General features: G+C 37.3%; 1 protein-coding gene across 6 annotated transcripts; it reads left to right on the forward strand.

Moving 5' to 3' along the window:
- Positions 1 to 22,810: 22,810 nt before the first annotated feature.
- On the forward strand, positions 22,811 to 81,494 carry SNX13 (sorting nexin 13). 6 transcript variants are annotated; one of them, XM_065751787.1, is made up of 26 exons: positions 22,811 to 22,907; positions 40,646 to 40,758; positions 44,145 to 44,247; positions 45,978 to 46,067; positions 46,425 to 46,546; positions 49,840 to 49,961; positions 50,115 to 50,216; positions 50,849 to 50,937; positions 51,323 to 51,406; positions 54,793 to 54,931; positions 55,422 to 55,510; positions 56,556 to 56,655; positions 57,401 to 57,594; positions 59,657 to 59,761; positions 60,756 to 60,888; positions 63,118 to 63,155; positions 66,154 to 66,223; positions 68,729 to 68,901; positions 70,569 to 70,676; positions 71,511 to 71,621; positions 72,781 to 72,942; positions 74,029 to 74,100; positions 75,888 to 76,033; positions 77,119 to 77,187; positions 78,293 to 78,405; positions 79,339 to 81,494. In XM_065751787.1, exons 1-26 carry the CDS (start codon positions 22,896 to 22,898, stop codon positions 79,584 to 79,586), a joined length of 2,907 nt encoding a protein of 968 aa, XP_065607859.1. In that variant the 5' UTR covers positions 22,811 to 22,895; the 3' UTR covers positions 79,587 to 81,494. The 6 variants fall into 6 exon arrangements, with proteins under 6 accessions (XP_065607859.1, XP_065607860.1, XP_065607862.1 ...); XM_065751788.1 differs by having other exon boundaries at positions 68,762 to 68,901; XM_065751792.1 differs by lacking the exon at positions 22,811 to 22,907 and adding an exon at positions 23,848 to 23,907.
- Positions 81,495 to 144,179: the final 62,685 nt, after the last annotated feature.

The raw sequence follows: 144,179 nt of genomic DNA on the forward strand, positions 1-144,179 counted from the left end.
TACCGAGTTTAATTTTGACACATATGAACTACACTATTTTATTAAATAACTTAAGCACTGAAAAAATACATTATCCTGTAGAAAACTGATCTCTACATAGAGCAGTTGTGACAGTTGAGGACAGCAGTAAGTTTTGTACGTGGTCACTGTCCAAACAACACTGACTGCTGAGTCCCACGGGTCCCTAGATTCTCCAAACTCTGATGGCTTCCTGTGAAATGACTTTCTATAGCACATTTCACATAATTCATATGAACAAATTCACTCCTTGTTGCAGATGAAAGTACATTACAGAGGTGTACAACAAGCCTGAGACAGAAAGCAAAACGGAGCTAAGAAAAACTCCCTTTACACTACCATCTGTCCCCTTTAATGTAAGACAGGCTTATTACATATCTTTTTTAGATTGGTTTGCAGTCGAGAGAGGCGTAAGATAAAAATCTGTAACAAACAAGAAATCATTATTTCTACCCTGAACAGAAATTAGTTTGCTAGCTAGAAGTAGTGCTCCAAAAGTAATACCTCCTATTTTATTATGTTGCCCCACAACGTCAGAAGTGGATGTTGGTGGTATGATGGTAGAGGTTGAACCATCCCACCAATATCCCATTGGCTTTTCTTACATGTCATTGTCATCACTACTGAAATGCACCACCCACTAACTCCCTGTGCTCACATCCACTTTATGGTCTACATAAACATTCAGCAAACACTGATGAATGTCAGTGGTGCCTTTTTTTTTCTTCATGAAGAAATGAAATGACATACATCTGCTTCATCTGCACTTCCATATCAGATGCCATTTTGTCAGTCCGCTCTTTGGCTGCCATCTGTTGCATGGCAAAAAAATGTAATGGGATACTGGTGGGATGGTTCCACTAATATAGGCCATGTTCTGGATGGCCATTCACAGCTGTCACAACACAAAAAGAAGAGCTTCTTGATTCGTTCATCCATGCAAATTGGTGGACTCCAACTAGGGAACCATTTACAGAGCTGAATATCAGCTTCAGTGTGTGGAAATGATGGTAGCAACATCGGAATATCACAAATTTTGTGCCAGGTGGATCCCATAAGAACAGAAAAAGCACTATATGCAGGTGTCAGGATCTATGGAACCAACATGAGGCTGAAGACTGTTACAGGCAATTTCCTGTATCAAATCATGACTGATGATGAGATTTGGTATCACCACTATGAGCTGGAGTCAAAACAGCAGTTCATGAAGTGGTGACACATGAGTTCTCCATCAAAGAAAACATTTGACAAAGCCTCAGTGGGTAAAGTGATGGACACTGTCTTTTGGGGATAGGAAAAGAGTAATGCTTCTGAATTTCCTGGAACCTGGACAAACCATCAACCCTTGACAACATCACAACACTGACTAAGCTGATAGCTCGAACTTCCAAAGTTCCAGGGAAGACAACCTTTCTCTTCCAACACGATAATGCCAGGCCCCATGCCAATTTGAAGACTGAAGCACATTGCCAGTCTTGGTTGGACTGTTCTACCACACCCATTGTATAGTCCAGATTTGTCACTTTCTGACTTCCACCTGTTTGGGTGATGAAAAATTGACTCCATGGGGAACACTTCCCTAGTAATGACACTGTGGTAGCAGCTGTGAAATAGTGGGTCACCTCTGCTGTTGCAGAGCATAGCATGCAGACTGTTGTTCATTGCTGCTGAAAATGCATAGCTAATGTTGCTGACTGGCAAACAAATAGTGTTTTTATAGCTGAGAATTTGCTCTATCAAGTGGCATTACTGTGCTCTTTGTATCTGCTGTAGTTTCCAAGGAAATAAATAGAAGGCATTACTTTCAGAGCAACATAATAGCACTTCTCTGTATCAAGTTTTACTTTTATGAATCTCCTCCATGACTGTCTTTGGATCTCAAAAATATCAACTTGAGCAAGTACTCTTTTGAATGTATTCTGGCATGCAATTTTATCCTATCTGGCCAGAACAGAAATTATAAATGCTTTATTAGTTTCAGTAAGAATTTTTTTTCCTTTTTTTTTTTTTTCAGAATTAATCTCTTTGGGATTAATTTTATACTCAGCCTTACTGAATTTGGCCTTCTAGTCCACCGTGCAAGTTGATATACAAGAATCCTTTATGTCAATGAAAATATTTTCCTCATATATGTCTGTCTACTGCATTGCTATATAAGACATCAATTCTTTTCAAAGAAAAAAAAACAATCCTTTAGAAGCTTTCATGTTAGTACTGCAGAACCAACTAACAGCCTTGCTCTAAATTGCCAGTTGGTATAAGCAACACCAACAGGAAAATATTATCCCTTTCTCAAATACGTCAGATTTTTCTTTTTCTCAAGCTTCTTCTCAAGAGTGCTAAGCTCTTTTGGCTGTTTGTACCACGCTCCTTAACACCTATAATCCTGACCAGAACTATATATTCTCCCTTCTAGCATCGAGACTTAAAGCACACGGAGTTTGTTTTTATAGCTGGATAGATATGAACTACTTTAAAGTAGGTTCATTTGTGCACATCCACTGTACAGCCACTATATGTTGGAAGCAGTGTCTCTCTCCTCTGTAATAGCTTACAGTAGAAGCTAATGCCACCTATAAACTCGAATTCATACAGTGCATAACTTGTTATAATCGTGTTAGTTCCCATTAGAAAGCTGTTTTGCAGCACTATGTCACCAGCATTTTGTGAGCGCTTGCATAAAACATGTTCTTTCTGTTGCTACATCCATGATCATGGCCTGTGAAGAATTGACATCAGCAATAATAAAGCAGTAAAAAAAGTATACAAAGTTTGCTACAAAGCCTTTAGATGTTCAAAAAGTTTTATCTACTTTCACAGGTGAAATATTGAGTTCTCATGGTACAGGGAAACTGTGCAGTTCAACTTACATCAAGTAATTCTTGTTTATCAAGCTGTAGTTACACAGTAAAAGTAAAATGTTTCCCTACCTTAAGTCTTCTGTGCTTTTAAACTCTTCCTTCCTCACATACATTAGTTTCCTTTTAGTCCTTTTAGTTTTGTATTAATCTGGTAACACTGAATATGTGGACATGCCAGCAGATAATCTTTTTCGCTCACTGGAAATGTTTGCTGGGTTTCATTATCAATTTTCAGTATCATTAGTATACTTTTATTATCATTAGCATTTTTAGGAATTATTAGAAGGAATATTTCTTGTCTCCGGTGATTAAAAGATGATGTTCTTCTGAGTATATCCTATATGTATTCAGAATTTTATCATCAAACAGTATTATATCAAAGGAACATTGTATGTGATATTTTCTGAAAGCTTATGAGTAGATAATTTGAATTAGAAGTAGAATTATCTTTGTAGAAAGTCTACATGGGTTTCAAGTTCATACCTTACTCAGTTACCTCACAGCAGTCAGTCCTGAAAGCCCCAGTTTCCTAGGACAACTGGGCCGAATACCTGCACTATCCATAAATGCATGATTCTTCCCTCGAAGCTGGTCAGAATCAAGTTCTCAACTGCAGAATTAATTTCATCTGCAGTATGTGCAGCCAGGTTTCTTCAAGTACATGTGCACTTCTATACTTAACTCCAGTGACAGACAGCTATCAAAGTACTGAAAAGCATAGTGAAAAAGTGTATATTTTTTTCTTCAGACAACTGAATCCCTACAAAATATCATTTCCTCTCTGCTAATCTTCATTTAAGGCAAAACAATAAAAATTATCAGATACTGGGTTCCAACTCTACTAGTAGCCCAAGCAGACTTTGGTCAATAAGCAGTCTGAGCACTTTCAAGACCTAAAATATCTTGAAAATTGTAATAACTCAATTCTGAATGTGGGGAAACAAAACCAATGACCTCCTCAGTCTGTGGAAATTTGAACCTGAGTTCCATTTGGAAAAGGAAATGCTGAAATATCCCTGCCTTTTATTGCCAAATACAATCTATGCTTTGCTGCTCGTGTGCTTTTTTAGCTATTAGAAACAAACAAAATACCATTAAACATTTCTTGTGAGTCATATCTAAGGAATAAAAGGGAAATAAAGTAAAAAATATGAAAAAAACCCCTACCATTATGTTAACTTTGATAGCATTTAAGCTGTCAAATTTGTAAACTGTGAGTTGATTCACAGGGTATACACTTTGCCAGCTTCATCTAGGAAAAGTGATATCATGCAAGTGACACTGGAGACAGCACTGCACTGAACAGAAATGCTTGTTCACTGACTACGTCTCTGCTGAAGAAACCCTCAGCATTGCAACCTGGAAGTCTGATTGTGGAGCTGAACTAAAAGCAGCAGTTAATAACCTATTCTTATTTCAAGTGTCACTGAATGGCTAAGAGATAAATACCACAATGATGGAAACAATACCTGAATGTATTTAGCCACGCATTCCTTTGAAAGCTTCAGAAATTCTAACTGTTTCAGTGCATGTTTCAAAGACAGATAGAAACGCAGGATTAGTTTGGACAGAATCCTTGCCAGGGCAAGGACAGAAGTTCTTATGTGTAACTCAATAAGCAAATTTAAGCTCTATTCCTCCAGTAAAGTGTTCCTAACTTTACCAGGCCAATAAAGCACTCCTGAGCTGTCCTGACCTGGAGGAGGAGGGGTTTGGAGTGCAGAGGTCCAGGAGGAAGAGGGAAGGGCTGGACAATCTGCTCCAGGGCTGATGCACAGCACCCAGTGGTGCTAGCAAAGGCCATGGCCTTATCTGGGCTGGAGAACTGGAACCAAGCCATCGAGGAGAGTGTTTAGCAATAATTAAGCTAGATTTGTTAGAAAGGGAGCAATCATGTTTCCCAGCCCTTCCCTGGCATTTCACAGGTTCAGAATTGCTGTACACAAAGCAAACAATTAAAAGACCATTATAAGGACTTATACTATTCCCTTGAGAAGGAATGTATGAAACACCTTTTAAATGATAATTCTTGGACGTTCAGCAGCACTTCCCAGCTGCTCCCCATGAAAGCATTCCCTTCAGGTCTTAAAAGTTCTTTCCCAAGAATTTAAACATTTAAGTTTTACACTAGAGTGATCTGTCTGTGGCAGAGATTATCTTTAGCATCTAGAGAGCCCTTCCATAGGAAGCAGAGCTCCACCCTCTGGCATGTCAATGATTCATAGAATCACATAATGTCTTAGGTTGGAGGGGACCTAAAAGACCATTGAGCTCCAACTCCTCTGCCATGGGCAGGGATACCACTCTAGATCAGACTGCCCAGGGCCCCACCCAGCCTGGCCTTGAACACCTCCAAGATGAGGTGTCACAGCTTATCTGAGCAGCCTGTGCCAGCCCCTCACCATCCTCTGAGTAAATTAGGTTCAATAATTTCATTTGCTTTCCCAAAGTGGTAAATGTATCTTATATTCTAGCATATTCTACAATAAAAGCTTGCACCGTGTTTTCCAGCACTTCTTGCATAACATAAATAGATCAGTACTACAAATCAGAGTGCCAGTATTAAACCAACATCATCTGTCAATGAGTGACGAAATACCCAAGACAGTTCAAAATGCAAGAAATCATCCAGTACCCTTGATTCTTCTAGCAAGCCATGGTCTTGTTTGCTTTACTCACATTGTTTCCTTCTTACCACAGCTGCTGTGGAAATATAGATCTTGCAATAAATTTGGCACACAATTCTAGGGAGATAAATCATTTCATTAGCTCTAATCTGAAGTGTCAAGCAAGAGCACTTCAAGAGAAATGGGTTAGTAGCATGCAGAGAGAAGTGATGATTTTGGCATAGCTCTGCATCCAGTACAGTTAATGGTAAAGGAGTTAAGTTTCAAGTAAGAGACAGGACAACATTATGCCAAGTTTTTCTTTCAATGTTATATACACTTAACGAAGTCAGCAGGCCAAAATGAACACTTGTTGTTTCTGGCATATAGGAGTTGTACATCATGCAATCGCTCCACTGCAAAATACTTTCCAGTTCGTTCAATATACATTAATAGGCTTGAAAAAAGAAATAGTATATTAAACTGATACTGAAATAAATAGTAAGGAAAGAAAAGTTACTGGCTAAGTCTACTAAGATTTCTATATGTATCAGCAACTTCTTATGTAAGCAGAAAACTCACAATGCTCTTCCCAAATTAGTGGCCCTTTTTCCTATTTTTAAGTGGTATAATGAAACCTAAGGGGAAGGTTTACCACTTTTTCCTTTTATAGATGGACTTTGTATTATAAGAAAGAAAAAAATGCAAGCCAGGAAGTTACAGTCAGCAGACTGAGCCATGATAAGAAGTTAGGAAGCAGTGATAAAAGGGCTATGCCATGAGCTGGGGAGCTGAAGAGGCACAGCACAGGCAGTACCTCACCCACAAGGCATAGTCCAACCAATTAAATACAAGGCAGGCAGAGCAAAAACGGGGGAAAAATAAAACATCTCAACAAGTAGAACTGAAAACAAGTGTGCTTGTGGCATAGCTAAGGCAAAGAGATTTAATGGCCTGAGCTAGAGCTTGAATGAAGGGCCTTGACCAGCAGCAGCTATGTAGGTAAAGGTCCCAGGTGAGACATCTGCTGGCAATTGTAACCTCTTAATGCACTCGAGGCCTCAATATGGACTATGTCTGCCTTCCTGTCTTCACCAGGAGAACTGCCCTGCTTAAAGAATTACAGTTATCTTGCTGAAAAAAAGGTCACTCAGAAATATTGCCTTGAAAGGCTTAACTGATAGAATTAAAGAACCAGAATTCCTGTGTTATCCTCTTAGGAAGAAAATTATTCTAAAAAGACAACTGAATATTGGTATTCATTTGTAAATATTAGTGAGTCTAGCTGGGCAAATACTGTGCCAAATATTGTGTCACTTCTTCCCCGATAAGTATTGTCTGCCCTGCAGCAGTGAATGCAGTGTTTAGCCTTTAAGAGAGCTTGTACCAAACAATTCCCTTGAAAACATTTTGTCCAAAAGTTTATAATGATTGTGCTATTTTGTCATTGTTATCTGTTTGACAGCAACTGTAATAGATATATTTTCTGAATTTTAAATGGCACTGTGAATTTATGTGTCTATTAGTAGCTTCCTCCAAATTTTATTTTTATTTTTAGTCAAAGCATGAAGGTAGAGCCATCACATGGAAGATATAAAATATCAGTTAGGTCTGCTGGGCTTATATGGAGGAAATGAAAGGAGATAATGTGATTAAGAAAGGAAATTCAGATGGACTGTCATAAAGTTGGCAAAATGAATCTTAAGGTATTTCTGCACTAATGTTAGGAGGTTGGGAGAGCTGCAGAAACCACTACAGATTTTCATGAATAAACATAATTATAATTGGATTGACAGAGACAATGTAGATTAAACTTCACAATTGAAATGCTCACTGCTGACGCCCTGCACTCAAAATTCAAGGACTGCATTACTGTGGAAATGGAGAGCCTATTGTATTACAGCCTTGCAGCTATACATAAATGGGTCATCTCTGAATACTTAGCTGAGGAATATGATCAGAATTCTCATTAGAAATATTGATTCAAAAGCTTATTCTTCTTCTGCATTTGTTGGTCTTCTACTTTGGTTCTAATTCAGAATCATGTAAGTAATCAAGCATCAGTTTGGGAGCCAACACGCTATGCTGAAATGCAAGGGCTTTAAGTAAAAAATGCTCAGAATTACTTGTACATAATTGCTTGTGTTTCCTGTGCAAAGCCATATGAGAAAATGCAGAAGAGTGCCAAAAGGTAATTAGAATTTTTTTAACTTGATTTTGGCTCTTTTTTGTGTGTGTTCTTTGCTCAGAAAGTGAGGGTTATGAAATTGTTTGGTTCCCCTTCCAGTAGCTTGCAATCTAGTGACAGCAACTACAGAAAAAGCACTGAGGTTTCACAGTTGCTGTATGTCCTCAAGTTTAGAGGAAAAATGATATCCAGAGAATAGCAGCACTACTAATGATACTTCCAAAGATGAAAACAAAACAAAACAAACAAAAAAAGACATGAAGAATGTTAAGTTTCATAATTCTATGATTTTTGGACAGCCCTACTGTATTTATTTTGAAATCTCATACATTAAGTGAATTAGCAAGAAGTTGTATCTTCAATAAGGCCACTTTTTGACAGGGTGAATTTTGGCCTTTGGACTGAAGTAGACACATACTCAGTTACAACAGAGAAATTTTTATGTTCACAGTACACAATGTATTCAAGGAACACTGAAGTTCTGAACTGAACCCTGATTTATATATCATCCATGGTCTTCCATGTAAGTGCCTGCAGTTTAGAAATACCAGTATCCAAAAAGTACACGTAAAAGTTTTTGAATTCTTATATAGGTAGATGACAATAAACAACCAACATAATCTAATACTTTTGACTGCTGTTTACCTTTAAGTGACATGTTGAGACAGGGATGGTGTTATTTACCAAAACATCCTCCATAATTAATTTAAAAGGCATGAATATGTAAATACCTTATGTTTTCTTAGCCCCATAGAACCTAGAATATCTACTGCAATTCAAACGCCCGTCGATTAGAATAAGAGCAGTAAGCCAATCTCTTCTCCCAGTTCATATTCTAAATAGTTTAACTGAGAATATGTTAGTTCTTTGTCACACATTCTGAATATATTTGCATATAGAATAATTAAAAAAGACCACATTATAACTTATTATACATTTTTATCACGGAGGTATACAGCCTATGCCCACAGGAGAGTACCTTTCATAGGTGACAGGAAGCAAACAAAAAAGAAAAGTAGACTGTAACTATAGTGCTGTCATTCCTGTGGGTATTCTGAGTGGCCCCTTTTGACCTTTTTGTCAAGTTAAGGTACACTATTACTACACAAGGACAGTACACGGACTTCAGACATCATGAGTTGAAGTCATAAGAGTGGTCTACAGTTTGAGACTACTGTTGTGTTTTCCTTTATTATTTCATTTTGTTTCTTGGTGATTGGATCAGGTTTTCAAAGATCTACTGCCAATCATGAAATTAAAGAGCTTATGTCTTTTTTTTTAATCAAGATCCTGTAAGAATAAGTAGATTTAAGAGCTTTGACAAAAGTACCTGAGACTTACACGACTCATGAGACAGGACAAACTTTTATAATGCCACATATTATTTTGCTTGGGAATATCAGAGTAATGAAAAAAAAAATAAAGTTGCAAAATATCAAGTGAAGCAAATCCTGAAGAGTTTCATGCATGTCCAGATCATGTAAGCCATCCACTCCAGTGAAGCACTAGCTTGCCCAGATAGATTGGTCTGTGACTTCACTATTAAAAATGGGGAGCAAAGCTTTTGTACATTTTTCTTGAGATACTTTGATTAGCTTCCTGATTACAGAGCACTTCCACAGTCCTGGAGGAACTGCAAAGGGTGGAAGATGGGGCAGCAGGGCAAGATAAAATTTTCTATAGCATGTTCTTCCTTCTGGCACCACTGTTTGCGGGTGATAAACAGCTACACAGGCTGGCTGTAGGCACCAAGTATCCTTTAGCTCTCTTCAACGAGTAGTTTCATGAAGCTGAGTATTCCAGGGACATCTGTCTTTAACATGAAGAGCTGCATTTGAATGGAGGATTTGGAAATACTCCTGGGAATGGCAAAGGAAGAAGAAGTAAAACCAGACAGCTGTGAATGGCGAATGTATCACAACATGCACCATACATTTAAGGTGTAGACCAAGAAACTGCCTATTTTCCCACATTCGAGGCATTTATGCAGGTTGCCCTGTAGGCAGATTCTGCAGTGTCAAACAATGTATGCATTTACAATACAACTTGAATTGGGACACTGACAAGATTTCCTTCTTTGACTTGGCTATTTTCCAAGCTTTGTAGGAACGTATTTATTTTTAGAACTCTACTCCTAAGTTAATTTGGACGGAATTAGCCTAAGGGCTCAAAGTTATTAATGGAAAACAGAAAGATAAACATGGATTTGTGCATGCACGCATGCATGCATACTCACAGACATATACAACTACCCATACACACAACTTTGATATCATATAAAAATCAAGTTAAAATACAATACAAACCCTTCACTAGTAGTCTGTTTGTCTATCAGCAGGCATAAAAAGATGAGTTGACTGTTTATTTCATTTGGAAAATTCCCCTACAGATTATGAAAAAGAAAGTTTAACTATAGCATTAAGCTTCTACAGGAAAAAAAGATTATTTTTGCAGTCCTAGTAATTGACTTAGATTATATGCAAGTCCTAGCATAATTAAATAATATTTATTCACCAAATAACATCACAGTGGTCTGTAATAAGCACTAATATGATACATGTCAAAGTCCATAGCCACAGTCCTAAAATATAGAGAATAACTCATGGAATCATAAGCTTATCTAAAGCTCTTTAAAGACATTCAAGTACGTAAATTAAATTGCTTTCTGAAAACAAAATAGGAAATCTTCTCTGCCCTTCACCCTTTACTTTGTGGTGCACCTATTTTTGATACTCTTATCAGAAGGACATACACAACATACTAACTCCCCCATCACAGTTTACCTTCACTGACATGTCACTGTCAGCTGTATCATATTTAAGTGGATTTTCTTTTTCATATGCTTCCTGATTTGTACTTAGTAGCTCCCAACGTGATTAAAATGTGCAGTCTTTCATGATGCAAAACTTGAACTGACAGTTTTGTGGAATCAGGTCAAGATTATATGGCCAGCTGTGTGTGACAAAATGCTTATTGCTGCCAGAAGGTGGCCTGCGATCCCAAACTCGCCTGACTGCACCCTCTTGGAAGCCTCAGTGCTCTTTACCAGCACGAGGAAGATGATGGGAGTGAGCAATTGGGCACGCGGGAAGACAGTGTCAATTTGGACCAGGTTAACTTAAGTGTATATCCATTGCTGCAGGCCTCTCCTTTGCAAGGCGTTAGTAATAGAGATGTAGTTTCACTTATTTCTGTGAGATATTTCACACAGCTGGAGTAGGTTAAAAAATCTGGCCTACTCCAAATACTAGGGAATTCAGTGAAAAACTAAAACCGACAGCTTCCTCATTAACCTGTGCATACATAAAAACTGGAACCGTGGCTAATTTTGGGGTTGTGTCACTCATCACAGTAAGTAGAGGCTTATACATTAAAGCTGGGAGCAATAGTCAACTCCATGCTGAAAATCCTGATAATTATAGTTGATAGTCACAGTAGTAGTCAAAAATACCAGCAAAATGTTATCTTAGAAACAGTTCAACTCTGAAAATTAAATGTCATTCCTAACTGGAAAACAAATCACAAATTGCCACTCAAACTATTCCATTCTGTGCATTTAGAAAGATGTTTTCCATGTCTCTTTTACAATCTTTTAATCAACACCTGTGTGCTTTACATACATGATGAGAATACTAAGTACAAAAGGAAAAAATAAAAGAAAATGTTCAGTGGAAACATATGTAAATTCGTTTTCTCCAGCTCCAGTGCAGCAATTCAGCTCATTCCAAACTCATTTCAATTACTTGCAATTAATTCATTGAACATTATCTCTGTAACTAATGTAAAGATTTAAGGAGATTACAAATTATGACATGTTCTGTGTAACTAACCCAGTACTAGCAATGTGCATCCCTATGACTTCACACAATCCTGTTCATAACTCTTACCTAAAGTAAGAAAAGAAAAATATATTTCTTTATTATCGCAGAAATAAGTGTTTTGTGGGAACAGAACTCCATCTCTTTATAGTTGGTTTTGGTACAGAATGTGAGAACGAAGACTTCTGCATTCTGGAGATCTCCAAACTTCTGAGAAGACGACTGTTGACTTGTCCTTATGAATCACAGTCTGCCTGGAGAGCACTGTTGGAACTTGAGCTATCCAACCCCACTTGATAGGGAAGTGTCAGAAGATAGGTGGCCATGTTTTTGTCACAACTCTACAGTCACTTGAACACATTTGCTTTTGTTCTGTGTGTAAAGCAATTATACAAGTCATTCCAGCAACAAGTTTAACTGATACAAAACTACTGAGGAATTGCAAAGAGAGGATTGAATTATGGGGTTTCTGTATCACAAAACAGAAATGTGTCTTCTGTCCTTCCTTGGTTTTCTAAGGCCTCAGGATTCATATGCGTAAGCAATTCTGTGTCAAGAGGAAGGAAGAAAACTTGCTTGCCTACAGCAGAATCTTTTATCATCACACGGCTTAAATACATGACTCCACAGTTGGTGACTTTAGGTACAAAAAGAAAACTAACCACAGGAGCTGCTATAACAATGAAGTATAACATTTATTCAGTATGTCTAATTAAAGCTATTTCATAACTATCAAAAAAGCTGTACAGGTTAAAGATGCAGAGATGACATTTCCTCCCCCAACTAGCAAAATATATTATTAGATCCAGAGTGCTCTGGGTTGTTACAGTCAGCCTTATCCCAGAGAGCTTTTCCCCTAGTAGAAAGAAGCTCTCTGGGTTGATGGAGAACCTTAAGATGGACAACTTGCTCACCTCTTGAGATGGTTCCCTCCCTGGGAGACAAGTAGGAAACAAGAGCTCATGTTTCATGCTCAGTGATAGGAATGAAAGGCTATTGTGGAAACAATACAGAATATTGATGTACTAGGTATATCATTGGAAGCACATTACCAGCAAGAAAGGGAATAGACACAGACAAGCTTGAAGCTTAAGTGAAGGTGAAGAAATCATTGAGGGGTGAGAAGTATATATCTATATCTATCTATATATATACAGATATATATATTTATATCTGTATCTGTATGTATATATATATATTTACACTATGTGAAAACAATACTGGGAGAGCAGAATGCATATGGGTGGATGCAGGTGAATTTCAGGAGACTTTGCAGGATAGATGTTTATTTACAGCAGGTGGATGTAGATGGTCTGTGATTTTAAAAGTCTTAAAATCATTAAATTATTATATTATTCCAGTGTAGTCTCATTTCTTTCCCATGACATTTTTTTTTTTCATAAATGTGTTTATAGAAGTGCTCCAAAAGGTCCCAAATAAATAAGTAAACCTAGTGCAGTTGATTTCTATTTTGTAACTGGAAATTGTCTGTGCCAGACTCACTCTTTGTCATTGTTGTCAGATAATTGGGAACTTAAATTAGAAAACTGGTTGCTGTTTGGGTTTTAACTTGGAAATACTTATAGATATTAAATTAGTTCTGAGTTGCTGACAAGTTTCTAATTTAATCAATTAAAAAAATGGAAAAAAAAAAATAACAGTGTTAAAGCCAGCAGTCACATATCAAGAGTAGGGCAGAATATATTTTTCCCTTCTGCGTTTTTCTTCTTCTTTTTCACCTCCAAAGCACTGGTGAGTTTGGGGTAAAACAGGCTTTTTCTAGCAGCTATTTAATCTCCCAGAAAACAAATTTGTGATCCTCGAGGGAATCTAGTGAAAAGTGGTTTGTAGAATGCTGTTAATCAATCTGCATCAATCCAAAATCTCTTATCAGTATGATGACTAGGCAGCTCTGAAACTCAACTCAAAACTGCATTGCAGACTTCTGTGAATTTACCTCTGTAACTTTGCAATCTCAGCTTTTACTCCAGAGTAGTCTGGATCAAGTGATGTTTATATTCAGTGTTTCCAAATAAAACCTATGTGATCCTATGGTAGGTTTAACATAACAATACAATCTGACAGCAGCATCTGTAGTGCTTGTAATATGAAGCATAAATAGGCCTGAAGTACTGTACGCCTAGCCTGAAAAAAATGTGATAGCCTTTGCAAAACCAACTGAAGTCAAGGAGGAAGAGAAAGAGGAAACATGCATTTTAGACTTATAAATTTATTTCAAGTGAGAATGCAAATTATTGGGAAATTACAAGATTTAATATGGAGAATTTCACTGTCCTACTTCAGGATAGGCCTTTGCTGCAAGGATTAATACTCACGTGCGTAAGCCACTGCAAAATCTCAGATTATGCCCTTAACTCCATGACCTTAGGTGTATTGCTGAAGTGCTCACGTCACTGGCAGTGGAATAAGCTGTTCCAATTCTTTCACAATAGATAGTAGGGAACTCGTCTCTCTGGAAACTGGATCTGAATTACAGTGATAGACAAGCAACAATTACTCCTCACTGTAAAATGAAAGAAGAACCCACACAAAGAGATCTGGGCTCCACCTCACCACTTCCCTATCTAGGTGGCTCACTGTGATAGATGAGATGCTCTTGTGTTAAAATTAAAACTTGCTTGCACCAAGCTGGGAGGATGTGTTGATCTGCCGGAAGGTAGGGAGGCCCTTCAGAGGGATCTGGATAGGCTGAACAGCTGGGCTGAGCTCAATGGGATGAGGTTCAATAAGGTCAAGTGCCGGGTCCTGCACTTTGGCCACAATAACCCCATGCAATGCTATAGGCTTGGGGCAGAATGGCTTGAAGAATGTAGAGAGGAAAAGGACCTGGGGGTGTTGGTTGATGCTCGGCTCAACATGAGCCGGCAGTGTGCCCAGGTGGCCAAGAAGGCCAACAGCATCCTGGCCTGTATTAGAAATAGTGTAGCCAGCAGGAGCAGGGAGGTGATCATCCCCCTGTACTCAGCTCTGGTACGGCCGCACCTCGAGTACTGTGTTCAGTTTTGGGCCCCTCACTACAAGAAGGACATTGAGGCCCTGGAGCGTGTTCAGAGAAGGGCAACAAAACTGGCGAGGGGTCTGGAGCACAAGTCTTATGAGGAGCGGCTGAGGGAGCTGGGATTGTTCAGTCTGGAGAAGAGGAGGCTCAGAGGAGACCTTATTGCACTCTACCACTTCCTGAAGGGGGGTTGTGGTGAGGAGGGTGTGGGCCGCTTCTCCCTGATAAATAATGACAGGACGAGAGGGAATGGCCACAAGTTGCGCCGGGGAAGATTTAGATTAGATTTGAAACATTTTTTCTCTGAAAGAGTGGTCAGGCACTGGAATGGCCTGCCTAGGGAGGTGGTTGAGGCACCATCCCTAGCGCTGTTCAAGAAGCGTTTAGATGAGGTGCTAAGGGATTTGATTTAGTAGTTGGGTAGGGATAGTGATAGGAGGATGGTTGGACTAGATGATCTTGTAGGTCCTTTCCAACCTTATGAACCTATGAATCTATGAATCTATGAAATGTAGTACTTGCAACATTTGAGTAAGAGTTAAAGGTAAGAGTATAATGAGCCTTGATTTATTCCTAAATGGATTGCCAATGATCTTGCAGCAGGTCTCCTAACTTGTAGAGGGAGTACAATCAGAAGAATTTTTTTTTTCTAAAAGTAATGATTCAGGAAAAAAAATTATTACAAAAATATTGAGGAGAAAAACATAATCTCATTGCTAAACCAAACAAATCTCAGAATTAGTACAAGGCATCTAATCTTTCATCAGGTACACATTCTGTATAAAAACTATGGCTAGCAAAAGACTGTTTATAATGGCCTCCCTGACTCTGCATGTAACTATGAGGAACAGGAGTGCCCACAGAACTGGTTCTTCTGGTGAAGGTAGGACCTGGTAGTTATTGTCCTACATGAAAAGTAATTTAGAGTTGACACAGAACCCTCCTTCACAGGAACAGCAACCAAACTGTGGTGTGAATTATATAGAAGAGAATATTCTGGGTATGGATTTAACAAAACACAGAGAAAGGCAGTCATTCAAATAAGTAATGCATGTTGTATTCCTTAGTATTTTCCTCTTCCTAATGTGCTACCAGCAGCATTTCATTTCAGGAGCTTGGATTTCCTGATTAAATTGTCTACATTTTGTATTATTTTTTGCATCAGTCTTCGTTATAACTGTTGTGAGTAGGCAGAAAACAAATGACCTGAAGAATGAAGCCAGTGTGCAAAATGGCCTCCAGCATGTGAGCAGTGAGAGCTTCAGCTGTGGCAGCATGCACAGCACTAATAAACTTCTCCATGTGTAGAGAAGACACAAACAGCAGTGACACGCAATGGAAGGAAAGTATGATAAGCTCATGAGAATCCTCTTAGTTTTTTCTAAGTCCTACAAATTATCTAAACTTACAATATTTAGCTTTTTTCTACGAACTTGTGGATCTATGTTATTAAACATATGTAGAAACAGCTTTTAAAAAGAGTTTGTAGTCTTTCTGATTGCAAAGAAAAGCCAAAAAGTAAAATTTTGACTGCTTCTTAATAGCTTAGGAAACACAAAAAATGTAAACAACTTTCATTTCCAGTGTCAACGTCATACAGCCTGGCTAATGGCTCTGAACACCTAGGACTGTAATACTATAGTCAGAGTATTTATTTTACTCATAGCTAGCCCATTCTTCTTCTCATTTGCTACCTACAACCCCATAAGCAGATTATCTGTTAGAAAAGTTGTTGATTGTGGATCAGGCATTTAGGAATCAGTGTAAAACATCACATACTAAAAAAAGGAAAATGTTTTAAGGTCATTTCTAATTCCCTTCACCATCCCTATGATACTGCCTTGAACTACAAGGATATATATCCTCTATTCAGCTCTTGATTTTTAAATACATTTCCTGATTATTCTTTAATTCCCCTCACATCATCTGTTAACTCCACAGTCACACTTCTCAGACTTATCAGGATGACACTCATCTGGTTTTATGCAAAGAAGACACTCTCAATCCCAATTTTTTGCACAAAAATGCAGTTAAATGAGCTATTTTTGTACTGCATATTGAATTGTTTTGCTTCTTATTTGGTTTTCCTTCACCAGCTGTCAATCTTATTAAATGGGCAGTTTCCACCTATATGCCTTAGACATAACTCATTTTGTGTCCTCCGTTCTGTTGGATGTTTTCATTGTGGTCTTGAACAACTGGCAAAGTTCAGTATTGCTGTACCATTTTATCACAGAATTACTATTACTTCAATCAAAATTAAAGCAGTACATAACCTGAAAATTCAGGCCTAAACTCCAATTGATTCTGACATGAACATAAATACCTGGAAAAAATAAACATAATATAACGATGCAAACAAATTCTTCTGAACAGAAATGTAAACTGAGTCCACGAGGTCTTCAGCACTGGAAAAAAAGCTAAAACTCACGTATACAAATTCTGCTTGCAATATGTTCTGAAAATGTCCATACTGTACGCTCAAGAATATAACAAGAGAAGCTACTTTTCAGACCCGTGGGCCCCTCATCCAGACTGATTTACCTGTCAGACACGTTCAGGAGCTCAAATATCAAAAAAGAAACCATTTAAAACCTTTTGCAATAAGTACTTGCTGACATCAGGTCAAACAGGGATAATTGCAAATGCTTTGAAGAGCAACACAAATATCTTCAACATGTGGAGATACGTTCTCATGGCTTCTGACCCACTTGAAAGGAAGTAATAAGTCTGTTTACCATACTCCAGAATAAGTATTCAGTTTATCAGTTTTATACTTGAATTAGTGCATCATTCAGACAAAGATATAGATTGATTACTTCCAAAAGAATGTTATGAATGAAGGTGGCTTTTCTAAAAAGTGTTGCTTCTTGCTTCCTTCTGTAGCAGCAGTGTGCAAACAGCATTGGAAGCCATCTATTTGTGTGCTTTATTTCCACAAAACATCAATGGCCAGAAGCTAAGAAGCTGATGACTAACTTCTACATTACAATTCTGAGATGACGCCAGTCATGTCATTATAGACTTCTGAAAGACACACCAGCATAATTTTGAGACTGTTTCTTTTGTATTGAGAGCTATACTTTATTCAAACAATTGCTTAAAACCATGACAGACAATTAGGATTAAACTGCTAAGGCAAACAGTATCTGATCCAGCTGGAGACAACTGTTTGAATAGCAGAAAGTTCACTACAGTGAAGAAATGTAGGCTTTAAAAGAAATTTCAGGCTCCCATAAACAATTCTGAGAACCTGAACAATAGGTGGCTATTGCATCCTTATTACTGCAGAGGATGAAGCAGGAATCATATGTGATGCTTTTTCAATAATTATCCATTTAATGCCCAATATTCAAATAATATTGTTTAGGTCAGCCCTTCTGCACATACTCTTGCATTTTCTGTCTGTGCTACACCTAAGCAAATGCTCAGAAATTGGGAAGTGAATGAGATCTTTAACAGAATGTTGTTGAACTGTGATCCTGATCAGAACCAAACCTTCTGGCAGCTCACAGAAGGGAGTATAGAATAGTCAATGTCCTAAAATAACAGAATATTCAAATGTTATGCATAAAAGACACTGAGTTCCCCTTTCAATTATGTTGTCATGTAGACTTTTGGGGTCATTTGACCCTACTTGAAATGCAAAGGAATTGAAGTACAAAGATACAGAATTGCTTTTAAACGATGCAGCTGAACATTTGAAATGTTTAATGAATACAAGTTCCTCAGCCCTCTTCCATTCCTTACCCCATCTTATTCCAATTATTCCATCTTACCCCTCAAGAAAACAAACCCAAACTGAAAAACCCTAAGCAAATTCCAACCATACTGCCAGGCTAAGCTTTGAGCAAGTTAAATAACAAGAGAGCAGAAGCTAGAATTTGGTTTACATCAGTTAACTGTGGACAATGAAAGCTAACTTACAGTATACAGAAACTATGTTATAAAGATCTGTTATAGACTTTAGCAAAAGATGTGAAACATTAGACTTGCTGATGAACTTGGAAACAGTCTTGTAACCGTTCTAAAGAACCTGCTTAGAAAGCAAAACTGGTCTGTTCATTCAGTCTGTTCCTCCCCCATTGCTGGCTGTTGTTTCTTTCTTCGTCTTCACTTGTCTTCTGGTATAAGCCAAGAGGACACATTCCTTTGCCCTCCAAATTCAGGTTGCTCCTGTTTCAGAAGGTATCTTAATACCAATTAGGTAACTGATTTCCTTTTTCATTAGCCGGTGAGCTAATAGTTATTTAGGTTTGGGACTGCCCTCCTTTCAGTACTAGAAAATAATCTGTGTTCTTTTGTGCTTCTCTTCAAGTCAGCAGAGTTGCTCTTTTTCAGCTAAATCTTGCCCGTGCCCCTTTTTCTGTGTGTGTTGCATCCACCCCCACACAATTATATTTTTGTCTCCCAGCCTGCCTCTCAGTGTAGTGTACTCACGGTTGTACTTTACAAAAAATTTTATAAACTTCTAGCTTGTGAGCCTGCCAGTGTTATCCCCATCTCCTCCTGATCTATTTCTGTCTGTAATACTGCATTCACTCATGATTTCAGTAGATATGTATGCAGTTTCCAGTCTCTGCAGTAAGATTTCAAAATGTAGATCCAGACTGGCAAGACGGCTGATCTCGTTTATAGTCAGTGACAACTGTAATCATTGTAAAGAACACCAAGAAATTTGGTAACAGGTAGGAGCTGTCTTACTTGTAGTCATTGGCCTTAAGGTGCTACTGTCTCTGACTCCTTCCTTGAATTAAGCATGTATGAGGAAAAAAAAAAATCTGAGTACTTTAAGGAATGACTGGTAGCAAAAGCTTTCTGCCAGGTTTGTATTTGATTAGAGATATATATATATATTTGCTGTAGTAATTATTTGCAGAGTACATGCAAGTTTGTGGAAGTGACAATAAAAATAATGAGCATGCTGTTCTGCCTGAATAAACACAGTGCTAATGGGGCTACAGAGCTTCCGGTAGCTATGCAAGTTCATCACAATGTCAATCCCATGATGTATCTGTAAAGAATGCAGAAGAATAAAACATAGGAAATATGGCTCCCTTATGGATGACTCATCAGGTTTAATAGCATTATCGTCACCTGAAGATAAAACCAGTAAATGTTCAAGTGTTCCTGGCCTACCAAGTATTATTGGTAATCCTGTCAGTCACCACTGAAGTATTGTTTCCACCTGCTCACGCTAATTTGGAAATATCCTCCTCCCCAGAAGGAAAGAATTTGTACCTACATTTTTCAAACATTGCCAAGAATGGTAATAGACAATGTAACTGTTTAATTCTTCAGCAGTGAAGGATTTCTTTTCCCTTGGTCCTTCGTGCTACTCCCAGCAGACTATCGCATCAAGAAGTCCATCTTAACCTCTTTCCAAGCTGCCATCACATGTCGGTTCTCCTCTATGATGCTGCCTTCTTCTTCTGCCTCAGGTCTACTTTGAATGGTTCTGTCCTTTTATCACAGCATTTACAACCTGCTTACTTCTTTCATATTATAAGCAGGGTAATTTATGTTATCACTATTTCTTGCCCAGAGAATGCATTTCATGGAATCATGGAATCATAGAATTGTAGAATCATAGAAATTCCTGGGCTGAAAAAGACCTCAAAGATCATTGTTTCAGACCCCATGCCATGGGCAGGGCTGCCAGCCACTAGACCAGGCTGCCCAGAGCCACGTCCAGCCTTGCCTTGAATGCCTCCAGGGGTGAGATATCCACAGCCTCTCTGAGCAGCTTGTTCCAGTGTGTCACCACTCTCTGAGTGAAAAACTTCCTCCTAACATCTAACCTGAATCTCCCTTGTCCTAGTCTAAAACCATTCCCCCTTGTGCTATCACTATCAACTCATGTAAACAGTCATTCCTGCTCCTGTTTATACAGTCCCTTCAAGTACTGGAGGGAAAAACTGGTCTTTCCCTCTTCTTCAAGCTAAACAATCCCAGTTCCCTCTACCTTTCCTCATAGGAGAGGTGCTCCAACCCTCTGATCATTTTAGTGGCCCTCCTCTGGACCCATTCCAAGAACTCTGATCTTTCTTGTGCTGGGCACCCAGGCCTGGGTGAAGTAGTCCAGATGGGGACAGGAGCTGAGTGGAGGGGGCCAATCCCCTCCCTCTCCCTGCTAGCCACCCCCTTTTTAATGCAGCCCAGGATACAGTTGGCCCTCTGGGCTGAAAGCTGACTGCTGATTCAAGTCCAGCTTCTCGTCCTCTAGGGCACACAAGTTCTCTGCAGGGCTGCTCACCACCTCTCAACACCTTGCACTTGGCCTTGTTGCACCTCATGAGGTTCACACGGGCCCATTCTCCAGCCTATCCTATCCAGATCCCTCTGGATGGCTTCCCTTCCCTCCAATGTACCGACTGCAGCGCTCAGCTTGGTGTCATCTGCAAGCTTGCTGAGGATGCACTCAGTTCCACTGACATAGTGACTAAATGACATGGCAAATGGTAGATGTTTTAAATATTTTTATTCTACTCATGCCTAGGTATGTGTTTTTGCATAATTACACAACTGATGATATACTGAGCTATATTATGAGTTCCTTCAGGGTTTCTTCTACCACAGACCTAAGCACACGGTGCCTTTTGGCTGAATTACAGTGTGATGAAAGCCATGCACAGAGAATCATAGTTGTGAATGTGTGTGCTTTCCAAATATGCATCCACAGCATGCTTTATTTCTTCATGTAAATAAATGTGATCAAAGTGATAAAGTAGGTATTTCTCTGCTGTTTCAGAGTTTAGTCTCTTTCTCAGTTCTCACTGATCAATGTTTCTGAACAACTTTTCATTTATCAAGATGGTGAAATACTGAATGGAAGGCCACTGTATGGTTCTGTTGTTGTTAAACATATTGTTGAAAATAGACATGTATGCTGTGAAATTTGGATTTTCTCTCGGCAACACATTGAAGAAAGCAGTAATGCTAACAGCAAACATTTGAAAGTACAGAAGAATTTCACGAATACATAGCTGACAAGATACTTAAAAACCCTGATGTTTTCATTATGTTTATTTCTTTAGAAAAGGCACATAAACCACTATGAACATCAATAGTCTACTTTTTTTGGAAAGTGCAATTCACATGACTAGCAGCTGGGTCTCCGATGGGGAAAAAACAGTCGCATGAGTAAAACTGAAACTCGGTAATTCTCATGAATAAAAGTAAGAAGTGGGCAACCTTGAACTGCCAAGTATTTAAAAATCTCCAGGGAAATTAGAGAACTTCAACAAAGCCCTGCAGCCGCAAGAGCAGCCTACCTCCCTTTCTGCAAGCTGCAAGAAGCAAAAGAGCAGCTTGCAGAGAGTAAAAGGTTGTGGGTTTTTTCCACATAGTATTGTTGCATTTATTTCATCTTCACTGATAATCATTATTATTTTTTTTTCGTTTTTGTGCGTCTTCTTGTATTGGCAATGCAGGAAAAAATCCTATCTTAATTCTACTCCTATTGAAGGTTGTAAGGACCTAAGGTTAAGCAAACGAGATGACCAACAGAACAGTGTTTAATGGAGAAGAAACAAACTTCACACAGGAACCTTCAGATACATCTGAACACCGAGCTTCTGAAGAGTGCTGGCACAAGAGATGGATGGGCCAGTGCCCAGGCTCAGCTTCTGAGGAGTGTTCCACAGTCTGCATCTCTACTTAACATGAACACAGGTGGCCAACATACAGATGTCTCTTTCTGAACAGCTTGAGCAGGAAGAGATGTGCAATGCTGCACACCTTACTGGTGCATCAGACACCAGAATGTAAGAAAACATTTAAATGAGCACTCGCAAAACTGCTGTATAGAGCTCAGAGGGAAGAAAAAGAAAAGAGAAAGAACAGCGTTGCGTCTCAGCAGAGACGAGGCAAAAAGCTGCCATTGAAAACAACGCCTCAAGGTCTGCGTCCCTCTGCTTCTCGCTTCGGGATGCACAGCAGGACAGGCTGTAGCCAAGGCCTGGCTCTGGCGCCCGATTTCTCCCGACCCGGATTCACCAGTGCCGGGGCTCGGCAGAGGTCCGAGGGCGGTCATGACCGCCCCAGCCCAGGTAGGCAGCGCAGCACCAGGGGTAGCGGCAGGCCGGGCCGCCAGGGCGGGGAGAGGAGGGATCCGGCCCCGGTAGGGGCGGCCCCAATGGGCGGGCAGGGAGCGGCGGCGGCGCACGTAGCTCTCCCAAGATGGCGGCCGCTCCGGACCGAGGTGCCCGGGCGGCTGCAGGGCTGGGGGCGGCGGGCGGCCGCTGAGGGAGGCGGCCGGGGGCCGGCGGAGCTCCCCTCGCCTCGCCTCCCCATCCCTGCCGAGTAGGGGGAGCTTTCCGCTCGGCCGCCGGGCTTCACCATGCTGCGGGGCTAGAGCCGCGGAGACGCCGCAGCGGGGTAATAATGTTAGCAGAGGTAAGAGCCCTGCTCGAGGCCGGCGGGCTGGGAGCGGCGCTCCGAGCGAATTCGCGCCGGGGCCCCGTAGGGAGGAGGGTCTGTCCTGAGCCGGGGCCTCCGAGCCCTCTTGGTAGCAGGCGGCCCGCCCCGCAGCCGAGCACAGGGGCAGCGCCGGGCCCCTCTTATCACCCTGCTCCTCCCCAGCCTGCGCCCTTCCTCGGCCCAGAGCCTCCAAGGGCAGGGCACTGCAGGGCGGGAAGGGAACGCTCCCGAGGCGCACCCGGCACTCCGTGCCCGCTCTGCAGGGCTGGGGCTGGGGCTGGGGCTGGGGCTGGGGCTGGGGCGGGCCCTCCCGGTACGAGGCCGTGGAGCCGCTCCTCCGATTCTGCGAGGTACCTGGGCAGGAGGCAGGCCTAGGCCTCGCAGCGGAGGGTGTGCCCTGCTGCCGGCTCCTGCTGCAGCCCCCGGCCGACGGAGTGTGGGGCAAAGTGCCTTGAAGCCCTTCTGACCTCCCCTTTGTTGGTGGCTTTGCTTAGTGTTTTCTTTCCTCTTAAAAGGCTTAAGCCTAGCAGTTTTTCCTCTGCTGAGTGTAGGCACTTATAGAAGTGAGTTACCTCCCCCTGTGGGGTGTCGGGCCTAAAGCAGTGGGACAGAGCCGAGGGGATGAATGAGTCAGATGTGTGTCTGAGGGGCTGTGTGCACTGAGTGTCAGAAGGTGGGCTGTGTGGTGTGTCAGCTGCTGTAGATGGGACTTTCCCCTGTACTTAGTTTTGTCTACACAGACTGATTGATTTTCTATTTTTAATCTGTCAACATGGTGCCTGGTGTACAGACATTTCTCAGACGTGGTGATTACGTTACCTGTATTACGTGTTTTGCAGTTTATCATTTTATCCAACGGTGAAGGTTATTTGTCCAAAGTTGAATTCTCTTAAGCCCTAAGAGTCTTAAAGGATGAAGATTTGCATTCTGCCACCTGAGAAATTCAGCTTTGCTTTCCTCAGTGATAACTAAAAAGGTATACTGATGCCTTTAATTTGCATTAAAGTTTCAGAGCACTAGACAGGTTATTCTGCAGAGTGCTGAGCTCTGAGATTCCCCCGAGAGGATAAAATTTGCCAAGTGAGTTAAACATGTAAAAATACTGGACTTATTTTTGCATGCAGGATGTTTGTTAAGTGGTCAGCATTAATGGTCTGCTTGAAGTGTTGATAGGAGTCATGCGTTAGCAGTGCTAATGTAGATTATTTTAAGGGTAGCATAGAACTTTCTGGGTCATTGCCTCATTTAACTGTGCTTTCTGTTTGGTGGTGGCTGTGTGTGCCTTGTTAAATGGTACTGGTATAACAGCATGGATAATATTTCATCCATTGGTTTTTGGAGATAAAACCTTGAACTTATGCGTGTAATAACTGGTAATACCACCAGTAATAACTGGTGGTAAATAGCCTTGGTGTCTGTCTGGAGGACAGGATTCTGGTGTCCTTCTAGCTTCCCTATATAAACTCATTGTAAACATGATGCTTTGGGGTGAAGCATTCCAGGCTTGGTATTTGCCAAGAAGACACATTTTTATAATTTTGGGGTGCCCAGCAAAGTTGCAGACAGACTTCAGTCAGCCAGAGCAGCAGTTGTGGGGAGGAGTTCTTTAAACAACCAGAGAGCTGTGCAGTGGCAACACTGATGTTGGCAATTTAAAAATGAACAAGAAAAACCTTCTGACATATGAACTGGAAGGAGTCCTTCTCAGCGTGCTTTTTTTGGCTGTTCCAATTGTAACTTGGAAGCAAAGTCATCCTGTGAAAACTGTGTACATGCCTGCAAACTGTTTCACACTTTGCAGGAAGGTGCGGATTGCTTCAAGCCTACTGACTGAAGTTTTATTTATTGATACAGTTTTCTATGAACTCTTAAATCTCTCTTTGTTTTTAATCACTTTGTCAGTGGAAAGTTAGGTGGAGTGTATGGTGGGCTGACAGGTAGGATGACTGTGAACCGTGTGTGACCTGAGGCCGGGTAAATTTGTCTGAATATCTGAATGCAGTGTCTCCTAAAATACGGAGGTGATGCAACTAACTTTGGGGAGGAAGAATACTGGACGGGCAGTAAGCCTTTTTTATTTTTATTTTTTCCTCTCTCAAAGTACTAGTTATTTAAAAGCAGCATGTGAAGAAATGGTATTGTCTGTATTGCTGAGCCTGATGAAGAGGCAGAGTCTGGTTCTACTGTACTGTTCTAATGTACTGTTATCACAAAGTAGGAATGTAACGTAGTTTCTCAGAATCAGTTTCCTACATCCTTGGACTGCTCCCATTTATGCAGACTCCAGCAGATTCAGTCCAGTTCTGATACAGTTACTCTGTAATCAGGAATTTCAGGGGAAGATCGCAGTTCCGGTCCTGAAAAAGTAATGGGTTTTATTTATTTGTTTTTGTTTTCATTTTTTCCCCCTTGTAGCATGTCCTGTTTCAGTTGTATCGGAAATCACACTGTTGGGTGCTAAACGAATATGTTTATTTACCTACCTGAAGACCACTCCCCAGCTTTTTGGAACTCAATTCTGCAGTCATATTCAGTATGTTCTTTCTGTGGCATTCGGAGTGTTTCCGCAGTGGCTGCTTCTCCAGTTGGATACAGTGTTGACCCTTGCGACTTTTCACTTGTTTCCTTTTGCTTGTTCATCAGATGCCTTCTTTGCTTTCCTAGACCTGGTGTGTCTTGTTCCCATGTGACTTACAGCTTCAGCACTCACTACTAGTTTTCTTCACCAATGAATCCACGATGGACACAAGTTGCCCTTGTCCAGCTCTTGTGTCTTCACAGCTGTCTTCACCAATCTTGACTTCTGTGCAGTGATAACTGCACTGCCCTCACTACAATGTGGCAGCTGGTGTTCAACAGCTCTGACTCATGTGCTGGTTAATACTGCCTTAAAATCAACTGGGAGAAAACATTAAATTGGATTTCAATGATACTTAGTTGACAAGAACCATCAGAAGTGGCAACTTGCAACCAAGTTGCAGTCAGTAATGACTCTGGAAGTATAAGCTTTAAAAATAAATAAATAAAAAGGAGTATGCTCCCTCACCAACTTCTTAATAAACTGGCAGTTACATCCTTCTGAGTTTGTCAGCATTTAGTTTAATTCTTAATGAAAGAGTACTGTATTGTAGTCACTGCCTAGTGACAGTTGAGGAGCTTTTGAAATTTGACTGAGTAGGAAAACTTTTTTTGTCTAGAACTGAAAATGAGCCTTCAAAACTGAGATGAGGATAATTCTTGTTACTGCAGACATTCAGGATAACTCAATAGCAACAAGTAGTACATTTCCAGTTAAACTGTATTTTGTAAGTTGTATAGCGAACTTACTTTTGTTAAACGTTGATAGCTGCTAACTGATCAGAGGTGTTTTTGAGGAAAACCAAGCAAATTAGCCTGACCTATAACAGTAAAGATTGACCCAGCAGCTTGCTTTAACTTGCTTTTGAATAATAATGAATTAGCCTTATTGAAACAGTAGCACATTGTAATGTGTATGTTGCTCCAGCCCTGAAAGAGGTAGGACAGTTAACTATACTATAGTTGTTGTTTTGTTGTTGTTCTGCGATAAATAGCCATGGAAGGCTGCTGTGCTGTGATGCTTAGTGTAACTGAACTATGATTTGCTAGTAGAAACTACTGGAAGTGTGTGGGCAGATAACCAGGATGCCAAATTAGTTTTCTGTCCTTCTGTGAAACTTTAGTGTTGGGGTGCCTGTGGTTTGTGACACAAGATCTGTCCAGAGGGTCAGTTGCAAGTCTTTGGGAGGTGAAAATCCTGTCTTCCTTCTTTTTATTCTGTAAATGAAATTTTCCCTGTCGCTACTCTGCTTTGGGTCCCTAATTGTTGTTGTGACAGCTATTTTGATAACTGTGAGTTCTGTAGAGCCTCAGTTAAAATTAGTTCAGGAGCGGTAAAGCTAGGAAAGCTAACATTACAAAAAGAATTGATGTTCTGTGCTTCTAGTAGTTGTTTTTAAACGTTTTGTTAACTATTAGTGGAAGATAATGTTTAAATTCTCTTGACTGTTCTTATTTAGCTGGCCATAAACTGCTTAGGTTGAATGCAGACTTGTGCAACAGTTCTAAAATACCAGTCTGTGCAGTTCCCCAAAACTGTGTGGTAAAGTAAAAGTGTAAATTTTCTTAGTTGAGTAAAAATAGTTACAGCTTGTCTGGTTAGATAGCTGGAAGAGCATTAAAGTTGGTAGCATTCTGGGGGAATTAACTCTGGTTTAAATATGTTTGTTCCTTTATCTCCATCCTTACAAAGATGACAAAGCATGTTTTCATTTGAACGAACATTAGGAGAATGGCTATTATTAGAAGTGAGAAACCGATGGTGTTGAATGCAAGTTGTTGGTAACACTTGAGAATTAATATTTTGAAGTCCCATTAACACTTTTCACTGTCACTTGGCTGAAAACATCAAGGCTGAAATAATAGAAAAATCAATTTTAATTGGCACTTCCAGTTACACGAGAGAGAAACTTCAGGAAGCACAAGACATCATGATCTTGGACTTAATTGCTTGTTCTCTTAAAAAAATTATTATTCCATAATTAAACTTTGATTTCTGAATTGGAGAAATGAGACATTATTTCATTATGTAAACATATTGGGATATTTTGACAGGAACACTCTAACCTTGTTTATGTAAGTTCTGTAGTTTCACCTTAAAATCATGGCTGTGTAATTACGATTATATTTATGAGAATTTATATGCATTTACTTCAAACCTGAGTAAGCGTAGGTGGTGGGTATATTCTGCTGTGGGCCTTCATTGCTGTCGTTTATTTTGGATATATGTCGATTTCTATCCTCTTGGAGATTGGAAATATCTGCCAAGCATTTTTTTCTTTTTCAAAAGCAGAAAGCTGTAAAATGCTCAGAGAAAGGAGGTAGATTCCTGAAGACTTTGGTGTTGATTGGTCACTTGAAAGGAATATGTTGCAGGGGCACTATGAACCAACTTTATCTGTGAATTTAATCAGTTGGCATACGAAAAAATGTCTCATGATTTATTTATTTATTTTTGACTAATTCTGTTTGAGGGGAATTTTATGAAAATACGGGAACTTCCTACAACAGAATATGGAATTTGACCTTGATGGTTACTTTGGTAATACTTCAGTTTGAAGCCATTTTATCAGTGCCCTTTGAACACTCAGAGTCTTGCAGCCCTGTGCATTTTCTCACACGGTGAGAGTGAGACTTATTAAGACTGATTTGAATGTCACCAGGTAGTCAGGAGACCAGGTGCCCGCAGAAGAAGAGAAACCCTCCTCTGCTCACTCACTTTTCATTGAAGTCCCACCTTACATCAGATAGCGTGGATGGTACACACGCTGCAGATTGACGTGGCTGGAAGGATTTGTGGTATTTGGAGCTATTAAGTGTCAAAAACTGATGGGAGAAATACTTTGTTTATTCAAGTGAAAGGTAATGCAGCCTAGTAAAAGTTGTCAGGTATCCATTTTTAGTATCGTTGATGTCAGAAGTATTTAGTTCACTGTTGCTGACAGAGCTTTGTGTCAGTAGATGAACTAAATACATTTTCTTTCTAAGAATGTTCATGAATTTGGGATCTCAGACTTTGTGGAGAATGAGCTACTTAAATGCAGTTGTGCTGTTATTACAGTGTGATTTACCTTGATGCCTGTTCCTCTGCCTCTCATGCTTTAATCCCATGCTTCTGGAAGGAACAAGGTGATCTGAATTCTGTTCTGTCTGAATCTGTTTGTGTCACAGAGCTGTTTTTTTTTTTTATAAATATTGCCCCTTTAGGATCACTTATTTGTATTCTTCCATAAATTTTTGCAATTGTAAGAATTAACTCTACTCAGCACTTGTGATGATGCCTTATAAGGCAGTATGTTTTAGGCTGTCTCCAGCAATACAAGCAACTGGACTTGAACAGGAAGTTTGCATTGCTACATATCTTGTAGGATGTTCTACACTTCCACACTTCCTGTTGACACTATCAGACAGGGGTAAAGTAGAAAATAATCCAGTAGTTGACTGCCTATTTCTTTTTACAGCTAACTGATGATGAAACAGTGTTTTGGGTCTGGGATACTGTCTGTCATAGCTCTTAATCAGTGCTGAAAGCTCGGAAAGAATGTGTCTGATGTTTCTGGTCATCCTATAGTTAGCATCTGACATTCTAGACCGTGAGGATGAGTTAAAAATCTGGTGGCATACGGGACTGAGGAAATAAGAATCTGTCTTGTATAACTGTAGGAAGAATGATTGTTCTAAAGTTTTGCTGATCATAAAAATGATCTTGGAACTGTTTGACTCCAGGGTGTGATGAAACCTCGCTCATTGCTATTCTAAGAACTGCAGCTGCAGGCTGAGGAGCAATGTCTGTGGTTAGTGCCCGACCCTTTCTTCTTGGAGAGGCTGATGTTTCGCTGAAACCTTTCTTTCCATTCTATAAAACAACTCCTAACCTTGTTTATTCACAGGGTTTTGATACACGTTGTAATATAATATTAAAAATGCTTCAGAAAAAAGATGTCATACAATGATTTTTGCAGTATCTTGAAAATATTATGATCAGTAATACTGAAATAGTTCAAGCAGATAAGTATTCCTTATCCATCAGAAATTGCACCTGTATTTTTGTGTGCAGTTTCTTCCCAGATACTATGCTGAATAGTTTTTCCAGTGTATGTTGGTATGTTTGTCACTGGTACATAGCTTAGTTTTTAATACTGAAGTCATTGAGATAGCTAACCCCTTAATATAATTTGAAGAAATATGCTCTTTGTAGTGTTTTGTATATTCCAATTTGTGTTTCTGATCAGTTAAAATGAAATTTCCTCATCTTCTGATAACAGTATTAATAATTAATACATTTAATGTGTTAAAATTCTATCCTGTGATTCAATGCCTCAGTTACAAATCTAACCCAGTGGTAAATGTGGAACAACCAAAATGGAGTTACTTATCTATTAGGGTTAACTCATTGCTCATCTATGATTTTAAGATTATTGGGGAAAATAAACATTTTTGGATATGTGTGTGAATGTGCCTTTCATTGTTTTGACAAGAAGGTATTTCTTTACAGTGCTAGGCTGCTGGCAGAAGAAGGCTTTATTTTAAACGTTCACTCCTGTCATACATTTCCCTTTCACAATCAAGATTCATTTTTCTGAACTGAGTTCAGTAGTTGTGTTGAATGTAGTTTCACTGTGAGTGTACAGGCATTGAGTAGTAGTGCCCTGCTTTGTGGCAGTATACACTACATTACCTCCTCTGTTTCATGCTTGCATTAATTTCCCTTGCATGAATAAAATTTATTTCAAAAGTTTTATGTATTCCTTTACACTATTTTTAAAGTTTGAACTTTGGATAGCATTGCTCTTGTGTCTTCTGTTGGCAATTTGTCCTACTATAGCTTCTTAAAGAATTCTTGAGACAATTGTGAGTTAGAAATAGAGACCAAAGGCAAACTTAGTTTAAATAAATGTCCCTAAGTGCATTTTTTACTTTACTGGTTATTTTCCTTTATTGAATTCTCCAATTAATGTCGGTTTTCTCTGTCCAGTCACTGTTTCTTTTATTTTTTCTTTATTTTACTGATACTCTTCCAAATAGAAAACAAAGAAAAAAAGTTTTGCTTTAATGATCTCAATATGTTAACAATTTTTCTCTTGTCTTTTAGAGATTTAACTGTGTTTTCCAAGGATCAAAGTAGCCATGCTGCTGTTGTATAGAACAATATGAATTGGTCTTTTTTTCATATGAAGGCTTCCACCTTGCTGTGTGGCACTTCATTTGTTTATTACTTGTCACTGGCATGCGTTTCTTCCTCTTCATTTTTCTTCCTTATCTATTTGTTTTTGTTTTCCTGCAGGTATCACTGAGTAGGCCATATATTTTTCTCTAGATGTGCTGCATGCCTAAAGAGATGTAAGATATTGAGTATCATTTTCCATTAGAACTGACTAGATCTGTTTTAGGCTCCTGGTCAAAGGACTGTTCAGTCCAGCTGGCATGTTGCTGCACCTTGTATGGGATCTGGCAGCTGAGCAGCAGCCCCATGGGGAGTGAGGCCTTCTAGAGAGGGATGAGTTGGGAACACAGGCTGTCCCATGTCAACGGCTGCATGATCCAGTGGGAGGGAAGTGCCCAGGGCCTGCCTGCGTTTACTTCTACTTAGATTTAAAATAGAACTAAATCCCTAAATAATTCCTGTCTTCATGTAAATGGGGATCATCTCTGTTCCTTCTGAGCTTCCATACATCTAAAACAGTTACTAGCCAGATCTACTTTGCTTAACAGTTTCTTGTTGTTCTCGGTGTTGAGCAAGTGACAGTGGCTGAGGTTTGTAGGTGTGTTCTGTGAACTTCCACTGAGAGCTGTACACTCCAGTGGCTCCTTTTAATCTACTGGAAATATGCCATGCCCTGATGCTTATTTGAGAATGAAATGTTCCAGCAAGTTCACAGAATCATCCTTCTGTATGTGTTATTTGCAGATATTGTTATTTGCTCTATTCTTCAGTACCACCGTATGTGCACCATGGAGCCATCAGGATGTAGCTGGCACACTGGCTCTGGACCCACATTGTGTGTGAGAAAGGAGGATGAGATTGAGGCTAAAATACTTAGCAGGGTGCTCAACAGGGCCGTTTGCATTTACAGAGGCCAAGTAGACAGAAAGTATGGTGCAAAAGAAATTGGAAGAAATTGTAGGAGGCTTCTCTTTACTTGCACATAGATTTGTTCCTGAGCTACGCACTGCAGCCTCCTAGCATAGGAAATCATATCACGTGTACTTGGATAAACCCTATGAAGCTTGAACATTTTGAATGCAGCAGGCAAAATGGTTTTGCCAATAACGACATTCAGGAAAAAGTGAAAAGCTCATGAAATATTGGGAAAAAGATGATCAGAATTACCATGGTTTACCAAAAGTGTTGGTGAATCAAGTGCTACTTGTAAATAAGAAGGTAAACAGTCAAGCTATAAGGACTGAAGGAGGGATTAGAGAAGAGGATGTTAAGTACATCAGGAAGAAAGACTGGGAATATCTCAAATCGGCATTTTCAATGCAGTAATCCAACTGAAGAAGTCAGTAATATTCAAACACGCTTTTTTTCCTCCCCTCCCAAGTAGGGACTTTTTTCACCTTACCCTAGAAATGCTGCTTTTGTTTTCTTTATTTATTTCTCCTTTTTGGTCAGGCACTGTCCATTCTGCAAAGAGTATGGCATCAATTGTTGCTTAAAGAAACTGCAATCTTCTTTTGATTGTTGAAGAATGCTGAGTGATCTGGACACACAGGTCTAATTTTTTCTCTTTGTACAGCTGAATTATATTCTGTCCAGGAAAAGCTGTTGTAAGAAACTGTAATTTTAGACGATTGCTCTGGCGTTGTAATATGTTCTGTAAAGTATCGTTTTTCACAGCTATTCTGTCTTCATGCAGTAAGCATCCATGTGAAATTTGGCCTTGTAAGAGATCAGATATAATCTCAGAGGCTGTTGGTAAATTGTGGTGTTTGTATCCATTTCTTTTTTTTGTAACTGGGCAAGAGAATTCAGAGCATTTGAAGAACTTCAATAAGTTTAAGCTTAAGAAGGGAAAAGTGGTGTAACAGAATAAATCTTTAGAGGAAGGTTCTGTTGCTTTGTCAGTGGGTTTAAGCAGGTGCTTAAAAATGCAGTGTGTTTGCTGCTGTTTATTTTGCTTCTGGACACTGTTTGAAGTTCCTCTTTCTACACCCATTTAATATTGCAGTTGCAGCTAATTATCATCCTAGTGAAAAAGCATAAAAAAAGTTGGGGAACTTAGTATATCTTTGAGAAATAGTTTATGTTGAATGTTCAGAAGTTTTGTCAGCTGGTTTCTCTGTCCTGTCCCTCTGAACAGCAGCTCTGCCTTCCAGCATGTTGTGCTCTCACCTCAGGTTGGTATTGCATGAGACATTAAACAGTCTGGTCCCCGTATTGAGCTCTGACCTAGCTGCCGATAACCTGCCTAGTTACCAGTACTGGACTTTGCACCACTGATAATATCTTTGTGTCCCAAAATCTAGTGAGTTTTTTCACCAACTCTGTCAACCACTTACCAGCCTACAGCTCATCAGCATGATGATGAGAAGAGTGTGGGGTTATTCTGTTAAAGGCCTCACCAAAAGGGAAGGTATGAAGCATGTGAAGTGCTCTCTTGTCCCCAGCATCACTAACCTCATCATAGAAAGCAGTGGGGTTGGTCACGCACAATCTGTCCTTACTATTTGCATCCTAGCCAGAGTTTGAGATGAAGCTGGTTCCTGGCCCTCACTGTTCTTGAAGGTACCTGTTTGCTGCCAATATAATTTGAGAAATAATCTGTGTTGGCCTTTGGTTCTTTGGCATGCCTGACTCCAACACTTCCTGTAGTCAAGGTGCAATTTGGCATTACAGCTCCAACTCAAAGATTTTCTTCTCTGAGCCGTACATTACTTTGTGCGGTTCACATCTTTCTTCATTTTTTTATTTTTTTTTAATGGTGGTGGTTACATTTAAGCAAATAAAATCCACAAAGATGTGACATGAGTGGTGGTAGAAGTTAGAGATAGCAGCCGTACCCACCAGGGATAATATAGAAATTAATTCTTGGTCTCATTGTGTGTATCTATTTCTGGAGGAATCCTTCTGGCAATTGTGGTAGGTAGTGTGAATGATCTTCTTTTGCTTATGTTCCTTCACATCCTTACCCTGACCTAATAAGGCCATTAGGGTATCTCATTATATTTAGCCTAGTCTCAGATAAAGTACTGTAAAGTTATGTTACTAACTTAATATTTTAAAGTAACTTTCTTATCTAGATAAGGAATATTGCTTAGTTAGGAACATTAGATTGTATTATGTTATTATAAAATAATTTATAAAAAATGAAATGCAATGCTACAGTGTCCAAAACAGCTTCATCTCAAAATAAGTGTTGTAAATAAATATATTTCAGTGGACTCTAACAACTGTGCTGCGAATAGCACGGATGTAGAATAATATTACCAGATGACCAGAAAATGATGATTAAAAAAAGGTGATTAATTCTCTACCCAGGGTACTAATAACTGTATTGTCCTACAGTTAACAGAAAGGACTGGATGGTATATGTACATATACAAATTCAATATCTACATATATGAGTAATATAAATACAGTTGTGTTAAATCACACACATTTGCAGGTAGAGCACGAAAATGTGGAAGCTACTTGTAAGAAGTTTGCTTGAAAATAATTTTATTGCTTATAGATCCTTCTAAGCAAGTCAGCAGATGGTAGAAGCATCTTACTGCTTTTGGGATAAAAGTTCAAGGTATTGTCTGCTGTGTTTCACACCTGACTTTTTTACAGTGAGATTTTTAGGAAGAAGCAAAGTAGAAAATGCACAATAGCTGCTGCAGCAGTGTGTAGTTTGAAAATGTAATTTTATGGCATTGAGCTTATTTTATACTTTAATGTCGCTGACAAATTCTGTCACTTCCTTTTTTTGTGGGGCTACTGGGATTTGAGAGCAAGGAATAAGCAGCTGTGTATTGCTTAACAGAAGTTATCACTAACACGCATTGTGAGCTTTAGTTTTAAACTGCATGGGTACTGAGTTTTGAAGAAAACTAAAAAATGTATCTTGTGTAACAGAGTCCATGGTAGCACTGAGCTCTGTGCAATGGCTTTCAACTAGCCAGAGCATCAAGAGACAGCCACCTTACTCTGACTCTATTGGAGTGAGAGTGATCTAACAAATTTCTGTCAAAATGTACGTTGGGAATCGTAAGTGGTAGAAATTTGTACTTGAAGCAAAGTTGATGATTCTTTAAATTCATTGAGTGGGATTAGATTTCTTCAGCAAAGAAAATGAAACTTTCAAATAACTCCTTGCTTCAGTTTAGACAAAAAAGCAAAAAGTGAAAGTAAATGCTTCTTGACCAGTAATCAGAACTGAAATATACAGTAAGATGGTTTCTTGACATGTCACTCCATAGTTTTTAGCCACTTGGGACTATGGGTTTCTTTGCTTGATAGTGTTCGGGGCCTTCTCCTACTCTTCCTTCTCCAGAGTTTTGCACTAGCAACATGTGAAATAGATGTAATCTGTTTATCCAGGAGCTGAACATAGAATAGTCTAGATTATCTCATTATCTTGAATTCAAACTTGAGTTAGGTGGATTACTTTATTTTCTTACTTTGGATAACTTAAGATGATCCTGTCAAGCAATAAGACTTCTGTTTGTCTGGTCTTCTTCAACTTTTCTTGTTTTCTGTCTACTTGCTAAACTAAGTTAGATACCAGTCAGAATAAAATCACATGTGACTTTTTTTTTATTATTATTAAAAGGAAGTTAATGAGTTTGAGAATGTCAGTACTTGTTAGATTTAAGGAGGTAGCTGGAAATGGGCTAGTATCTTGTTTCCCATTGACATCTAACATGCTGAAGTGCTTCCTTTCAACATGAGCATGATTACCTCTTCTTTTAATAAGAATACAGTTTAGGATTTGGGTTTCAGTGCAAGCATGTGATAAGAAAATGTTTGTGTCTGTGAAGCTGGCCTCTTGTTTTTACTAGTTAGATAAGTATCTATTCCACTTTCAAAATATGGCTGTGTCTTTCTGTCCCTTGCATTTAATTCTGATGTTAATAAAATATCTGTTAGTGTTGAGAATAATTGTTCAAAGAATGAAGGTTGGTTCATTTCAAATAAATAGTCATCCTGATTTCACTTTGTCATCAGGAATACTGAAGGAACAGGTGTGAGAAAACCAAACAGAAGAACCTGACTTTTTAATCCAGGGTGCTTGGCTGTTTTTTCACTTGAAAGCAAAGGTTGCCATTGAAAATTCTTTTGCTTTTGATAGAAGGAACAAGGGTTGATCGAAGTACTTATTTTTCTTCTTCGGCTTCAGTGCATAAAACATTCGTATCGAAATATAGTACATAATTTTGCCATTTTGAGAGTAATATTGTAGAGTAAGGCAGCGGATTTTGTTGCTGATAAACTGAAATTGCAATGTTGTACAGAATACTGTTTAAACTTTTTAATTACAAACTGTAATTAAATTTGACTGTACTGTGTTCTTTAAGAAAGTGCCAGCATATATTTACATTTAAAGGTTTGTACTTTTTACTTGATTTATGAAGTCAATTTTTAAGAGGCAGTGCAGTATTTGTGATTTTGGATGTATACCAAAGGTTATCACCCATTCTGAAGCAGTTGGTTAGACCAGCTTGTGTAATGGAGAGGAGCAGGGGAGAATTTTTCCCAAAATTATTCTGTCTCGAGCACTGAGAAGCAGCAGGAAAATCTCAGTTAAACAGAGTTAAGCATGATTGCTCTTGAATTCATCCAACTGTTAACCAATTAAACCATTTGACATACAAAGCATGTCTTGAGCTGAGGTGGAGAGGGGACAGATGGGATCATGGTTAGTAGAGAAGAGGAATTTCCAGCTGCGTGACCAGGAAGGATCAGCAGGAATTCTGCTCTTACCCGGAAGAAACTTAATGGCTTTAGGAAACTCAGCATTTTGTAATGTTCTGTGTCTACAAGGTGATTTGTTTATATTTATATCCTCTAATATTTTAGGGTTACTTTCGGGGAAGAAAAACAAATGCATTAAACTTAGAACAATAGAAGCAAAACAGACTGTATGAAAATCCTTCTCTTTAAACCTTTCTCAAGAGTTTTCTTCTAAGTACTACAGCAGAAAAAAGATTTCTCTTTTTTTTTTTTTTTTTACATAGTCTGAGAGAGAAATGGATTGTAGAGTATTGCTTTATCTATCCAGTTGTCTGAGGTGGGCAAAAGGATAGTGTGGAAGGAGTTAAAAAAAACTATACAGTGATATGCAGAACTCTTTTCAAAACTCCCTCTGCTTTATCTTTCACTGATTGCTGTAGATTTAGTACACAGTAAGACTGTATCTATCGTGATAGTAATGGTTTATTTTGCACTTGTTAAATCTGAGATTGGTACTCCAGTTGATAGTACTTTCCAGTCCTACTTGTCATGCTTGTAAGGGTGCAGTAATTTGAATCCTAAAATAATGTTTTTAATCACTTGACAAAAATGACACTTGCCTTAATTATAGAAAGGTTTGTACGTGAACACATTCCATTTACACTTAAAATTGAAGTCAAGGGAAAGCGCAGATGTGTAGAATTAACAGAAAATTAAACTTGACATCTACTCTTGACAGTTTCTTAATGTGAGCCCACAGATGACATTGAACACGTTTAGCAAAACATCATATTAAAAAAAAAAAGGAAGAAAAAAAGAAAAATAAGTGCTATAAGTGCCCAAAGAGCAAAGGCTAGTTTGCTTATCAACATCTAGCTAAGGCCATAACAGCTGCTGCCATTTAAAAACTTTACCAGACAAATGCGGTTGGATATACACAGTGAAAGAACCATGGGTGAGGAAGTGTGATTTTCTTCAGAGTCCACAATATTATGTTGCAGAACTTCAGTGTGAAAGCAGTCACAAAGGGTGGTCAGCAGCAGTGGCACAGCGTGCAAAGCGGCCCTTTGGATGCTGCAGCTGTAAGGCTTCAGAGTTCTCTGCTGAAGCTTAAGATGCATGAGCAGATGATTTCTGAGCCCAGCTTTTCTGTCTTGCTGTTCTGTCCTTTCTCCCTGCCCTGTCCCCAGACTTGGCAGCACAATTATAGTTATTCTAGGTCTGCGGGGCCAAGTGTGATGAGTCAGGTGCTCAGGTTCCAGCAGGAGTGGGAGAGCAGGGCTGCCTGGACCTCAGGGGTATGAGTGTGGCTGCCTGGGGGCAAGGGGTGAGCTGGGAGAGGAGGAGCGGCTGTTGGGGGTCGGTTGTGGGTGGGAACACCTGGAGCTGCTTTTGTATGAAAGGAGAAATGCTTCTGTATATGTTGGTTGCTTTTGGAAATGAGAGTTGGCAGCACGAGTTTGAATCCAAGCAGAGCACAGCTGTACTTTCCTCAGTGAATGTTTGCAGTGAAAGCAGTATCAGGGCTGAGGATTTTGCTTAAAGATGGGTTAGAGGCAAAGCTCTGACAGCTTGTCTGCTGGATTATGAGAGAGAAGCCTACTGAAGCTACTTCAGTAAGGCACAGTTAGTTATTGGAGTACCTCGTTGCTGTTATGGCTGCTACATTAAATCCTTGCCACGCTCCTGCTGTCTTGCCTGCAAAATAATCTTGCTAATTCATGAGTAGTAAGCTATAATACCACAGGTCTCTGTGGCCTATAAACTGCACACAGTTTCAAGGTAGTGAATCCTGTGGATTTACACAGAATCCTGAGTGAATGGTGATGAATCAGTCGCAGCTCAGCTGTGTCAAACAACAGCAATGTGCAGTGGGAACCGTCAGAATGTGGTGTAAGCTAGATAGCTGAAATCAAAGGAAGGATGAGTAGGGAAATGTAAGAAAGCAAAGTTTTACTGTGTTTCTTTCAGTTTAGAGGTGATACTTCCTTAATTCTGTCATCAGCATCAAGCCTGTGAATATTCACCTCTCTAGTAACTGATGAGGCTTTTCAGTGTGCTCTTTCAATTTACAGATAGCCTATACTGCATTTAATACTTTGCTAAAGCAATTCCATACCATGGGAAGAAGGCTACTGAATCTTTTGTGGTGCTGCCTTAGCCCTTGATGTGTCTGACCTTACAGAGAAAGACTTCTGCAGTGTATTTGTAGGATTTGAGGCATGAAAAATGGGATGTAGTAGTAGCAAGATAAACATATGGCATCTGAAGTGATGTTAAGCAAAAGTGGATAAAACTAATGAGGCGGAACCACTGCTTGTCTGGAATGCAGAGCATTCATCTGTGAGCGTGTGTATGCATTATATACATGTGTGCATCCTAAAAGATTGAGGCTTGTATTAGTTCTTTGATCCTAAGCAGCTGACCGTAGTTGCTTGAAATTCAGTAACTAATACTTTGACAGTTCAATTGGGAAGTTTGTCTTTTAAAAGGTTTGAGTACCTGCTACTTAAATGCCGTTATACCATCTCTTCAGCAGACTGGCTTGTGCTTTCTGCTAGGGGTGAGAAATATTCACCCTACAATTAATTTCAGTAAGACAAGACAAAACTTCAGTAAATTTGTTAGTCTTTAAAATACAGCTAACTTGTAAAGAAGTGTGAAGTAGTGGGGTTTGATGTTTTTATTTTTTTTTAATACTCCAACTAGTTCCACATTACTTCCTAGTAAGTACTAGTTAGTACTAGCTGCACAGTTATATTTAAGTAGTAGTTGGACATTCTTTCCTTTTTATGATATGGGAGAGGAGACTTGGTTTTCAATTTTGTCCAGGATTCATATGGCTGGAAACTATAAGAAGTGTGAAGCCCTTCGTGAAGCATGAAGTTACAGGAAGCCTTATTTACAGTCAGCCTGGATTGAACTGTTCTGATCATTCCATCCTTTTGAGTGTCTCTCTCAAAATCCCAAGATTATAAACCAAAAACATATAAGAATTGGGCCAGTGTCTGTTGTACGTACTGCAGTGTGCTGAGTTGTGTGAGTTTTAAGAAATCCTATTAAAATACCAAATGAGATTTGAATCTCTGTAGCCATATGCTAAATTGCAAAACTGGAGTGTAGGACAAAAGGTCACTGCTCTATCTATTATGGAACTTTCTTTGTTAATTATGCATTCACCCGTCTCTGAATATGCGTCTCGCTATCTTGTTTAATTAAGTTTTGTTAAGTCATTTGGAGTCCTTATTCCATATTTAGAACTTCAACTTTTTTGAATTGTGCTATTAAATGTAGTGATATTTTGATATAAGAAGGTCGTGATTAAATGTTATGTTCTGTATGCACATCTTGTTGTATGTAGCACTCTGCAGAGATTTTAAAATGTCTGTATTTCTGAGGGCATGAATTTGAGGAATCATCTTTGTGTACCAGAATGTAGATGTACAGTGAGAGCTCCTGCTGCTTCCTTATTGTATACAGCTGAATTATATTACTTATCACTGTTCATCGGATCCTTAAAACTTTCTTTTTATTGTGCTGTTTTTTGAGCTCTGTGCCTAAGAGGAAGAGCTGAAATTTAAATAGTCCCTTCAGAAAGATGAGAAATGTAGGCAGGTGCCCCCCCCATCCCTCACATTAAAAACTGAAAGAGCTCTCTGCAAGTATGCTCTCTGCTAGATCTTTGCTTGTTTTCTAAATGTCAAACTGCAAGACAAGTTTATTTAAATACTTTCTTAGTGTTACTTGATGACATTGCAGTTGTCTGTGTTTCCATCATTTGATCACTGGTAGGAAAGGCGTAAATTAGGCAAAAAAAGAAAAATTGAGAACCTTAGAGCTGGAACAGTTTTTGTGGCCTATAAATTCTTGTCAGCTTCAGTTTCACACTTTTGGGATTTGGCTGAAACACAGTTTCCTTACTGAACTATAGAATAGAATGAATTAACATTATATAATCTTTGCTGGCTGCATTGCAGAAAGCAATAGCACTTTTAAGGGTGATAGTTGCATCTGAAATGAGAGATGGAACCAAAAGAATAATGCTATAATGTTGCCTAAGGTGAACTACTAGCTCACAGTGTAAATTGATAGCAAAATGTTTTTTTTTTTATTAAAAAGTTTCAATTTCATCAGTAAAACAGTTATTTCCTGACTAGTTAAAAGGTATCGAGCTTTTAAGTAACTACAACTACTGCTTTGCAGGTTTCCAAGCTGTACATGTATTAATGACTCTTTTCCTGTGTGTTCTTGTTTGCAGACCAGTCTTTCCATATGGGGATGGGGAAGTCTTGGTGTTGTGCTCTTTCTAATAACTTTTGGACCCTTCGCTATATTTTACTTTGCATTTTATATCCTCTGCTTTGTGGGTGGGTAAGTATGCTACTTACGTTTTTATATAGTTGTGGTAAAATTTTAACTTCTGTTAGCAGTTTGCTCTGAAAATCTGAAATGATTTCTGTGTAATTATGTGTGTGTTTAAGCGGCTTCTTATGGCTTAAGTATTACTTACTTTCTTGAGATCTGAAATGTATTGAAATTCAGATATATTTTTTTTTCTGGTCAAATGGTGCTCATACTATCTTTGTCAAGAGGAAAAAGGTGGCAGATTTTTTTAATAGATCTATTTTTAACTGCTAGTAGAGGACAAATATTCACGTAACACCAATGTTATCTTCAGTTCATTATTTCTTATTACTGTGTTGGTTCTTATCCCAGGTACTTATTAAGAAATTATGTCCTCTTTCCTTCTCACTGCACTGTGAAGAAGTTCCTGTGCATCAGTTTATGGCCATTTCCCCTCGTCCTGTTGCCACTCACATGTACATTTCTTCCTATGAGCACAGTTAGATTGTAGTGAGTGTTTTATTGTTATTTGCATGCATAAAATTATACTGAAACTGTTTTTGTGTATGAATAAAAGCTTTAAATCAAGTCATCTTTTTAAATTTTTTTTTTATCAGCACTGATTTCTAGAATGTTAGTTTTTGTTGTTTGCATGTTTTTTAATACCCTTTTCTTCAATTTGGGATTTGAAAATTGGTCACTTAGGGAGTTCACTTAGCTCTCTCCATGAAAGAAGAAGAGATTTTGTTTCCTTAACCTTTACAGCCAGACTATTACAAGGCATTAAGTTTCACCAAATATTTTTTTTTGCTTCTGCTTCAATTATTGGTGCAATTTCATTAACATTAGTTCTGCGCCTGTATTTTTCCTGTCCTCTCTTTGTATCAGGTGTGTTTCTTACCTTACCTTACTCTTTCTTCTGTCTTTGAATCTCAAAGTAGTAAAATAACTATGTTATTTGCAGTTAAGCCAAAAGCTTTAAGCTTATGATGATGTCAGAACTAAAACTTCTTAGATCTGCAGTCACTGACATTTGAAGGAATTTGCTTTTTATAAAAAGCATTATTATCAATACTTAGTTATATGCACGTGTATGTGTCTGCTGCCTATGCTTATTATTTTAATTCCTGACCATATTGGGAATGCTTGTGAAGCTCCATTTTGGCTTCCACAAAGCATTCACCCGAGCTTGTTACTTTTCACACTTGGTGGAGAAATGATAAATCTGTTTTCATTTTTCTGTCTTTCACCATTGTTCCAATGTTAATATATCCTCGTGAAAAGCTGATATTCCAATATCTTTGGAAGAACTTCAAACTGGGAACTACAGCCTTGTTCCAGTAATTTTTACATAATTTTTTAGAAAAGGCTAAAATGATTTTGCATTTACCTAATTTAATATCCTGTTGATTAATTGGATTAACATCTACACTGGAAGCTTCTGATTACCTAACAGCTATAGTAGGTAGTCAGGCTATGTATAACTTATCTAACGTACTCAAGATCTTTAAGTTGAAGAAGAAGATGTATTAATTTGTGTTCTAGAAGCAGATAGCATTTCTAGCTTAAAAATGAAAATACTTATATATAGGATGGTGAATGTACGTTTCGACTGTATTGGTAGCATGTTAATATTTTTGAATGAGTATAAAATATTTTTGAGACTCAAAATGTGTCAAAATGTTTGAGAGAAAAAAGGTTCATAACCTATAGCTTGTTACCTTCAAGGCCTCAGTCCTTTTGAATTAACAGAATTATATCTGCCCTTCTTTCTCTTACATGTTGCTGATAAGTAAAATTATTTCCTAGCAAAAAAAAAAGGTGTTTTGAGAATACTTTTTTCTTTAAAAGCAGGCAGAGTTTTCTAGTAGGAAATTGGCAGACTACAAATAAAGTAAACCTAAAGATTCTGATGAGTAAATAAATAAATAAAACCCACAACATTTTTTAGCATAATGAAACAAATACTTCAGTTTTCTAAGCAAGTTTTTGTCCTTGAACTGAATTGAGATGATAGTGGCACTCTTGGTGTTATGATTTCAAAGCTATCTGGGAGCATCTAGAGCAGTAAAACAATTAGAACTTTAGAAGGTTTATAATTTATGGTACTTCAGTCATGTGTAGAAAGTGCTTGTGATTGGCAGATAAAGAGGGTGCTGTAGGTCGTAAGGGAATCAGGGCTTTGAGTGGAATATTCTTCCTCATCAGGTTACCCATAATAATTTTGTATTATTTTTATATTAGAATATAAATGACAACCTTTCTACCTCTGAATTACAAACCACTAAAGAGCTTATAAGGAATGGTTCCCAGTTTGCAGATTAAAACCTTTAAAAGGATATTTTTTTCTGCTTTAGATGTGTTGCTTAGAAATTATATTCTAATCATATACTAAGAATGTTGTATAACAGGAAAAATCTATACTAAAATAACATTATTTCAGGACATTTCTAGGCTGGGACTGCTTTGAAGGGTTGTGTGGTCACGTGTTCATCAGTTGGCCTGTGTTTTCGTGCTTAACTTTTCAAAGGCTACTTCAGTTGTGCTATAATTGGCACAGTCTTTAGGTTTTCAACTGTTCCTTATTAAAACTGGCCTTGTGTTTTTTGTGCCCTGGTGTCATAAGTCATAAATTATTCCTGTTGCAGCAAAATTGAATTCCTTGTAATAGTTATATTCCCTTGTGCGTTCATTATATCACAAAGAAAAAGTAATAAAATTAGCTGTTGTCCTGGTAAACCGTTAAGTCATAATTTAGATATTATTGTGGAATTGTGAGGATAATGAACTTCTAATATAAAATATTTTAAAAAAGAAATGGTCCAGGAGTATGCTTGTCTTTAGAGTTCATATGCTGACTTAATTAAATAAAACAAAAACGCAACTCCATTGTGTTTAACTTCTTTTTTCCTCTAGTCTTTTTCTTTCTCTCTCTATTCCTATGTCCTATATTTTTAGTTTAACGTAAGTTCTTATAATTTCTACGCTTGATATATCCATTTCTTCCTGATGCTTTTCTTGCTCTTGTGAGGCTCTGGAACAGTTTGCCCAGGGAAGCTGTAGAAGCCCCATCCCTGAAGGTGTTCAAGGCCAGGCTGGATGGAGGTTGTGGGCAGCCTGATCTAGTGGGTGGCAATCTTGCCCATGCCAGAGGTTGGAACTAGGTGATATTTGAGGGCCCTTCCAACCTAAGCCATTCTGTGCTTCCATGGTAAGACTGGGAAACTTCTTGTTTACTACTGTTAGCTATTTTGTGTAACAAAATGTACTGGAAGAGCCTTGCCCTATGTATAATCAACAATGAAAGTCAGTATTTATATTATATTGGTATTTCATAAATTGCTGTGTGAAGTTTTCTAATGGGGAGAGAAAAATGACTGTTGTTCTATTTGGTTTTTCTTTTTCACTTTTAGGGGTTTTGTGGTTACTCTTTTATTTGGAAAAAACAACTCTGAAAAGTACCTTGAGCAGTGTGAACATTCATTTCTTCCTTGTACATCAGTTGGTATCCCTAAGGTGAGGAGACTTTAATGGCCTTAACTTGTAGATCAGATTTTGTAGCTTTGAACCTATGAGTTTTGAAATTAATTTTAGTCTAAAAATTATATGTGTACCAATGTTCAGAAATTAAACAATCCCACTTTTATATTTTCAGTCAACAGTGCAAAACTGTTTATGAGAGTGAAATGCAAGATTTTTCCTTCTGGAAATACCAACATTTTAAGCAGTTATGGGAAGTTTCTTTCAAGTGTTGTTTCTAGCTTCATTGTGTTAAATGACTTGCTTTTTGACTATCCTTAAGGCCAAAGGAAAATAATGGAAATGCATCTGTGAATGTGGAGGAGCAGTGTGATCCCCTTTCCAACTTTTTTTCTGAAATGTTAACAAGCAGACCATCTTGGTTAGTAGCTCAAAATTCAGGCTTCCTAATTGCATAAATATGCATCTGTTTAGAACAGGTTCTTAATAGCTAACTAAGATGTAGAATTATTATATATTCCTGGTTTATGAACCTGTGTGTCTTGACAGGTATGTCTTGCCCTAATTGATTTGAACTCAGAATAGAGAAAATGCATGAACCTAAAGATTGCTCGTTATGTTATGATGATTAATCTCATGAATGTTTCCCTTAAGACATCCTTCAGCCATTAGATAATCAATCATTTTACTGTTTGTGATGAGGAAGTTTCAACTTTCTTATTAGCACTTATCAAGCACATTTTAAAAATGTGCTTTATGATTCTAATTGAAGATTTTGGGACTCATTCATAACTCAGTTGGTAAGTTACCTTTTCACTTAAGTCCCAGTTGAATCTTAAACACAAAAACCAAGTCAAGTATATTCTAACCTGAGTGTAAATTCAGTGTAAATGATAAGTTTAAGGCTTTATTGTTACTGTTCAAAAAGGAGTAGGCAAACTAATGAATCCTGTTCTACTTAATAAAACTTCATTTTAGGGGACTGAAGTTCTTGGCCCTATGTAGCTTCAGTGCTTATGTTATGTTGATTATGAAGTTTTGCTTATGTCTCTAACTAAATAAAAATTTATTTTTGAGAGCGGGCTTAGAAAATTGCTCTTTCAAACTTACTCTAAGTGTATGAAACTTCTTGATGTTCCTTTTTTTGATCTCCATATGTATCTATGCTCTAGCTATTTTATAAATGAATGTATTTTTTTGTGTAATCCTTGCAATTTTTGTACTTCTGGTGTGAGGGTGGATTATTGATGCACATATGTCATTTTTCTCAACCAACCAACCTCATCAGTTACTTCTAAAGGGCTGTCTGTCAAGTAATGATGGTACAAAAGAGTAATTTCTCTACCAGCACATAATAATCAGAAAAGGATAAAGGAAGCATGTGGGGGAACCTAAATTGTCACGTGCATGAGGCTGTACATGAGTTTCATAATCAAGCATGGAACTGGAGTCTTGCCCACAAACTGTCTTGTGCTGCTGTTCTCCTCTACCCTTTTACTGTTGTTTGAGTTTTATTCCCTTCTAATCTGTTATTTTAGTGAACTTGCTTCTTAACGGTAAACAAGAAATAATGTAGATCAGTTTATCACTGTTATTTACTATATAGTGAAAAGTTTGGTTATTCATCTATATAGAACATAAGATATAAATGTGAGAAAAAGGTTACATAAAGTTGCTACTGGAAATATACAAATATCACAAATAGCTATAGTTAAAAACCAACTCTACTAAAAACTACAAAGTTAAATTTCCCGATCTTTTTCAAGTGCATAGAAGAAATGAAACGTGAAGCCAGACCTATTAAGATTGACAGAAGGCTTACAGGTGCAAATATAATTGATGAGCCTTTGCAACAGGTAAGTTCTAGCCAGTACTATTTAATTTATTTTTCCAAGTATCGAGTCTGTAACATCTAAGTTGTTGTGAGACAAATAGAAGTTGAGACTGGTAAGTGAAAAAAAACATAAAGGGTGAGCCAAGATGTTGGGCAGTACTTTTTGTCTGTTTCTGTATATTCGAGTTTTTCAACACAGCAGTGGGAATGTGTGTGAATCAACAAGAGAGCTTTCAGTATTTATCGTTTCAGTCATGGTTTTATAATGATAAATAAGTTAATTAGTGAACCTTTTAAGCAGACTGATATTGCGTTGCCAAGCACATTTTTTTTGCCCTGTTTTGTTCATTATGTCATCTTTTTCCTTTTCCAATTTCAGGTGATCCAGTTTTCCCTGAGAGACTATGTGCAGTATTGGTATTACACACTAAGTGATGATGAATCGTTCCTTCTGGAAATCAGGCAAGCTCTTCAGTATGCACTTGTTCAGTTTTCAGCCAGGTAAGATTATTTGTGTTTTATCAAGCAAATGGAAAAATATCTCTATTGATATATGGTAATAGATAAAAATGATTTTTAGTTTATCTGTTGACAGAGTTCTCTGTATTATACAGAAAGAACATTAACATAGTTTAAGATCATAATCTGAAAGAAGTACAGCCTTGCTGATCCCTTAGGCAATGAGAGGAAGTGACATTTGTTGTCACAGTCTTTTCCACATTTTGATTAATGCCTAAAATTACTGAATAGCTATTTTTCTGCAACTTAGAGTCAGGTTCAGTATGCAAGTCAGGTTCCAATAAACAGCAGGGCTGTTCTGAAGATGAGTCTGTCTGAAGACCTTGATTTCAGAGACTTGTATCAGCTCAGGTAACTTTGAAAACAGGGTCTTGCTGTTCAGTATGTATCAACGAATGTTTTCAAAAGGGTAGCAATGTGATGTATCATTTCTTTCTACAGATCTAATTTTGTCTTAAAGATATTTAGTTATTGCTTCTTTTATAACAAACTGATAGTTTATTAATTGTCCCTTGTTTTTCTGTTGTTGCTTAATCAAGTAGTAGAAAATCAGGGAATGAATGAGTAGGAAAATACTGGCTTTAGTACAGCTGTTTTCTCAGCCCAAGAAGCCTTCTGTATTTTATTTCTGTGTAAACTTCAATACTTCTTTATTAAGTAATAATTTCAAGCGTTTATCTCACTTTAGTAATTATGTTTTCTCTTTAAGAGGTTGGGGGTCACCTTCTCAGGTGGCTTCTCAAACTTCTCAGCAAGTTTTAAGGCTTTGTTCTCTCTCAATTGAAAACACAGGTTAGAGGTTCTGGGAAGGAAGTTTGAAGATGGAGAGATAGGTTTAATACTAGGAGAAGTTCATGATGATAAAATCACATTGATCATGAAATAATGGAAAACCTAGTAAACAAGTCTGAAAATAGGCTAAATAAAAAATACCTTACGGGAAACAGTCCTGTTCTTAAGTACGAAATAAATTTGACTGCTGAAATTCAAAAGCTTTGTCTGTTGGGTAAAGTTACTTCCTTGAGCTATATTGAGCACTGGTTTTGTGTCAGAGCAGGTCAACTTATGACTAGCTTAATTTTTCCTCCTACAATATTGCATTTCTTCAAAAATAGCCACTGCTCCTGTGCAATTTTCTTCTTCCTGTACAAATCCTACCATTTTCTTAGGGCTGCAGCAATTGATTATTATCAGAGGAAAATGATCTAGTGTATTATAATGGCTGCGGCCAGTTACAGCTGTAGCAGTCTTAGATTAGTTTCATAATCTCTGATTTTATATATGCTATGAATTTCTGGAGAGAGTGTGTACAGCAGACTCTTTTTTTCAATCTCTTTTGGAGTTGCTCTTTCAGAACAATGCTGCAAGGCTGCCACCTAGTGTTTTTGTGTGACTTGTCTGTATGGTTGGTGGCTCTGGATTATCAATGGTTTTGATTAACTGCCCGTTTAGGCAGCTCCACTGCACAATCTCACATCTAGATTTTGTATTGGGCTGTCTTCTCTACCAGAGTTCCTTATCGCTTTTTCGAGGAAGAAAGAGAAAATAAACACAAAGAAGAAAGTGTTGTAGAAGGATTCTGCTATAATAGTTATATGAGAGAATTTAGACAATGGAATATTTAGTGCAGAGTGTATATCATCACTGATGTTCAGCTCGTTAAACCTGTAATATGTAGCTTTTTGGCTCTATCTGAAAGGCATGGGCATCTCAGTATAGCTGCATCTTTCTTAGACCAGAAGTTAAGTGGTTTTATTCAAAGCTGATGGGTGACTATTTTTTAACACTTCTCTTTGTGTGTTGCTTATTTAGTGATTCATGCTAACTGCATCTTGTGTAAGCTGTGGAATAATTGATAATATTAGGTCATTGATAGTTTCAAATGAATTGTGTGTTTTCTTACTTGTACATATACTGCAAATTCAGAAAAGAAAAAAAAAGTTCATATGACTTCCAAAACAGTGGGAGAAAAAGAATCATAGAATGGCTTGGGTTCAAAGGGACCTCTGGGATCATCAAATTTCAGTCCCTCTGCCACAGACAGGTTTGCCAACTGACATTATCAAATTCTATATGAGGCTGCCCAGTGCCCCATTCCACCTGGCCTTGAAAACCTCCAGGGACAAACTTGCTGAGGATATGCTCAATCTCATCATCTATGTCATTGATAAAACGATGTTAAAGATGACCAGTACCCCCCTCCTGCGTAACGCTGCTTGTCACTGGCCTCTGGCTGGTTGTGTAGCCATTGATTACAAACCTCTGGCTGTGACCTTCTAACCAATTCCTTATCCACTAAATTGTCCACCCTTCAAGTCCATCTCTCCAGTTTAGAGATAAGGATGTAGCTGGAGACCATGTCAGAAATCCAGCAGAAGACCAGGTGGGTGACATCAGTTGCCTCCTCTTTGTCCACCAGTGCCATCACTCCATCACAGAAAGCCGCCAGATTGATAAGATGTGACCTTCCCTTGGTGAAGCTGTGCTGGATGTCAAGGATCACTCACTCATCCCTCCTGTTCCTTGGCGTGTCTTCTAGGAGGATCTGTTCCATGATATACCAAGGCACAGATTTAAGGCTCACTGGTCCATAGTTTCCTGGGTCTTCCTTTCGCCCTTTTTTATAAATGAAAATGATGTTTCCCATTTTCTGGGGATTTATTCTGACAGCCATGACTTTAAAAATATGGTAAAGAGTGGCTTGGCAACCACAGCAGCCAGCTCCTTTAGGACCCTGGGATGCAAGTCATCTGGCTGCCCATAGACTTGTACACACTCAGGTTCATGAGATGATCTTGGGTCTGCTCTGCCCTTACAGTGTAGGGGAGTTGGCTCCCTTAGATTCCAAGTTGATTCCCTCAGATCTCCCAAGAGATTCAGGGATGTGAGATTCATGAGAAAGGAGAGGAGAAAAAAAAAAAAGAAAGAAAAAGACCTATGCAGTATTTTAGTTTTAAGTTGTAGATGCTTTGAGATGGCTTGAATGAGGTTTTTTCAGCAGATATTTTAAGGTATTGTGAATCAGAAGACTACTTGAGGTATCAGTTTTGACTTGTTGACTTGAAAATAATTCAAGCATAATTATTAATGTGTAGATATAGGAATGATATTTTACAATGTTTCCTTTGGTTTTGGTGAGCAGGAGAAGATGCTTTTTTCTTTACTCTCTGTGCTGTCACTGACTGTTGTCAGGGGGGAATGAGAAGTAGAAATTTGCAATTGCTCTTTGTATTCAGGATAAATTAATTAATTTCCATGGGTCACTTTTTTGGTAGGTCAAAGGAAACAGACTGGCAGCCTTACTTCACTACAAGACTTGTTGATGATTTCGGCACTCATCTTCGAGTTTTCAGAAAAGCTCAGCAAAGAATAGCAGAGAAAGGTGAACAGATGAAAGGTAATATAGTGGCTGAAACATTTTTTTATTTTCATTCTTGAGTTGGCAAGTGTTTTACATGTGTGAAATATAGTTAACTTTATAATTCAACTTTACTCTCAAGTTTCTGATCTTTACAGAAAAGTATATTTGCTTTTATTTTCTTTTGTATAGACCAAGCTGAGGAACTTGTAGATACATTCTTTGAGGTTGAAGTTGAAATGGAAAAAGAAGTCTGTCGTGACCTAGTCTGCACTTCTCCCAAAGATGAAGAAGGTCTCTCAATATTCTTCTGAAGCTATTGTAGTTTAGCAGACTAAATTAAAATGCTTCCAATTGATTTTTAAGTGTCGATAAATACTGAAACCTTAGTGTGTGACTTTCAAAGCATGGTTATCTACAATACATGTACATTTCCTCTAATTTGTACTTGTATAATATTAATAAGTGTATCTATGTCTCTATTCCTCTTTTCATTGGAAAAAAGATAATGCTTTCTGGCACAGAGGGAATGGCTTTGCAGATGGTAATTGTTTTTTATTAGATCTACTATCCTTACCACTACTCAATAATCTTCACTTAATGAAATATCACTGTTTGGGCAATGTATGCAGGGGGAAAAAACGCTATATATATTAAGGAAAATAAATTGAAATACTACTTGTTTGATTCCTGGAATTTGGCTTTCTTTTGTCTTGGCTTTGGAACTGTAGTTATCTTTGTTGCATTATATGTCAGTGCTGTGTATATTCATTCTGAAGGATGTTACTATGGTGCTTAGACTGTAAGAATATGTATTACTTTGTTTTAAGGATTTATCCATTGGTTTTCATGATACCAGGTAAAATGTGGAACAAAATAGTAGAAATTTGTGCTGAGGGTTTTTTCATTTTGTTCTCTCTCTACAGGATTCCTAAGGGATCTGTGTGAGGTCTTACTGTATATATTGCTACCTCCTGGAGACTTCCAGAACAAGATCATGCGATACTTTGTCAGGGTAAATGCAGACTCTGAAAGTCATCCTAATTCTTTACTTTAATGCCTCAAAAAATGTTAAAACTGTGTTTTGTTTTTTTTTTAATTTTTCTTTTGTTTTAGAAAATCCATCTAACTTAGCATTGAATTATTTTTAAATGAAATATAATCTAAAAGTTGTTTAATAGAATGTATCAGTTTATATGAAATGCACAAGGTCTTTTTTTAAACCTGCAGCAATATTAGAAAAGTGATAAAGTGAATTTTGTTTTCTGTGATATATCAGTGTCTTCTGTTAGTCGGGAAGTTAATATGCTGGTGTCCATTGAATGATACCTGTTTTCTTTAACATCTGTACAATGATACTGAAATTATCACACTTGAAAATGATTTCTCTTATTTTGTAGGAAATCCTCTCCCGAGGAATTCTTCTTCCATTAATAAACCAGCTCAGTGATCCTGATTATATTAATCAGTATGTCATATGGATGGTAAGATTTATAATGGTTTGATGTTTTTATGTAAGCCTTTGCTTGTGTTCCCTTGTTTTCATGCCAAAAAGGTACTGAGTAAAAAAGTAATATTGGCAGAAATAACTTTGATTGGCATGTGTGTATGTTTATGCACATGCATATATGCTGTCTTTACTATCTGTACTCTGTGTTGTGGTTCTTTGGCAAAAGTTGCCTGGCTGTTCAGGAGATATAGTGGTAACCTTGAATGTGATTTTTTTCCTTAACCTTCTTTGTAAGTGTACTCTAAAGCTGAAGAGACCTCCAGATTGACAAGTGTTTTTGTGTGTGTGAGCATTTGCTTCTGCTAAGGAATCTCAGGATTTGTTTTGAGGATATTTATGGTGATCCTTAATAGTTTAACACAGTGGGAAGAAACAAAATCTCTAGAATGTATATGTAAAAAAAAAACAAAAAAAACAACAACCCTCCATAGAGTACAAAATTTGTAGTCTGAAAATATATACAAATAATGTACAAAAATTAAAGCATACATACAACATTTTCATTTTAATTAATGTTGTTGCCTGACAATGCAAGTTAAAACTTAAGTTTATCCTGTTTTCCTTGTGGGTCATGAGTCACATTTATTTGAATCTTTTCCTTCTCCAAGTTTTCTCTACTTTCATTTGTATATTTTAATCTTGGAGTGCACATTCCAGGACTATGCTGAAAGCACCCTTGTTTGTTTGTTTTTTACATATTAAATTGCTTCTGCTGTACATTTATATTATTTTCTTAAATCTTCTTTTTATGTAACAATTTTCAAGGTGCTTTTCTAAAGGAGCCTTGCTTTAGTATGAACTATCATTGCTGCTTATGCGTACTCATTTCAATTTTTGTTTCCCTTTTCCTCCTACGCATCTTCTTTTTTTAGTAACTTGGCCTCTTTATTTACTGAACACTGCCTCTAGCTGCATCCAAAGATAGATCCTGAGGCTTTTATAAAGCTTTCTGTTATGATAATGTCCCAGTTGTTAATTTAATAATTTCTTTGAGATGAAGAGGTATAGATTCTGGCTAAAGATTCTAATGTATAATGGGAAATGCTTTCAAAAGTTTAATACAAGCCTTACAAAATAAAATTGGAGAAATTAAATTTTAAAGAAGATAGGACAATTTTTTTTATTTTTTAATGAGAATGTTTAACATAAAATCAGATTCAAAAAGAAAATAATTGATTCTTTTGAATGAGAATAATAATATACTGCTTTTCTAGGCATACCATAGACTAATACTAATTCTTTTATATTGAAGTTTTGTTTTGTTTTCAAGTTAGAAGTTAATCAAAGCTTGTCTCTCTTTGCTATAAAATTTATTTATTTTTAATAAAACATTTAAAATTCAACTATTTCCTTTACTGTTACATGGGAGAAACTGACAGTAGTACTGTAGAATGGCTTGGGTTGGAAGGAACCTGAAAGTTCATCTAATTACAACTTCTAAGAAATATGCTTTTAAGTAACTTTGATCAAAGAAATCAGTGCTTCGTAGTCTCTTTTCTGTGCAGCTCTTGCCAATGCTCTTTGGCAGTACAGAACAATTGATACATTTCCGTGTGATAGTGAGTGTTTATGACAGACATGGATGCTGTGGTTTGCTCTCCAGCCTTGCTTTGGATACTAAAGACAGCATTAGGACTCAACTGTCTGCACCTGCATGCACATGCTGTAAAGCTGCCAATGTTCCTGAGGTCCCATGCTGCATTCCTAACTCCATTTCCAGTGATCTCAACAATGCAGCAAGCTTCCTTTATTTGGACAAATTCCTTCAAGTCCCTGTAGCAGACTGCATTTATCCTTTAGCATTATTAGGACAGCAAGCTTTGGGATAATAGTATATATTGAAATAGCTCAGCAGTACTTACAAGGGTATCAAGAACTAGAGTTTCGCAGGGAGTATTACTTAAGGCATTTTCTAGTTCTTATTCCAATAGGTCATGGTTTCATTATAGGATGTTTAATTTCTTTTCTTAATTTTGTATCTTAAGACACCGGTAGATTGGGAAATACGTAGGAGTTGACAAATTTTAAATCTTTTCAGTGGTCACATGAGTTTCTACCTACAATTTTAGGTAAGGTCTAAATCTAAACCAGGACTGCTTGCTTGGTTCTCTGTTGGTCTGGCTTTCATCAGTCATTTGGTGTTTTCTCACTGACCTGGATACTTTTTTTTTTTTCTGTGATCTGGGCATTACAAGAAGTTAAAATCCCTGGAAAAGATTCCTTCCCTTTTCAAGGCTTGGCACAGCTGGTTGTAGGGGTCTGGGGCACAGTATGATCAGTGTGGAAAATTGAGAACAAGCCTAAGCAAGCTTATGTTGTGCAAACTTCTGTAGCTTTGGCTTTGTCAGTGTTCATGTTTTGCTCAGAAGAATTCAGTAGTAATTATATGTAAGAATAAGACTTTGATTTAAAAAGAAACAAAAAAAAAAAAAAGAGGAAAGCTTGCTAGTATCTAGCTTAGAGAAAATTTCAGGCTCTTTTTCTATGGTTCTTAGAGAACAACTGAGTCTCATTGGTTGAAGTGGCATTAAAAAAGAAACAAAAACAAACCCTACCTGTAAATCCCAAACAAGCTGCAAAAACAAAACAACAAAAACAAACAAAAACTTCAGAAGAGAGCTTGAGTTAAATGTGCAGTTTGCTGTAGAATTGCTCAGCTTTATGGGTGAGAGTAATACCTGTTCTGAACTAAGGTTTTTGTTCTTCTAGCTGCAGGGAAAGCAACCTTTCCTGTGAGTCTGTATTTTTTCTGAATAGTGGTGTTCAATCTCTGTGTGAGATTGTTGATTTCTATTTTCATTATTTTATTTTTACTGTTTCTGCATGGAAAAAAAAATCGGATTGCATTCAAATTTTTATGCTATTTAGTGGGAAGACTATGAACTGAATGCTGATTTGAGCCGGACTCCTATGTTCAACAAGGATAACTTCAAGCTGACTTTTTTTTTAATAATATTGTGAAAAGCTTTGGGGTTTTTATTGGGGAGGAAAAAAAAACCCAGTCAGATGTTTAGGCGATTATGTCCTAAAACTGATAGGTTTTAAATCACAGTACTTAGTGCTGGAAGGAATCATCTGGCAGTGCTGGCTCTAGCTTAGAGACAGGTTGGATATGTTTGGCAGACAGGGCAGTGAGGTGGAATGTTACCACTGACCCACAGAAATAGAAAGTAGAAATATATAGATGGCTCACGGATGTCCAGTTTCATTTATCATTTGGATATCTGAAAATTTTGAAGTATGACATTTTAGCATTAAAAGAAGACCTGGAAATATCAAAATGTATCAAAGTAATTCATAATGATTCAGAACTTGCTTTTATTCGTTTTACTTTATTTATGCTGTAAAATTTTGTTTCAGATTCGTGATTCCAACTGTAACTATGAGGCCTTTATGAATATTATTAAATTAAGTGATAATATAGGAGAGTTGGAAGCAGTCAAAGATAAAGCAAGCGAAGAACTGCAATATCTTCGATCTCTAGATACAGCAGGAGATGGTTAGTACTGTGTTATTTTACAAAATGTGAAATGTGTTTTTTTTTTTATTTTCTTGTGTGTTTAAAAACAAATCACTTTTACCATCTGTATTTTGGTAAAAGTGCATCTTACCTAGAGCCTACTCTTTTTGTTGTTGTTGTTTTTGGGGGTGGTTTTTTTTTTTTCTTGCTTCTTTTTTTAATTTGGAAAATTGATTAGATATGTATACTTCCACAGAATTGAAACTTACCTCACAGATGGTTATGAATTTCAGTAATACTCTAAGTATTAATCAGTAGTCAGCTAACAGCCTGAAAATGGAGAGAATTTCTTCTCGTTGATTTCTGTCAGTGAAATGTTTTAACTGAAAACCTTTGCGAATCTGATGAGTTTTCTGTATGGTATTTCACTTCTTTGTCTGACGTGTTCTTAAAATATATCTTGTATTTCAGGACAAGAGTTCATTTACTCATCTGCATTAGTTAATCCTGTTTCTTTGCTTATTTTCAGATATCAACACTATAAAAAATCAAATAAACAGTTTATTATATGTTGTTAAAGTATGTGATTCAAGAATTCAGAGGTTGCAGTCAGGAAAAGTAAGTATTTTAGAATGATTTTTTTGTTCTGAGAGATAGAGGTTGTGAAAGACTTGATACTTCAGTCTAACTACTTAATTCTTTTTGGAACAAATTTGAAGTGTACAATTATAGGGATATATTATAAAACTCAGTCTTTAATGTACGTATTTAGAGAGTTTTAGAATCTGACTGTAGTAGTTTAGATAGGTCAGTACACCTTAAACTATAGATTCAGTATAAGAATTAAACTGAAATGATGTGTAGATAATACGTGAAGCATCTTTGTATTTACGCACCTAGATTTGGGTGAGATTTTATTTCAGTTTTGCTGTTCTAGTGTATAACTTTTGCACTTTAAGTTTAGTCTTTGGCAAAATTTTCTTACTGTGCTGATAACAGTACCACTTGATTATTTGACAGTGCCTTATGGGCTCTCTTGCTGCTTTAGTTCGTAAAAAGCCTGAGACAGACTAGGACATTAAATTTGAGAGCCTAATGCTGTTCTGTTGGCTTGTTTGTTTTGATTTATATTTGTACAAAGTCAGTATGTTTGCTTTGTTTCATGACTCTCTTAACTGGACTTTAATGTGTCTCAGTGATAATGTAATGTTGCGCATACTGACTGTTAAAATGTTTAAAATATTCTGTGGCTGGATTCTGAAGCACTACACTAATACCAATAAATGTCATTTTAACAGAAGGAAGTTGAACAAACATAAATATAAGTGATCTGCACCCCATAAAATTCTGAAATTAGTTGATCTCATTACTGTATTTTCATGCTGTTGTAAGCAGTTAATAGATATTTGGAATTAATTTGACTTGTATAGCGTGACATGATTGAAACAGCTAAAAGCTAGCCCTTCTTATAGCAGTAAATAATTGAAGCCAAATATTTATGAGAAAGTGACCTCATTATCTTGATCTGATTAGTGACTTTAAAAGTAACTATCCATAGATAAGCTGTTTTACTGTCTATAATCTTTTTATTGCTATTATGCCTCCTTTATGGTAAAGAGAAAATTTTTAAAAAGTTTAAGAAAAAATGAACACTGTCTTACAGGAAATAGATACTGTGAAACTGGCAGCAAACTTTGGAAAACTTTGCACAGTCCCTCTGGACCATATCCTGGTAGACAATGTTGCACTACAATTTTTTATGGGTAGGTGTCAGTTTATCTTGAATTTCTATTTTGAAACAGTATACTGACTTATAACATTGTACCTAAATATAAGTATTTATTGAGAGTTAAAGACGTCCTTGCTAGAGGTGACCAAAACCTATTTTTGCAAACAAATCTGTAATTATCTGTTCAGAACACCATGTTCTGCACTTCTAAATACCAGTATTAATCTTGTTTCAATACTGATCCCTCCAAAAGATTGATCTTGCAATTCTTCTTTGTATGTCACCGAAGAAATTTGTTCTGTTTAGAAACGAATTGCTTCGAATTTTGTAGTTGACATAATTCTGAACCTTAATTGCTATTTTGTCTTTTGCTGGCCTCATGGAAACTAATGGAGCTAATGACTATGGATGTTTGGTAGATGTTTAAATGATTATGGAACTTCTGAAGGCTGTCTGAGAACCTAAAATACAACAGGAATCTATGTACTGTTTTAGGTTTGCTATATAATTAAGAAGATGATAGTTTAAATGTTGCATAATTCATATTTATCATTTTCTGATGCTTGCTGCTGTTCTGCAAATAAATAGTGTTCCTGATGATCATCACTAAGAGTATCAATTTTTTTTTTTTTTGTTACTCCCTGGGTGCCTATCCCAGTGCCTTTCTGTAAAGTAACTCCATGTTCTGGAGTTCCAATTTTAGCTAACATTTTAGAGAATTCTTACTTTAAGATGCTTGTTTACTTGATGTTTTCTGTTTGTTTGTTTGTTTTTCTTAGATTACATGCAGCAGACTGGTGGCCAAGCACATCTGTTTTTCTGGATGACAGTGGAAGGATACAGGGTTACAGCACAGCAACAGCTGGAGGTACTTCAAAGCCGGCAAAGAGATGGAAAACATCAGACTAATCAAACCAAGGGTCTATTAAGAGCAGCTGCAGTTGGAGTTTATGAGCAATATTTATCAGAAAAGGTAGGAATAATGCACATCTGAATTGTGTGAAGCTTGTTGTTTTTACAGATGGTTGAGTGGTATTTTTGACTACGTTAATATCAAGTTGATTTGATACAGCACAAGTGTTTTACAGGCTAACATTTAGGGCTCTTTCCTTATGTCAAGTGCTAAGAAAATATCTTCAGTTTCTTTGACTGTCTTCCCAAAAGCACTGAATATGTGTCCCTCAGATGCTTTCTTTCTATAATAGTGTATAGGAAAACTAGAGAAAATTTTAGTGTGTTCATAGATAACAATTCTGTATTAGATAAAAATCTTAAATGTTACATGTAATAAGAAATTACTTCCTCTCGTGCATGGGTGCCCGACCTTTCAGCTTGCCGGGGCTGAACTGAGTGAAGAGGAATAGTCTTGGGCTGTGTACGTGTAGGATGCTCTGAAAAGAATGCCTCCTATTTATTTCCATGGAAAATACAGCCCATACAAAGAGCACAATAATGGTGCTATTTGTCATATAGAAACAAAAGGTAATGGAATATTGGTTGGAAGGTTCAACCTTTACTGCCATACCACCAACATTCATCTCTGATGTTATTAGCCAACATCATAAAATAGGAGGCATTACTTTCAGAGCAACCCTCATAAAAGATTTACTGTAGTTAATGTATATGAGTATCAAAACTTATGATTTTTTTATATTTTTATCAAAACATCAAAAAGAGGCCAGTTAAAACATAAAATTAGTGGGCTGTTTGACCCTGTTTTTTTGTGAAACCAATGCATCTCTCTGGTTGGATGGAAATGGTTGTAATTCTTAGTGAGTTCTCAAGGGTTTCTTCTGAGAGTTGTGGTGAAATTTTTCTCTGCTTTATGCTTGAAAAAGAGTTGTTCACAAAAGTGGATGCTGCTAAAAAGCTATGACATGAATAAAGTGTGACTGTGAAGCGAAGGGTATTTTTCCCTGTTAAGACAGGGCTTGTAAAAGTCTGGTAGAGGGACATGCTCAGCTCTTTGAGTTGAAATTCTGATTGCAACTCAATACATTCCATTTGAAAATTTGCAGGTCATATATTAATGTTGACTGAAAAGTATACAGGAAAAAGTGGTCATTTTCTGGCCATCTTGGAGCCTGTTTTCAGACTTGAGAGCAAAGCATCTTTGTTCCGAATTGTTCTTTCTTCTGTTTGTGTACGCATAAAAATCACCTTTCAACTTACTCAAAAGCTTCCCCCTGCAAATTATCCCTTAAGTCTATGGCAATGTTTCTCTTTCTGCATTATTTCATTCAACTTTGTTTTTTCACCTCGGAAGCATATTGGCAGGGATTCTTTAGGCTATCCAGATCTTGCTCTGCTGACTGAGCACTCACCAGTTTGAAATCAGGAGCTGTGTAATCCCAGAGCTGTTCCGAAGCCAACCAATTCAGCCTCTCAGCTGTGCTAAATAGATCAGTTGAGCAGCTGTGTTGGGTCTGGTTTAGTGCTGGTTCCTGTGTCTGTTGCAGAAAATGGGAAATTATGTGAGCTTGGTCTATCTAAAAGAATGTTTAACTGGCAGTAGTTTCAAATACGTCATATCAAATGAGCACTGAGAATCTGATGGCTGTCTCTTTTGGTAGCTGTAATACAGTCTGTGAAAGAAGCTAGTGTGCTTTCAGCTCCTGATAGCATGTAGAAATTAGTAGAACTGACAAGCTGTTAGTTTTTCCTTTGCCACTTTCGGATTTCATCCATGTACTTTTTTTTTAGTGGGTAATTTATTTCCAATTTTGAGTCTTCCTATTCATAAATAAGACTATGCTTGAATCTGTGTAAGTCTGGATGGTGTATTGCTTCATGCTGATGTGCGTAAATTGTTTTTTGAATTGTTTTCTAGTATTCTGAAACTTGAGTTTTAATACTCTCAATTTCATCACTTTTTTTTTCCTTTTTTCTGTCCTAAACTGTCTTAGACATAGAAATAACCATCAAGAGGCTATATATTTTTCTTAGATACATGCAGAGTTGTATTGGATATTATTTGTGAAAATAGATTTTTTATATTTATAATGCAAAAGTTGATTTAGGCATCTCTGTGACAGGCATCTCCAAGAGTTAATATTGATGACAACTTGGTAGCAAAACTAGCAGAAACACTGAACCATGAGGATCCAACACCTGAAATATTTGATGACATTCAAAGAAAGGTATATTTTGTTCTTACTGTATTTCATTGGCATTTTTAAGATTAGGGGATATTAAACTTCACTGCAGCCAGAGGAAGAAAATCAAGTATCAAAAGCCTAAAACCTGTTTTACTATTTGCCTTTCCTATAATTTCTTCTATAAGAATCTTATTCTACATTGCCACCTTCTGCTTAGCCATATGTAGCATATGATTTTCTAAGTGATCAGCAGAAAGAGGTGGCATCCTGACTGAAATTAATTATGAAGCATGCATGAAAAATATGTGACTGTTATTTGTGTTTCTCCACCAATCTCAGAAAATGTGCCTATGCAAGTGACATGTAAGTGGTACAGTTTTCATCTGTCATTAGCTCTCTATTTTCAGAGGTGAATTAAGTGTATTACTGCATTAAATTTTACCTTTCAGGGAATTAATTGGCCCGCTCTGTTCTTTTAAGACTTCACAGATGCAGCAAATACCAAAGATGTAGCTTATCTTCTCAGTACTGGAGTACTTAGACATTATCACTCAAGCCTAATATTTTTATTCTAAAAAAATGAGTGATTGATTGTTCTGTCAGTAATTAACATATCCAGTCTGAGAGATTTCTGTATTTTTAGTCATTAATTACGTTCTCATTTGTACTAAAAATCAGTGATACAAGCTGCAGGACTTAGAATCACTCTGTTGTACATAAGGACAGCATTTAAAACCAATGAAAGCATGTTACAAAATGTGCATTGTTCAAAGTACACTACAGGGGCTTTGCATTCCAGTTGAAGAGAGCATAGAATTCTTACATGTTATGAAAGAAATTGACTTCCTCAGAGTGGCACAGAGCTTTGAGAGTAATTCTCACCAGGTGATAGCAGACTTATAATAGCTTTAAAGGAAGCCCAAAGACACTCATACTACAATAATATATGTTGTTCAAATAGAATTTATGAAAGCTTCTGTAATGACAAAAATCATAACATTAATATTCCTAATGTTGGCATTTTTATTTCACTAAGGTATATGAATTGATGCTGCGAGATGAAAGATTCTACCCTTCATTCAAACAGAATGTACTGTATGTCCGCATGTTAGCTGAGCTAGATATGCTGAAGGATCCTAGTTTCCGAGGATCAGATGACGGTGAGGGAGGTAAGCTCAACCTGTCAGGGAGATTTTCTGGAAATATTTCTTTTCCTGCTTTAAAATCAACTAAAATTTCAAAGCTAGGGACCTTTCACTTCTAGAATTCTCATTTTATAATTTTTTCATTGTATTTCTTAATCAACTCCCTGCAAACTTTAAGATTATAACTACCTTCTCATTACTCTCTACTCACAATATTAATGTAAAGAAGAATTTTAGCACAGCTCTGCTTATAAATAAAATATTGCTTTTACTTCCTTAAGGTACAGTTTTATGTGAACTTAGTTAATGATCTTAAACTAAGACAGGGGAGATTTAGATTAGATATTAGGAGGAAGTTTATCACTCAGAGAGCGGTGATGCACTGGAACATGTTGCCCAGAGAGGCTGTGGATGCCCCATCCCTGGAGGCATTCAAGGCAAGGCTGGATGTGGCTCTGGGCATCCTGGTCTAGTGGTTGGTGACCCTGCCCATGGCATGGGGGTTGAAACTAGATGTTCTTTGAGGTCCTTTTCAGCCCAGGCCGTTCTATGATTCTTAAGAGCAATTGAAGATTGAAAGAGAGTTGTGTTCTTTGGTACCCTCTAGTGATGTATTTTGTTAATGCCTGAATAATCTTAAAAAGATCAGATTTGCTCTTCCTACTTAAGAACCGCCTCTGGTATCTGCAGATCTTACATTATTATACAGACTACCTGATAACACTTCTACAACCCTCTTTTTTTTTCCCCTAGCTAGTCTTATCTATTTGTTCTTTTGCCTGTTCTTCGTTTAGTGGCTTTATTCTCTGTATTATTTAGACCAACTCTTGTTACTAGAACTAGAAATTTTCATGGATTTTCATTCTATGACTTCTAATTTCTTCACTTAAAATTTTTTTCATTTTATTGTGGCTTTCTAAATCCTGCAAGAGATTGCAGGGAATTCTGAGAAAATTTATACTGGGTTAGTTACCGTTTAGATCACTCTTGAATCAACATATTTGAATTTGTAAATTTAATGAAGTCATTAGCATATTGGATGTAATCCTACCACTAGAAGTTAGGAAAATTGAGTAAGATAATTTAATCTTAGATTGCATAAGGATGAAAGCAAGTCCATCAGACAGCCTGGACATTTAATAAGTATTTTGGAGATTAAACAGACTTCAAGATGAAGGATGCCTGGTGGTATTTTGTAATTTCCTGCTAGCACTTGGTGTTTAGCAGCATTTGGTTGTTAGCTAGTGAGCTCAAGTGTACCGCTGACTACACTGAGTAGCTGTTTTTTGTTGCTTTCACGTTAAGAATGTTAATGTCAATTTCTTTTCTATCCACATTATCATGGAGGGGGAAGTGTTCTTTCTGTTTTTGTTGTTGTATCCTCAGTTTGCTGAGTTTTCTTAATTGTAGCTGAATCTTCTGAAGTAGTATGATACTTGCTTTTACTGTTAAACATATTGGATGGGACATAAAAATGAATTATTTTTGAGCAAATAATATACTGACCTTATGTGAATTTGTTTATGTATGACTTAAGAGTTAGGGTAACTATAGTATCTTCTATTTTTCTTCCTCTTCCTTGAGTAATCTAATTCTTAGTGCTTTTTCATACGAGTGCTTTTGGGTCGAAGGGTTAGCTGCTTACAGTTCTATTGAATGAGATGAGATAACAGTATTTTTTTATTTAAAAAATCATTTTAATTAGACATTTTAATATTCTGTATGAATAAATACTTATGATATTTATATTCTAATACAGAGTGAATACATACATATGATAAAAAATATTCCAACTGTGTGTGTGTATATTTATAAACATTTTCATCTTTAAATGTTTAAATATTTAATAATATTTAAATCTTCTTTCTGACACATTGTGGCCCCAGGGAAGTTTGCAACTGAATAATTCTCCTTAACTTTTAACTCAAATCTAATGAAAATTATTCAGCTTTTAATTTGACTCCTTAGTGAAGCAATTTCTTGTGGTATGAGATTAAAATAAAAACTCATCCTTTGGAGTGCTATTTCATATCTATCGCTGTGGAAACTTCCATGCATTTTCATTTAAATATCATTACTGGGAACTGGAAGTATTTGTGTTAAGCACAAATGTTTTGCAGTACCACAATAACTATTTTTCACAGAAATGAAAAGACTAAAACTTATGAGGAGCTTTGTTTCTTGTGTGTGGCTCTGCACTAGAGTAAATCTAACTTCTTTTTTTTTCCTTTTCCCATTCCTCACTGATCCCAGAATCTTTTAATGGGTCTCCTACTAGCAGCATAAATCTGGTAAGTGCTCTTTTTTCCCATCCCCAACAGTAAAGAGTATTGTAAATTAGTTTCAATTATGTACATGTTAGAGGGGTTAATTCATTGCAGTTTAATTTCTGAAAAAGTCCACTATGCTCTTAAATCGTATTAAAAGACACATTAAGGCTCAGTTAATCTGTAAGATAAAACCTCTTTTGTACTTTGCCTGAGTTTAATGAATTGCTTACATAGTTTCTCACAGGAAGAGTGTATTAGTAGACTAGAGTTAATTTATGAAAAATGTACATCTTTATACCTGTTCCTTATGTTAAAATAGACGTAAATTCAGAGTTAATAGGTGAAGACAAATCCTTTGAAACTCAAATATCCAATAAGCATTTAATTTTAATTTAGTGGGGTATTTGTATCTGAGTTTTATCTGTTCAAAATATAAATCTTTGTCTTCTTGCAAGTGGCCAGATTAGATCATATTCTGGTATTTTTAAGCAATTCCATTCATTGGAACCTTTTCTTTGCAACATGAATCTATCTCATTGTCTGAAGTATGCTTCATGCATATTTCTTGTGAAAACTTGTGGTTTCATATGTAAAAGATTTGAAGTGATGTATGACTGATGATTAGGGGACTATAAAGCATAACATAACTGCCTACTTCTTTTAAAACTTCAGAAAAGAAAAAAAACAACCCAAAAACACTGAATCACAAATTTGCAAAAAGAACAATTTTGATACATTTCCTCCCCTCCCTCTTACTTTTTTCTTAAATTATATTCAAAAGAACAAGATAAACAAGGCTCAGTAGTGTATTTGAGAGTATTTTGCAAAGTCTTAATTTAGAAAGGTTTGCAATCAGCTGTGCCTTCCTGGCTTATATGACTCATAACCTCTTCTTTCTTGGAGGCTTCTGTAGCTCTGTAAGAGTTGCAGTGTGTTATATCATGCCCAGCGTGCAGACAAATAGAGTTTATTTTTTAAAAAGAATACTTTTACTGTAAATATTATCAAGTTTCCATGGTGGTTTTTTGTCATTGTGATTTCTATTGTTTTCAAAATGTAAATGATGAAATATGAAGAGTAGGGTCAGCAGGTGGAAACTTGCGCAAACTCCTGTTAGATACAGAATAAAAATTAGGGTTTTTTAACATTTTTGATTTGCATACAATGCTGATAAAGTGCTATAAGAGATTATTGTAACTCACCTTTCTATAAGGGGATTTTCAAATATTGCAAGTATTCTTGTAAAAATAACCTGACATATGAGAATTATAGTTTGTGGATAGGGGTTTCTCTTTGTTATAGATCATCTGGTGAGTGTGCTACTTAATGTGCTACTTCATTTTGTGTGTCTTTTTCTAATTAGGCTGGAAAATCTTGACACCTTTACTAAGCACTGTAGCATAATATATTTGTATGCGATTGCTGAGAATCTTGATTTTTCTTTTTTGCTCTGAAAAGTATATTAGCAGAATTCAACATCTATTATTTTTATAGAGAATGAAACATTCTTTATACAGAATGTTTAATTAAACTGAAATATTTAATAAACTGTTAGGCAGAAGAAATTTTACTTTCTGTATTCCTTATTCTTCAGTGCTCTTTGGGGTTTTTCAGTGCTTTTACAGGTGTTTGAGAACTGGTAGGTTAGTTTTTCCTGGCTGATTTCCATGGCAAGAGTACATTTCTTTGCAAATAATGTTGCTCCCTTGCGCTAGTTTGTTGCATGAAATGAAATAGACCTTGGTAAGGTTACTTTAAAGGTTTTGGAATTTCTGTACTTTTACCTGATGACAGTGCATTAAGAAAGATTAGGTTATGGCATGAGGGTTTTGCATTTCAATTTTGTATTTATATTCCTCTCTTTCAAGATTGTTTGAAACTTTTAAGGAAAAATTACCTTCTTAATTTCTGCTTCTAACTTGACACCTTCATCTAGTACACCAAACCTGTAAGGGTACATTTTGCAGTATAAAACAGTTGTGGAACATTTAGCATCTTGCAAATGTCGTCTAACTGGTTCCATAATCTGAACTTTATACATCACTTTGCGTAGAGCAAATAAAATAAGTCACAAAGATAGTACGTACCAAGGCCTTGAGTAGCAGCAGAAATACCTGAGTTGATCTTCTGGAGTTCATTAATGTGTATCAGTCTGAACTCTGTGCAGTAACAAAAAAGAAAAAGAGTCAGGTTGGTGATGTAGGGAGGCAGGAAAGTAATAAATAACAATGCTTAAAAAAATAAAATACAACATTACAACAATACAACAAATACATTTAATGTCTGGATTGCATAGTATCTAAAGTATCAAGAGTTGCTTAAATTTGCTGGGATCTGAAAGCCTATGAATTCTGTTTCAGTAGCTCTGTCTTTGGCCCTTCTTATTAATCTTAAATTTAACAAAGCATCTTTAAAACACCTATTTAGCTTCTTTTTATCCCAAATAATTACTGAACATGGAGACAGTATTAGCCTGAGTATGTACATGTTTATATTTTACAAGGGAGAATATCTGAGAAAATTGTTCTGTTTTTTTAGATAGAGTGGAGAAGTTATTCAACTTATACTGCGCTATACCTTTATCTAGTTGGCAGTCAGTTGAAAGAAACAAACAGTATAAAGATATAAGTAATAATAAGTGATACCTCCGTTATACCACAGCTGTATATCCATAGCTGTACTACTGTTCTTTTTGTTTTTCAAATGCTTGGTGAAAGACCATTTGTGTCTGTACTTCTATTAAACTGAGATGTCAAATGAAAGTGGTAAATGCATCTGAGTGGTCACAAAAGTATGTGAAACTGTGTGTGTGTGTGTGTGTGGAGGGGAAATACTTTAGTAACCGGGTAATAGAAACGTGATTTTGTTGTTAAGTGCATTAAGCTATTGTAATAGTATGGTGAACTGGAAGTTTGAAAATTAACTAGATTAATCAAAAAGCATCTTACAAATGAGATGTGCCTATGATCTTGTTATCCATTGCTCATTTCTTCATTCTCCCCTCCCTCTCTCCCTGCAGTCCTTAGATGACCTTTCAAATGTCCCTTCGGATGAGACAGTTCAACTCCATGCATATATCTCGGATACTGGTAAGTTAAACTGTTACAACAGCTGCTTACTCTTTTCCAACTTCTGAGTGTTGTTTTCTTTGTTTTTTATTTTTAATATTACAGATACGTGAATTCCTAATCCTTTCCTTTTTTTAATGTCATAAAACATTGAATTCATGCTCCCCATGAAGTCTTCGTACTGGAGCTCCATACAGAATCGTTGCTGTAACTTGAGACTATATGTGTACCTAAAATGAAATTTAATTTTTGCTGTTTACAGCATTATTTTTCCTTTATATGGATGACAGGAAAAAGTTAATAAACTGTCGGTCATTAAATTTAATATTGAGTATTTATTTTGACAGTTATTTGAAGAAACATTCTGAAAGCCAACTTTATTTCTTTTGGTCACAAGTTGAATTCTTAAGTGGTCATTTCCTGTCCTATGGTATAATCTCCTTTCTTCTATGCTTCCTGGTTGGCTTAGCTCAATTTTAAGGTAGTGAGTTCAGTTCTAACAGTGGAGGCATTTTTGGTTATTTTAGCAAATTTCTGTTTATTAATAAGCTAAAATATATGTTAGCAAATAGTAAAGTTCTGCTATTGTTTGCAAATACTGTAGTTAGACAAAATTCCACTGGAAAATGGTTTTGTCAGTGGGTCTTTGGTAGAGTTTACTATGCAGTAAACTTTTTAAACTGCATATTTACATAGCACAGTTGAAAGCTGTGGGCAAGAATTCATTAGCTGACATTTTAATTAAAATTTACTGCAACCCAGCATGGTACAATCCAATAGTCTATATAGTTGGCCGTCAGAGAAGGGGAAAAGTAATTCTAAAAGTTAAGAATTGCAATTTTTCTTGTACTAAAATAGCAGGCCTTATTTGTTTTCTGACTTAAATTTAGGAGTTTCATTGTTTTGATCTCCAAGGAAAATAAAATGAGCTTAACCTCATGTGAATTATGTTAAATTTATAGTCTGATGCCAGCAGTCCTGCTTGCTATCAGTTTGACTCCATCATTCCATAATAATTCATATGAACCTATGCATATTTCTTGCTTCATATCGTAAGGATTAAACTAGACGTCTCCTTTCTCTTGTTTTTGAGCAAGACATAAAAGTCTCCCATGTGTAGTGTGGTCTGTGTGCAGACTTCTTTCCTCTGCTGCTTATTGCCTTTTCTGTGCTCAAATTGGGGGGAGGGGATGTTACAAGAACTCCATGCTCGTTAAGGATTCAGCTTACTTTGTGCTGCAAAATAACTGATAAGATGCAATGTAAGGCTGGGAACTGCAGCTTTCTTTTTCTACTTTTTCTACTACTCCTGGCTGTCAGTGGTCCTCCTGGAGGTCAGTGAGTCATGGTACAGTGGCTGCATGGCAGAGTGGTCATTTTGAGTTTAGAGGATATGCTTTGTGCAGCACCCATGGGGCAATGGCTTCCTGTCTTTTTACTCTTGGATTCAGCACTTGTCATTCTTCTAAAGGGCTGACACCAGAGAAGACTGGTGATGCTGCATTCCCACTGTGTGTTTTACTAGTCAGGAGTTCTTACCTTGTTAGCCCCTATCCTTGATCTCTTTTTGCAGCTTAGACCTCAGCCTTGTTCCTGTGAGATATTGAGAAGTTAGAGCTGATGATTTGACAGAAAAGTGCATTTCATGGAGTTTGAACACATTAATAAATTCATAGAACTTAGATATTTTCATCTAGCTGAGGGCTGTTGGCTCAATATTTGGAGTTTGAGCATGTTAACAGTATAAACGCATGCAGTGTATACAGTACTGTGTTTATGATATTCTGTAGTTTTGATGAAAGTTTTTGGAACAATTTCTTTGTAGGGATGGAAAAAATGTAGACAGAAAAATTTGAATACTCCATGGAGTGCAATATGATGTTTCTTTTTCAAGATAGCCATCTGTGTTCTTTCCATTTATAAATTGGCTTCTCCATAAAATGTGTGTGTATACAAAGAATATGTATACATGTACACACATACAGAATACATGCATTTGTGTATATCTTTGTGTATATAATTTTTGTTGACTGAGAAATAATGTGGGGGTTGATTTTTTTTTTATCTTTTAGCCAGCAGCTCCTAATGCTAAAAAAAAATAATCAGTGTTTATGATGTTAGTGCTTTTTGTTGTAATTGTAAGCTTTCTAAAATACAATGAGAAGGTACTTTGGAGACTGGAATTTCTTCTAGTTTCACAGTTGTCTTTCACCTGTCTTGAATTCTTTGGGGTTGAAGTTATTTTTTAAGATCTATTCTCTATTCATCAAAGTTCAAACCTTTCCTATTCTTTTGTTTCTTCATGTTTTGCATGTGAGTGAAACTTGTCTATCTTTAAGGCTACTTAATCTCTAGGAGTTAAATTTAAGTTCAAACACTTGTGGTGTTTCAGATAAACTTTCCTGCTTGCATGTCCATTTTAGTTTCTCAAATCTGTCATTTCAGTCATTTCTTCACGTTTGTGTCCTCTCGTCTTCCTTCTTTCTGTTTGTTCCTTTTCTTTTATTTTTGTTTTTAAACTACTAGTCTGTGCTGACTATGACCCATATGCTGTGGCAGGAGTGTGCAATGACCATGGCAAGACATATGCACTGTATGCTATCACAGTCCATCGGAGAAATGCAAACAGTGAAGAAACATGGAAGACGTATCGGCGCTACAGTGACTTCCATGACTTTCACATGAGGATCATTGAGCAGGTAATTCATCTGCTTGAAGTCTTTAAGGTTTCTTTGAAAGGACTTTTTTTTTTTTCCAGTGTGATGGTGTGGTGCAACACTGGCTTTCTCAAACTGGGTTGAGATGTGGAGTAATAGCACTGTATTTTGCATTAATGCACGCTTTTCAACCGTTCATGTAATAATATGTACTGAGCTGCTTACTGGTCCAACTGTTTAGTACATGATGTCTATGTAATTCCTCTAATAAAAAGATGTGTACTGCTAGACTGAACTTCTATTGCTACACTTGTATGCTCACATTCTTAAACGTCCTAATAGAGACATCCTATGAGACACTTGTAATTCACAGAAGTAAACTGTACAGAGTAAAATTTGACATCAAAAAGTCAGTGTTCTTAAGAACAAGAAGTGGATTTGGATTTCTCAAATGCCCGACAAATATTGCTTTGTTTTGAAAGTAAAATTAGCATTCCTACTGAGTTTACAGGCACACTGAAACCTTTTTTTGTGTTCATCTCTGATCTTATTGGCATCTTATGGGTAAAGGTTTGAATCTTTATTTTGAAATTAATTTCCTGAGCAGTTCTATAATTCTATGACTTTAAAGAAAAAAGTGCTGAATTGATTCACATCTAGTTTTTTTTACTCAGTAGAGTAATATTATTCAAAGTAAATATCTATAAAGTGGAAGCTATTCTTTATTTACATGCTTCTGTTTAGATAACAGGTATCTAAATAAAAACTAGACCACATTCTGCTCAGCTTGCGTGTGAGTGAGATTTGTAACGTGGGTAACAAGTGTTATGTGATGCTTTCTGTAGGCCATAAATGTTATACAACCTTTGTGTCCTTCCTTTGTTGTCTTCACAAAAAGTCAATGTGCAGGGCCTGAAATGCAATAAAACACTCATTAAATATGTAATTTTATGATCTTCTATAATGAGGAAAGTATACAGCCTTTTAGAGATCAGATACTATATACTGTCTTTACCCTTAAAAATTATTTAAGGTTTAGAGAAAGTATTGGATTCAGTCCATGAATAATCTTGAATCTTAAAGTTCAACTCTTGAAAATCGTAGCAACATTTTTCAACATTCTGAAATGCTTAAGCCTCATCTTTCTATACTGTTTCACTGGATCAGCTGATCTTATTGTAGAACTGAAACAGTAGAAGTAATCAGCTGGTGCATAATAACCTGTGTAAACAGGGTGCTGCAATACACTCCAGTGATTAAAAAATTAATTTCTTTAGTAAGTTTGTAGGAAATAGGAGGAGAAGAAAGGGAAGATGTTTTAGAAAGATATGAGTTATCTTGATGTATAGTCATAACCCTTCTGACTTCTGCACAAATAATAACGATAAATCTTGAACCTAAGCTTATTGAGCAGATGTTAGAACATGAATAATTTGCATTTGCAGAGTATACTTGCATAAATCTGTATTTAAAAACTCCTGAAATTAATTTTTGCCCTTGACCATCTTCTGAGAGTTGGCATGTTCTTGTTCTTGACAACCTACATTTCAGCATCTGCAGGGAATCTGAGTTCTGGGCTTGCTGCAGAAATTGCATGTCAGGCATTATATGGTAAATGAGAAGGGAATATAACATCTTATCATTTTTGAGGTTACATGGTGATTTGAACTTCCACTGAATGCAGAGCAAAATATTTCTTTTTCTTCCAGTTTGAAAATCTGGCAAATATACTGAAACTTCCTGGCAAAAAGACATTTAACAATATGGACAGAGAATTCTTGGAAAAGAGGAAGAAAGATTTAAATGCATATTTGCAGGTAAGCTGTTATGACTTCTGTTTGAAATTCTTTTTTTTTATGGTAGAAATTTGCTTGCAATTTTTGTAATTAATATTGTGTCTCAGCTGAAGCTAAATGACAAATTTAATTTTGAATAATGTGAGTAAATGGAAATGAATGGGATAGTTCTGTCATTGGTACTTCCTGATGTTACTATAGAATGTGTAGGTGCTCATTTTCTGAGATTGTTACTCAAATTGCTAGCAAAATTCACCCAAATAAATCATGAAGAGGTACATCCGAAACAGTATGCTGTAAGACATTCAGTTTTATTCTCTGCCATTTCTGCATTCACTTATTTGAGCTGATAAGATTCCGATTGTTTCTTTTTTGCTTTGTTTGTTTTTTTTTTTTTTTTTGATCACTACACTGCTGAACTTTCTTCCATTACACTCATTTTTTTGGTTACTTTCTCTTGTGCTGTTGCATAAGGGTTGGTGTGGTGCCCACTCTGCTAAGTACCACAACCACACAGCTTCCCCGTTCGGATGAGAACTGTGTTCTACTTCACAGGGTATTCCCTGTCACTTAACACCAAAGTATGTGACTTAATGGATGTTTTAACAGTTATGGAAATGTATTCAATGTATTTTTCTCTGAGATGCGATAATTAAAATATTAGTTAAAATTATAGTAATCACCTCTCAGATGATAGTTTCCATCTTTAGAATAGTTGTGTTGGAATAAAACTTAGAGGATGAATAAAAAAAAAGCGTTGCAAAATATAACTGTGTGCACGGTAAACTTTCACTGAACTGCATGGCTCTTTTCAAAATCACTTAAAAAGTGCTTTTCAAAATATATTTTACTCAGCTCCTGTTAAATCCTGAAATGATGAAAGCTTCTCCAGCTCTAGCCCACTATGTGTATGACTTTCTGGAGAATAAAGCCTACAGCAAAGGGAAGGGGGATTTTGCACGGAAGGTAAGAATGTTTTACACCATCACAAAAACTTCATTAGAGCTTTTCTAAATGTGATGGCTGTGTTAGACAAAGATATTGATCTGATATTAAGCAGATATTCATATGTACTATGTACTAATGTGTGATATTCACATATGAACATATATTTCGTACATAAAATATTTCATATATTAAGCTGCACTTTCAAAACACTTTAAAAAGTATCTGAGGAAGTGGAGAAACACGGATTGCACTAAGAATTTTTATAAACTGTGTTTGTTGCAATTTACTTTGTCAGTGACATCTTTGATTTTTTTTTTGTACTCGTTTCTTCTAATATCTTTTTTCGATCCTTCACTCTGTATATGCTGCTGTTACATGCTGTCCACTCTTTAGCCCAAGAAATGAAATATGTTTCCTTTCAAAAGCAGCTGCTGTGTGTTTTTGTTGTTGATCAAATTTGGAGCTCTGAACAGTGCATTTATTTTATTAAGCCACTAGAACTCCCTTCAGTGAAATGATTCTTTGTTCACTTGACCAGTCTGAGTGAGCACCTGCTTTTGCAAATATAATTATTCCTAAACTTCTAATGATTTTTTTTTAATGTAAAAAACATCTAAAACTGTAAGTTCAAGCTTGTTGTATTTCTCAAATATTTAACACCGGAACACGGTAAAACACTTCTTGTCATTACTTAGGTAATGACTGACTAAGATTTGCTTTAACTTAAACATTTCCCCTGATCTTTTGGGCTTCACATTACTATATGTACCTCTGGATTGAATATAAGGTATATGTGAAAGCCGTGTTTCAAAGATGGTGAGTTGAAAGCAGAAGTTAAATGCTTGTGGAAGTAGGAGTCCTTGAGGGAAGAAGTGGCATTAAATGGGCAAGAAAAGGAAAGCAAATATAAATTATGAAAAGCTAAAGAATAGCAAATGGAAATGGCTCAGGAAAAAGATCTGTTGAAAGATGTGAAGACTTGCAGCAGGGATGTAAGGATTGAGAAATAAATGAAAATGAAATTAAAACTTTTTGCTGCAGTGTGTAACGAACTTAAACAATTACAGTTATCTTTTATATAGTTGTTCTCCAGAACTGTGTGATACTTCTCATAGTACATTAATTTACTAGTGTCCTCATAGATTGTACAATTCTGGTTCAACATCTTCTCCTTTAGATGGACACATTTGTAAACCCACTGCGTAACTCTATGAGAAATGTATCAAATGCAGTCAAGTCTCTCCCTGACAGCCTGGCAGAGGGAATGACTAAAATGTCAGACAACATGGGTAAAATGTCAGAGAGACTGGGACAAGACATAAAGCAATCATTTTTCAAGGTAAGAAAATACTTGGTAGTTAATACATACCAGTGAATTAACAGGAGACTATCAAGTCATTTTAACTTGCTCTGTATTATAATGAAGAGTCAGGTCCTTGGACAGGAGAGCAGTCTGTTTTATACCCATACCATTTTTACAAGATTCAGCAGTCATTACACTGCGAATGTGGAGTTCTCTTTAATATTATGTAGAACATTGAAAGATGGAATTTATGCAGGGATCCATCTTCAGGTCACTGCAGCCAATTGAGAACAATGTGGAGATGTCATTGATAGGTTGCTGCAGTCCCTGCATTTGTTTGCCGAAGTATCAGAACTTTCTAAGGAGATAATGTCTCTTCTGCTTATTCCTTGTTGAATTCTGTTATTGATTACATTTTCTTCCTGCCTGTCCTGCCATCTACTATTTTTCTCATTTAATGTATTCCTAAAATATAACACCAAAAAGGTATGGAGTCATAGCAAGACACACTATCTGGAATTACCACATAGTAGAAATCTACCTAATGTGTTTACCTTAGCTTCTTTTCCCTCACACTTGTACTTCTGTCTCTTGCTGTAAGGTCCTTTGGTCAGAGATCATTCCATGTTATACTATCAGAACAGTTATTTATAGCAGATGTAGAACAGTAACCAAGATGAGCTACACATAAAAGGGAATAATAAATATTTTTTTCTGTTGTTGTGTGGAGTATGTTTTGGGGTTTTTTGTTTTTCTTTGTTTTGGTCTTGTGGAAGAATGACTGCCTCTGGACTTTCTCATTGCTGGCAGCTTCCCTGATGTGTGGCCAGTTGTACTCACTGGGAAGACTGTGACAAAGCAGAAACTGAGATAAAAGGGAAATAAGAAATATCAGTCCCACATAGACTTAGAGTTTTTCATTTAAAGCACTAGGCACTTGAGAAAATTTATATGGTCATACAAGACCTGATTTACTGGAAGATGAGAATCTGCTGCACTATGCAACTGACCTTTGACCAAATGTTTTTATTTTCATAATCATCTTGATTATGATGATGAATCTGATTTATTGGTGTTCTACAGTATTGTCCTTCATAAAAATTACCTTTTCTTAAATTGCAGGTGCCTCCTTTGATCCAGAAAACTTACTCAGATCCTGACCATTGCCGCGTTGCAGCAACAATTGATGACAGTGTGAGTCTGACACTGATAAATAAACAAGGCACTTAGAAGCAGGTGTTTAAGGCGCTTAAATTTCTTTTAAAAATCATGTTTCCTTCTAAGGTTAACTTCTTTCTTAGTACCAAGATGCCTTAACAGTACATTAGAGCTCACGTGATGATATTTTGGTGTTTGGGTACTTATTTATTTAAAGATTTACTTGAAGTTTTTATTCTATCTTCCTTCTATTTCTTTCTATTCAAAGAAAGCATGATACCAGACTGTCAGTATAATTTCAGTTAGGACTGATTTCAGGGAGCCTTCATCTAATGAATCATAAGTAGTCTTTTACACATTTCTTTTAGACAGAGGAAAAAGAGTTCATATGCTGCTTAGTAATAAACTTTCAGTATGTGGATACCAAAAATAAATTAAGTAGTAATATTAAGAAACTTGTCAGTGAAGTTGAAATTGTCATAACGTGGTATTTTGATGTTATTTTGGTTGAAACGTTGATCATATACATGGAAACAAAACAACAAAAAAGAAACAACTTTCACATTTAAGTAGGACAGAAATGCTGTAAGATTATCAGTGATTATATGCAGTTTACCACGGTCATAAGTCTGCACCTGTTTTGCCATGCACATTTTAGATTTTTGAACACATCAAAGCATTCCTGTTTGTCGTCTTGTGCATAAATGTTATGATGGCTTGCTAGATGTATTTTTACTCAAATATCAGACTTGAGCCCTTCTGGGCTTTCCTTTTCCTTCATTGTTCTTCATTCTATCAGACTGTGTCTGTAAATTTGTTGTTACAAACATACATCTTCTAACACTCTTGTTGCTTCTGTTTTTGCACAGGCAAAGCTAAATATTTCAAATACATGAACAGCTTTTTTTTGCAAATATTTCACTGATCTGTAAAGTGAATAGGAGCTACAATTCTCAGTAGCTTCTAAGATAATTCTAGCTTGCTATTCTATGAAGTATTAGTAATGAATTTAATATTTAGGCTACAACTCAGTCAAAAAATTCATTTGTTGTACCTGTGATAAATAACTGTGTTCTCTTTTGTAATACAACTCCATGTGCTATCTTACATGCAGTAACTTAACAACGTATAGACTTAAATTTTGGCATGTGCCAAAAAGGAGGCCATGAGAAGCTAATCTTATTTCTGTAGGGGGAAAAAGAAGAATAAAAATGAATATTCTCACTCGAATTCAGTAAACTCTTCCTCAAATTTAATGCTTCAAAAAAAGGTAACAATAAGTTTGACAGTTACTGAAAACGTACTCTACTTATTACTAAAAATAATTTCACAGTTAGTGAATCCATTTTAGGATTTCCATAGCTATAGCCAGTCAGTGTAACATCTTTTAATAAAAAATAGAATTATGACACTTTTGTTAATCTACGCTGACAAAAGCACTCAAATTGAAATAATAATACTAAAAAGTAATTCATTGCAGTCAAGTGTTTTTGTTTCTCATTGCTTCTGAATTTTTCTACCAAAGAAAAAGCAAGGGGACAAGTTCTCTCCAGTTCATGCATTCTTCTGTTAACTTTGTTCAACTTGAATACATTAACCCTTTCTAAAAAAAGAGGATATAAGACTATTTTGTCCCTGTTTTTCAGTCTTTCTTTGCTGTTGGTGATGTTGTGGAAGATTTAAGGAAGATTTCGTATTGTAATAGACAACCGATCAAAGTGTCTCTGACCCTGTTATGTTCATACAGAAGCATTTGGCCCATAAACTGTACCTGTTGTGAACTGAAATATTCTTACTGATTCTGTTCTTACTCACTTGATCAGGTGGATGACAATATTCCACTTCGAGTAATGCTCCTCCTTATGGATGAAGTCTTTGATTTAAAGGAAAGAAATCAGTGGTTAAGAAGAAACATAAAGAATCTACTTCAACAGCTTATTAGAGCAACATATGGTGACACAATTAATAGGTACTGTTCTTCTTATATAGAGCTATTATGTGCATGAAGTTATATAGACTGACTAGACATCCTTTTTGACGTTGCTAAATTGCTACATGCTTTTCCCTTTAAAGAGAATGAAGAAACCAAGTGCAAATGTGATGTAAAAGGTGATAAATGGAAAGTTGCTGAAAGACAAATTCTGGTACTACTTACATGTCAGAGAATTTCCACTTTCACATAGCCAGAAGAGTTCATGATTGTGTGAATGTAACCTAATACTGGTGTTATATATGCCTTTTGACCTATGTTTTACATTATATTTCTTACTGTTGGTAGTATTCTTTCTGCCTTATTTCTGGTTTCGTCTCTCTAGTGTTACAAATGATACACTAGCACTATCAAATTTAGGTGAATTGTAATTAGTTGCTTACTTGTCAATTTGGCCTAGTGCCTTGGATCAGAAACTTAATTTCAGCCTGGTGAGAAGTAATTTGCTATTACTCTTCCAGGAGTACATTCTTAATGTTTTCATCATCACTGTTTCAGTTCTTGTGCTATCACTAGTGACACCACTAGGTAATAGGAATAGCACCGGGTCCTTTTCAAATTATTCCTGGTTGCCAGATGAGAGTTACCTTGAAACCTGTGCTACCAAATACATGTTGCACTATTCAGTAACTGTGAACACTGTTATTGTTTTCAAACTGTAGTATAACTAGCTGAACTTTTATACAGCAGATTCTTACAGGTTTTAATTACGTTCTTTTTTTTTTTAATGGTGCACAGATGTTTATATAGTTTCCATCAACATACCAGACTTGAATAGTGAGATGTAATGTCATTTTTTCCAGCCTGCTTGGTCATCATTCATTTACTCAAATAGGAAAAAGGCTTTAGCTTCAGTAGTGCTCAGAGAGTGATAAGGGACTTGACATTTTTATCTTGAGAATCAGTGCTCATTTTCATAATGTGCCATTTTATAGAACCTACTTGATAGCATTGGAGAAGAACTGAAGTTGCACTTGCACTAGAATGCTCTTTAAAATTGTTTACTTGTTTTTCTTTTCCTCTGTTGAAACAACAAGATAAGAGACTTGTTGCTTTGATTTTAGGAAAATAGTTGATCATGTTGACTGGATGACATCTCCTGAACAAGTAGCAGATGCTGTGAAACGCTTCAGGTATATCTTTAATGGTACATGTTAATTGCAAAGCACTTGCCAATCGATGTCTAATATATGTGCATCTTTCCTGTTCTTTCTCTGTGAGGAAATTATTATTGTATATAAATCCAGTTTGACCAAGCCCAGCTTTTTGGTTGCTTTAAGTGAGAGAAAGTATTCATAACATAAATAAAAATATTTTGGAGTTTTCACCTTTTCCTTAGAAGGTTCTTCTTTAACTGGTTCTGAAGAGCTGGGGTATTTGGAATTCATCATGTTACTGGATTGAATTGTCTTGTTAACCTTAGTGAAGGCATGCACTTGTCCAATCTTAAAAAGCAAACAGTTGTTATTACTAAAAACTCTAGCTCCATGCTAGTATGTGTTCTATACAAGGTCGAACAATTGAACTGAATTCTGAGTTTGAAATTGTCAAACCCTCTTTAGAAAAGTCTGTTTCACCATTCTCTCTCCTAAAATGCTTAATGTCTTCAGCTATATTTGTTGGAACAAAACACCCCTCCATGACTTTTATTTGCATGGAAGGAAAGATATGAAGTAGAATAATCTAGTAGTCAAAAGGTCATGCTTCAGAGATACTTTTTTTATTCTTTAATACTGAGTTAAGAACATATGTGTCTTACTCGGAAAAATAATGTCATTCACTGAGGATAAAACAGCTTTTTATGCTGCGGTTTGTATTCTGCATGGAGCATTACAATAGACTGAAGTGTATTCATCTCACTTCTGGCTTATTAATGGCTTAACCTCCATCAAAGATCTTATTGAAATAATTAATAGTTTGAAGTCTGTCAGTGACAATAGAGGCTGATGTGGTATGTGATATTTGGATGTTTTTTGCTGTGTAATATATTCTTAAATTTTTCTTTCCACTGATTCCACGCTAAGTAGCATGAAGCAACTGTAAATAGATTTAGTGTATCATAGATTTACTTCCGATCATTCCATTTTCCCCTTTTCCCTTCTTTAATAATAAGTATTGTTTGGTTCTGTACAAATTACTTTCACGTATTTATCTTATGAGATAATTTGGAAAGACTAAAAATAACCTTCCATTTGATTAAAATTTTAATGTATTTTGACAGATTTGCTTTTGTTACAGAGATGCTTTTTGGCCCAATGGCATTTTAGCAGAGACTGTTCCACGGAGAGACAAAGCTATTAGAATGAGAACAAGAGTAGCAGGGAAGACCAAATTACTGGAGATAATGCCAGGTAAGGGGATTTGAGATTGAAGCTAAAAAATTCTTACTTGTATATTGGCTCTTGAGTTATTCTTGTTGATTTGTTGAAATACTGAAAAGAAATGCTGACTTTCAAGTAAGAATGGTTTTAGTTATTAAAGCATTGGAAATTTTCCACGTGTGGTGACCTTTGCAACTTCAGTTCTTAAAACCAATCCAGTATTTAGTTTCACTAGAGGATTTAAGTTGAGTACATGAAATTCATATTCCAGTACACCATGAGGCCCCACCTGGAGTACTGCATCCAGGTCTGGGGCCCCCTTGCACAAGGAAGATGTGGAGCTGTTGGAATGGGTCCAGAGGAGGGAGGAGCTTGACTTGTTCAGCCTGGAAGGAAAAGTTGCTTCAGAAGGACCTTATTGCAGCCTTCAAGTACTTCAAAAGAGCTTTTAAACAAGAGATTGACTTTGCAGTAGTCTGATAGTGGTATGGCAAGGGGGAGCAGTTTTAAATTCGAAGAAGGGAGTGTTAGAGAATGTGCAGGGAGGAAATTATTTTCTCAGAGGGTTTCAGGGCTCTGGCACAGGCTGCTTAGAGAAGTTGTGGATGCCCTGTCCCTGGATGAGTTCAAGGCCAAGTTGGATGGGGCCCTGGGCAGCCTGACCGTAGAGAGTGGCAGCCCTGCCCATGCAGAGAGTTGAAATATATGATCTTTAAGGTCCTTTCCAACTGAAGCCATTCTGTGATTCTATATACATTGTAGAATGGATGTAGTTTTCAGAGATCGTTTCTGAGAGAACATTTAGCTTAACATACTATGTATAATAGAGGCTGTGTTACTTCAGATTTCAAGCTGCATAGTTTTTGAAAGGAAGTCTGGACAAATTACCTGAAAGACTTAATTTGTGTTGTTAACTGAAGTGTTGAATTAATTTAATCTTCCATGTAAATTTCATTCTTGTAGACGAATTGAAGCACATCATTGGTGCTGAGACAACACGGAAAGGTATTCTTCGGGTCTTTGAGATGTTTCAGCATACTCAACTGAACAAGAGAATGGTATACGTCTTTCTGGAGAGATTTCTAGAAACCTTATTTCCACAAAATAAGTTCCATGAGCTCTTCAACAAACTGCATTCACGGTCAAAGCAGATGCAGAGGTATAAACAGAGACTACATTCTACTCAAGCACCTTCCTTGCAGAAAAGGTGACACTTTAAACCTATTAAGCTGGTGTATGTTTGTCCAGGACTAATTACTTGGGCAGATTCTCTGGGGCTTCAAACTCACAACCTGTTATTTCTGCACCAATCTTCTAGTGTCACATAGTAGATTATTAATGCATCTGCAAGACCTGTGGATCTTCTCATCTTCACTTGTAATTCAACCACTAGCAGAAGGGTTCGTGTGTCTTAAATGATTTGGTGCGTCTTCGTGCAACATTGAGAAGAAAACTGGCCCACTGTATAAGAATGCTGATTCCTTCCGTTCCTGAGGCGATGTTTGCCAGCAATGAAAAGTGCCAGACTGAGTGAACCATAAACAACTGTGGTAATACGATGGTGGAAAATAAGTTTTGGCACTGGGAGATAGTGCAATGTGTGAGAATCAGGTGGAATTTTTCTATATTATGTCTGTTGAGGCTCTGTAGGGCTTATTTAACATTCCTCTAAAGGCTGAGCTAACGTGAAAAGCAGTCTCTGGAACAGCAGACTTGTAGGGGAGGGGAGAAGTAGTTATACCCCCATCATAAAAGCGTATTTATTCAAGTAAAGTTGAGGTAATGTGATTTTTACACCACACAAACTTCACCTTTTCTGTTCTGAAAAATAAGCTAACATTAGATCTGTTGGAGGGGGTTCTAGTAAAGGTGCAGTAGAAATAAAACCTTTATTCTGATTATTCTGTAGCTCTAAGGGCCATTCTCTGCTCTTATAGCACCTGGCATACAGTTTTGCATGTAACTTCAGTGAAGAAGGAGCATCATATTTATGTTCAGTTGGTGTATTTGAGCATATGTCAAGATCATTGTTGCAGAAGGAAGGGGGTACATGTTTCAAAGAGCACAGACATCATACTAGGAGATGAGGAAATTGCACTAAGAGACAATTCTCACACAATTCCCAACTAAAATCTGAAACTTTTTGGGGTGCAAAAGACTATGTCCTACCTAATTGAAAGATTCCTTTACCTTTGAGCATATAAGATTCATGGAAAAAAAATGTTAGAATTTGATGGTTCCTTACAAATAAAATATTTCATTAGTCATATTGTAGACATTTGAGAATTCCTTAACGCATCTTTAGTGTATATATGAAAATAAAAAGGAGATAAAATTACAATATTTTTTTAAATAATTTTTTTATTTTTTGCATAGTGTAAAATTTTAATAGAAATTTGACATCGAGACCCCACATCCATCTGTTGAGTTCCATCAAATAATTTGTGTCTAATTAAGAATAATAGAACAGACATAGTTCGTTTTGGCCACAGCATACCTCAGTTTGTGTTTTCTTTTTCATAGTCCCCTACTGTTTTATGAGCACTACTATCTGAGTGAATAGAAAGTACTTGTGTGGAGTCCATATTTTTTCAGAACGCTAAGCACAGGATACAACTATTGATCAAGGATCCTTATAGCAATTTGTGTTTGAATGGGAACAAATGATCTTTCTATGTGGGAGAGGGACACAGACCTTTTATTAAAGCGTTCTAAGAGAAGATAGAAGGCTCTCAAAGGACTAGTTAATTTGGCTGAAGCATCTATATAAATCATTTTTTCTTATGGACTCTATTCACGCAATGTAGCCTTTTATCATACTACTTAATGATAATCGTATTGTACTGTTAACGTTCTCATACGGTATGCATGGGCTCAAGTGCACTTGTTTTGTTTTCTTTCCTTTATTGCGGAATTAAATGCTGTAAGTTAAATCCCTTCCTTTTAAAATTACTAGGAAAACAAGTTGGAAGATATGTAACAACCCTTCCCCCTTCTTCTCTGCAGATTTCGTAGAAGTGTGATTAAGTGCTGTTGCATTTAAGAAAATTCTTGAGTTCCTGTGTGGAGTATTCAGCATAGCCAGCTACCATTGTTTACATGCCTGTATCTTCCTCTGATGTCAGTGTATGCTCTAGCTAGTATTCCTGACATCTAACTGATGAAAGATGGTTCAGCAATTGTTCTTGGCGATACAGTAGTTACGTCGTTGATGCTACCAAACATAATCTGTGTCTTTTTAAATCACTGAATTTGTTATGCAGTATGAAAGTGGGAAGTTTAAATGCTGTTCTGTCAAATCTGTGGAACCTCTTATCTATCTGCAGGTACCATGAAAAAATTCAAGAGAATGGTGGTGGTGTGCAGATTGGGATTTTCTTAATTATCTGGTACATTTCTGTAAAGAAAAAGAAAATAATATCTCTAGGAATGTGAACTGAACATAATACACCATGCTCATTAGTCATTTTACTTACTGGAAGTTATTACATATATATACTTATACACACACATACAGGTGTGCATATGTATATATGTACTAATGTTTTGTCTTCTGTATTTAGTTACAGAATGTGGCTTCCTAATTCAGTTGTGCCTGTTGGTTGGCAAGATTGATCAGAAATTAATACTTTTGATTTAAAAGTTTGTATGTGTCTTTATAATGGTTTTCCTTTTGTCAATTCAAAATACCTGCCCTGTCAACCATGCAGCCTGTTATCCTATAAAGTCTCCAAAACTGAATGTTAATATACAGCACTTAAGTGTCTGGGTGTATCTTCTGGCCTTTGGGTGCTGTGACTGGCCACTGAAGATTGTGCCATTGTCAACAAATGCACTTGTTTTAGCCTTAATTATTTTTAAGAGAAAATGAGCAATTGAATTTTTCATTTGGTTCATCCTCAAGCTTGTGCTGCTGGTGTCTGCTAGAACTAAACCGTAAATTTTAAGTGCTACCAGAATGTGTACCAAAATAAAAATATATGAATTCCACAATCTAAATTTTAATTTTGTGCAATATTTTCATTTAATGCATGTGTATTTGAATAACTGTAAAATAAATGAATTTTTAATGTTTTAAAGTCTAGGTTAAAAATGTGTTCTCAGCTGAACAATTTTGCATTCTGTTGTTGCTTTAGTTTATTTAAGGACTTGTTTTAAAAGTCTTATTTGTTACTCCGCTGTTAATTCCCTTGTTCTTAATGGTCCTTGCTCATGGGAGCATAGCTCATACATTACAAGGGGAAAATCTAAAGAGCTCATCTCATGAATATAGCCGTTATGAATTACTTGTGCATATCATTGTACAGTACGTGTCAGCTGTGTGCCTAATTGTTCTGTTGATGCTGTTTCCCTCCCTTCCCCATCCTCTTGTTTCCGTATCAAAGAATGAACATGTAACAGACTGCCAGGGTCACTTCTACTGGATGGCAGAGGACTCTGAATTATTATTATTATTTTTTTGGGGGGAGTTTGCATTTATGTTCTGTCCAATAGAAAGGTTAAAAAAAATTACACTAATAAAGTATTAACAGGATTTTTATCAGTCTCTAACATTTATTTTTAAATTAACTTTCTCACCAGCAGGTATGAACGTTTCTGTGGTCTGAAAAGAAGAAATTGCTAATGGTGAATATTGGTGTAAAGTGCTACTTTACAAGGAGAAAAAGTCACTCCTTGGTATTTAAATGCTTTATGAGCTCGTTTTGCTTTTAACAAATGATATCACCACAGTGATTTTCAATCAATGTTTTTCTTGTTCTGTACTCTAAAAAGATATGTGCAGACATGATATGATTATATGGTGTATGCCTCTTTTTATTGTTTTTTTTTGTTGGGTTTTTTTTTACTTTTTTCCCCTGAGTTCATTTCACAGCAGCTGGATCTACCATGGGAGCACAATTGTTACCCTTCATGTATTTATTCCAGCTGTTTCACATTCATCAAAAAGATGTCCTCAGCTACAGAGATGTTAGTTCTTTGACCCAGGGGTAACATGTTTACTGTTTTTACCAACGTGCACACTTCTGCTACACAGTAATTTCATTTCTGACTCCAAAGTCTTATTTGTTGTAGCTGTTATCGTAGAATAATTTCATGGCATGAAATTCACTCCATTATAATTTCTCTTTAATGCATTCTTATAAGTACCTGTCATTTGTTAGATGAGTTTTGAATGTGCCTATGGCTTGTTTAACTGTTTATTTAACAGTCTACCACATTATCTGCTTTAAACTTTTTTATTTTTAGTGACTGTGTGAGGATTACTGAAGTTTTTATAATGTTCAATAACCAGCATCATTCTATATGCGATTTAACTACAAATTTCACGCTCTATCTGTTGGATGAAACAAGTTTACTTTTGTAAAGGATTTCCAAAGAAAGCTTTCTTTTCATTAACAGTTTGAAACATCCTTGCCTACGCAGTTCCCCTGCCATTCATGTGGAACACGAGGGAACAGTGGATCTCAAGTAACTTTCCCATGCTGCGGTTCTTTAGATTACTGTGGCGCATGTTGGGGTTGGGATATGGAAAATGTGCATGTGTCAGTTAAATTATTTGATATCTAGTTAGAAAGAGCTAACTGGAATTCCCAATTGACATTTCCTAATTGAACTGGTAGCTAAGTTAATTCTGAGATTAACAGAACTAGACTACATTTATTAGCAATAAATTGCTATTTATTGGGAGTGAGGAATATAGGTTTTTTAAAATAGACTTTCTTTTTCTTATCAATTTAAAAGGATTAGCAATTTAAAAGCAAATTCCAAGTAATCTTTTGAGTCTTTCTATTCTATATTTTAGGTTGAAGTCTAGAAACGTGCTTGTTCTGAATTAAACCAAAGGAGATGGAGTTTTCAAATAGCAGCTACTGGAATCTTAAGAGTTTCTGGTCAAAGTGGGAATTGAGAACACTTGCTCAGTATTCTGCGTAGTCTCAATGTTGTGTGAGTGATCCAATTACTACATACACAAAATACCCAGAAATTTAAAGAAACTTTGTTGTTCTTCTTTTAACCAGTGTTAGGGTAGGTGCAAAATGTCATGTTAGCAAACCGCGGGTTTCTTCTTTTTCAGTCTGGAAGTGGAGTTCATCTTCATGAAAGACATTTTCTGTATAGTTTTCAAGGACTTCATACAACATATCGCTTGAAAGTCTTAAAAGAAATAAATTACAAGTTAGCTTCACATCTTACCCATACCCTTTTGGTTTTCTATGCTGATTTAAATTTCTGGATTTCAATTATTTTGTTTGCATTATTTTGCAAGCAAGCATGGTATTGTTTAACCATTAAATCTATTGTAAAACTAGAAGTGAGATTTTGGAGGAAAAAAGAATGGGAGCTTTAATTCAGCATTCTGTTGTCTTGGGTAATTATCAATGCAATGTGAAACTGGAATGTCATTTATCACCAGGGCAAAGGAAACATCAGATGTCATTATCAAGAGTCTGAATTGATAAGCTTGTATCAAAAACCTTCTCCTATGCTGTTGCTACCAGTGTTGACTGAACACTGGTTGGCATGTTTCAATATTTACTAGCTAGTTAGAGCAAACATTAATGTTTAAAAATGTTAAAATCTAACTCACTACAGTTGGTAGAATGCGTACGTAAAACTCTTCTCAGCAGTTCTCCTTCCAGTTTTCTCGTAATCAAAAAAAGAATTTGAAGGAATTGTTACAAGCAGTTAGCAAAGATGACTTTGACTGATGCTTTGACTGATACTGCAAGTTTAATTACCTGAGATTTTCAACATGTGCTTAGTGTAGCCTGTTTAAAAACTAAACAAACAAAAACACTGCCCAGAGAAGGTGTGGATGCCCCATCCCTAGAGGCATTCAAGGCCAGGATAGACGGGGCGCTGGGCACCCTGATCCTGGGATCCTAGTGAATGGCAGCCCTGACCATGGCATGGGGTTGGAAGTATGGGGTCTTTAAGGTTCCTTCAACCCAAGCCATCCTGTGATTCCACGATGTGATTCGAATGTGCTCTTTTTCAGATACATGGCTTGTATTTAAGCAATAGCAACAATATTCTTCTAAGAGCAAATTTATTTTGGAGGAGATTGCATACTGTGGGTTTAGGGGCTTTTGTTGATAAGGTGCATGTGATAAGGCACCCAGGGACAGGCAGAGATGTACGGAGAGTAGTGAGAATGAGCTGGGAGGAAGGAACTGAATATCCAAATGCATTCCTCCCTCTTCCTTCCCCCCAAAATATTTAAGAAAAACTGGGGAGAAGCCAGGCTGTAATCCTGTACGTACACTCTCCCATCTGTCCTCTCCAGTCCCTGCAGAAAGTTATGGTTTGACTTCAAAATTCGAAGAGCAAATCTATTCGCTTGGTTTTGCTGCTGATGCTTCACAACGAGAGTTGGTGGTAAGAGATGAAAACAAGTACCTCGGAAACATTTAGGAATTTTGATCCAAAACTTGATGACAGTGAGTTCCAGAACCCTGTTCTCATTTTATCTAACCCTGAACCACATCCCCAGACTACATTCCTCTCTCTTTACAAAGTGTTTATGTGCTCTATTTTCTATCGATGTTGTGGGCCAGCAGTAGTGAGGGTCTGTTTGGTGTAAGGAAGGTGATTGTGTCAGTCTGAGCAGCACACGTGGTGGCGTAGCTGCAGTAATGGGAAACTGACATGCAGCAGGTGTGCAGGGAATAAGCAAAGAAACATTTTATTATGATAATGATCATGAAACTGAAGGCCAGAGAATGTGAACTATTTCTAAGCCCCTGACATTTTTATCCAGTGGTCTTATGGTACGTGTTTGCCATCATCTGGTCAGCCATGGGGAATGTAGAGGCAAAGACATTATTGCAACGCTTCTGCATTTTAGAGTCCCAGAATTTTATGCTGTCATGTAAAAGCTTCAAAAGGAGTGAAAGCAGTAGCTTAAACTTTTTACCTGAAGCAACTGGGATCTGTGCATCACAGCATTTTGGGGGTTTTGTGGGGTTGATAAATGACTAGGTTTGAGGTTGAGGAGGTGAGTGGGACTGAGTTGTGTGGTGCTGCTATTTCTTGCAAGCCAAGAGTGATGCCTTGGTGGTGTATCCTCATGTTGCTAATGGCAAGCAGCAATGACAGCATTTTTTCTGTTAATTCTAGTGGTTTGAGGAAAGGGGAATTTCTGCTTTGCAAGTTGCTTTGTGGTCACAAACCCTACCTAACAGACCTATAAATGTCTTTGTTTCAAAGGAGACTTTTCTGAAATTACTGTGGCTGAGGTATGCAAGGAGCTTTTCACAACTGTAGCAGGTGAACCTGGCACATCTCCATAGCATTGCGGTCTCAGAGGGGTTTGCTGTGCTGAGGACTTTGACACCTGAGTCAGGTCAATAGAGAATGGTGGATTGACTGCAGGTCCATTGCCATTTCAGAGGTCCTTTGGGAAAGCAGTGCTGAGAGATTTTATCCCCTCTATACTTGGACTATTAGATTCTACTCCTAAATACATACCAACCCTACCATTCAATCTAAAGTTCTATCTATGTCACTTATCTTTTCTATCTCAAGCCTTTGACTTTTCACCTTATGCAAAGATTTAGTAATGACTCCTTAGGGAAGGACAGTTGGCCGGTTTTACCCTTAATTTATCAGCTCTGCAATATTTGGACACTTTTACCCTCTTGCAAAAAAAAACCAAAAAACCTTCTAGCTACAGGTGTCTTTCTTTTTCTGTATGGGGATTCTGGAAGGTCACAGAAGCATGAAATCTATCCTAATTCAGCTTAGCTGCTAATCACATATAGAGAAAGGAAAGTGTGGCTGAGTACTGAGTAAATGTCAGTTGGCACCTGTTTTCACAATCTCAATTTGTTTTTCTTCTCACAGCATATTACACCTCCTAATTTAATTTGTGGCTGGCCTTTCCTCCTCCCAGCTGTCTGGGGCCATGCCGCATACGTTCCAGCTGCTGTCAGTGGGGCTTAGTAGGGCTGAGGACCCAGCCGAGCAAATTGCCAGGCCTGGAGGAGGGTGGATCTTAGTACTCTTGCTGCCTCATCTCCCTTACGGGCTGGTAATTTGATTCTCAGGACCTGAAATGGGGTATGCATATTTCAAATTCCTTTAAAAACTCTTTCCCATCCTAACTATGTTGTTTAGGGATTAAAACAGACTTTCGATAACAGAGTGGTCCATTCAGCAGCTTCACAATAATTACAATGCTAATATTGATTTAAGTTTAGGTGTTTTTTTTTTTTGAGCAAATTGTTTCTAATGGTATTTGCAGCAGGGCAGGGTGCTTGGCAGCCACGCTGCGAGGACATCGCATGCCACTGCTTTGTTCTCTTTCCCTCCCATGTGCAGGCACAAAAAGCACTGGGTTAGGAGAAATCCAACTATCCCACCCCTGTGCCCCGGGAAAGTTTAAGGCAGTCCCCAAGTGACGTCCAGAGAAGTAACAACTTCAATTTCTTGGACTTCAGGCTATGATAGCTTAATCCTTCCTCCCTGTAAGAGCTATCTTCAAAAATACGATGCATAGCTGTCTGGCACAGTTAACAGGCAGACGGGAAGATGATGAATTTGCAAGATACAGAAGCAAGTGTTATCTCTAGTACTCCCTCAGAGAGGATTTGGGCGTTCCAGGTCAAGAAAGAAGAAAATTGCCAAGCTCAGTTCTCCCTGGACAAATGTTTCATTTCTTCTGTCAGCTCAGTGAATTTCTAAAAGTGACAGATTTGGTATGTGATAGTGTGTATTGTGAAAGAGGCTGTTAATTTGTTCTACAGAAGCTAATCTAAATTACCAGCTCTGAGTAACCACAGAAACCTGTAAACTCAGTGTATTTCCATCCCTCCAAGCTCACTGTTCAGCATCACTATTTCTAGTTCACTATTATTACTGCAAGTAAACGACTCCTGTTAGCAAGTTTTAGTTTTAATTTGGAGAAAGCACTGTTTAGTAGTACATTCCCTGTGTTAAATTTTCTTGTCTACCTTTCCATACTTTCCATAAGATGATTCAGAGAGTGAATAGTAGCAGCTGTCTGAGTAGTAAACCAGATTGAAAACACATTTCTGAATATGGGTACTGAACTGAGGAGATTTTGTTTATTTGCTATTATGTGTGAGTTCATTGGAAAACCTTTGCTTTGAGAAACACTAAATTCAAAAGGAATTCTGGGCAGTATACTCTGTGATTGCCGATGGTGTCAGGCTCAGGATCTCATAGGTGGGAAAGGCAAATTCTGGGCTAGAAGCTGTGGCTGAGCTATCAGTCTTGCCAGGTCACAATATCTGTAGGAAAGGGAAGCTCTGGAAACCCTTTTGCCACCCCCAAAACAACTGCCTTGTTGGCAGTAGTAATGACTCAGTGTTGTGTTTACATGCAGTGGGTTTTTCACTCTTGCTCTTCTCTATATGTTTCTCGATTCCATCTGTCTGTAAAAGCTGCTGGTGTGCTAGAGTGCCTGTGTGTGTTAAAATGTTCCTCTCATGCTCTACTCTGTGTACTTGGGGCTGATACTTGAAGAGAAACAGACATTTAGTCTTCAGATTTTGATTTGTTGTTGGTCTCTGCTTATACATGATGACTAAAGTGGAATTCTTAGAAGTCAGTCCTGTTGCAGCCAGTTACTGCTCCGAGTTTGAACCTTAGTTCACATCAAGGCTATCATCATAGAGGTTATTGTGGCTTGCTTTTCCCACTGGCTTTGACAAGTGCAATCTTATCTCTTCAGAGTGCTGTCACAAAGATCATATTTTTAACTTAGACCATTATCATTCTTCTGCTCTAGTGCCATAGCTGCTTTCACAGTGCATCATTTTATAGTCCCCCAAACCTGTCTAAACATTAATTGTGGCAGGAAAATTTATGGTGTAACAAAGTCTGCAAGGCTGCCTTTCCCAGATTATTCTTTTATTAAAGAGAACCACATGCTCATTTTGATTTGCAGGAGACTTTTTCAAGGATTTCTCCCAGCTCTACTTCCTTCTACGCCTCTTAACTCTGCTTTTCTATATACAGCACGTGTTTCTCACAGCAAGGACTGGGGTGTTGGTACAGGGTGGCTGCTGCTGCTGGTAAGAGGCCTGGTGCTGTCTTATAGAGGATGCTGATGCTGTCACACTGAAACAGAAAAGAACAGTTTGGAAGGAAAGTAAACTCTGGGGAAATACATTTCTGAAAGATTAAGACATTTGGTTGAAAAATAGAACCACTTAAAAATAAGCCTTCTCCCTTCAATAAAAGAAGTTGCTGTCCTTAGTATTTCACCCCTATCATATCTTGAAAATTGATGACGGGTAACTCCAAACACAGTTTGTCATGAAGAGCAGGGCATCCTCTTCCTGTCTGAGAAGCGGAGGAAAAGAGAGTGGAATGTCTCTCTTGAGAGGAGCCAAACTCCTTCAGTCGAGAGAAGCAAGGAAGTTTCATTACTGAAAGTACAGCAAGATTCTGTACAGAATAAAATAAGATGTGTATTCTTTCAGTTCTGAATAATTTACCCAAATAAATAATGAAATAAAACTTGCAAAAGAATTGCCTCTCTGTTACAGAATGTTCCTACTGCACAGACACTGCAGTGTCTATTTGATTTTTTTTTTTCTGCCTGAGATGAACAGCTCCTGCCTTGTGCTTCTTAAATCACTCACATGTAGTTCTGCTACCTATCCCAGTATAGTGGGGATCAGCGCAGCCGAGCTTTTCAGTGGTAGTGTGTTAAAACAGACTGCCTTGGGAGGTGGTGGAGTCACTGCTCCTGGAGGTCAAGAAACATGTAGATGTGGAACTCTGGGACATGGGATAGTGGCCATGGTGATGATAACTAGTTGATCTTACTGGTCTTCTCCAACCTCACTGATTCTATGATTACCAAATTTTCTGCCTGTTAAAAGGAATTTTTGCCATCTCAAGTATTTATGGCTTCTCATCCTAACTTAGAGGAGTATCTCTAAGAGCTGCTTTTCCAGAACCATGTTGACAGCGCTTTTATGTACCAGCTCTGGAAGCTGAGTATAAGAGAGGTAAGATACGCGTGGCTGTGATTGCTGACTATCTTGTACCTTCCTCTGTAATGGGTAAACTTTCAGGCAAATGAAATGTTCAAATCACTGCATTTTTCCCAGTGCTCATTGCAAAACCAGGGTCTTCAGGCAATTGGTAATGTTCAGGTCCCAGAAGCCTGTTCTCTCCTTGTTTGATAAAAGTGCTATTAATAACCTCAAGTACAGTTAGTAGTAACTTAATATTTTATCTAAAGAACCTCTTAAGTAATATTTCAGCCAATGGATACTTGGCATTTACTATAAAGAGGTCAAAGGCTTTCTAGACACAACTTTGCCTAATGTAAAATCTTTGAAATGTGATATAATACTATTTTTCATATCAGAAACACGCATACTACATGTTCCCAAACAATAAGCTTGTGAAACATCTTGATATATGTGTGTATGACTTATCGTATATATCTCATTTTGTAAATGAAATACCTATTGGTAAATATTTGTATGGCTGCTTGCTTTGATGTATTCAGTGTCCTTCACAGTGATGTTCTGCGTCTCTGTGTCCTAGCACCAAGGAGGGTTATTTTCACAAAACTTCAAAAGAAGTGTACATTGCCACCATATTTTCTTTGATGGGTATTATTTTTCTTTTATTCTTCCTTCTTGCTTACAAAGGGCTAGATTGGGGTTGGGTCTGCTGCAGGCCGTGCTCTGAGTAGAAGTACAAAAGTGAGAAACCATTCTCAGGTTTAGAAACATTTCTGTGGGCGGACTTTAAACTACTCCATAAAGTCAGTCAAGCTGTGTTTCTGGCTGGGGATGCACAGAAACCTGAAAGAAAGTTTTTAATCCCTTTTCCCAGTTGCCCATGACGTTCTGCTTTTCTAATAGCCAGGAGAAGCAGAACTTCTGTCCCATGTCAACACGTTGCACTTGTTATTGACATTGACCCTCAATAGCTCATCAGGTACACTGTCAGTTGAAAATGTTACCTTATTTGCTTTCAGTTTCTAAGTGATGTAATTAAATGCAAGGGAAGAATTTTTGTTTGCTTCTTAGGAAATCCTGTCATAGTGATAGTGCCCCCAAACATTTCCCTTCACAGAGGTATGTCCGCAGAGCTTGCTTTCTGGCTTTCCAGGACATATTGAATTTAAAGTAAGGGAAGGGTTTGAGCAGCAACCAAGCTGAGGTTTGCCTCAGCAGAGGGCATTTCCTGACAAGCTGTTGACTGACTGGTTTTAATGACCCTCAGCTTTTCTCTGGGCCATTAACTCTCCTCAGTAGTTATTAATGCTCAGGAAATGTCCTGCGTCTCGGCATTCGGTGTTTAAAGACAAGACAGACTCTTGCAGATATTTTTCCTACAAAGCATCCAAAACACACATTCAACTTTTTTTTTTTTGTTCTTCCCAGATGTTCTAGTATTTTTCATTCTCTTGGAGAGAGCTTCTCTTATCTCAGTGATTTATTTTGGACTTATGTGGAGATGGGTGATTTCTGTTGCTACATGTCTGCAGGAGCCTGAAGATGTGCACACCCTTTGGTCTCAGGACCTTCACTCTCTCTTCATTAAGCTAAATGAACGCCTGTGTGCAACGTAATGATGGCTGTGCTTTGGCACTCAGGCTTTTTGACCTCATTCTTGCTTTCCATCCAGTACTGTTACTGTACTGTACCAATGCCCACTGCCTCTCATAGAGAACAAAGAGACTGATACTCTAACAGACCCAGCATGAACAATTAACCCAGTATTTTCAGAACCAGGCAATGAGAACTTTTCTGATTCAGCAGCCGCAGCATGACTTGAGTAGTTGATACTTCAAAGAACCAAAGATATTCTTAGTTTACTTTAGAATGTTCTTATTTCCTTTAGAAATATGACTGTTTAAAGTATCAGGAGGGACTGTGAAAAATATATGTGATGATGACAAATCTTCTGTCACAAAGCACTACTGGATTTGGGGAAAGTAGCTCACTTTGCTGTCCCTGTGGGGGTCTGAAGTACAGCCACACACTGAGGCTTGGCTTAGCTGCATCAGTGGGACAGCCCTGAGCAGCCCTGGTTGTGAGTGTGTTGCTGAGTGCCCCTGAGAAACCCCCACTTCTTGGTGCTGTTTGTAGATGACTTAATGTAAAAGGTCTACGTCTCTAAAATCTTCAATTATTTATTGTTATCTAATTAGATATTTATAGAGACTGATCTCATTTTCATATGAAAATTGCAAAAGGGATTTCTTTCTCTGTGAGGTCCTCAGTTTGGAGAAGGTTCATCCTGCAGTGCCAGTTCTGCTTACCAAAAGTGGCCCACTGAGCCCATGCCTCAGAAGGACGGGATGGCCTGAGTGTCCTGAGACACACGGGGAAGCCTTGGGTGAGGGCAGGCATGATGGATGGAGTATTACCATGGAATTGTGTTACTGCCAGTCCAGCAGAGATCACAGACTTTGCTATGGGGTAAATCTCCCATTTACCTCGCTGAGGTTTTTCCTCAGAGCATTGCATGTGGGATAAGACCCTGTACAAGAAATAGTTCTTTGTCTTCAATTGTGAGAATGCAAACTGGGACTGCTCAGCTTTGTGGAGTGCTCTGCTTTCAAATACCTACCTAAACAACTTCATGTATGCTCACACACCTATTACTCTTGTACTACTTTAGGATCTTCCAGGAAGTAAAACGTGTGGAGTCATTCCCATAAAAAGCTCTTTCGTATGCATTTCTTGATGTAGGCAAACACAACCTTTGGTGAAGGAACAAAGACTTTAGGCATGCTTAAAATGCCCAGTCCGTGAAAATAGATCTATCAGCTTTTCAGTCCTGAAAAGTGACTGTAAGTAACAGTTACAAAATAATTCTACCTACCAAGAACAATTTTAATAATATTTTCCAGTCAGAAGGCTGAACTTTGCAATATCTTTGTCCTTAGAGATGAGGAGGGGTTTTTTTTGTTGTTGTTGTTTTCTTCTCTTTTGATTCTGTGCCTATAATAAGCCTGTAGCCGCCAGTTTAAAATCTTTTTGTTTTTGTGACTTTCTTTATCCCGTGGGTTCATGGGCTGTGTGCCAGCTGTTAGAGTCGGGTGGAAATGGCTCAAATGCGAGACAAGATTGCCACCGCCTGGGCAGGCTCTGAAATGCAGCTGAGTGAACGAGATAACGTTGATCTTAGGATGCTATTAGCAGATCTGAGTATTTGTCAGCCAGTATTCATGTCTGCCCTTGCAGCTGTGTGCTAGATGACTGCGTGGCTGAGTGCCCTCGCTGTGCTAAGGCCCGGTACCACGGGAGGGTGCCATGGGCAGACCTCCATGAACTTTGCTTGGATGCTCAATATCAGTGTCAGCTCAGTGGCCTCATGAAAATCCCACAGTACCAAGAGCATTTAGAATAAATAATTTAAACTGCTTTAAAGACCTAGTTAAAAATGCCTTTTGCTTCTTAAAATTATTATTAAAAATAATAGAAGTAGTGCTTCAAGTGGCAGATAGGAATAAACTAATGATTCATGTTTAATTTCATTAAGCTAACTCTTGGCCAATCCAGTGGTGAGCAATGTGGATGATTTCTCATAACACTTTGTTTTCAGAATTCCTATTTAATTCCTGATTGTGGCTGGAAATGTATCCAGCAAAGACTGTTTTAAGCACTGTGATAATATCTTCATATTAAAGGTATAGATTTACAGTTAATTACTGGCAGTCGTATTCAGCTCTAAATCACAAAATCACACAGAATTCAATGTTTTTTCATTAAAAATCAGAAACATCACCATCTGAACTGAATCATGCCAGTGACCAGCTAGACAAGTATTTCTGTAATGGAGCAACCATTGCCACATTTCCTTCTTACCACAGATACTTCTTTTTAAAGGCGCATATGTATCAGTGGGAATAAGTGAGGCTACAGAACTGTTGTAAATAGACTTTATACCCAATCACTCTGGAGGGTATGTTTTCAAATATGCCTGACTGGGACCCTGCAGATGGAGAGAAGTCCTTGATGAGGGCCTTCACCATGAGCAAGGGCAGCAGTGGCCACTCCTTTCCTCACTTTCCAAATTACATATTGCTTCTGGTACAGCCTGCAACTGGTCAGGCTCTTTGCAATTTTCCAACTTTGTATGTAAAAACACCCCATAAATTTACCTTCCTGACCTGTTGTTTCGATTGGACATGTTTACTGTCACCTCACGTGTTTTTCTTCTGGAGTTTGAATGGGACAAGAAATGGCGCATATGTGATATCATCATGCAGAGTTGCTCAGTAAGAGTGAAATTGTTTCGCTGTCCCTTTTTTCAAGTGTGAAGGAAGTGCAAACATTCATTTATCCAAGGGCATCACATAGCCAGTGTGGATGAGAGGTGTCTTGATGCAGTATCATCCAAACAAAACTGTATATGCTCATTTATCTTAACTGTCCTCTGAATGTGTTAGTGATGTTGTATTCTAATTTTGCCTCATGCATTTATTTAGTATTAGCACAAATAATTATATATGACTGTGGATTACTGTATTTAAGGTAAAGTGAGTTGAACTCAAATCTATATACAACTGACTGAAGTCCTTTTGTGATACTACCCTGCAATAGGAAAAGACTGCAGACATAATGCTACTCAAGGAAGAAACTTTTCTGTGGGTATTTTCATAGTGAAGTCCCAAATGTAAAAGTGGAAATAATATAGCGAGTGATAATTTCTTGCTGCTTATTGATGAGTCTAAGTATGGTTTTCTAAAATGTGTTTAAACTAAATCAGCAAAGGTATAAAATAGCACTTAAATACCTTCCTTTGAAAGAGACCATCGTTAGAACCACTTAACTGTTTATTGCAGATAGCAATTTTATTTAAATAAACAGACAAAAAACATCAATTAAAAGTCTCCATCTTATTACTTATCTATGCATTTGGCTGAGGTGATGTAATAAGCCACTAATACAAAAAGAAACATAACAGAAAGCTGTGTTTCCACGTTTTTGGAGCTAAGTGTCATGCCGGATGCTGTCCCTGTTTCCACATGGCTGTATGTCAGCAGCACCCAGCTGCTCTGTGGCTGTAGGGTCTCGGTTGCAGGGTTAACCTCACCCTTGTTCACTTTAGTACAGCTGGTCATGCGCAGCCACAGGAGGATGAGGCTCATATACAGCATTTCCTTCCCAAAGCTGGGTAAAATAGCTGATGGGTAGATATATCTGTCATTATTTATCTACTGGGAGCTCTGCTGAACTGACTGATTCATTTAGCCGAGGTCATTACTGGCTTTTTGCAGCTGTTTCAATTACATTACTGAAGGGAAGACTTTAGGCTCAACCATGAAGAGCTTGTAAAGTAATGCATTAACTCCTATTAAACTTAATGTTTGTTCTCCTTTTTACAGGGTTTGCTTGGAGAAAAAACAAAACCAAAGTGTACGCCTGGAAACAGCCCTGTAGAACTAAGTGCTGCTGCTGAAAATTTGAGGTAAAATGCCAACTAATTAACACATCCAAGCAGCTTAGCTTTCCTGCTGAGTTACATCTGCAGAGGGACTATTCAGAGAGCTGCTTGTGAGCACAGTGGTGCTTTGTGTCTTTTTCTAAACTTCTGATATGCAAGCAAGTGACAAACTGGAAGAGGAAAAGAAAAATTCACATAAATACCTTAAAAAGCACCCATTCCTGTAAATATTAATATCTGACTCAATAAAAAATGACGCTGCTTGAAACCACTAGAAGGAATAAGGGATGAGTCAACAGAGTTTTTCATCTCTAGTGTTTAAAACTCAGGCATCTTTTTCAGGGCAGACTTATTCCAACTCCTGTTTCATCACCTGAGATGCAGATTTCTCAGAAGTAACAGGAAAGTGCCTCCAAAAACTTCTTGGTCACTTGGAAACCTGGTGCATGGTTGGAGCAAGGATGGAATTTGTCCTCTATGAAGTCTGGAACATATGCGTGAGTGGGTCTTCACTTTCCGTGGCACTCCAATTGGACAGGAATTGTGGCCTTCACAAGCATTTCTAAGTGCTTGTGTGCCTCTTCCCCTACGTATGGGTTTGTTTGTACTGAGAAGGACCACAGCTATTTCTTATTTTGGCTCTTATTCAGTTTTCTTTCACAACAGTCTGGTGCTGGGGACAGACCATGCCATCTCCTGACTGCACCCACCACACCTGTGGCCCAGGAACAAGCTGTGGAGATCTGAAGGAAAAGTAATTTACCAAGAGTATTCAAGAAATATTATGAGCCTTCAACAGAGTCTAAAAATGAGCTTCTGCTTTTCTTTGTTATCTAGCAAAATCAGCTCTTTCTTTCTGCCTTCCTTTTTCAAATCAGTCTTGCAAATTGCTGAGCGCCAACTCAACCAACACTGGAGGCCATTGGTGGGTTTCAGAATGTTTTACTGTATGTTCAGGATTGCTACACTCCTTCATGGGAAATGCTTTGGCTGACACAGCTGCCCTATATGCTGGTTTATTGTTCTCAGTGGAAAGCACTGCTTTAGTCCTGCATAATTAGCTCTTCAGGTAAAGTTGGCTCCAAGTTTCAGGTACCTTGATTTTCACACAGTTTTTTTGATGAAGATTAGGAAAGCTCTTACCTCATCTATTGTTTTAATTTCTAGTAATCAATAACTGAATGGCTAGAAATAAAGCAAATATCATGTATTGTTATTACTGCTCTTTAACCACAGCACAAATGAGCATTTAGAAGTGTATAAAATCTTAAAACTTTTTGTTGGGTCAGATGTTTTTTCTTTTTTTTCTTTTTTCTTTTTTATTTTTTTTTCTCGTTTTTTGTCTTTTATCTCTCTCTCTCCTCCCCCTTCCTCTTTCCCACCCCTACACAATGTCCTCTTCACAGGACACTTGAGTAACTACCTTGCTAAAAAACCTGTGGTTTTAGCACCATTCAAGTCACTTTAAATATAAGGTAGATGCTGCGTTTTGTGGTTTTTATTCACACACGCCAAGCTAAAACCCAGAAGATCTCATAAAGAAGGCTGAAAAACGTAATGTGGCTTTTCAGACAGACAGTGAGTCAATGCCTATGGGCTTTGGTTTCGTTAGCAAATGGAGGACGGACTAACAGTGCCACCTGGTGTAAGAGGCCGAATACTCTTGCATGTGCCCAGGAGCAGCACGTGTATGTAAAGCTTGTCCTGACTGACATTTTCACTGGCAGGCTTTAAGGATATGACAACGAGAAATCAAACAAAGCTTTATCTATTTGTTTGCTTGCTTTTACTGAGGAAAAGGAAGGTTTAGAAATCATATTTGATTTGAAAAATAAGAGCATATGTTGTACCTATCATCCTTTTGGTGATCTATGGTGGTTGTTCTGTTCTTAGAGGGACTGGTTTTAAAACAGTGAACTTCAGGCGCTGTCTAATAATGGCATGCTCAGCTGACAGGTTAAACTGAAACTAAGTTCCTCCATCTCAGCCTGATGCTGTTACTTTGCGCAGAGTTGTGCAGTGCAGCTGCTGCAGTCTTACACATAGGCAAAACTTTAATTTATGAAGAATGGAAAATATCAGACATCCACAAGCCTCACAACATCTACTAATACATTACACTAAGCTTCACATTGTCTTACACATAGGCAAAAGGAATATACAGAATATTCAGTGTTTGCCTTTCTTGTGCTTCACAGCTTGGATGAATGCAAATGATCCTTTATGACAGTTACTTTAAAATACGCACACAAAGAACGACTCAATTAACACAGAAGAAAGAGCAAGGGAAAATGATTGCTTGTTGTATTTGTATTTGGCAGAGTTTACCTCTTTTTCCTTTTTTTTCCTTTTTTTTTTTTTTTTCTGTTCAAGCCATCTGAAACACACATTGAACACTGATCAAGAACACTGCTTGCTTACTGCTCTGATGTATTGGTCTTTAGGGATGAAAGAGAACTTTTTGCTGTTGTTTTAGTGCCTGCTGAATGATTTAGGAAGTAATTTTATCTATTTCTTTCTTGAAATGCTGTTGATTTCTTTTTTTTTGTTTTTTTTCTGTAGAAATTTTTGTCATTCCTCTTTGTACACTCATGTTCATAATTTAGGTTATCGTATGCTCTTGTCTGTAGTCAAGAGCAAACAAAGAGTGAAGTGGTGGGCTTTGTAGTCCAGCATGTTATCTAGAACATGTTGTGGAATTACTCTGATTTAGTTGTGTATTATTATTCTTTCTTTCTTTTGCTCTGAATGGATCCCCTTGTTTAGTTTTATGGGGACATGAGAATCACAGAATTGTAGGGGTTGGAAGGAGCCTTTAGAAATCATTGATTCCAACCTCCTGTCAAAGCTGGTTCCCTACAGTAGATCCCTCTGTGACTGCTCTGCTTAGCAGGCCTGTCCCAGGCAGAAATAATGGAGCAGGCTTTGTCTCTGAGTTCCTCAAAAAGCACTTCCAGTTTGGCTGAACCCCTTCTTGTGTGGAACCATGATAAGTTGTTCAAATAAGGAAATGAAATTAGGGAAACATCAGCTCAAGCATTAAGATGCGAGTCCTCAGGAAGACAAAATCAACAGCAAATGGACAATCTATTACTGACTTCCAACATCAAAAACTTGCACAATTTAAAGGGAAAAAAGTGCTGGTGACTAATGGAGTCCTTTAAGTAACTTCCTTTCCCAGCCTGGAAGAGCAACCACTTCATATTCATCAGAAAACTGACTGAATTGTATCACAGCTTTGATATCTAACTCAGAATAGAAACAAATTCTATAGCCTTCAAAAAGATCTCTGATATTTTACTGTTATTCATACTGTGTTGTGAATGAGAGAGCATGTGCACTCTGGGCATGTTGAGAATAGGGACAGAAATCTTGTTTCAGTGCAGCAGTAAGTGTGGTGATGGGCATTTATTCAAATTTGTTCTGTTTAATACACCAAATTATACTGCTGCCAAGTTATATTTCTGATAGAAAACCCCAAAATAGGAATTTAGAGTTCAGGTGCCTTGTAGTTACCCTAATAATATTCCCTTGTGAATGCTTTGTGTTTCTTTCAACAGGAGGATCTTTCATGAAGCAACCATGTAATGCTGACCAGACAGATATATTTATATGATTTTTGAGTTTTCTCTTCATATGACTTTTTCTTGTCAATGTCTATGTTTAGAGAAATCACAGAACTGAGGGGTTTGAAGGGACCTCTAGAGATCATCATTCCCCCCTGCTAAAATAGGTTCCCTACAGTAGGTGGATATTTGAAGAGAGTGGGATAGAAAATTTAAGCTTTATTCAGAATTTCAAAACAAATGCAGCATTTTTCTTTACACTTTAACAACAGTTTTCTTTCTAAAGTCTCTTGTACCCTGGTATCTGGTAGAAGAAAAGAAATTAAGAAAATGATGAGGATACTAAGTTGGGGTAAAATTTTGACACCCACTGCTTCCAGGTACAGCATAGAACTGGTAGCTCAAGGAAGAGAAAGAAAGATACCTTTTAAACGATGTTTTCTTTCTGTGAGCCAGCACAGATCTCAGTATGGGATCACACAACTCAGAAAGTTCATACTCATTTGGCTGCATGGTCAGAGGCTTTTAATTGCTGCTTAATAAGTTAAACCAATGACTTTCCAGGTTTAGCTGAGTAAATTATACTTTCCAGGGTATGGAGGCAATTTTTTGTGTCATATTCTTGCCACAGTACCATTCCTGTGTGGTCCTTCTTGCCTGTTACATATTCCTAACCTACAAACAGTTGAGAAAAGAAGTGTTTCAGCAGCTTCCCACCATGGCCCTTATAGAGAGGAAAATCCAATTTGCTTCCTTTGACTTTTTTGCTAGCTACAGTTGTGGTCTCTGGGTGTATTTCTTGTTTGTATGCATCCTGTGGCTCTTGTCTGAGTGAATGAATGTGATTATACTTTTGTAGTACTGCATTTACTTGTAGCTCCATTGAGGATAGTATTAACAGTAGAAGAAATCATAGTTCAGACTGACTTTCCTGTGCAGCTTTTATCAATCTGTGTTTATGCTTTGGTGTCCAGGAAGTTCTTTGATGCATGGCATCCATAATAATTCTCAGACAGACTTCCAGGAGTTATTCCCACCCTAGCAAGATTTGCAGTGAGATGCAAGGAACAATGGCTGGCTGATACCACTGTTGTGCTGATGCCTTGCCTGTGCATGCCTACACCAGCTGAGGGCTGAACAATAGCTCCTTTTCCACTGCTAGATGGCATCATGTCTTAAGGAAGGAAATGCTATATGACTGATTCTGCTCAGTTCTTTCAGTTGTTTTTATATGAGTGGAACCTATATCTTTTGTTTTCAGATACAAAATACCCATTCACTTGCAGGTGTGTTTCCACCACACTTCAAAATGTGAGGGAATATCTCAGATGCTTTATTTGTGATGACTGTGTTGTAAAGGTAACTTGCAGTCTTATGTTCAAAACTTGGTTATCTACTGATGTGCTGGTGGGTGGAGCAGTACTTTTGAAAAAAAAAATCATTCTTTTGCAGAAAGATTAAAAAAAAACATGCTTGTTTGAGTTGTTAACTGAGTGGAAGAGATGGCTTGGGTAATAGAACACGTACCTTCAAAGTGAAGTCACCCACTCACACATCTTAGCAAGCTCTTGCAGGCCAATATAAAACCACATCTAGTTCCAATCTAACCTTGTTTCATTTGGGGCGTGGGGGAAGACAGAAAAAGTTACACAAGGAGCAAAGACGGAAATTTATGCCTGCAACTGACAGAGGTTTGGCACAGTAGGCTAACTTCAAAGTGTGCTAATACTCTCCAGAGATCAGTAAACATGATTAATATACAGTCTGTGGGATTTGTGTGTGTGTGTGTGCGAAGTTACATAGACTTCTAAAAACAAAAACAACTTTTATAGTTAATGTCTAATGTATTCCATCTGGTGGAGCGCGTATCAATATGTTCCTATTAAGGGCCAAATTAGGGACATAGTGCACATGCTGAGTAGTAACTTAGTCTGCAAATAGTGCTATGTGCTATTCTAACGAGGAAATCATCAGCATATGATTTTCAGTCTCCCATATCAGTAAGTTTAGAAAAGCAGCAACATGCTGCTCAGGGTTTCCTCTTCTATGCCATACCTACCGGCTTCTTTTTGCAAGCAGTCTAGGGAACATGAAGCTCTGATAATAACTTTTGTTCTGTGGTAGGTCTGCTCTGTGTCAGACTCTGTGATCTGTGCTGCTCATGCCAGTGGGGCTTTACTGGAAACTCTTTCCCAGAAGCCACACCTCCAGTGTGCCTCTTATTTTAGCCTAAGGGGTGATACAACTCATCAGCAGATGCTGAGGGCATAGAACTGTACTAATGAGTCTTGCCTGGTTTGGTAATTGTGCCCTGATCTAGGTGTCCTGAGTCAATTCTTTGTATGTCTTTGCTTTCTTTAAATACCAAAGTTTCTGGGATTTGTGTATTTGCATTTTGTAGAATTCAAAGAGAGCCTTTTGGATATTTGTAGAAGAATTGAACTGCAATCCTTGCTTCAGCTAGCAAACGGCATGGTTCACACTGTTCTGCTGTCTTTCAGCAGGTATAGAAACCTCGTGTTTGCAAGTGACTGTTGTTTTCCTGCAATTCTTCAATTTCCTTATAAAAGAGTAGAAAGGGCAATATATATTTAATGTCTTTTCTTTCTTCCTGCATTTCTCTCTATTTGCACCAAAGCTATGTGTTTGTTGTTCAATTGTAAAGTTCCCCTGTTCCTGCTCCTCTCCACAGATGCCAAACAGTTGGCAGACAGCTGTAGCATAGAAGGGTGGTGAGAGGGTGTGGGATTTTATGCTGGCAGGGCTGCCAGCTCTCCTGCAGCCCCGCTTGGGTTCACTGGGCTTTGTGCACATGTGTGCTGCCTCTGCTCTCCCAGTGCATGTGCTGTGAGCCCAGAAAGGAAGACACTCTGGAAAGGTGACATCGTTTTCCATGTTCGATTTATTACTGCATTGGAGAGTTCAGCTGGGTGGCATAAACCTGTTAAAACTAAACTAAAATATCATGTGTTTCAAACAAAAGTCCACAGAACACTTGGTTAGATGGTATGAATTCTCCTCTTTGTCTTAAAAGGCAAGGTAAAATTTGATCCTTCCCGATAGAATGTGGTGCAGCTCAAGCTCATGGCTACGCCTGTGGTGAAGGCAAGGTGTCTTTTTTGAGGAGAAGAGGTGGATTTGGCTTGGAGAAGTGATCTCTGACAAAGCATCTCTCTTTAGACATAGTCTTCTCTGCAGCTTGTTCTGGGATCTAGCTCTGAACTTCCAATCCTAGAGTCTGACAAACGAGGTGGCTATCATAGTTCCAATCTCCTGGTTGACTTGAAAACACTCTGCCATACATTTCTTGGTCCATGTGTATTTGCCTTCTGCTGCACACTATGCAGACTGGGTTTGAAACAAAACCTTCTATTAGGACTGCCATGAGTAGTAAGGATAGTGACCTCCTCCTTTTACTTCATGGCTCTGCAATAGGTACCAGCTGTGCAGGGTTCAGATCCGTGATGGCTCTTTACCGAGGCACATAACGAAAAAGCAAAGTTGTGGTTTGTCTGTTTTAAATACGTGCTAATAGTCTCTAAGAGACAACTCGAGAAGTAAAAAGGTAGCAGGTGAAGTGAAAATTTCAATTCTAACTATTATTTAAGCTCAGGCACATAATTTCCTTTCCGGGTAGATTTGTTTTCCACATCTTCTCAGCACTTGCTGAGACAGAAACAAAGCTTTAAGTATATATATATATATATATATATATATATATATATATATATATATATATATATATATATATATATATATATATATATATATATATATTTTTTTTTTTTTGGAGGACGATGACAAAAGCTGAACTCCAAAAGTTGCTAGCAGTTTCCTTTAAGACTTACTGCATTTGCTTTCTCTGCACGTGCAAATGTGGCAGAGTGAAATATCTGGAACAATCCCACAGTCCAGCTGCTGTGGAGGCAGAAAATGCCCATTTGAGGTGTCTTTACCATGTCTGTTTCCAAATACACATACTTGGAAGTAGGAGTGCACATGCTGCTGTAACCTGTCATTGCAGAATTAAAAACAGGGTTCTGGAGGCAGATCCCCATTCATCAGGTGCAGGATTGCTATGCAGTGTGGTTTTCTTGCAGCACTGAGAGAAAGGACTTTGGGTGTCTCCAACATTGTGGAGTTAGCAGTATTTCTTGAGAGGATTTAACTGATGCTAGTGAGGTATTATATTGGGATTTTTTTTCTTCTGATCCATGGCATGAAGTTAGAATAACAAAAGCACTAAGCACTTGCAATAATTTAGTTTTCTTACAGTTAATTTCAGTTTTTGCTAAACTGTGAAATTTGGAATTATACTTTTTAAATGTGACTTTATAGTCATGTAATCTGACTGTGGATTGAAATAATAAAACCCTGTTACACAGAAGTTCTTGGCAACACGTTTGTGTTGATAATCTGTTTAAGCTCCATTCAGTGTGCTGAAGTCTTATGAAAGTCAGGTGCTTTTCTAGATAACAACTGACAATTATTCCAGAAACTTACATATGCAACCTTTTAAAACCAGTCGCCTTGCTTTTTGCAATTGATTGCACAAGCACTGGAATGCATCAAGATTTGGTTTAATATACTGTGTGATCAAAGTGTGCAGAGTGCAGATATTTAGGATTTCCACTGGGCTCAAACAAGGAAACACAAATCTTGTCTAAAGGCTGATGCAATTCGTGCTCTATCCAAACTAAAGTGGTTGGGCGTGCAATATTTATACAATCAATAGGTTCTTATTCATTTGAATTGTTCTCTTGAGGGTAAAATTAAAAGGCTCAAGACACTGTTAGTTCTCAACAGCATTAAGGAAGCTGCTAGGTTGAAATCCATGCCTTTTTGTCATTGGCTATACCAAGCTTGATTAGAAATGGTTAAATCGTTGCAGGTTGCAAAAAGTTAAATATTAAAATGCTCTCATAAAGTGTTTCCCCCCACTGGATTTCACAGCGCTTCATCAAAGAGTAGTACCACAATGGACTAAATATTTTTTAATATATTTTTCCTCTGGGAAAAAGACATTTACAGAAATTCCGGAGATGAAAATGTCAAATGTTACTCATCCTCTCTGTGGCTTTTTATTCCTTTTTGAAGTATGTTTGCTTCCACTTGGTAGCTGAGGGTGTCACTGCTTGTTATTTGATAACTGGAACTAGGGCACACAAAAGGATGACTAATCCCACTTACTGGAATTTTACAATTTTCATTAGGCCACAGTTTCCATTTCAAGCTTTAAAGTAAAACACCAAGTGGCAAACTGACTCCTGTTATTGTTGTAGTAAATTAATATAGATTGCTATTACAGTAAAAGAGTCCTTTCCAAAGATTACTTCTTGAATTGAAAAGAAACTGGCATTTAAATATTTTCTGTGAGGCAGTGTACAGTAATTGCTTATAGAGCACAGAAGGCTCCCTGTCCTTTCCTGATCAATGCCAGTCAGCATATTGTGCCCTTTTCCAAATACATGCTCTATTTCTCACCTTATCTCTGCCTCCATCTCTCTTTAATTTTGTGATTTCAAGGCCAGCAGATTAGATCTCGATGAAATACCTTCTTGTTATAGCCACGTGACTCTCATAATTATAAGGGAAAACTGCACGCCACCTATGTATCTAGATTAATTTTTGTTTATCATTCAGCTGATCTCAGGGATCTTATAGCCACCATTTTCAGCTGTTCTTTACAAAAGCATTTCCTTTCAGTTTCTCTGGCACTTCTACTAAGGTAGTGTTTCCAGAGCCTCAGCGAGGGAAGCTATAGCAAGCCTACAAAACTGGTCTGAGCTTATTGTGATAAATCTGATTACCTTTTTTTTTTTTTTTTTTTTAAAGAAGAAAATCTAATTCTAAGATAGCCATCTGCTTGCATTCTAGCCCTTATCCCTTCCATTTAAATCACTGTGCTAGACTCTTCCTGAGTCTCAGTTCATTTCTGTTAGCTTTCCCTCTTTCCCTTTTTGCTCTCGTAAATTACAATGAATTTATAGTACGGCTCCTTGCATCACAGTCCCCATAATGCATGTATGAAGTCCAACCTTGTGACCTCCATCATAGTGGGAACCTACAAGAGGGCACAGACTGTAGTACACTGAAGTCTGGTTATATTCACAAAGAATACATATTATATATATATAAAATATATATTCACATCAGCATTGCCTGCTGTATTTGCTTTACTGCAAATCCTACAGTACCCAGTATTTTGGACCTCTCATTTTCTGATTTGTCACCTGAGCACCTCACCTTCAGATGAGGCTGTAAGACCTAGCTAAAGGAGACCTACTGACTGAAAATCAAGTCGAGAAATGTCATAATTTTTAGACCCTGTGATCAATGCTGATTATATGAGATCTTTTTTATTGCTCTACATATTTTTTCTCTTCTTGTCTTCTCAGAAGTGTATTAGCAAAGAAGTTTCCCAGACTCCTATTTTGCAATGTAAGTAGAGTTTGTTTTATTATCTTTCAGATGGAATCAGAAACATGAACTAGCAAAACACAAAGGAGAATGAGAATTGGGAAGACTCTTAAAGACTCAAAGTTGGGCAGACTCTTAAAGATTCAAGTTTCTCTTAGAGATAGCACTTGGATGTTTTTCAGTTTCTTGAAACTGAAGGCAAGTTCTAGCCATGTGCTGGCTCTATGTTTGGTAACACCGGATGGGTCAACTGTGCAGCCTGAATGACTCTAGGATGTCTCCATGATGCACTTCTGGGCACAGTGCCTAGGTGATGGAATAAGTCAGGGTTTGACACACTGTACAACTAGCCTGCCACGTTTCTCAGAGGTTCAACACTCAGTTTGTTCTGCTTTGGACTGTGTGAGCGCCTGCCAGCTTGGTGGACTTGGCCATAAGATCAGTAACCCCTGAGCTCACCTGACTGACGTTCTGTTCTGATAGTTGTAATGGCTATTTTCCATATTAATACAGTTTCCTCTCCTACATGATTCTGTGTCCAAACTAAAGGTCAGGTCTTCATCTGGTTTAAATCAGTATGGCTATGGTGATTTCATGCTTACGTATACTAACAAGCTGGAAATTTATAGCTAGTACTGTTATAAATACGCAAATAGGCTCATGGCACTGGTGTCACTGGTGACTACATTGGTAAGGATGTTGAGACATCTTAGAGTTCCTGTTTGTGATGTCCACATCTGAGAATGTGAAAAATCACTGTGTTTGAGTCTTTGGGGGGGAGTGTGCAAGGGTGGAGTAGACCTAGGACTCAACTTTCAGTTAGATTTCAGCTTTTTGTAATGCAACGTTTTTGCTCCTACGCTTTTCTCACCAAACCATTCTTCAGAGCAGCGCTGCTAACAAACAGAATGTTACTATCCCAGGATCCCAGACCTCACTTGCAAAACTTTTATTTGCTCAAATGGCAACTAACCTCAAAGCCCCTCTTGCTTGTAAGTCTCGTCTGTAAGTCCAGCAAGAAATAACACAGCCACTCTTACAACAGTTTATTGTGAGTGTCCTGAAGTGTAACTTTCTTCTGATTTAACACTGAGGGAGCATCAGATGAAACTGGGAACTGTGCCACAACAATGGATTGTCAGCAGCTGAACTACTGTCTAGAAGAAAAAGTCTTTGTACCTTCTGCTTTGCTTCTCTAAGATACTTTGAAGATTGAACTTTCCTGTTTTTCGTACTTACCCATTCTTGAAGTGTATTCACTTAAATTATTGTTCTAGTTTAAAGAATTAATACTTCTAGTTAAAACATTTAGTATTAACGTGTGCCCCTTCCGGATTACAATATTTCGAGTGGATTTGAAAGGGAAGAATATTTCATCTATTACAAATATTTTTTCTATTTGTATTTACTTCTATTTATTTGTTTATTTTTACCTCTGTGAGACTCAAAGCAACTGCTCAGTTGTGATATTGCCACCCTATATTTGAATACTCCGTTATGGAATGAAATTAATATAGACAGGAAAATTTCTTTTGATACTTTTTCTTAAACAATTCTAAAGCCTTATGTCAAAAGCTGTGATACAATGAGCCATAAAGAGAGATGAAACCATAGTGTGGCCATGACAGTGCTCTGACAGTTATTTTAACATCCAAATCCTGACCGAAACAACTGCTCCCAAGCCATCTTGTACCCCATCCTGCACACTATTCTGCTGAGCAGTTATCTTCTCTCCTAGCTTTTTCCAGAAGGTGTCACTGTTAGGCAGTGGTGATCAGAAAGCCTGCAGACTTAAAAATAGTTGCATGAAAAGGACTTCATGGCTCTTCTTTTCTTGCAATAATTATTCAGCTCCTAATAAAGCAACATCAACAGTTTAGACCATTAGAATGGGGAACATGAAATGGGAACATCAAAGTTTCTCCATAATTTGAATTTACAGTCTGTCTGAGAACATTTCATCCCAAAGAATCTTCAGCTTCTTAGACCACTAGCTAAATAGTTGAGAGTGCAAAATCACCAACATGATTGGGCTGTGTTAAAGGACACACTTTTAATGTTCATTTTCTGTGCACAAAGACGCACATCTGAAAAACACATGCACGCCACTGGACACAGTTTCATGAGCTGCAAACAAAAATATTTTCTTTTGCAGGTATTCAGTGAGGTTCGATTTGTTTGCAGACCTGCTTCCATTGGGCTGTAGGTCTCGGCACAACACATCAGAGGCTATTAAGAAATGAACATGTAACACAGATTTGGAAAATACTGTTAATGTGCATAAGACTTGGAATGCAGTGCTGTGAAGTTGGACGAGTGTCTCCAGCTCTCTGATGTGCTTATGTATAATATTAAAATGAAATGCAAAGGCTCAAACATAGGATCAATAAGCCAGGAGTGCATCTGCAGGTAACAAGAACATGGAAGATAGCTCTAATTATGAAAGTAGACTAAAGGACAATTTCTATGATCTGTTATTGAAAAATGTAAGTAAGGACTAAAATAAAACAGAAGTGTTTTTTGTGAAGCCTTAGCATGTCTGACCTGAGGCTGGCTGGGCATTCACCTGGAAATTTGCACCCAGCTCTGGCTGCTCACCTTCATTTGTGGTGGAAGAGGGAAAGCACTAGTGTGCTTAGGCAAGTCAAGCAAGAGAGAAACACTGCTTATGCTGCAGATAATGTTGTTGTTATGATGTTACCTCAGATATAATAGGGCCATTTGAGATGGAAACTAGAGAGATGGAGTTTGGGGCAGAAATCTTTGTATGTGCTGTAGCTACAGACTTTATCATGTCTGTAACTACAACACAAAACTAAAATTATTAGTTTAGGAGGGCCTGTTTCCTACTTGTGTTTCTACATGATGAGACAATCATATGCAAATGCTGGATGCTTCATTCATTTCACATTTGCACTCTGCATGAGGTGGGTGCTGCTGGGTGATTTCTGTCTCATGATATCAGATGGATAAAACAGCACAGTGTTTTCAGGAAAGATGGGTGAGGAGAGCAGCATTCCTAATGCAAGAGCTCCCAGTGGAGAGAAAAGGCTCATCATTGGGAATTCTTCATCTGGTGATGCCCAGAGTAGCTGTGGGGGCACCATTCACGGAAGTATTCAGAGCCAGGTTGGGTGGGACTTTGGGCACTCCAGTGAGAGGATCCCTGCCCATAGCAGGGAAGATGGAGATTGTATTTAAGGACCCATCCAACGCAAACAATCCTGTTTCTTTTGAAATGGAATCCATAAAAACAACGCAACCTTTTTGCTCCTGTCATAGTAGTCTTCATCTTGTGAAAAATTTCTATGGCAGAAGCAGTTCGGGGAGGAGTGGGGGTGTGGGTGAGTTTCTGGGGCTCCTTTAATTCAGTGGAGAACGGGTTTCCTGTGAAAGCATGATACCCACAGCGGTCCAGGTTCTACTTTGAGCATACCTTAATGGTCGTCCCTTTGGAGTGAAGAGATGACCTCAAAGAGGGGAACAAAGCCATAATCTGCTTGTAATTTTTACTTTTCTTTTACAGCCATCAGAACAGAGAGAGGAAGGGGGAACAGGAGGGAGCAAGCCAGGAGGTTTGTCCCTGAAGGACCCTACTGGGGCAGAGTTTCAAGTACTCAGTTTTACAGCACACGCTTAGCAATAAATTTTCTGTTTAACCAATGTGTTGACAAATCAATCCTGATCTGAATTTGTATGCTGCTTTGATTCTTCAGGCAAGTATTGAATATGTGGCCAGATTCTTAATATAGAAACAATTGGAAGTAGGTCATTTCCGCCTATCAAATGCTGTTTTAAAATCTCTACTTAAACTATAGAAGGAAGGGAAAAGTTTTCCCCATCTTTTTCTTCTTCCTTGGTTTCTGTAGCACAAACCACTCTATGAAATTAAATTGGCATGAAATAAAAATAATTTCCTTTTTTCTTCAATTTTACTCTGTATCAGGACAATTTTAATGAAATCCATCTATTTATGATGTGGGATTCTAGTAACGTACCTTCTCATTATACCATAAATAATGGTGAAGTAAAAATTGACTGACTATTACTTTAAAAGCAAATTTATGGGTTTTATAATGGATTCCATAATACAGATTTCAAAGTTTACAGTAGTTTAACCATAGACAAACATTGTGTCCTTCCCTCCTTTGTAATTCAGCTGCTCTTTATTTTCTTTTGCAGCTTTATATGGTTTAAACATCTGTTCCCTCAGAGTCGTTCCATGCCTGCTTGTCTTATTAGAAGGTTTGGTGCTGGAGTCCTCTGACTGAATGCCAAAGTCCTTCCCTTTGTTTTTCTCAGTGACGTACACAAGAACTTTGAGGTGGTGTAAGAACAGAGGGATTCGTGGCTAATAAATACTTCATCTAGATGGGTGAGTGTTTGAGCTGGGCTGTTAACTTAATTCTAACCATAAGAAGCAATAACCATGGCATACTTTGGTTGGGAGAAGACATCAATCACTGTCACTTTTCAACAAAGGAAAATGAGTAGAGATGGGAGAAGCTTTTGAAAACTGTGACTTAGACTTTTATCCTGGCTAATTCTTTTCTGTATTGCTGGTGTTCTTAAAGCCATTTCACAAGCTTTTTTTTTTTTTGCAGTGGAGGTGTTATTCCTGTTACTCGGTAAAATTGGATGATTAATATATGCATTCTGACAAGCTGGCTACAGATGTGGTATTTTTAATAGAACATAGGAATACCCTCACTCATATTGATCTGTGGGAATATAGGGAGGTTTTCCACAGTAATTGCCTTGACACAGCAGGACTGACATACCTCTTCTGTGTTCTGAAATTTGGTTTAAATCTTTCAGCTTAGGCAGAAGTAACTGCTGTCACAAGTTAGCGCGCTTTTGTATCAAGCTCAGAGACTTCTAACTCATGATCAGTTTATGTTTCATTTACCTCACTATTAGTAGACCCCAAGATTTACTTCTAAATGCTCATGTAAGCTTTAAGGTTTACTTCTTGATGGAATTCTTTCTGATGTGGCCATGAGTTGCTTCCTGTATGAAATTTTACACTCACTCTTTTTAAGGAAAGAGGACTGGGGCAAATGTCTGCGCCTCTCAGAAATGAAAATATCTCAGGAGAACAGTTTTTGTTACGAGCAGCTGAACTTGCCTGGCTGGGCTCTGCAGTCAGCTCAATGTGAGCACAGCTCACCCCTTAGTATTTTGCATGCTGAGGGTGAGCTCCTGGCTCTGCAGATGCTAGGAGAGGTTTTGCCCTTGACTTCAGGAATTCAAGACATCAACTTCAGCCTTCGTTGCAGTCTGTCTCCCCGCGGCTCTCTGTATTCCCTGACAATCTCCTTAGCATTGCTACGGTTATTAAAAAAACTCATTGCTGCTGTCCCTTCCTATTTGGTTTTTGAATACTGTGAGCATCCAAAGAAATCTCATCTTCATCAGCAGCATCACTACTGTCACTAGTATGGGGAAGGGGCAGCTCTGACGCTGCATCGCTGTCTGTGCCCATTACCAGCAAAGGAAAGAGATCTCCTATATGTCTTATCCATTTAAAGAAGAGTCTTTTTCAGTTGCAGAGCTTCAGTCTCCCAACTATGTTCACGATAGCAGTTTTTTCTTGCAGATATATTCTGCCACTTTCAAACAGCTGAGTCTTTGTAAACAAAATAGATTTTCCTCTTTGTTCTGGAAAACTGTTGTCATTCAGATGAGTTGCTACTTCTCTAAAATCTCTCCCACTGCCTAATTTCTTCTAGAGCCAGTTAACTCGTATTTAACAATACATAAATAAGAATGAAATTAAAAGAGATTTGCCCTCTATTTTCTCCCAGTCATTGTGACTCCATAAATGTCAGCTTCAGATTTACACCTGAGTCAAATTTGAATAGAAGCAGAACTGACACAATCCTTTAGGATCTTCTAATTAAACTTTTTCAGTCTGTTTTATTTTTCCCTCTTATTTTTTTTATACCTTCTTAATTCTTAGTGTCTTGATCAGATGGAAACATTCCTTCTGCTTGTTCCTTTGGTAAAAGCATGGATGAAATTTCTGTACAATAATTGTTCCAGTCTTGCCATTCACATCAGTAAAAATAAAGTGTGTGTGGGGGGAGGAGCCTGCACAGAAATATGAAAACTTAAGCACCTTTTGATAGTGCTTTTATTATCAGAAGAAAACTAATAAGAAGGAACTTTACTTCTAAGGTAAATAAAATAAAAATTCTGCTATATCATGGCATTTTTCCCCCGAGGAAAGCATTTTTTAATTGAATTTTTAATTTGAAAAGGGATTTTTACTTGTTATTTTAGTCTCACTACTAAAAATATGATTGATTGAAAGGTTAGCTACATCTTACTGTTTTTGTTTTTTGTTTATTTTCAACTGTTAATATTTCTTCAAATCGTTTTTCTATATTCAGTTTGATTGAGGTTCATTTTCTTTTCATACTGGGTTTAGGCAGTCTTTTAAATGGTTGCAAGCAGTCAGAGGACTTTCTCAGAAAGTTGGAGATTTAGATTTTTCAATTGAAAAGCATTTTAACGACACTGTATGTACAAAATGGATGATCTGTCCTTGGAAGCTGATCTTTAAGAATCCTGATACTGACTATGCTCTTTTGTAGATATTCTGCTTTCTGTGAATTATCCAAATGTATATTAACCAGAGAAGAGGGAAAAAAAAACAAAGTAGACTTTCTAATAATTAGATCCCTCATTTTGGAAATAGGATAACAGATTTCCATTCTGTAATTATTGTGAATTATTACTTCAGTGAAATGAAGGATATCTGTAAGAGATTGAGGGTGCACTCTCTTATACCAGTTTGCATCTTCAGTCATTTATGAAGGAAAAGGTGAGGTAGATTTAAAACTTCTTAATAAATTTCTAATAGGTTTGGGAATTATTTTACTTGCTGAGCTATCAAGGGAAAGGGTTAATTATTCTCCTTAAACGTGGTTTTTGTTTCTGAGACTCTTACTACAAACATTTGGAATGGAATGTTCTCTCAAGGAAAAAAGCTTTCAGTTTGTGATATCTTTTTAGTAAAACCTTGTTTTTTAATCAGCAAGAACATTTTTCTCTCTAACCACTCTAAATTGCTTTGTTTACAAGCCATCAAATAGAAGAAAGTAGACATTTGATCATTTCTGCTTATCTGTTTAATCCATTCACTTCCTGCCGTGATAAATGAAATGAAGGTTAATTACTTTGAGAAATTTTGTGCCTTTATGATAGTACACAAAATGGAAGTGACTTACCAGTATGTCTGTTCTAACTTGAAATAGTCCTTGACTAGCAACGTTCAGTAACAAGTTGTTGAATTCTCAATGTATTTGCCAGTGAACAAATAATATATTTGTGCCTATGCTGCAAACAAAGGCACTCCCTCCTGTGTGTGCCTTGGTTCTGTAATGAGCGTTATTATTGACCAGGCATGGTCAAAACACGTCACACACCTAAAAGTTGTCTGTACCCATTTTTTGTACACTAGTATATCTGAAGGTTACTTCTTTTGGCAAATCTCCCATGGATAACCATCTGTAATCCCTTCGAACTAATATATAAACAGTTTGGCAGGATAATCTTGACAGTCTTTCAATTCACCATGAATAGTTTCAGAAGCACCTTCTCCCTTAAAATAATAAAGAAATTGATCTGAGCATTAAAATTACTTCTACCTATTCCATGCTAGATATCTTCAGATGATTTCTTCAACTAATTCTCTTGTAATTCATGTGAGTTGCTGCATATCTTTTAATCCTGTTAAGAAGAGAATAGAGATTATTTCATTAAGGAGATCATTAGAAAAATGATCTAAATTGTGCTCTGAATCATCAAACAAAGCCCATAATTGAATTATGTAACACTTGGGACAAATTTCCATGCCTGTTCCAGAGAGTAAGCAGTGAATATCAGCTTCTAGTGTATAAACACTGACCAAAAGCATAAAGAAGAATGATTTTGTCTATGAGTATTGTTTTTTTATAATGTTAACAAATTCATTTAAAAATTTACAACTGAATAATTATTTTAAATTTAATAAAATTATTAATTAAAATTATTTATTATAAATTATTTATAAATTATTTTATTTTAGAATATATAAGCTTTATTGACTTTAGATATATAATTTAATGGCGCTCTCACAAGACCCTTTCCCTACCAACTCCCAAAGAGATCAGTTGCTCTACTGAAAAGCCTGGCTGACTTTCCACCAAGCATTTGTCAAAAGTCAAAATATGCATGTCAGAGAAAAGGTAGAAATCTCCAATGTGAAGGTGAGTGTCTCTTGGAAACATCTGACCGGTCTTGAAGGGAGAATAATAATATTTTTATCTGGTAACAAATCACAAATAAAACTGTTTTTAATTTTGCTCTTATGGTAAGAATATTGAAGCACCGAGTCATAGAACTCGATGTCTGACTCTTTACATGACAAAAGTGGCTATTTTCAACACTATTAAAGTGGCAGGCTTTTTTTTTTCTATTTCTTTATTCTGAAAATTCTACTTTCATAACATAAAGTCTTCAACAGATAAAAGGGAATTTCAAACTACTGTTACTACTATTGCTGATGTTTAGCTATATATTTCTAGCAATATTATATTAAAGAAAGCAAAACAGTTTTCAAACTATCAGAGATTGTAAAAACAAGCAAACAAACAAAAAAGTATACTCACCCTTCCCCCACCTTGTATTGGTGCTTTGAAAGAGCAGCTTGATGAAGCTGAAAAAAGAGCTGAACAATATGGGAGAAAACATCTTAAAAGAAAATTGTGAATGATAACTGGGAGCTGCTTAGGAATATTTTGTAAAATACACCAGGAGCCATAATTAATAGACCATATTGGTTTAAGAAAAAAAAAAAACAACAACAAAAGAACAGCCAGAAGAAAACAAACAAACATATTAAAAAAAAGTGCAACCTTGAAAAATAAGTGAAAGCAGATATGAAACAAAACAAAGACAAAAACCCAAACAACAACAAAAAAACAAAACAGGAAAAAGTACGTTTATATAAAATGAAAAAAAAAAAGGGAAATTTGATAGGTAGATAGGACTTCTTCGGTACTTGTTAAGAAAGATGGAAAGAACAATGCACAGAGAGAACTCTGGCACTCTAGAGTGTCAGAAGGAACTTTTTTAAAAATTATTGATTCAAAATCCAAGTATTATATTGGTCCATCATTAAAAGAATTTCAGAGAATTGTCATAATTATACAAAGGAGTAGATTTGCTCAGTAAATATTCATGTCCTGAGAACAGAGAAAAAACTAAGAGGTACATTCACATCAATTGTCTGATATTTAATGATATTGAATGCTTGCTTTTCTTGATACATTTATGCTTGATTAAAGTGCCATCTAAATATTTGTTCTCATCAAGAACTGGGAAAAAAATTGTGCCAATACCAATATTTTTAATAAGTAAGAGGATGCTTCCAATAGATGGAGGAATCATGAGAGAATGCTGAATAATTTCTGTGTGAGAAATGAAGAGACCGTCTTCAGCACCAGTCAATCCAGGAAACAGATTTGATATCTTATTAAAAAATAAAAAAAAGAAGAAAAATTATATTGCTAAAGACAGTGGCACCAAAGCACTTGACATTTTGCATTCTGGTCAAGAGTTAAAATGGACAATCAGAAATATGATACATATTAAAACCTCAGTAAGGGTCTTCAAATTGTGAGCATCTCAGAGAGCAGCCAGCAGGAGAACAGGTTTCAGAGGAGGGTTGCCTTTTGCTGCTTTGTCAAATTTTAGTCACTATAAAAAAAAATAATATATATATATATATATATTTGATAAGATTTTCAGAAAGTACAGAGAATGAGATATCCATGCAAAAAGGCTTGGAGTACTGATGCAAAAATATTTTCATGTGGTCAAATTGAAGGTCATTTATCTAAGTGACAATACAACAGAGAATATCTGAAAAAAAATCAGTGGTAATCCTTTGAGCAGACTCAGGATATGTTCAGGGCCTGCAGATTCAAGAGCAGGTCTGAGGACCTTGTGCCTATGGATTTTATAGTGAAAGTCTCTGGGAAGTATTTAGTATACTGCAGAGAAGAGTTGCACTCAAATATCACGTACGTGGAGAAAAGAAGCTTTGAAATAGGCAGCATTTCATTCTAGCAGAAGAAAAATCATTAGTGCAAATAGCAAGTAGAGTCACAGGTTATCAATTGGTGCAATTCAAGGCAAACCTGTCTCAGTACAGGGGATATGATTTGTTGGGCAATATTGGTGGTGCAAGGATGGTTGGACTAGATGACCTTAGAGTTCTTTTACAATTTTAATGATTCTATGATTAAAAAAAATAATTCTAGCAACTCTGTAGTCTTTGAGAGGTCAGGCTAGAGGATCCCTTACAATCTATGAAGCTGAAAATATAGAAGTGTCCATTCGAACCAGGAAATCTGCAGGGGGAAGGGAAAAGTTCTGCTCAAGTCTGAACTTATTGCTGCAGATGTCACAACTCACATAACATTCGGAGAGTTTTACGCTAATGTAATCCATCTCCACAAAAATGACACATCTGTTTCCACTTTCTCTTCCTTCTATTATCTTTGTAACATCACTGTAGACTCCATCTGGAACTGAAATTCTCTTTAATTTTTTTAAAGAAGCTTTCCTGATAAAATCTGGCATTGTAATGATTTGGAGGCAAGGATAAGTTTGGAAAATGGAACATTTTCTATTTCCTGCCCATGTAACTATTGTCCTTCTCTCTTTGCAGACACACATGGTGCAGATCGACACAAATATGAATGTATTCATGCTGCATGTATACTGTGTTAAAAAAGAAACGGACTAAGAAAATAGATTCTAGATTTGTATTAGTAACTTGCATACTAATTCTAAAAGCAAATTAAAATGCATATTTGGAAAATTATTTTATATATTAAAAAATGTGATATCTGTTTAGTATTCATCACTGTTTTGCTGTTCTTCATTACTTATGTTTTAAATTTCTCTTGGCTTTGCAGTAAAAGCATGCTGTTGGGTCTTGTCCTTGTCTTAGTGTAGCACTACGGATTTTTGCCATTGATTCAGTAAGATCTAACTCTACTTTTAATTTCCTTTACTGTATACATTAGTCCAGAGGTAATACTGCCAACTCTATTATGGAAAGGTCCTTCATAACTTTCGGCATTTAACCATTTCATTGGAAGCGTGAATTAATTTTTTTTTATGTTTTGTTTCAATGATTAATACTGAGGGGAAAAATTAAAATGTATCCTCAAGCTGTTTCTCTATGCATTTAATTGGGAGAAAATGTATTTAAAAATCTTAAAAGTTTCTTGGTTAATAATTATCTTTGATGGGTCTTGTTCCACTAGGAATAATGAATTACTGTGATTACTGGAAAACCTGTTTAGCCTCATAATATGCTTTCCCTGGAGATCTCAGTACAAAGCCTACTGGAGTCAGTGGAGGCTTGGAGTGCAAATATTCTTCTAGAGCCTTTGGTTTAGCAATAACACTGGCTTATTAATCTTGACTAGGGTGGATATCTTTCCAGGAAAAAATGAGAGCAAATATTTTGCTCAGGGAAAAGAGGAAAAGAAGCAATGTTTAAAATTATATTTTTAAGCAATAAATATGTTGAATCCCCTTTAAATTCAGAGAGAGGGGATCCAGAGAGCTTTTTTTTTCTTTTTTCTTTTTCTTTTTTTGTAATTTACCAGTCTTTCCTTGTTGACTAGCCAAGCACTTCAGGCTTTTTGCTGGCAAGGATAAGTAATACCAATCATGTGTCGAATGTTTGAATATAAAGTAAAAAAGGGCAAATCCATGAAAGACTGAACTCCTCCTTCTTGAACAGCTTCATATCTCTGTTTAATGTAGGTATTTTTATGGAGGAAGAGAAGGGAAATATTTTGCAGTTGCATGTGATTATAGTGGAACTGTCTCTGGACTTTTGCTGCTTCTTTTGTTCCCTTGTGCTTCTGTTTCCTGCCTCAGGTTTGGGAAGGAAATGCGCTGCAGCTTCAACACAATGACCTAGTCCTTCACAGCATGCATGAAAGGTCTGAGAACTTGTTAATAGTGACAGCCTGGCAATATCCTTTCTCTCCTTATGAGAGCTGGCAACACATAACTCACTCTTATGACTTCACTCATGCTTTTTCCCAGTGACTTGTATGTGTGATGACAATGCTCAATAGGTGCTCAGTCTGGCAAAAGCTAGATAGGATCTTGAAAAATATCTCAGATCTTCAATGTTTTTTATCAAAGAAAAAGGTTTCTAAAGTTGTTTTCCCATTTCTGAGTGTTTTCTGTAAATTTCTTAGTCAAGAGTAATGCCCTTAATCCATCCAGTCCATACATCTCTAATACTGTTATTAAATTTTCTAACCTTGGAAATCTGTGCTTCTTGCTCTCTTGATCAAACCAATCTCGCTTTTTTCCTTTCCTATCTCTCTCCCCCTCTTCCTCCTATACATCAGATATCTACTTGTCTAATCTGGATAGCTGTTCATCTGTCAGATAGATAGATAGATAGATAAACAGCAAAGAAAATGAAATCACAGAAGTGTCTATTTTACCAGCTTTTAAAATATTACAAATCAATTCATGCTATGGTTTGTGGAATTATTTAACCCTTAAGGAGCCTCTCAAGGAGAACTAAACACAGAACGTAAAGTTCCTCTTGCTTTACACAGACAAAAGACAATTAAGAGGCAATCCTTTAAAGCATGGGAAAATTTCTGTTGTCATTAGAGGATGTTGGGTCATCTCTCTAGTTGCATCGTTTAGTCTTGGCTGTCAGTGATACTGGGAAATAGTTGAAACAGGCTGAAGGTTTCTCGAGTGAACAAGATCAAGTGGGTGTGTAATGTCCATAGAATATCAGTTCTGCATGTTAAGAACTCAGTAATCAAGAATAATGTATGATTTCGTGGTAAGTGGCTGAATGTACATGCTTTTCCTTTTTTTTTAAGTAATTTTTTTAAGATCACGCCTTTACAATGAGTCTCCTGCAAACAGTCTTTGCATGAAAAATATATTTTACTACAGTTTAAGTTAAAAAAAGAAAAGTATTAAACCTAGAAATAGGAAATACTTACAGTCTCATGAGAACCTTTGGTTTCCTAGTAGCTCAGAAAACTTCTACTACTTGTCAAAAAATTAATCCAGTATTAGTCTTAATCTGCACTGATATGAGTGTGAGAGGCAAGTTGGTCCACACATGCTTATTTGCTTATTTTAAGCCCCACTTTTGGTACAGTCACATCAGATTTGATATATCCATAGATCTGCACTGAGATCAGTCATTGAGAAACATTTTGAAAAGCAGTGGTGTGTGAGTGTGTGCTTTGGAAGTTGTCTTTGAGGCTTAGAATAGCGAGTTTGTTTTACGTAAGTCATTTAGTCTTAATGGAAGCTTTGATCACTGATGGAAGAAAACAGCTTTTATTAATGACATTTAGAACTCACATGATGACTTTAGAGGTGTCTTATGTTTGTTCACATGCTTTAGCCCCAGTGTGCAAATGGTCCCTCTGTCCCCCCAGGCCAGAGTACAATATGTTCTGAGGGAAAGATGGAAGTTGACACAGTATAAATAAGCATCTTTCAATAGAAATAAAAGGATAGCAGGTTTTCTTACCTAATCTGACTTTTTTTCAGAAGTCATCAGTCGCAGAAATGGTCAAAAACAAGAGCTGTGGCATTACAGAAAATGTTTTCTTATTTAGTGTGAAAGAGAATGGTCACAACAAGGATTGCCTCATGAACATGCAACTCTAAAGAGACAGAGAAAAATTATGCAATTTCATAGATATTGCAAACTGTCTTTTTACTAAAATAATAGTAGCAATAATAAATAATAATAATAATAATAATAATAATAATGATAATTCATTTAAAAGTTTTGTTATAGTGAACTTCATGCTGGTTGAAAAATATTAAGCACTTGCTGCAGTCAAATGGCAAGAGATTGGCACAGCAAGTTAGAAAGGAAGAAATGCAAGACCAAGTCTCAGTCTTTGTTCTGTTAGTGGATCAAAGGAAAATCTCAGCATCAGTAGCATTAATGTTTTTTCATACTGGATTCAAGTGGGTCCTCTGTATATACTCCCCATGTATAATGCATGATGAACTTCAGGCTGTATCTTTACATACACTGAGTGAAGGCATAATGACAGTAGCTAAAGCTTGGTGTTTATCTCAACCTTATTTTCCATGTGAAAAAAATCATATAAAAATTAAATGAATTTGAAAAAGCAGCACCTAAGCCTTAATAACCTTGCTAAATCAGGAAATGAAAAAGTGGGTCAATTTCTTATAATTATCTAGACTGACATATTGTTAAGTAAGTAAGCATTCCAAGCATTATAATGTAAGTCTGAATATCATTGTATGGTGGAATGAAAACTGGCTCAGGTGGATTGAGAACTGGCTATCTGACAGAGCAGATCAGCAGCACTGTGTCTAGTTAGAAGCCTAGAGGTGCACACCAGTGGTCAGTGTTGGGTCTGATCTTGTTTAGCATTTTCATCTGTGACCTGGATGAAGGGAAAGAATACACCCTCAGCAGGTTTGTTGATGTGAAGCCGGGAGGAGTGGCTGACACACAAGAAAGCTGTGCTACCATTCAGAGAGACCTAAACAGGTTGGAAAGTTGGGCAGAAAGGAACTGTACAAGATTCAACAAGGGCAAGTGCAGAATCTGACACCTGGAGAATAATAACTGCATGTATCTGTATGGGTTAGGAGATGAGCTACTGGAAAGGAGTATTGTGGAGAAGGACCTGGGTGTCTTGGTGGACAACAGGTTGGCCATGAGACATGCCCCTGTGGCCGAGAAGGCACATGGTATGCTGGGGTGCATTAAAAAGAGAATGACTACCATGTCAAGGGAGTTTATCCTCTCCCTTTACTTTGCTCTGATGAGGCCACATCACAATTATTATGTCCAGTTCTGTGTTATCCAGTTCAAGAAAGACAAGGGACTTCTGCAGTCCAGAGGACTGATTAATGCCTGGAACATCTCTCCTATGAGGAAAGGCTGAGAGCCCTGGGATTGTTCAGCCTGGAGAAGACTGAGGGGAATTGTTTCAATGCCAACAAATATCCTCAGGTCTGGAGCCATGAGAATGGGGCCAGGTTATTTTTAGCAGTGTCCAGCAAGAGAACAAGAGGCAATGGGCTCAAACTAGAACACAAAAGGCTCCATAAAGGTAAGAAAAAATCTTTTTTACTTTGAAGGTGACAGATCACTGGAATAAGCTGCCTAGAGAGTTTGTGGAGTCTCCTCTGGAGATATTCAAAACCCACCTGGGTGCTCTCCTGTGCAAACTACTCTAGGGAACATGCTCTAGGAGACTCTCAAGAGGTCTCTTCCAACTCCAATGATTCTGTGGGTTGAGGCTGGAGTTCCAGACACAACTCTAGATTTCTTTACCCTATCTACATACAAGCCAAAGCACTAACGAAGTTTTTATAACTGTTTAACTACATTTTTTAATGGGAACATTTAGTTACAGTTTGTACAGTACATAATAAAATATAGTCTGCTCATTGTGTAAGGCGGTCAGCTTCTTTTTTATTTCTCATGTGATTTGTCAACAGGATGGGGCATAGTATGGGTGTTGCCAGCTTTCTTTTCCACAATTTCTCCAAAAAGCACTGCTTTTCCTGCAGTTTTCTAAAGAAAAATGATGTGCCTATTTAAAGGTTTGGGTTTGTCACTGTTAGGCAATGGGCAGAAGACTATCACATATGATACTTTTCTTCCAAGTAGTCTTTCTGAACTCTTTCAAAGTGTTTTCTTTGTACCCTGCTGCTAATTCAAGAGAAGTCAGGCAGCCAGCTAATTCCTAATACAGTATCCTTCAGCTGCCTTGTGCAACACTGTTGTTGGTTGCATACATGCTACTACAAGAGCTCTGAAAAACAAGTGAAACTCTTGTCTTGATTCTTTTTTTTTTCTTTTTCTTTTTTTTCCTATTGTTTGTTTATAAGTAGCTTCAAAATGATGTAAAACTAATAGATAGGAAAGGATTTCATTGGAAGTGTATTACGTAGTTATGTACCCTTTTTCACAGATGGTTTTGGTCATAGTGGAGAGCTTGTGACATGTTGTAGCAGTTTGGGTATTCTCAGCAGTACCTTAGCTGCGTTCTCACAGCTCTTGATCCAAAGAGATCTCTCTGATGAGACCCCAAAGTGGATCAGACCTTCAAAGGTCCATCATGGTAATTTCTTCTCAAGTGCAGCATATTTCTATTCTGCCCATTACTGGGATCTTGATCTTATGACTTGTTCACTATTGAAGAAGAGAATGAGCTGCTATAGGAGCATCCATCTTATTTTTGTTTATATTAGAAACTCTATTCTGAAATGAATCTCCAGTTATTGCCACTTTTTGCAGTTTGTTCATTCCAAAATGAACAAAAAGTCTGTTTTGATCAAACTGGTTAACTTTCAAACCAGAAAATGAGATCTATTTGAGATCCTACTATGCTCACAACACTGTGAATAAAAAGTGGAGGCTGGGTCTTCTAGAGTAAGCTTTTCTTTGTAAAGAAATATTACTACTATGAACTACTGCTCACTAATGTGGAGGCAGACAACATCTCAAATTCTTGTTGTGAACATATGTAGATATACAGTGGTATCTACTGGAAACAAGTGACTAAGCAACTTTGCATGATGGCATCTTTTACTCACAACTTTCCACTGGGTCTTGACCCCACTGTGTCCACTGTCTAAGCATGAATGTTTCTTTCTTGTCTTGCTTCTCATGGCTCAAAGTGAAGGCTAAGATTTCCTTCCTATATGACAACAGTGACCAGCTGCTGGACCTCCTTGTTGATGGATTGAGGTGTTTTCAGACCTAAAGTTACATTCTCTCCAGCTGCCACTGATGTATACAATTTTTACTAGGAAAGAATAAAGGGACTTAAGGGAAGAAAGAATAAAAGTGAATTGTCAAAGGAAATCCTGCTATTAGTGTCCACTATTTCCTTCTATTGTTGAATGTCGCAGATGCTGAAGTAAATTTCTACTGAGATGGGAATCCCACGTTAACTATTGTCATCCACATTTGGTTCTAGCCAGCAGTTAAATAATTTTTCCTTCTCATTTGAACAACCAGAGTGTATAGTGGTATTTTAGACATTTTTCTGAGTAAGCATGCTTAATGTTTCCCACTGGTCATTGTCCTCTCAATCAGACCGAAAGCAGTGAGAAAAAAATGTTGAACCTTCCATAAAATTTCTGGCAGCTCTTATGGAGTAGCACAGAGAAGTATGTTTGCCAAAACAAGCAACTTATGTAAGTGACATCATTTTGATTTTTTTCCTTCCCTATTCTTTTAGATTAATTTATATGTAACATAATTGAATTCCTCCATGATACTGTTGATTTTCACTCTAATGAGTTGTCTAGGAATTTTCCAAGAAACCTTCCATGAACCTTGACTGAGTTGGTTCTGAAATTATTATCCCCTTAAAGCATAAATCCTGAGAATGTGGCAATGCTTGTTTTTAAACCTACATCTTAAGAGAGAGTTTAAAAAACTTGTTCTAGCAATGCTATGTTTGAAAAAGGACTCCACAGTCCTCCTTCCTTCATCAGACATGGCATTATTCTTTTATATATTTTTTACATGACCATGATTTATATATTTTTTACATGACCATGATTTGGAGCTGGGATTGTTCAGTCTGGAGAAGAGGAGGCTCAGAGGAGACCTTATTGCACTCTACCACTTCCTGAAGGGGGGTTGTGGTGAGGAGGGGGTAGGCCTCTTCTCCCTGATAAGTAATGACAGGACGAGAGGGAATGGCCACAAGTTGCGCCAGGGAAGATTTAGATTAGACCTCAGGAAGCATTTCTTTTCTGAAAGAGTGGTCAGGCACTGGAATGGCCTGCCTAGGGAGGTGGTTGAGGCACCATCCCTAGCGCTGTTCAAGAAGCGTTTAGATGAGGTGCTAAAGGACTTAATTTAGTAGTTGGGTAGAGATAGTGATAGGAGGATGGTTGGACTAGATGATCTTATAGGTCCTTTCCAACCTTATGAACTTATGAACTTATGATTAGCCTTTACTGGGTGAATGTGCATCTTGAATGTTCACTCTGATCTACAGCTCTGCTTGAAAAAAGCACAAAAGCTATTCCAGAGAAAAATCACCCAAAGGAAAAATTCAACTAATGGGGCGAGCAGTTAATACACTGAGGATGAAAAGAGCAGAAGGCAGCAGCTCAAGTAGTGAAGTGATATAACGGGCAGTGTCTTCAATTACTGTGCTACTTGAGAGGGGGAAAGAATCTAAAAACTGTCTGAACATGGCTGACAGAGATTTTCTTCAGATGATAGTCTCTTACATGTGGAAAATCTGTTGGTCCTTTGCCTCTACTGCAGCAGTCAGCAAAGGGACATGGAGGGGACCAACTGTGACAGAACATGTTAATGACTGTGGACTCCATCTCTACCAGTCTTACCCCTGTGGATGAAATTACTCAGGATGTTGGCATAGCTAGAAAAGCCAGATTCAGAAGTTTCCAGTTTCCTCTTCTGCCCTGGCAGCTTGTGCCCCCATGATAGTGTTTGCCATACTCTCAGGTTTCAATGCTGTGACAAATTAAGCCAAAATGAATCAGCACAGATGTAATCACAATTTAATATTTTTATTTGGGTCCCCCACCACCTCTCTTGTGGTAGCTCTAGAACTCTACAGAAAGCCCTAATGAATTTCTGTTAACTGATCTGAACCATCTTTGAGTCACTGGGAATCATCAGTACCAGCATAAGAGGAGTGGAGAACTCCAGAGAAAGGAGGGAGAATCATGGCAAAGCTGGTTAAATTGGTTTGATCTGTTGAGAAACCTCAGTCTCATTGTATTAGAACAACAGCACATGGGGCTGCTCAGTAAGATGCTTTACTGAGATAATTGAAATAATAATAATAATAATAATAAAATTAAAAATAAAAAAGCCCTTCTGATAATGAATTACATTGATGTGTTTGAAGGGATAGCAAACTGCAGCAGAGTACCTACTACTGAGGGGTCAGCAGGGTTCCTAGTCCATCCTGTAAGTTCCATCCTATAAATTTCTCCAGAACTAAAACAGTGAATGTAACATGCAAAGTCAGAGGGAAAAAATAAATAAATAAAAAGCAAAAAGGCCTTTTAAAAAATAATAGAGCTAGAAACAGGTTTGGGTTGGAGATGCTTAGTTAGATTAACCAATTTAAACAGCTCATTATATGTTATTGAACATAAATGTAAATATTCTTCACCTAAATTCAATCAAGAAAAGCCTCTTGTGCCTTTCAGGAAAGACTTAACTCTCCTAAGTGTCTTTGCAAGAAATACTGGGGTATAATTCATCCCATCAAAGTATTTTGAACAAATTAAAATTACTCTGCTGAAGTAACATCATGCTTACTTAACTTGAGATAGAGTAATGGGCTCTTTGATGCTCTTCTAATTGAAGGAGCTTCCCCAGATAATTTTATTTTCCATTTTAATGTCTTCAGATACATTTTTACTTCTCACAGAAAAGAAATAGCATTTATTTTTATTTTTAGATGAATCATCTGCCTTGAAACATCTTCATATAAAATATTTATAATTTTGACAGAATTTTAGGCACTTGATGGTTATTTATTCATGTGAAGGAAGGCAGAGCTTTCCTCCTCATTAAGCATACAGATAATCTGAGTCACTGAAAAAATGTTTTCCATCATCTTTCCATTCGGATGTCTACATGAGGATAATGTGTTAAAAACTGTGTTAGTAGTTAAATGAATTGTGTAATTGCCAGGACAGGGGATACAGTAGGGTTGTCCTTAGTCATGTGCTGCATCTGGCCCTCTTGAGGCATGTTGAAGAAGGATATTAGGAGATAGCGAGCATCTAACTGGGTGCCTCTTTATGGTCTTCTAGTTGTTCAGGGTCTGTGCATCTCTCCTAGTCTCAGTTCTGCTCCATTAGACCTCACATCATATGATAGGGGGTTCATTTCCGTAACACTCCATTGAATCTCCAGGCAGTAAAAGTACTACAGTCCCTGACCTTTGGCTATGCATCTGTGGTTTGTTTTCATGTCATTATTTCATCAGTATAGCAGTATGTGTTTCTGCATGTAGACCTTAAAGTATAGTTGCCCACCTTTCATAGAACAGTGTCATCATAAATACTGCCAGTAGAGCTGACAGCATCACTGTATAGGTAGAGGCAACAAGTCATTTCAAGTCCTGCACCTTTTTCTTTAGAAGAGAAAAATGCAATGTGTTCAGAATAGATCATTAAATGCATTAGTACTTCAAAAGAATGTATGCTATCTAAAGTAAAACGAATAATGTGACTGGTTGGCACACTCTGTGAGGATGTTTTTGGAGCTCTAAAAAAATGAGTTTCATCACAGGGCACAGCTATGTCCCAAATCACTTCCCTCCTCTACTCAGATGACTTCAAAGAAACCAAGAAATTGAAAAAGTCAGCCTTGTGGCACAGTGAGCTGGAGTTGATGCATTCTGCTGAGATTTATGGCTATATTTGAGAAAAAAATAAGTCTTTCTGTTCTCTGTACTAAATGAAGCAACAGCTGCCCTTATAGAGAGGCTCATTACAGCCTTTGGGTGCCTGCTATAGAGTTCTGCTTTCTGGGCCATAGGAAAAAAAAAATAGAAACTATTAATGGAGGTGAAGGAGAATGAGTATTTTGGTGTTTTGTGTTACATACTTCTGTTTCTTGTCAAGCCCTCCTCATTGCTGTTCTATTCATAGACCACTTTACAGGAAAATAAACAGTAATAGTTAGCATCTGAGGAATCCATAGGCAAGAAAGACTATAAAGGTTCCCTTGGGCCAAACCCAAAATGTACAATTTATTACACTAATTTGAATTAATGAACTTTGACAACAAGAATCTGAGTTATAACAACTTAAATGACTTAAGTAACAGAGGAGTTTTTTGTAGATGCTGAAATTCTGCTGTTCCCAGTGAATTCAGCAAGAAAACAGAGAAACAGGGAAGAAAAATTTTTCCCTATACTCAACCACAGCTCACTCTTGAAAGCAAAAAATACCCCTCTCTGTCAACTCACAGTCTATGCTTTGAACTTTCAAAAAAAAATAGGTAGAACTGACACAGGGTAAGCTAAGCTACCAAAATTCAGGACAGTATCCTGACAGGCAGTTGGGTAGATCTAAAACCAAGCAATGTACCTTCCAGGTTAGTAGCTGTCATGATCCTTGGTCCATTTAGACAATTTTATGGATGACAAAGAGGGACCTTACTGGAGAATCCTGCTGTGGAAAGGCAGTGCCCACACAGAAGTGGAGAGCCATTAGTTTACTTTCTCTTTTAGAGTGTGAATAATGATGTTTTTCAAATACATTTTTCAATAAGTTTTTACTGTTCTGGAACATAAAGGAGCAATGTGAAACTTATTCCTGTAGGAATTCATCTTAAGGCACAATAGCACGTTCTTCCTTTTATATAGTTACGTTCTGCTTTTAAATTGTACTTGCTAACAACTATTTATTTGTTTGTTTATTTGTTTATTATGTCAATTACCATGACTACTATGGCTTAAAGTAATGATTACGACGATAAAAGATACTTCAAGACTCAGCTAAATTTTTAATTTAAGAGGAACAGTTGATTAAGACCAGCCAAGACAAGATGGTAGCACTCAGTAAGAATATAGAACAAAAAGCAGTGCCAGTCACAGCTGCAGAAGATTTTCTAAATTCAGTTTTTAAAGTGGTTGAGAGCAGCCAGAGGATCTTTCTTCTTAACTCTCGATTTAGCCAAACTGAAATCTGAAAAAAAAAAAAAAGTGTTCCCAATAAAAGGCAATTTGTAGCAGGATCCTTTGAGACTGCTGTTTGTCAGTGTATGCTGGCAGGGTACTCGTGTACATGTGTACCTTATTAAAGGTTTGGAAACTATCTTCACATATAACACTTCTTATGATTCCTAAATATTTACGTGAAACAAGGTTGACCACTTTTTCTGCCTTCAGGTATAGTCCAGTCAGGTTATGATGGAAGAATCAGTTTGTGTCCTTTAGAGTTTTTTTGTCCCTGTGGACTTGGTTTGGAGACTCCTCCAGCTTTGACTGATGCTCACCGAACCTCACTAGTAATTCTGATGAATTAGCTTGTATAAGGGGGGTGAAAATCTGACCCCTTAGGAAAGCAGATTAATCTCCTGGACTATAGTATTAAGGTTCTAATTGAATTTGAGCTGTGGTTGTACTTTCTAAAAAGCCTTGCCAGATTATGCACACATCAAAATGTATTCATACATATTTCACATTCTGTGTCTTGCTCTACAGAGTACAGCATACATTTTGCTACAAAGGGGAAGCAGAGTAGTTGTTGATGTTTAGATGTTTAGGAGATTAGCTGCCAAACTCTGTTTTTGGTTAAAACACTAATAAAGTAAATCTTTCTAGATTTTCCAGTGAATATCAACAGTTCTCTTTTATTAAAGTTGCAGTGTCTGGCAGAATTTTAAGATACTCAGTTCCTGAAACAGACCTGTATCCCAAGGCTCTGAATATCCTATGGATCTTATGATTTTTACTGTCAGCAAAAGTTAAACAAGAGTTTTTGATTAAGTATTTTTACTAGAGGGGAAAAAAAAAAAGTAAATAAAAGCAGAACTGGTTAGTATTACTAAGCATGTAATACTCAAGACAATATAGACAATATTCACTTAATATTCCGTTAATTTTTAATATCAGAAAAAAGTCTTTGTTAAACCTAGTACACAACGAAGTAAAATATAAAGGTGTCAGTGATAACCCATTTATAAAAAAAATGTACAATTAGAAAAATAAGTATTTGAATTTTATGAATACTCCTTCAAATCTAGAAAAAAAAAGCATTAAGATCTTATGTGGATTTCAATTTTTAATTGAAAAATGTAATTATGTTTGTGTCTGAGTCACAAATATATCTATTTTTCTGCTTTTTATTTTTATTCTTTTACATTTATTTGTCAGTTTTCTACTTTTTACACATGGACTGATACGGTATCTTTTGTTTCAGGGTGTGGTATCTAGCCATATAAATAGCTAGGATTAACTGCATGCCTAAATACTGAAGTGTAACTACTTGCATAAGGAACCTCAGCTCAGAGGGAATAAAACAGAATTGGGAGTAGAATTATTTGTTTATTACTTGTCATGCAGAATTACTTGACCACCCAAATGAAGTCAGTGGGGCATCATCTGAAATCTAGCAATAAAAAAAAGTATCATGCTCTTACAAGTGGTCTTTATAGTATTTTTTTTTTTCAGTTTTACTCTGGACAGTACTTTACAGCTTATAAATATATTACTAGGGCTTATTAAATAAAGAGTTAAGAAAAAAGCATTTTAATTTAATCAGTGGTGTAAGATAATACATATAATTTCAATGTGAGCAGAGGCAAAAGTATCTTGGTACATACAAATGGCTGTATTCATTACCACAGCAATTAGCCCACATATAAAATTACTTCTTAACCAAATTCTTAACCCAGTGACAAATTTGGACTGATTTCTTAAACTACAAGAACCTCATTGGCGCCATCCAACTTCCTCTGAAGTCAATGGAAATTTTGGAAGTAAACAATGAGACAGTTTGGAAAACAAAATGAAAAAGTCATCATCAGTGAGTCATAAAATTTGGAATCAAACTCCAGGAGAGTCTCTGCATTGTTAAGCCTCCATGTAAGCAAACAAAACAAATTTTATACTTTCTTTTTTTGGAGTGTACCGATACAGAGAGCAGTATCTTCTGACATAGTTTGTCCTGGGACTTGAAAAATTAAACTGGTTCAACATGAAGTCCATGTTGTATGCAGAAGGGCTGATTCTGCTATCCAGCTTTTTTGAGCCAGATTTATCTCAACAGCTGTCAGACTTCAGGTATTCAAAGCCTAGAATGGGGCATAGGTCTTGCAAGACTTATTTATGATCATCTAAATTGTCTCTAAATTGGGATTGGAATTGGGATTTTGTAGAGTTTTTCAAGAAGCTATAGTTTCTTTATGCTCAAAAGTTTTCCAAATGAGATATTCTGGTAACCTTAACAAGTAAAAATTATGGTAGATAAAATTTCAAGAGCAATTAATGACAATGTAATCTTTCTGAGTTAGAGAATCTTTCAAGGTATAATGAAATAACATTTTCCCACACAAAATCCCTTGTTACTTAAAGGGTGAAAAATGGCCCCATTGGATTAGAAGGCAGGAGAAAAAATGACTGGCACTGAGTAAAACCCCCTGAGAAGATACCATGGGAAAGGCCACTCCAATAAGCACACAATTGTATAAATCAGGATTTCATCCACTAGTCTGCCACGGTTTCTCCAAATACAACGGCCATTCAGTCTGGATGTATTATGCATATAACTGAGTACTGCATACTCGTTGTCAAGGCTCTCTCTTCAGAGAAAGCCTTACTGTTTTTTAAAATGTTTCATAAGTCCTTGTTGTGGGAGCAACAAACCTCTCTTCCCCACCAAAGCCAGATCCCGTTCAGAGCACAATTTGGAAGGCATGTCCTTGTTAATTTAAACTGCAGAATAGCCTCTCTGTGGTCTGTGTTAAAAATCCATTTGAAAGCAATATCCTTCCCCCAAGTTTAAATGGGTCACACTGAAATAAAAGCATACTCTGACCCTGGTCCTCTGATCTGACCAAGATATTTTCTGTCTCCTAGTGAAGGAGAACACAGAAAGAAACAATATTTCAGTCCAATTTGTAGTCCCCTCCCTCCCCCCTTTTTTTTCCCATAATATGGGTGAGAACAAACTTCTTCAAAGCTTTGGTAAATTTTATTTAGCCGAGTCAACTATAGATGTTGCTGAAGCACTGAAATAAGATTCATTTGTGTACAGCAAACATGATAATTGTATGCTTCTTTTAAATTTGGGCTGCAATGGATATGTTGTGTTCCTATTATATGTTAGGGAATTTATTCCTTTGCACCACAAGAAATGTTGAGTGAAGCTGCAATATAACGAGGTTAACCTTTGCATTTTATAAGTTTTATTCTCTGAAGTTCAGCTCTGAAACATTCAGTTTAGTATAGAGATTCAGTCATAAGCCTTCGCTATTTAGGTAGAAATGCATCATTTTGATTGCTAGAAATCTGTATTTCTGCTTCTACTTATAATAGACATAGTAACTTATGTATATTAGACCTAACAGTGTTATTCCACTGGCATATTTGGAAATTATTCATTCATAAAATTATTTTACGGGGAATCAGAAACTATACAGTAGTGAAGATATCATTTATTAATAGCAGCTAAACAAGGCCACAAGTCTGCATCAAACCACAGCCTACTGACTCTCTTACTACAACTAATCAACATACAATTATTCCTGTTTGTGGATTAAAGAGATTTCTTCCTGGTGAAGAAGTGGGGTGTTACAAATATATTCATAGTTTTTAAAATAATTTATTCTTGAGAAAATTATTTCAATCCTATCTTGCACTGTTTTCCAAAGTCTTCTGTTCCAAAACAACTCTGTGGGCAGCTGGGTCTATGTCATATTATTCCACATTTACTTAGGACTGGTCCCTTTATCAAGACAACACAACTTCCATTTTTTTTGGAGAGGAGTGTTGTGGAAAAAGGAGGACAAATAAAATCCCTCAGTGACCCATACAACATGTCTTAGACTCAAGTCATAAACAGAAAGATACGGCACAGCAGGGTAAAGAGCTGAACATATAAGAATAAAATGGATCTTGGATAAATACAGAAAACAAATAGTTCTGGTGCTTTTTTTTTTTTTTGTAAAAAAAAATAAAAAATAGATATATGAGTTTCTTTCCTGAAAAACCTCAAACCCCAGTGCAAGCACATTCCAAAATAACCCCTGCAGTGAGCAGTCCAATGTAAACAACAATGGCTCACAAAAAGCATTTTTGGACTATTGATGAACTTTCCATTTTTCTTAAAACTGACAGCTCAGGAGGATTTCCAAGTGTGTGCATATATCAACATATCAATAAAAACAGAAATGGTGTCGAGTATCCTATAAAAATGAGAATGTAATAATCTAAGCTCCCTGTATTCGCTATATGGAAAATGTCCATTACAGAAAGCTTACCACACAGCTTACACTCCCCCTGCAGTGCTGAGAGCCCTTCCAGTACAAAATACGTGCAAGGGACTGCTCTCTAGAACGAGAAAGCAAGACATTGTGCTCCCTGATGAATTGCAATATGGCAAGCATGAAGATTACCTACAGATATTTTTTCATTTCACACATCTCAAAAGTAGAGTCATGTTCTGATACTTCTATTTATACCAAGGATCATACATGGTTGTTTTTCATGTTTTTTTTTTTTTGTTGTTGTTGTTCTTGTTAGTTTTTTGTTTGTTTTTTAATGTAATAGTTTTTACCAAAGCTTTTCAGTTGTACTTTGCAGAATGCTCTTCATATCAAACATTTTACTCTGAAGTCTTAATTGCTTGAGCATTAAAACTTCAGTGCATCACTGAGCTGGGATTTACTTGGCTACCTTTTCTTTTTTCATTTTTCCTTTATTAATATTCCAGGACATAGGTGAGCACACACGAGTAATTATCTGGGTAAACAACGAGTGCGAAGAACACAGCCTCTGTGGCTCCATAGCAAAGTGAGGCTTTTTGTCTTAGAAGCTTTCCTCTGGGAAGAAAACAAACTTTATGCCCAATGAGTACCCTTTCCATCTAGCAAACCGTGGCTAGAGAGTGCTCCTCCAGAACTCCTTAGCATGGTGCATGCTGAAGGGCAATAACTGAAGAGTTCTTTGCCATTATTTTGGGCATTTGAAGAAAAAATTACCATCTTTGACTTTGTTTGGGTATCCAGACACTCCTATCTCAATTCCTTCTTCCAAATTGCAATGCTATAATGTGATAGAAAGCACAGCAATAACAGCGGAGTGGCACAGTCCTAGGTTGCAGCAAATGAGTATAAACCCAAACACAGCAGCAGAAATGGAGAAAGAATATTTGCTTATCCATGAAAGGCCTCAGGTAGACAGGGATCTCCAGCAAGATGCCCTTGTCTCCACTGCCTACCCTTAAATGAGGTCAGGGAAGGAGTGGATCTTGGCTCTAACCCTTCTGGTCACTCAGGTGCATTGCATGCACCTGAGCTCCCCTGGGTTGGCCCTGCTCTCCCACCAGGAGCTCAATCACAGGTTCAAGCCACGACTGAGCATTTCCGCTACATGTCATTGTCACTTTTCTCCTGCCATTTGCCTGGCTAGAAGAAGGAGAGGAAGGAAGGCAAGAGAGATCTACATATCCAGAAAACAGTCAAAAACTCTCTGCAGTATAGTTTCCCACATTCTGTCCACATAGACACCCACAGAAAGAGAATCCCCTCAGCACACATCATCACAGCAATCTCCAGCTTTTTACAGAAGGGGCTTCTTCAAAAGAAAACTAAAGCTCTGTGAGTGTACCATTTTGCAACCACTCATAATCTTCCCCTACAAAAAAAAAAAAAAACCCAAAAAAACAAAAAAACCCAACCCTGCTTTTTTTTCTCCTCTTATTATTTAGACATATTTGAAGAACAAAAGAAGCTTTCTCTCAACATCTTTTGTGCACATGGGATTTAAAACATTTTTGTGAACATTTTCAAGATAATTCTTTGTATTTCGGAAGGCTTGTGAAAATACAGTGTGAAATGAGTATTTACTGATGAGTTTACTGAATGAAATTTATTCAAGGGACTTTCAAACCAAAGGATCTTCAGTCCATATATATGCCTTTTCAATTTGTATATACCTTAAACTGTTGTACTCAAATACTCATTTATTTGTTCAAACAGCATAGAAAGCCTTCAGGCTGTCTTTTCTCTTTTCATTTTACTTCTTAATTCCCAGTGACTGGCTCAGTTATGACACCAGTGCTCTTCCCTGCCAGGTAGCACTCATTTTTCCTTCATGCTGTAGCCATGCCCATTCAAACAGAGTTCCATGCACTCCACTGAAATAAACGGTGATAACTTTTCAAAAGGAATGATGGCCTGGAGGCTGGGCTTGCCTGTAGCATCTGACTGTTGCGCCTTTTGTCTTATTTACCCAGGATATTTTTCTTCCACCTACATTTCTGTCAGAGACCCTAGTCATGCATGCACACATTTCCATGACATATTTAAGGTAAGCAGCCTCATTAAGTTCAGTACAGTGAGGAATATTTAGAAATTTTCAAGTTGATTTCAGACATAAGGTTGCAGGACTTTATTATTATTTGAATACCCTCTGCAACATCCATCTGTATTGCTTGTGTTAGGATAAGAATCCTGTGCTGTCTGGGGCTTCCAGAGTAGAGAGCATGGATGTCACCTGCTCTGTCACAAAGAATGAGGAAGAAAAATCTCACCACTTTGCCAGCTCAGAACCCACTTGAGTTCTCATATTTCTGGGAAATGAATGGCGAACTGTACATTAGTCACAGCCATATCTTCCCAACAAATATTTGCTTAATGTACCTGTCAAGAAACATGGCTGAGTGGGACTCAAAATGTGCTGAGTACTTTCTTGGAGGTCTGAAGAATCCCTGGGAAATGTTGAGTATAATCGAGCCTCATAGTCTCAGATGCAGAATGAAGTCATGGCAGCTGGTCTCTACTTCCTTCAAAGTCACTAGGAAAACTTCTTTGTGATTCAACAGAGAACTAAGCTGCAAGTTGGTCATCTGTCTCTGGAACAGGGACCTTCATCTTGGTAGCACTGCATTAGGCACATAACATTAAACTTATATCAATTACAGTGTTTCTGCATCTCAATTCAAAATGTGAGGTTCCTACAGTTTAGTCTGCTGTACAAAAACTGTGGGAAGGGAGTTGAAGAACATCACAAATATTTACTATAGGCTTTACCAGCATTTAAACTTTATATTAGGCCTTCTTTTCTGAGTAGCATCAGATTATAAAGGGCCTAAAGATCCATGCTCCCACCACAAAAGAAGTCACTGATACAGAGCATGGGTATTTCACCACTATTTATTGAATGCATGTAACTGGCTAGGACTTAGAGGTCATGAAACCAGATGGAAGGAATCCTTTTTTTCCCTCAGGAATGTTATCCTGCTTTTCAATGCCTGCTTCACAGGGTACTTTTAATTGTCAGGAGTTAAATTCCTAGTACAGACATGAAAGCAGAAAGCAAACTCCCCTTTGACACTCTGTTGCATACAACACCTTTCCTAAAAGGCATCACAGACTACAGACAGCAAAGAATTTCTTCAAATACTGGAACCATGCTCACATACCATAGGATGAATACTTTGTGAAATTCTGTATTATGTTTAAAAGCATCATTATTTGATACTAGCAGTAAAATAATTGAATTCACATCTGTTTAAAAAGTGTTTTTACGTCTTAGATTGAATAAATATAATTAATTTTAATCAAAGATTTGTACTGTGGAATTGTTATGGAGAAAGTGTATAATTTCTAGAGTGAAATTAAGTTTATATACAACATCTCTGAGAATATGAGCAGATCTTCACAATGGCTTATTAGAATGAGCAAGGGAAGTAGATCTGAAAGAAATAAGATTTCTCTTATAAATAAGGTTTTCTGAGACCAAAGGCATGAGGATTTGAACAAGGCATGGCCACACCAGCCAATAACACAGTGTAGCTGTAAAAAACCTATTGCACTCCCTGCTTTGAGCTACAGTGAGCAAACCTATGCTAAGAGCCCTCCCAAGAGCAACTGTGAGGCAAGAAGTGCTCTGTTACTCTTCTCTCCCCATTGCTTGGGAAGAATGAAGTTCCAGTGCCTATATGTCTGCACATCATAAATGGAGGTACGCCCCATTCTACCTCCCCCTCTCCCCCCCCCCCCCCCCCCCCCACTCTGGTCACTATACCAGAGAAATTTTGCTCTGAAGAATCTTGTTTAAGAAGATGCAGTGTCAAAATTTTCAACAGTCAGAGATTTTTAACTGAGAGTAAGCAGGGTAGCAAAAGCTTTGCCTTAGCCAAAAATAATTGGTGAATTTTTCATGTCATCTGCCAGGTTAATTCTACCCTCTCCACCATACAAATACATTTATTAAAGGACAGCTTGTACATTTACTTTCTTTAGAATTATTCCCAGCTATCAGTGACAGCAAACCCAAATTATTTTCTGCCTAATGAAATTACTGCTGCTGCTTGAGGCATAAATATACAGATGGCTTGAATGTTCAGAACTGAAATGCCACATTAGCTGTTGAGATAACCCATTACATTCATATTTAGGAAAAAAAAACAACCAACCAACCAACCAACCAAAAACAAACAAACAAACAAACAAGAAAAAAAAACAAAACCATCTCTTTAAAAAGAAACTGCACAGTAACAGGAATATTATTTGTAATTTCTGCTACAGTTTCTTGTCTTGGAGACGGACCTGATACAATCTTGCTCTAAGATACTGCCTGGAAAAACAGATTTGTACTAGACGGCTTTCTTAAAATGAAAAGCATTTTATATTTTTATAATTATTTTGGAAGATGCTGCATAACTCACTGCTCTCATACTTCAAATATGGAAAGAGCAATTCACTACTGATTCATTTCCTCTTCTGTAATTTATGCAAAGAAGACATTCCCTTATTGGTTTATATCTGTGCTAGTGCGTGAGAGGAGAACATGCTGAACTTCTGCAACCAGAATGACTATATTCAAATGAAATCTTAATAATAACACCCAAAATATCTAGTGATGGCTTCAGCAGGATGAAAAAAACCCAACATATCAATAAATTCCACTTCTCATACTTGTGTAGAGACCCAAATGAAGCCAGTTTCTGTTGGGAACTCGGGCATGCTCTGTCATAGGTTCATAGGTTCATAAGTTCATAAGGTTGGAAAGGACCTATAAGATCATCTAGTCCAACCATCCTCCTATCACCATCCCTACCCAACTACTAAATCAAATCCCTTAGCACCTCATCTAAACGCTTCTTGAACAGCGCTAGGGATGGTGCCTCAACCACCTCCCTAGGCAGGCCATTCCAGTGCCTGACCACTCTTTCAGAGAAAAAATGTTTCCTCAGGTCTAATCTAAATCTTCCCCGGCACAAATTCTGGCCATTCCCTCTTGTCCTGTCATTATTTATCAGGATATTTGTCCAGCAAGAAGATGAAGGAAAGATCATACAGAAGTATTAGTACAACTAGTCATAGCATTAATGCACAGTTCTTTCTCCTTTACGAATTCAGGGTTGATGTCTTTCATGCTGTGAGCTTTGGACCTTCCTCTACATCCCAAGCCACATGTGACTGAGCTGTTTCATGAGCATACTGAAATGCACAGTTTCTATAGCTACATCCTTATAACAGAAGCTAAGATTTCAAAATTTTTAGTTGCATGCCACATATTTACATTCTGAATGACTTCAAAATCAATATCTTCTCAATGTGGACATTGCTGACACAACAGTGAGGGCTTCAAAGAGACATCTTTCATTAGCTTTTACTGAAAGTTTTACCTGTTCCTATCCTTTTTCTGCATCTGTAACATTTGTTTTTCTTCCTGTAAAATTTAATAATGTTTGTATAACAATATATATAGTAATATACAGTTATTTTGCTACATAAACTGGAAAGTTTTTTGAGAAAATAAAAAAATTTGGTGCAGCCAGGAAATGAGAAATACATGTTCAATTCAAAGAAAATAGTTTCCTTTGCTTTGTATGCAATGCATATCTGCTGGTTCCTAGTACATATAATGACATGTATATACATATATGACATATATAAACTTGTTTCATGCTTTTGTTTTAATTTTTTTTAAACTTTTTTTATTGTTTGGCATTAGTGTGATCTGCTTAGAAAACAAGCACTTCACTGTCCTCAGTTTACACTGAAATTAGCTCGAAGACCACTTGTCACCTTTGGACATGGTCCTGGGCACCCTGCTCTGAGTGTCCCTGCTTGAGCTGGAGTTGGGACAGATGGATCCAGAGGGCCCTGCCCACCTCACCAGTCTGTCATTCTGTAATTCTGTGAAGACTATATCAGATGAACAAAAATCAGATTTGTTCTAGTTATCACTTACCTTTACTTTGTTTCTAGTTGAAATATTCATGCTGCTTTGTTCGAGGAGAAAATCATTAAGCAGGTAGATTCTATGATTCTATGATTTTAGGGGTTCATGAGGACAGATTTCAAAATGGTTTGGCACAAGAAAAAAGATTTATTTTGAGCAGAAAATTTTGGTGACTCAAAAGTTTCACTCTAAATTTAGCATTTTGTTCAGAAGCATCCTGTCCTTGTGTAAATGCCTAAGACTGTGTACACACAGGCTTTCCTGAGAGCAGTGTTTATTTGCAGATGCCAAGATGTCCCTCAGACAAATAGCTCACCCAGCCTTACAGAAAGTGGAGGCAGAACTTGCTCCCTCAGCCAGGGACAGCCAGCTGGCCGCATGTGTTCTAACCAAGAAGGGAAGCTGATGGAATACCCAGCCTTCTCAAACTGTAAAGGCCACAAATGTCTTCAAAATCTCTCAAAGAGTGGGTTGTTTAGAAATAAAAGGTTTTAAAATTCATTATTTTCCTTGGATTTAATACATCCATCCGGTAAATGAGTCTGGATTGTGAGCACAAATCCAAGGCATTCTATGAAAACCCCAGTAAGTTTCAGTAGTTCTAAGCACAAAAGCACACAGCACTTCTTAAGCAGTGACAGTACAAAATGCAATGAAGGTGATCAGGACACAGAGAGCTGTGATAAGGTTTTGATTTGGAAGGCTCTGTATTCAAGACATAGAAATGCAACTATTTCTACCAGCTACAGGAAACAATTTGCAACTCTTTCCCATAAGCTTTGGTTCTGTGTTTTGTACCAACAGAAAGAGAAACCTAAAAATACCCATATCTGTATTTTAACTCAGATTTTTTTTTAATCTTCTGTAAACAGAATAATTAAATCTCCATGATTCGCTTTCCACTGCGGAAAAACAAGGACATTTATGCCAAAATTTCAAGGCAGAGATGCAAGGCTTGGAAATGCTAAAATACACATCAGAGAACATTTTGTTGAGAGCCTCCTGGCATTATTGTCATCTGTAAAAGTGCAGGAGTGGAAGGGATGATCAGACCTGGGAATTTGTTTACTGCTTTGTGAAATCTTTCCTCTTGCCCAACTTATATCTCTAAATGTGAGGTGACATTTTGTGGTGACATTTAGCAAAACAAAGACAGCATTTTCAAAAATCAGGTATCTTCCTGCAATCTATTCCCAGTGTCACTACTTTCTGTGGTTATTTTTAATCCTGATGCAACAACTACAGACTGAACCACAGTGATTTAAAGGCAGTTCTTGTCCGGTGTTATTTGCTGCTTTTCCCAGTCACGGGTGGCACTGCAGCAGAAGAAACTTCAAACTTATGCAAATTTCTGATAAAACCACTTTTCTGCTCAGAGGAGAGAAGTCTCTCTATATCTTGGAGATGACTGTCATAAAAAACCTCACCAGAATTCACTATGCCAAACACAGAAATTTCTTGCTGATGAACTCCTGAAAGAATGCTTTACCATATTAAAACATCCTGCTATATACTCCAAAGAATTCAACAGTTTTCTCTACAGATACCTATTAAGTTATAGAAACATTTTCATCTTCATTCAGTTATTGTCTACTCTAGAGATCTCCTTTGAGTCTTTATAAGATCACTCAAAAAAAAAACAAACCCAAACAACAAAAAAGCCAAGACAGAAAAATAAAACAAGCAAACAAGAAGTCCCCAAAACAAGCTGAAAACAACAACTAACACACCATACAAACAAAACAATAAGGATGTACCTGAGGGAGGAAAAAAACAAAAAAAAAATTATTATGTCTCAAAATAACTTTCTGATTGTTTTTACTGAGTGTTTATGCTTTATATTCACAGTGCTTATTCAATAATGCATTGCTTTTTAATGATCATCATTAGTGCATTAATAATATTTTAACTTCTTACTTTTTCCTTTTTTTTTTTTTGAAATTTTGTATGTTTTCCAATCTTTTTCTTTACTGTATTTTTAAGAGGGTGAAAGAAGTAAAAAAAAAAAAAAAAGGAAAATAAGTATCTACCACAGCTTTGACAATTATCAGGATTAAAATTACCAACATAAAACTAAATTTTAATTTTGAGTACATATAATATTCCATTTGGTTGTTTACATACTAGAAGCTGAAGCGTATAGTTCCTTTCAGAACTAATCATTTGGAGACTTCAGCTCTTCTCTGTCCCTTTTAAACCTCTGACTACTCTGCCTACTTTCCTGTTTTTATAACTATGCCCCTTACACACGTACTGCAGTGATCTACGAGACTTTCTGTATATGTCTAAACTCCTGTTTACACATCTTTCAAAGTAAAGGGAACTTTGTTTTCTGGGTCAATTCCCTGTCCTAGTTGATGTTCTGCTGCTCTCTCCATAACCAGTATTTGTCCTACTCCCCAGTACTGCTCCATGCTTTTTTCTGTTGTCTGCTGTGTACCATTCCAATATTTTGCTGCATTCCATCCACTCACATTCCCTCTGGCTGCAAAGCCAGGTTTAGTGATGTTTATGAGATCTATTTATTACTAAAAAACTACTAAGTCCAGCAGCAAATGGAACATGCATTCCAGAAAAGCTAAATACAAGTTTTCCTTGGCACTCGCAGCAATGAGGTAAGAGAATAAAATGTGTCTGTGGTCACATAACCAGACCACCAGCAGAGAGTTATGAGAAAGCTAGGCCCATTTAATAAGGAAAAATGTAAAAAGCTTACATGAGAGCCATCATTCTGGTCTTATGCAAACCACAAGTTGTAATTATGCAAACTATATATAAGCTATGATTTTTATTTCTTTATTTTTTATCTTTCTTCCTGTATTTTAATATATCTATGTGAAACAAGAAGTTGAGTTTGTTTGAGCTTTTCAAAGTGTGCTCTTATTACAGAAAAGATGAAAAGCTCCCCAAAATGCCAGCAGGAGATAAGAGTTGTTAATCTGCATGACCTCCTTTAAAGTTAAAAATTGATGCATGCTAATTTTATGCAGGTCTGTATGCCTTTGAGGTATACCTTGAATTCTGAGCAGGCATAACTATATAGCTTAAAAATCAAGCCCTATTTGACTTCTCTAAGTGGGGTATATCATATCATGATAACATATACATTGCGTATATATTGCATATATATAATGAAACAAATATATCCTGAGATATATCAAAATATATGCAAATATATCCTGAAAATTGATTTAGTATTTGCTTTTTATAGTGATTTTATTTTAGGGTGGACAGTTACTATGCTGTTTGTAGATGATTTCTTACAATACAGGAGCCATGTGACATTTTGCTGTCATGTAGTGTGGAATTAACCGCTTTTGCTTTGGAGACTGGCCTAACACATGATGAATTTGGTAAAAAGATGTTTCTACCACAGCCTCTGGGATTTGAGTGCATCAGCAACGTTATGACTAGACTTAAGACAATTATATGTTAGAAAACTGAGACTACCTCCGAAGAAGTTAGTTAGTCTGTGTGGCATGGTATTGTAACTTGGACTATAAATCACTGTCTGTGGGTCAAAAAAAAAGCCGAACAGCTTTTCAAAATAGCTGAATAAACATGATGTGATTCCTGAACTAATTAACCCCAAGACTGTGTTGTTTCACAATGGTAGATTTGTTTTTGCTTCCTCTGAAGGTGTAAAATTTGGCCATCTGCTATGCAGTGAAAACATGGAACTAAGTTCTACATCAGCTATATGGAGCTATACTGTATATTATATAGTACATAATACATAGTAGATATATATATATATTATGTGTATATGTGTTTATATATATTATAAATCTGAAAAACCTTTGCTAGGGTAGATTTTGTACCTGAAGCAGTAGGAGCTTGAGAAAACTTGGAGTGGATAATGGACTATTCTAGACTGGAGAAAACTACCACAAAGATTCACGCCTAGCTTGCACTGAGATAAACGTCTTGTTTTGTTGGTGGAATGCTATCAGATGGCTTCTCTTGTTTACCCATTTCCTATGCAGTGGCTATGGTGGTGCTACAATGCTCACCCTTAACTCAGTAATTCAATGTTTGGATGATAGCGTGAATGTAAGATAAGCTGAATCTTTTCCCTGCATTGCTTGCCAAATGATGCTCAACGTCAAGAACACAAAGAAAGTGAAAAAGTGGATTTTATTCTCTGTCAAAAATCATTTAAGTAATTCTACAAGATGGTACAGTTTCAAGAGAAGGGACTGAGAAATCATCATGTAAGGTTGAGTTCCAGTTAGGATGCTACAGTATTTGCTTGGAAGGTATGCTTTTCTGGCAGAGCGGGGAAAGCAGCAGTGTTGGTGAAGGACTTAGCATTTTGGCCCCTGGATAAAAGACTGTTATTATAAAATCTAGCTCTGGATATATTTCATTTGTGTGTATGAATATCAAGGAGCTCAGCAGAAGCATTGTCAGTGGTAGCATGGTTTTCTACCAGAAGTAGGGATAAGTCTTGTATTTTGGGAATGTGCTGGATGCTCCCCACCGGTGTCATAGATCCAAAATGGAAATGCAAAATATACTGCACACATAGGCTGAATCAGGCTCTAATTCACATAACAAACTCTTTCAGGAAAGTTCTAAGCCTCCCATGAAAACATATGATATCCTGCAATGTGATTAGAGGATTTGCTAAAGCTATCCCAGCTCAGACTCTTGTGGGATCTGGTCAGAGCATATTTCAAGTACCATGCCCCAGAGGCAAGAGAAGTGTGACACAGACCATGACAGTCCCAGAAAAAAACACACATATCTGGGTAATTTTATGAGCAGAATGACAGGTATGTGTGGACATTTGATGTCTTCCAGGCAACTATGCTACTAAGAGTAAGTTTTAATCTGAATATTGGAAATAGATATGCCTCACATCCTGCTGAAGAAAATATTGTTGAAATATTGCAGCAACAATTTATCAGAGGTCAGTACAAGCTCTTAAGGGAGGAGCAGATGCTTTTATTTAAAATTAAATCTTAAGTAAAACCAATTTTGCCTATTCATGCTCAGGCCCTTAGTCCCACATAAACAACAAGATGTGTGAACACAGGTGTTCTGTTCAGCATGCAGATATCTAGCTGCTGTATCCACGTGGTCTAAGACTTTGTGAAGATGTTGGAAAGGGATGCCATTTGCTTATTTCTGCTTACATCTGTTAGGTTTTCCTTGGGTTGGCAGCCATCAGTTGCTTTAGGCTATGCTATTCCCCTGCCAGTAGGAATCCTGTCCCACCTCTGTCATCAGAACTTGCTCACTGTACTTGGTCCTAAAAAGTTTAGTCCTTTTTAGGACTTGGACGTCCTACATATCCAGACATATGTGAGGCTCTTGGTGTCCTGTTTATCTAGGTGCTATCCCAGCATGCTGTTCTTGAAATATTTCTCCTGTGTCTTTTCTTTCAGCCTTTCATACCCTCATATAGTTTATACTTTTTAGAGTAACTTGGTACATTCAAAAGCATGACTGAGAACTTAATGAAGCCCCATGTTCACGAAAGGAAACAAAACAGAATTTTTTTGAATCAAATTTTAAAGTAAGATTTCTCAGCTTTTTCTCATACAAATCGATTCCATCCAGAAGAATTGCTAGAAGCTAAGTGAGGCATTAGTTTAATTTGATTTTCATGTAGAAAGAATATAAAACTGTATTATCAATCAGAAGTGAAAAAGTAAAATCTTAAGGCATTGCTATTTGAAAACTACATTCCCTGGTGACTAGTAATCAATTTCAATGGCAGAAAAAATTCACTAATCTTGAAATTTTGGTTGGTAGTCATCCAACCAAATGTCTCTTTCTTTCCTGTTTTTCTATGCTTGAGGCCAAGGAACTAGCATTTATTCTGAAAATAGATCTTACTTCCTCAAGCTGTCCCTGGAAGACAGTCCCTGGAAGATTTAGTGTTTTGCATATTTCAAGTGTATCTTAAATCTTTAATTGCTTCCTTACACTTCTGTCCCTACATGTGATCTGTAGTTTTATTTCTTCTATTTACATCAGAGAGCAAAGTTATTTATTTATCTACCTATCTCTTATGTATCTTTGGGCAAACTATGCTGTGAGGCACTGTAGACTAACCATAGGAAACACGGAAATTATTAATCTGATACACATTAGTTTGATCAGATCATTTAAAGTAATCCGATCCAGGTCAAAAAAGATAAATATGGCTGCAGGCATCACTTGTACAAATAAAATTTGCCAAATCCATATCTTAATTTCTGAGAGTTGCATTTCTTTTCCTTTTTATTTTTCCTCTTGATGCTAGACCTGCATCCTCATCTGGTGTAACTTGAAATCTCTCTGTAAGGTTGGAATTAGACTGATTTAGACCAGCTGAGCCAACCTCTCCTCACTGTGCACACTTCATGCACTCTGTGTGCTTCCAGCTGTGTGCTCTTTAAGAAATGGCCTCCAACAGCTCACT

This window comes from Cyrtonyx montezumae, unplaced genomic scaffold (assembly GCF_038088225.1).
Source record: "Cyrtonyx montezumae isolate F1298 unplaced genomic scaffold, pur_monq_1.0 scaffold_8, whole genome shotgun sequence".
NCBI lineage: Eukaryota > Metazoa > Chordata > Aves > Galliformes > Odontophoridae > Cyrtonyx > Cyrtonyx montezumae.

Bases quoted from the DNA above. Each gene is read 5' to 3' on its own strand.
- SNX13 (XM_065751787.1), top strand. The intron at 63,156-66,153 runs GTAAGTGCTCTT...CTCTCCCTGCAG, and splicing joins CTACTAGCAGCATAAATCTG to TCCTTAGATGACCTTTCAAA. The intron at 68,902-70,568 runs GTAATTCATCTG...TTTTTCTTCCAG, and splicing joins ACATGAGGATCATTGAGCAG to TTTGAAAATCTGGCAAATAT.